The sequence below is a fragment of the Littorina saxatilis genome, linkage group LG9 (assembly GCF_037325665.1).
Source record: "Littorina saxatilis isolate snail1 linkage group LG9, US_GU_Lsax_2.0, whole genome shotgun sequence".
NCBI lineage: Eukaryota > Metazoa > Mollusca > Gastropoda > Littorinimorpha > Littorinidae > Littorina > Littorina saxatilis.
Window position 1 is genome coordinate 10313543 of NC_090253.1, and position 144179 is coordinate 10457721.

At 42.8% G+C, this 144179-nt stretch overlaps 3 protein-coding genes across 5 annotated transcripts; 2 read left to right on the top strand and 1 right to left on the bottom strand.

Annotated features, from left to right (window-relative positions):
- The first annotated feature begins 10582 nt into the window (after window positions 1–10582).
- On the top strand, window positions 10583–48026 carry LOC138975249 (NAD(+) hydrolase SARM1-like). The gene is made up of 11 exons (XM_070347904.1): window positions 10583–11837; window positions 12693–12848; window positions 14289–14528; window positions 14929–15165; window positions 37803–37979; window positions 39409–39533; window positions 40481–40716; window positions 41388–41544; window positions 42754–42943; window positions 45111–45232; window positions 46474–48026. Exons 1-11 carry the CDS (start codon window positions 10641–10643, stop codon window positions 46673–46675), a joined length of 3039 nt encoding a protein of 1012 aa, XP_070204005.1. The 5' UTR covers window positions 10583–10640; the 3' UTR covers window positions 46676–48026.
- A 9571-nt stretch (window positions 48027–57597) lies between these two features.
- On the bottom strand, window positions 57598–64237 carry LOC138975253 (uncharacterized). Of its 2 annotated transcripts, none has more exons than XR_011458577.1 (3): window positions 64220–64237; window positions 59403–59810; window positions 57598–58678 (listed from the first exon to the last, which is right to left on the bottom strand). XR_011458577.1 is itself a non-coding variant. In XM_070347909.1 (3 exons), exons 1-3 carry the CDS (start codon window positions 63430–63432, stop codon window positions 58518–58520), a joined length of 630 nt encoding a protein of 209 aa, XP_070204010.1. In that variant the 5' UTR covers window positions 63433–63785; the 3' UTR covers window positions 57598–58517. The 2 variants fall into 2 exon arrangements, 1 of the variants encoding a protein (XP_070204010.1); XM_070347909.1 differs by lacking the exon at window positions 64220–64237 and adding an exon at window positions 63372–63785.
- Window positions 64238–81137: 16900 nt separating this feature from the next.
- Window positions 81138–94724, top strand: LOC138975239 (zinc finger protein 708-like). 2 transcript variants are annotated; one of them, XM_070347895.1, is made up of 3 exons: window positions 81138–81558; window positions 85364–85617; window positions 88324–94724. In XM_070347895.1, exons 2-3 carry the CDS (start codon window positions 85497–85499, stop codon window positions 90405–90407), a joined length of 2205 nt encoding a protein of 734 aa, XP_070203996.1. In that variant the 5' UTR covers window positions 81138–81558; window positions 85364–85496; the 3' UTR covers window positions 90408–94724. The 2 variants fall into 2 exon arrangements, with proteins under 2 accessions (XP_070203996.1, XP_070203997.1); XM_070347896.1 differs by having other exon boundaries at window positions 88329–94724.
- Window positions 94725–144179: the final 49455 nt, after the last annotated feature.

Sequence of the window (144179 nt, forward strand, 5' to 3'; positions counted from 1 at the left end):
TGATTGACCCTAGTGGCTTTTTATAAATTCATTCCACGCAAAAATGTTCCACTCTACACAGAAAGCGTCAAGGCTGCTGTTTTTAACTTGTATGTGTTCAATTAGCATGATGGCCTTGTTCCATGTAACAGCCTGGCCTGGGAGGACTACTTGCCTTCAGGATACCGTTGTTCAACCAGGTGTCTCTCTAATGACCCTGGTGAGCCGTCGTGTTCACGGAGAGGACTACGTGCCTTTAGGATTCCGTTGTTCAACCAGGTGTCTCTCTAATGACCCTGGTGAGCCGTCGTTTTCACGGAGAGGACTACGTGCCTTTAGGATTCCGTTGTTCAACCAGGTGTCTCTCTAATGACCCTGGTGAGCCGTCGTGTTCACGGAGAGGACTACGTGCCTTTAGGATTCCGTTGTTCAACCAGGTGTCTCTCTAATCACCCTGGTGAGCCGTCGTGTTCACGGAGAGGACTACGTGCCTTGGTGAGCCGTCGTGTTCACGGAGAGGACTACGTGCCTTTAGGATTCCGTTGTTCAACCAGGTGTCTCTCTGATGACCCTGGTGAGCCGTCGTGTTCACGGAGAGGACTACGTGCCTTTAGGATTCCGTTGTTCAACCAGGTGTCTCTCTGATGACCCTGGTGAGCCGTCGTGTTCACGGAGAGGACTACGTGCCTTTAGGATTCCGTTGTTCAACCAGGTGTCTCTCTAGTGACTGTGACCCTGGTGAGCCGTCGTTTTCACGGAGAGGACTACGTGCCTTTAGGATTCCGTTGTTCAACCAGGTGTCTCTCTATAATGACCCTGGTGAGCCGTCGTTTTCACGGAGAGGACTACGTGCCTTTAGGATTCCGTTGTTCAACCAGGTGTCTCTCTAATGACCCTGGTGAGCCGTCGTTTTCACGGAGAGGATTACGTGCCTTTAGGATTCCGTTGTTCAACCAGGTGTCTCTCTAATGACCCTGGTGAGCCGTCGTGTTCACTGAGAGGACTACGTGCCTTTAGGATTCCGTTGTTCAACCAGGTGTCTCTCTATAATGACCCTGGTGAGCCGTCGTTTTCACGGAGAGGACTACGTGCCTTTAGGATTCTGTTGTTCAACCAGGTGTCTCTCTAATGACCCTGGTGAGCCGTCGTGTTCACGGAGAGGACTACGTGCCTTTAGGATTCCGTTGTTCAATCAGGTGTCTCTCTAATGACCCTGGTGAGACGTCGTGTTCACGGAGAGGACTACGTGCCTTTAGGATTCCGTTGTTCAACCAGGTGTCTCTCTAGTGACTGTGACCCTGGTGAGCCGTCGTTTTCACGGAGAGGACTACGTGCCTTTAGGATTCCGTTGTTCAACCAGGTGTCTCTCTATAATGACCCTGGTGAGCCGTCGTTTTCACGGAGAGGACTACGTGCCTTTGGGATTCCCTTGTTCAACCAGGTGTCTCTCTGATGACCCTGGTGAGCCGTCGTGTTCACGGAGAGGACTACGTGCCTTTAGGATTCCGTTGTTCAACCAGGTGTCTCTCTAATGACCCTGGTGAGCCGTCGTGTTCACTGAGAGGACTACGTGCCTTTAGGATTCCGTTGTTCAACCAGGTGTCTCTCTAATGACCCTGGTGAGCCGTCGTTTTCACGGAGAGGACTACGTGCCTTTAGGATTCCGTTGTTCAACCAGGTGTCTCTCTGATGACCCTGGTGAGCCGTCGTGTTCACGGAGAGGACTACGTGCCTTTAGGATTCCGTTGTTCAACCAGGTGTCTCTCTAATGACCCTGGTGAGCCGTCGTTTTCACGGTAGTTTCGCATCTAGCGACTATAGCTCCACGAAACATATGGGTATAAAGCCATATCAGTTTCTTGCAAAATGGGGTATGCCTTTCTACAGTGAAAACAGCAACACTGACAAACAGTAAAGAAATTGTTTTGCGAGCTTGCCATCAGCATTGATCAGAGCGAAACAACAACAACCTGCCAACCACCTCTTCTTATTATTCTTCTGCGTTCGTGGGCTGAAACTCCCACGTACACTCGTGTTTTTGCACGACTCGGTGGAATTGTACGTGTATATGACCGTTTTTACCCCGCCATTTAGGCAGCCATACGCCACTTTCGGAGGAAGCATGCTGGGTATTTTTGTGTTTCTATAACCCACCGAACTCTGACATGGATTACAGGATCTGTTCCGTGCGCACTTGGTCTTGTGCTTGCGTGTACACACAAAGGGAGCTAAGCCACTAGCAGGTCTGCACATAAGTTGACCTGGGAGATCGGAAAAATCGCCGGGATTCGAACCCTCGACCTTCCGATTAAGAGGCCGACGTCTTACCACCCAGCCACGTGACAGCGCCCGTCCCTGCCAACCACAAAAAAACAAAACAAAAAAACCCCACATAAAACCCCTTTTTTGCAGACAATAAACTTCTCTATCCCCCTTTTCATTTTGATACATTCTTGATTTGACTTTCTTTGGGTTTGTAGCTACTGCTTCATTCGGCCTATTTTCTTTATTTTTTATTTTTTTGTACTCTTTATGTTGTGTAGGTGGTTCCTTACTTTTATGACGGATCTTTGGTACACATGCACTATTATTTGTGCGACAATCACGTGACCCCTGTAAAAGAAATATTTGATCAGAGAAAAAGGTGTCAGATAGCCGAATTAATTGTCTGTAATTGTACTCTGAGATCAAAGACAATGACCAATGACAGGTGAGATCGAGACTCGGTGATGATGGATTTTCCATATGGTAACCATAGATTATCCAGAATAATCACCTCCTCGGCTAACAGAGACAAAGAGGCAGGTCATGGGGTAATCTTGAACTCAGTTTAGCGTGTTAAATTCATTGCTCAGAATCCGGTGACATTCTTTACTTATTTTTTTTTATACAAGTCCATGCAAGCAAGCCAGAGAACATTTGTCGTGAAATTAATTGACGGATTGAGCTCCAAACTTAAGCATAATTAATTAATTTGGTGGTTCAATCGACGAAAATGCACCGAAAATGGCGTACGTTTTCAACCACGGGACATCATTTACACGAACGAGTTGTCTCCCTTGTTCCATCATACGGATAATTCCTTCTTTCACCCATGTAAACGAAATGCATTCGTACAGTCCATCGGACTTCATTCCGTAACTTCAAAATCAAAGGGATCTAAAATGACTTGTTATGATTACAAGTGCAGGTTCTACAAATTTGGAGACTTAAATGCCTCTGAATTCTAGCTATGAATTTAACACGCTAAAGTTCAAGATTACCGGTCATGTATAATTTAATTTATTCTGATCAAAAACACCTGCGTCAGTGCGAACAGTTTGAACAGTTTGAACAGTTTTTATTCACAAAAAGCTCTTTTGAGCCACATAGTGAAAACAATTTACACTTAATGAACATGCAAAAGTACAAATGGAAAGATGGCATGAAGCAAAAACATGGTTATGATGTAAACGAAAAAGAGATTTTGGGAGGAAGAAACAAGTATAAACAGATCAAGAGCAATTTAAAAGATCAACATGCATTTTTGACATCGATCATACATATCAGTGTCAAAATGTTATAGAGAACGTCTTTGGAACTGTGATTAAAGGGAAACGACTCTTGTGCATTATAATTTGCCTTCCTCCTGGGAGTTATTTCCCTTGATTAAACCATTTTCTCTAAGAATGGCCTCTGCCAGATGTAGTCTGAAGGATTGACCCACATCTTAGGTCAATGTTCTTGCGTAAGGAGCTTTGGGCATAGGTGAGCAAGCATGTTTACACACAGGCTCGTGTTATAGTGCTTGTAGGGTCAACTCGCAATGATCGTCTGCGCAGAATCTTCTCGGCAAATGTAGCAAACCAGTGGCAGTGGAGACTGAATATATCACTATCACTTGTGATCAGTCAGCGATACCTAAGGTGAGTGATTCTTGTTCCTTTTTCTTCGCACATCAAAAGTAGATCTAATATCGCAATATTGTGTGGTATTTTAGCGACAGTGGTCGCTAAGCATATTTTGAAATATAGCGTGCAATGCTTGATTTTGTCCGTAACTACGGATGTATCGGGTATCGATGTTTATTTCTCTGCGCCTACAGTTCAATGCTTCAACTCTACGAGTCTTCGGCTTTCTGCCAAGCTGTGCATTTCTGGTGGGCGCCTTTCTGGTGCCTCCTTTCGGGGATTGAGCACAAGTGTCCGTCATATATCTGTCTGTCAGTGTATTTGTCTGTCAGTGTATTTGTCTGTCAGTGTATCTGTCTGTCAATTGTATCTCAGTGTATCAGATTGTTGGTGTATCTGTCTGTCACTTGTATGTGTCTGTCATTGTATCTGTATGTCAGTATATATGTCTGACATTGTTACTCTGTCATTGTCACTGTCAGTCTGAATGTATTGTATTTGTGCATGTATGTGGACAGATGAAGTATATAGGCAGACAGCCACAAATTAAGATTCTGAACCGTATGAAATACTGCCCCTTTGTTTTTTTGTTTTAAAAGTACAAAGCAGGTTTGAGGAGCTTAATGAGGTCACTGAAACTCTGGCTCTTCTGCAGTTAAGTCCCTCATCTGAACCAAATTTATGTGATCCTAATATATATTTTATTTGCACACAAGTTTGCATATATTGCAATGTTGAAATGAAGTTACCGGTCTGAAACATTTAGTCGTTTCTTCTGAGACAATCCTTGTTCTCTTATCATCTACAGATTTACCGCAGTCTTCACCACGCGAATTCCCAACAGAAGTCAGACTTTCGAACATACAATTAATCTACGTAGGCAAGCATGATACATTCCATTGGGGTGTGCACGTTAAAGATCCCACGATTGACAAAAGGGTCTTTCCTGGCAAAATTGTATAGGCGTAGATAAAAATGTCCACCAAAATACCCGTGTGACTTGAAATAATAGGCCGATACTCCAAACGACACAAATAGCCTAAATGGCTGACATCTGCTGGCCGATGTGAATGCGTGATGTATTGTGTAAAAAAATTCCATCTCACACGGCATAAATAAATCCCTGCGCCTTGAATATGTGCGCGATATAAATTGCATAAAAATAAAAATAAAAATAAACAATAAATCCCTGCGCTTAGAACTGTACCCACAGAATACGCGCGATATAAGCCTCATATTGATTGATAGGTCATGATGTCATATGATTCCTAGCATATTGACGTAATGTTAAACATCCGGTTATCTCGAGTTTTCTCCGCAATACATGTCCGTGGGTTTTTCAATGTTCGGTTATTTCCGTGGCTTCATGCGGAAAGGGAACTGTCGTCTGCAATCAACGACATGGACCATTCTGGTACTTTTTGCTGACAAAAACATGATTTTAACACAGAATTTAATGTCAGAATAGCTATATAAACACTATTGTGTTTTCATCGTAGCAATAGGGTCCGATATATAGACTCGAACAAGTATAATGCGACTCTTCTTCGACTCGTCTGCATTATACTTGTCTCATCTAAATATCGGGCCCTATTGCTACGCTGAAAACACACCCCCCCCCCCCCCCCCCCCCCCCCCCCCCCCCCCCCCCCCCCCCCCCGCGGGTTAGGGGGAAGAATTTACCCGATGCTCCCCAGCATGTCGTAAGAGGCGACTAACGGATTCTGTTTCTCCTTTTACCCTTGTTAAGTGTTTCTTGTATAGAATATAGTCAATTTTGTAAAGATTTTAGTCAAGCAGTATGTAAGAAATGTTAAGTCCTTTGTACTGGAAACTTGCATTCTCCCAGTAAGGTAATGTATTGTACTGTGTTGCAGGCCCCTGGAGCAAGTTTTTGATTAGTGCTTTTGTGAACAAGAAACAATTGACAAGTGGCTCTATCCCATCTCCCCCCTTTCCCCGTCGCGATATAACCTTCGTGGTTGAAAACGACGTTAAACACCAAATAAAGAAAGAAAGAACGCTGAAAACACAATAGCTGTTAATAATAATTGATCATGATACATGACATAAAATTACGATGTAGTTCGAAGCTGATAACATAAACAGGAAGCAAATAAGCAAACTATAGTTCATGAAAAGTACAACAGCTAGTTCAAAACTTGCTCGCTAGCTGCTGAGAGGTAAGGAAAAAAGTCCAGGGGCCTGTCAAAAATAACCATGCACTGCTGGCTGCAATCTGTCTGGGTTTAGCGAGCACGGCTGTATATGTGCATGTGTCAAGTACCAGAAAAGTGCACTTGTCCCACTCAACTCTGCATTAATGGTATGAGTTACAAAATGTGCTGTGTATGTTTCGAAACAGCGTCTGTTTGCATTAGCCAGCTGTTAGCAGAGCCGATTTAGGTCAGTAACAGAAAGGTATGACTGAGCATTCTTCCACGGACGATGTGGCATTTATGAAAGTTATCTGCCTGTCTATCTATCTATTTTATCTATCTGTCTATGTTTCTGTCCCTCTCTCCATCTGCTGAATGTCTGTTGATCTGCCTGTACAGATAGAATCTGTTTATATATATATATATATGCGTCTTTTGTATTTTTCTGTGCCGCATGCATCTCTGAGTGAGTGAGTCATAACTTTTTCAGTAAGTTATGTTGACACTTGTTCATTACATTTAGTCAAGTTTTGACTAAATGTTTTAACATAGAGGGGGGAATCGAGACGAGGGTCGTGGTGTATGTGTGTGTGTCTGTCTGTCTGTGTGTGTGTGTGTAGAGCGATTCAGACTAAACTACTGGACCGATCTTTATGAAATTTGACATGAGAGTTCCTGGGAATGATATCCCCGGACGTTTTTTTTCTTTTTATCGATAAATACTTTTGATGACGTCATATCCGGCTTTTTGTAAAAGTTGAGGCGGCACTGTCACACCCTCATTTTTCAATCAAATTGATTGAAATTTTGGCAAAGCAATCTTCGACAAAGGCCGGGGTTTGGTATTGCATTTCAGCTTGGTGACTTAAAAACTAATGAGTGAGTTTGGTCATTAAAAATCGGAAACTTGTAATTAAAACTATTTTTTTATTAAACGATCCAAAAACAATTTCATCTTATTCTTCGTCATTTTCTGATTCCAAAAACATATACATATGTTATATTTGGATTAAAAACAAGCTCTGAAAATTAAAAATATAAAAATTATGATCAAAATTAAATTTCCGAAATCGTTTTAAAAACTATTTCATCTTATTCCTTGTCGGTTCCTGATTCCAAAAACATATAGATATGATATGTTTGGATTAAAAACACGCTCAGAAAGTTAAAACAAAGAGAGGTACAGTAAAGCGTGCTATTTTTTTATTTTTTATTTACGAGGATTTATATCTCACCACACAAGGCGACTCAAGGCGCATGTTACCTATTAATGCCGTGTGAGATGGAATTTTTTACACAATATATCACGCATTCACATCGGCCAGTAGATCGACTGCCTTTAGGCGCTGCATCCACCTTTCACGGCCTATTATTCCAGGTCACACATGTATTTTTATGAAGCACAGCGCATTCGCTACCGCGCCAAACAGGCTCGTCACTTTCACTGCCTTTTGCACTAGCGGCGGACTACGTTCAGTTTCATTCTGTCAGTTCCACAGCTTGACTAAATGTAGTAATTTCGCCTTACGCGACTTGCTTTTGTTTTAACCTGAACTAATTTCATCAAAATGTCTGCAGTTGAATTTGAACTCTGGTGAGAAAAAATGTATGCTGACTATCAACATTGTCTTCCTCTTGACAATCTTTGAATTGATCTTAAACTACACGGCCCCCAAGACCAGGCGTTATTGATTTCCTTCAAACTCATTCTTCCTTAAATGGATTGCCTGCAGAATCAAGTTTGTCACTCAGTGCCTTTATTAGACATGAGGCTTGGATAGTCAGAGCAGCAGATACGAATTCAACTCCTGCAGACAGGAGATTGAACACTGGAATGTCGCTCTATAAGGTGAACAGGCAGTAATTCAAAGAATGCATGTACCTGCCATGAAAGCGCAAATAAGGACCAGCCAAAAGCGTCCATACATTGGAGGTGGCATGTCATGACAGGTATTAGATTTGATATTCAAGGTAAAGGTCAAAGGGACAACAGAAGGTGCCCTTCATTGCGAGGTACCATGACCTCTCAACCTCATCATGTCGCTGATATCACTGTACAGCAGGTACCACTGTATAGCAGGTACCACTGTATAACAGGTATCACTGTATAACAGGTATCACTGTATAACAGGTACCACTGTATAACAGGTACCACTGTATAACAGGTACCACTGTATAACAGGTACCACTGTATAACAGGTACCACTGTATAACAGGTACCACTGTATAACAGGTATCACTGTATAACAGGTACCACTGTATAACAGGTATCACTGTATAACAGGTACCACTGTATAACAGGTATCACTGTATAACAGGTACCACTGTATAACAGGTATCACTGTATAACAGGTAGCACTGTATAACAGGTACCACTGTATAACAGGTACCACTGTATAACAGGTTTCTCTGTATAACAGGTAGCACTGTATATTGCTATTTCATATGTAACGTGGATTTCCATTGGTCAATTGGGCAAAACTGAGCTCATTGTAAAAGTGATATCGACGACATTTCCGTCGATATCAGTTTTGATATCGACGACCTCTTTATTGCTTCCCCACTTCAAAAACAAAAACACCTAAATTTAAAAACAAACAAATATATATGAAAAGGTAATGATCCCAGAATTTAGTTGAGCAAGTGACTAAAGACTTTTTGAAAGAAAAGACATTTTGAAATACTGAAAAGTACAAGAAAAGAGTGAACAAAAAGAAATAATAATCAGAGGGAGGAATATGGAACAGCCAAAACTGAGACAAATACTTTTGTAATTTCTTTACAGTAAATACAAAATGTCCAGAGAATTAGCAATATATCTAACATTGACTGACTGTGTGATGATATCTTCTGCTATTGGTCTGTTTCGACAGTGATATCAAAATCTCGACCTCCGGTCTCGATTTTGATATCACTGTCTCAACAGACCATAGCAGAAGATATCATCACACAGTCCGTCAATATTGGGTAATAACAGGTAGCACTGTATAACAGGTATCTCTGTATAACAGGTATCACTGTATAACAGGCATCACTGTATAACAGGTATCTCTGTATAACAGGTATCACTGTATAACAGGTACCACTGTATAACAGGTATCACTGTATAACAGGTACCACTGTATAACAGGTACCACTGTATAACAGGTACCACTGTATAACAGGTATCACTGTATAACAGGTATCTCTGTATAACAGGTATCTCGATCTGTATAACAGGTACCACTGTATAACAGGTATCTCTGTATAACAGGTATCACTGTATAACAGGTATCACTGTATAACAGGTACCACTGTATAACAGGTATCACTGTATAACAGGTACCACTGTATAACAGGTATCTCTGTATAACAGGTACCACTGTGTGCGATTCCTTTCATGGCAACTGCAGGTTATGTCACAATCTGTCTGATTGAGCTTTATGATTATCTGCAGGTGTATTTGTAGCCATTCAAACAACCTCACCACAAGCAATGAATTCCTTGGACTGTACAGCCATGAGCCAAAGTTCTGCAAATATTGATTTCTTGTGCCCACTTTTGTGTGTGCCACACTTCCTCATATCACATCATATCATGTCTTTCTTTCTTTGGTCTTAGAGCCGACTTACAGACACTGTGTCTTTGCTGTGGACAAAGCCTGTTATCTGGTTAACACTGCAGTCTTTGGAGGATTAACTAATTGTCTGACATTTGCTTGTGATAGTCTTGTGTTACAGTGCGGATCACCAAGTGTCATGGACGTGGCTATAACAGGGTCTCTGACTCAAGTCTTGTGAAACTTTTGTAGGAAAACTTTTAGCTTTTATGAGGTTTTCTTCTGACTTATTTATTGAGGTGAAATTAGAGGCATTTGCATCATTTATTATGATTTCGGTCACTCTCCTAGAATAACAGTGGTACCCCGCTTTTAAGACCCCCGTTTCAATATCCTGTGCATGTACTATTTCCATTTTGGTGTCACGACTGGGGAAATGGCAAAGTAATGAATTATTATACAGCAATTAAATGAAGTTCAGTTCGTTCATTTTATTCATTATCTGAATAATTTTTTCATTTCTAGTTTCAGATGCAAGTCTTCAGACCATCTTAAGCAGAAATACTAGCCTGGAGTAGATATTTAATCTCCAAGTGCTTTCCAGGAAGTCTTCATTCCATCTCAAGGTCACGTGGCTGTTGTTGTGTCATTTCTTTCTAAACAGTCTGGTGCCTCGTTGCCATATCATTGGTATCTGGATGTTGGATCAGTTTGCTTGCTTGATGTGATTGGTTGTAAACCTTTCAGTGAAAAAGGAATCCTTCAGTGCAGTATAATTATGTTTCCATGACTTCAAGGTGTGACTCCAGGGTGATGTTTCAAGACAGTTTTAGCTTCAGAAAAGTACTTTATCCTGAGGTAGAGCATCAGAAGAGTTAGCAGTGAAAAACTAAGACAGAAAGATAGAACAAAAGGAACTTCTTCTTCTTCTTCTTCTTCGGCGTTCCAGGATTTTTGGCCTCAGGTCAGACTTCAAGTTTTGTAGCTTGAATAAAGCTAGTGGTCAGGATACAAAAGGAACAATTTTCAGCAACAACATCCAAAAAGAAAACTGAAGAAATCATAAAGAAGTGAATGTTAGTGAGTTACACAGTGGAAGAGAGGAGACAGAGAACAATGGAAAAGACTGATTACACCAACTCCTCCAACAAGAACGCTAAGCACAGCGGTGACGGTAAGGCGCCAGGCGAAGGAACAGACACCAGTTGTAAAGCGGAACAAGCCAAGAGCTGTGACAAGAACAGAGACAGACCCAGACTGCCCACCATGGCCAGTAAGCCTGATTACCTCGACTCCCCCGCTAACAACTCCAACCGAAGCGGAGAAGCCAGAGAAAGAAAGACAGAGCCCAGACCAAGTGAAGGTAGCTCTTCCAGCAATAATCCCAACAGTGGTGAAAAATCTTTCGACGCCAACAAAGTCATCGAAAGGTCGTCTTCAGATGCAACCTTAGTCACTGAGACTCTGGCGACTCCGGGGAAGCAGTTGTGCAATCGCTCGGGGTCGATGGACCGGCTGCAGGAAGCGCTGGACCGGGCCAGACTCTGCTCCTCCCCGGTGTCGGAGCGGACCACGTTCTACGCGGATCTCTCCAGGCCGGACATGGTGGAGGCGGGCTGCGGGCAGACCCCCGTCAAGAAGATCCGCATGAAGATGCGCAGCCCCGATCTGGAGACCATCCGGCAGAATGACCTTGACCTTGAGACCATCCGGCAGAACGACCATGAGGTGGAGGCGGTCAGACAGGAACACTTCATGTCCCACATCCAGCCTCTCGCCGACCTCGCCCAGCGAAACTGTGTTAGTGAAGGGGACCAGGACTACCCCATCGAGCTGGCCAAGACCGGAGCGCTGATGACGGAGTCTCGGCCCAGCCTGGTGGACTTCGAGGATGAGCTGTTCAGCCAGGACGAGGTGGACTCGAGCCACGAAGGGTCGTTCTACAGCAAGTACCCGCTGCGCTTCCCGCACGGCTACTCCCTGGGCAAGTACCGCCACAACCTCAAGCTGAGCTACCAGACCCTGTCGCAGCGCCTGGAGGGATTCATCGGCACCATCCGCGAGTCCACTGACAAGCAGCAGTGCCGCATCCTGACGGACATCCTGCTGCTCATCAAGGAGGCGTGGAACACCCCCGTGTACGGGCGCGACCTGGCGTACGGCCTGTGTGACATCATGCGCATGGAGGGGCTGGTGGACCTCCTCATCCACAACTGTGGGCAGCTTGACGACCACGACCTGCTCCTCCACTCCGCTAACCTGCTGGAACAGGTGAGTCCGGGGCCGTTGGGGAGGGGATACAGAGTGTGTGTGCATGAGTCTGTTTGTATCACAACTGCATGTGTGTGTGGCTCTGTGTGTGTCTGCATCCTTTTGTGTAAAGGATTCTGTGTGTGTGTGTGTGTGTGTGTGTGTGTGTTTCTTTCAGCAGAGTTGTTCTCAGGCTTCGGTCATTGACACATGTATTTGTTTGATCTGACGCATTGTTCTGATACCAGGGTGGTGGAATCTGATAGTTTTGGCATGTAGGAGGTGTTTCTGTACCCAGGGTGTTTCCACTTGGACATTTGTTTTATTCTCAAGTGTGCGTGGTGTCAGCAGGTGATGTCGACGCCTCCTTTTAGACCATTGTCTATTCTCAAGTGTGCGTGGTGTCAGATGGTGTCGACGCCTCCTTTTAGATCATTGTCTATTCTCAAGTGTGCGTGGTGTCAGATGGTGTCGACGCCTCCTTTTAGATCATTGTCTATTCTCGAGTGTGCGTGGTGTCAGCAGGTGATGTCGACGCCTCCTTTTAGACCATTGTCTATTCTCAAGTGTGCGTGGTGTCAGATGGTGTCGACGCCTCCTTTTAGATCATTGTCTATTCTCAAGTGTGCGTGGTGTCAGATGGTGTCGACGCCTCCTTTTAGATCATTTTCTATTCTCAAGTGTGCGTGGTGTCAGCAGGTGATGTCGACGCCTCCTTTTAGACCATTGTCTATTCTCAAGTGCGCGTGGTGTCAGATGGTGTCGACGCCTCCTTTTAGATCATTGTCTATTCTCAAGTGTGCGTGGTGTCAGATGGTGATGTCGACGCCTCCTTTTAGATCATTGTCTATTCTCAAGTGTGCGTGGTGTCAGCAGGTGATGTCGACACGGAACAGGGAGCGTGTCGCTCGGTACGGCCTTGAGGTGGTGGTGCAGATGGCCAAGCGCTATGCCGGGGACCACCAGATGGCGCTGGCAGTCACAGGAATCCTGGAGAACCTCTTCAAACTGTCTGAGGAAACTTGTACCAAGGTGGGTGACGGCCAGAATGTACAATGGAACCCCTCTTTAAGACCCCTGAACATTTGAGATAATCAGGTCTTAGAAGGGATGGAGTCTTAAAATGGGGGAATTTACAGATGTTATGAACAGGTAAAAGGGTCTTAAAGGGATGGAGTCTTAAAAGGGATGGAGTCTTAAAGGGGACGGAGTCTTAAAGGGAACGGGGTCTTAAAGGGGACGGGGTCTTAAAGGGGACGGGGTCTTAAAGGGGACGGAGTCTTAAAGGGGACGGAAGGGGACGGGGTCTTAAAGGGGACGGGGTCTTAAAGGGGACGGAGTCTTAAAGGGGACAGAGTCTTAAAGGGGACGGAGTCTTAAGACTTGGGGGTTGAGGGGGGTTCTTCTATATTGCTGTAATGTTGCTTGTGAACATAGCAAATTTGTCCCCCCTCCCATATTTCCACTCTGTATACTACCTTTGACTTTGGGGCAATGCACTGGTATCAGCTTTTGTGTCGATTTTTAAAATGTCAACTTTGAAATTGAGGGTTGCGTTTTTTACAATGAAGTGCCTTGTAAATGTAGTCCTGAAAATATGATATACCGTATTTGACGGATTACAAGACGCACCGTTTTATAAGCCGCACCCCCGACTTTTAACAAAAAAATTGGGACGAGCCACGTATAGGCCACGTCACTATAATAGCCGCCGTCGAAAAAAATATAATCAGATCGTGTAAATCAATCAAAACAACCAGGCAAACGAAAGTACGGTATTTGGCGAAATCGGCTCCGAGAATAAACAAGTGAAACAAAGAAGAAAAGTGAAAAAGTTTGAAGAAAAATATCACACACACACAATTTGTAACCAACACACACATGTAGTCCCGCCCGGAATAAGCTTTTTTGGGATGATTTACGACTTTTGCGCACATTTCGAGCAGACGAAAACACAACATGACGGCTCTCGCTCCTCCAACTATCGCGAGACACAAAAAAACGAAATCTCGCGCGCGAGATCCTGATACATCCGGTGTTTCTCTGTACGCTATCTTGTCACGACGACTTGTTGACAAACGAAGATTCGCGAAAGAAAGAGAAAAGCGCCGAGTCTTAAGTAGAGAGCTAATAAAGTACTGGTAATCGCTAATCGAGCGAAATGAAAATCCGCAGCGACTTCCATAATTAGGTGAATGCTATTCAAGTTTAGGTAACGTTTTAGCCGCATCTTTTTATAAGCCGCAATGCGATTTTTTTTTTTAAAAAGTCGCGGCTTGTAGTCCGTCAAATACGGTACACATAGTTTCCTGTTTCTGCCACTACACCACAAACACCTGCTTGATTCTTTCCACAGGTGATCAACGAAAATTTGATACACACACGGTTTTTCTCTTTCTGACACGACAGCACACAAACAACACTTTATTTTCCATTAAAATGAAACAATGACCTTCTTGTTCCTGTCCACAGGTGATCAACCTTGGGGGGCTTGACGTGATCCTACGCTGGTGTCGCTGCGGCACGGACTATCACATCCTGCGGCGCTGTGCCAAGGCGCTGGCCAACCTGTCGCTGTTCGGTGGGGCGGAGAACCAGGAGGTGATGGCCAAGCACAACGTCCCCGAGTGGTTGTTCCCCCTGGCCTTCAGCGACGACAACAGCGTGCGATACTACGCCTGTCTCGCCATCACCGCCCTTGTGGCCAACAAGGTAACAGTGGATCATGTTTGAAAATAACCCTGTCAGGTTTTTCTGCATTGTGACAGAGTGAATATACCTCTTGCTTTTTTCTCTTACATAATGTATGCATAATTGGTGCTGGTGAATAACTGCACAGCAGACTTGCTGTGTTATGTGCTTCATGCTGTCGTGTACTTGCAACTTTGTTGTTTGATTTGCCTCCTGGGAACTGGAAGCGTTTGTGGTGTATTCATGTGTATACACCAAGGGCACATTTTAAGTTGTCAATTCAGGTAAATCCAGGTAGTGCTTTGTATACAATTACAAATACTTAGTGGCAGCAAACAGGTTAAGTAGCCTCTAAACTTGTCTTTGCGTTGCCTTTGAAGGGCTCCTACAACTTGCAACCTTGTTGTTTGATTCCCGCCAGGAACTGGAAGCGTCGGTAGTGAAGTCAGGCACGCTGGAACTGGTGCTGCCGTTCATCAACTCCACGCGGCCGTCACTCTTCGCCCAGAGCGACATCACACACAAACAGGGGCGCGACAAGATCTGGCTCAAACACCTCATCCCCCTGCTCTTCAGTCGCCGCCCAGAACCACAAGCGCTTGCCGCGTTTCACTTTGCCATGGAGGCCATAATAAAGGCTGAACAGGGCAGACAGGACGTGAGTGTTGCAAACATTTATTTTCATAATTTTTTAACAGTTTTATTTTTCATAGTTCGTTAGTTGTTATTTTAGCGCTAGTTTTGTTTTTGTACTAGCAGTTCTGATACATGTCTCTGTTTATCTTCTAATGTCTGTTTTCTTGTCTGGTGTATATAATGTTGAAAAAGAAGTGGGTTTTGTTCTTTTGTTTTGTTTAATTGTTCATTTTTGTGTGGTTGCTAGACTGTGTTGTAGTAAATCGTAGCACCTCGGTTTTAGTGTGTGGTTTTTGTGTGTTTAAAAAGCAGGAGGTTGTCTTTTTTGTTCAAATTGTTAATTTATTTTTTAATGCTTAGACTTTGTGTACTAGCAATTGAAGTTTTTTTTTGATTGTATGGTTTATGCGTGTTGCAAAAGCGGGCGAGAAACATTTGTTTCAGAGGAATTTTTCTGTTAGTGTTACAGTGTTATGGTGTTACTTTTTGTTTGATCCTAGTTTTTGCTGTATTTGTGGTTCCAATATGTTTCTGTTTTAATCTCTAGTTTTCTGCTGATAAAAAAGGCCAGCTGTTTGTGTTTTTGCGCATATAGACATTATGACGAAGTTAGTCCAAGATAGGTGGAATCATCAAAATGGGTGGAATCTGTTTTGTTTGTGTACAAGACGAAATTCAATGACAACATTTTCCCATCTGAGTTTGCTATACCCCTCGTTTACATTAAACTTGCCCACTCCTGCCCCCTCATTGTGACTTCAGGTGAAAATGCTCTCATTCTGTGTATTACAAAAACATTCCCCCCCAAAAAAACGGACACATATGCTCCACAACAGCAGCAACAACATCAAAAGCAGCATTTATAAAAATTACAAAACAACAACAACAACAACAGCTGCAGCGGCAGCAGTTATAGCAAAAACTACAGCAACAGTTCAATATGCATCATATCACACAACTAAATGATAACAAACATATATTTTTATACCAAAGCTTAATTAAAAACACCCTCCTCAAGCCTTTTGAAACAGCTGCTAGTTAGATTATATTTTTCCGGAGATGAATATGGTTGCATAGTGTTTATAATGCTTTGTGTTGTCTTTGGACATTTGCATGTATGTGGGGTGTTTGGTTTTCTTGTTTGACAGCACTATGCTTCAGTTTGAGGACAAAATCAATCAATCAATCAATATGAGGCTTATATCGCGCGTATTCCGTGGGTACAGTTCTAAGCGCAGGGATTTATTTTTTTTAATTGTTTTATTTTTATTTTATGAAATTTATATCGCGCACATATTCAAGGCGCAGGGATTTATTTATGCCGTGTGAGATGGAATTTTTTTGTACACAATACATCACGCATTCACATCGGCCAGCAGATCGCAGCCATTTCGGCGCATATCCTACTTTTCACGGCCTATTATTCCAAGTCACACGGGTATTTTGGTGGACATTTTTTATCTGTGCCTATACAATTTTGCCAGGAAAGACCCTTTTGTCAATCGCGGGATCTTTAACGTGCACTGTAGTGTACACGAAGGCCAGGGACCTTGGTTTTTCGTCTCATCCGAAAGACTAGCACTTGAACCCACCACCTAGGTTAGGAAAGGGGGGAGAAAATTGCTAATGCCCTGACCCAGGGTCGAACTCGCAACCTCTCGCTTCCGAGCGCAAGTGCGTTACCACTCGGCCACCCAGTCCTCATGTTGTCTTCAGTGAACTTCGTGTGATATTTCCCTGTCTTAAATTCAGCTGCACTGACTTTCTAAGGTCTATGTGACAGCTGCACAATGACCAGAGTAACTGTGAGGTCAGGTCCATGCGTTTTGAAGCCACCAATGGTGCAGCTGTACCGTACTGGGTACAGCTGCACTGTACTTGTTACCCAGAGTTCACATAACTTGGTTGGCATTATGTTCATGTTGCTTGGAATTGCTGTTGTGTTTTTCAGAACATATGTCAAAATATTGATATGACATTGAGATTCTCAAGATTGTTACCGACAAATGGAAATGAATATTAATATCAAGGGATGTGTAAATTGTTATATATTCATCAGATACAAATAAATAGGTGATATACCAATACCAGTACTAAAGGTGTGTGCGTGCGTGAGAGACAGACAGACAGACAGACAGACAGACAGACAGACAGACAGACAGACAGACAGACAGACAGACAGACAGACAGACAGACGGACAGAGACAGAGATTCTGTGTATGTGTAAAAGAGAGAGAGAGAGAGAGAGAGAGGGGGGGTGAAAACATGAGTGTGTGTGTGAGAGAGAGAGAGAGAGAGAGAGAGAGAGTGAGAGAGAGAGAGAGAGATTAATTAATTGGGGGGGGGGGGTCTTTGTGTGTGTGCAAGTGTGAACAGGATGCATGTGTATGCCATACAGTGTGCAAGTTGTACATTTTCTTGTAGTGTCCTTTTCCTTTAGATGAGTCTGTTCAAGTAACAAGCCTAACAATCAGTAGTCATAGAGAAATATGCCTGTAGTCAAGACACTCTTCTGTGGAGAGTGCATGCATGGTAGAAACTCATTCTGAGGTAGTGCCTTACATGGTATTGTTGTCATATGATGTAACTAGATGACAGTGGCCTCCCGCGGGTTAGGGGGAGTCCCATATTGGTTGGGACGAGAAAGAATTTACCCGATGCTCCCCAGCATGCCGTAAGAGGCGACTAACGGATTCTGTTTCTCCTTTTACCTTTGTTAAGTGTTTCTTGTATAGAATATAGTCAATGTTTGTAAAGATTTTAGTCAAGCAGTATGTAAGAAAAGTTAAGTCCTTTGTACTGGAAACTTGCATTCTCCCAGTAAGGTAATATATTGTACTACGTTGCAAGCCCCAGGAGCAAATTTTTGATTAGTGCTTTTGTGAACAAGAAACAATTGACAAGTGGCTCTATCCCATCAGCCCCCTTCCCTCAGTCGCGATATAACCTTGAACGGTTGAAAACAACGTTAAACACCAAATAAAGAAAGAAAGAAAGATGACAGTGCACTCGTACCACTGGGGTGAATAGTTTGCTAGACAATTGTTTTGCAATCTTTACATTAGATTTGTAAATAAGACAACCACTAATGTGCATTAAAGACTCACAGCAGTAACAAGTAATGCATGCATGCTTTTGCAATGTAATACTGGTCCTCATGCACATTTTGTTGATATATATACATTTTAGTTGGAAGGCGTAAATTGTTTTGTTTTTCACCAGAGTACAATGGACCAGCATGCAGACATAAGATTTGTATGTGAATTCATGATTTTGTTTGTAAATTTAAAGCCTGAACTTTTGTGTTTTGTGTTTTTGTTTGTCAAAATGGCAACTAAAATGTGAATGTATAGCTAGACCACGGCTCAAAACAATACTAATTTGGTTTAAAAAAAAAAAAAATAGTAAAATAAAATTTAAAGAGCTGCAGACTGACATGCAATGTTATATTGGAGTGTTTAACCCCTTCACTGCCCAGCACGTACTAGGTACTGGTCATGTTTGGTTTGTCATACGCCCATACACGTACTAGGTACGTGGCATTTACATTAGCACTTTTCAGGACATTTGTGAAAACTAAATGGGAGGTAACCACTGTCCAACTTCTTGTAGGGGTTTAAACACAGTTCTTTCCCATTGACCGTTCAGATAAGTTAGTACCAAGTGGCAAAAACATTTTTAGAAGTTTTTTCCGATCTATAAGATTCAAAATGGCGGCCGAAAGTCGGACATCAACTCGTAGACCTGTTTTCAAATGATACAGTGTTCTGGAAGCTCTACAAGAAGTGATTTATGGATTACCACACAGAAGAATACCGTTATGGGCTGTAATGTGAGTACCTGATGTTTGACACCAGTTTTAGCTGTGTTTTCTGCGGTTTTACGTGCTGCAGTGTGTGAGTGAAAGTTTGGAAACTGTAATTTTTGATAAAAATGGTCATTATATCGATTTTTACTATAACAATCACAAACAAAGTCCAATGATCATGTTATCACATATTAGCCAAGGGTGTAAGCAAACCACATGCCAAAGATCTAAGAGATATCTCAATAAATGATTGAGCAGTGAACAGATTAGTGAACCTACCGAAGAAAGCGAAATTTGCCCTGGCGCACAGCAATACCAAAATGCTGTTATACTGTGGCAGTGAAGGGGTTAATAGACTAGTCAGTCTGACGGTTTGACGTGAAGGTCAGTCAGCCGGTGCTGATTGCAAGTGTTACTATACACTGCATGTGCACCGGTATAGTGAGAGAGAGAGACCGGTGCTTGATTGCCTTCCTGCTGTCACAGCGTAATATTATACACTTCCTGTTTCCTTACCCCCAGGCGTGCAAGCATGGCCTCTGTGTATTATTTCATGTTGAACTGACTTAGCACTAAGTTATCACTTGTGAGCATTGGATTATTTACCTCAACAAGCAGCAGTCCAGTGTCTTGAATTTGTTTGCGGCACTCTGATTTGTGTGTATCATGATTTATTCAGTTTGTTGACAGCTAGTCTTTTCAAAGATTTTCTGACTGATTCCACTTAAGGAGATTGTTTAGTGAATCTTCAAAGGATACTTTTCACGTGCTTCAGATAGCAGACCATGAGAGGATTACAATTTATATTGACAGTAATCATAGCTGTCAGTTGGCACAGAATGTGTAGGAAATGAGAACATCGGCGATTGTGTAATTGTAATCTTTCCTCCATGTTTGAGGAACACTTGCCGTAAACTCGAGCTTGGATCCTTAAAGAGGTCCATGTTATTTGTGAATCTGCCGGTCCTCCTAAGAGGGTATATATATATGCATAAGAATGGGTGGCATTAACTCCAAGCACACAAAAAGTGCACTGAAAAAGAGCGTAGAATGCAAAGTTGGAGGTAAACGCCAGTCGAAGGAGGTAGTGGTGCTGGGACCAAAGATTCATCTTGTTAATCCTTTTGTGAAGGGAAGCAAATCCTGCCCACACCAAGAACAATTAGAACTGGAAGGTGGAAGGGAGGAGTCCAGGGACAGAAACAGCAGGCTAATTCACAATCCACACGACAAACATTATATGGTGATAATAAATGTGAATCCAGATGTGTACATGGGGAGAAAGACATTTATATAAGCCTTAATTATTCCGAAGACAAGCATCATGATAAAGGATGTGAATCTGCTGCGTTTCTTAGCGAGGGAATGGATAGCCAGTATTCTAACACAAGTGATACGAGTTTAGATAATAATACTGTGGATGATAATGAAGGAAAAGGTGCAGACAGTTTTAATTACATGTATGTGACAGAAAAGGACAATGTTTGCGCAACAAAAAGTGCTGATTTTTTGCTTGGAAATAGAAAGGGTGATTTTCTTGACGGAACTTGTGAAAACATGTGTGGAAGAGTACGAGTCATTTCTGATTCAAATTTGTGGTGTGGAGTACAATTGCCTTGCAATGTTTTCAAGGAAGGAATGAATAGAGATTTCTGCCATGAAAGAGCGACGTTCATCAATGAGGAGGATGAGGTAATTTGTGCAGATCTGTTATGTTTTTTTAAATGAATACATGTATCAATGATTGTTAAAATTCAGGTGCATTTCTTCTTGGAGGCCCGTCCCGGCTTACAAAAACAAAACAAAACTGTTCTTTCCATGTGTCAATGTTACAATGAACAGTCCGTTTTTGGCTTAAAGGCATATGTACTCGATGACTATACACGCTAATTGCTTTAGCAACAGCTGGAGACATGCTAAATTAAGTTCCCTGCAAAATATTGTGGTCTAGGACCCCTTCAATGTTGAGATATGTTCATTTTGATCTGGATCGTCCTATTTATAGATTTGGCAACACATGTAACGTTGATGCAAGGGAGCTAACACCGCGGCTTTGTTGACATCCTCACTTTTTCAGAGGCTAGAACAAGCTGTAATGCATGTATTATGGTCCGCGCATGGTGACATATCGTTATTATATATGGTCTTATGGTGCGTTTGACATCGATTATGGGCAAACTACACTTTGTAAACACGGGAGCGCGTACATATGCCTTTAAGCGAAGGTGTTGTTTTGTTTTGCAGGACTTACATCTTGCTTTTACTACAACATGTTATAGCATTAACATTCTGCATGAACTGATTAAAACAGTGGTAATATAATTAAAGCACTTGAAATATGACAATAGATTTGCTGTAATTCTTTGGGTAAGCAAGTCATTGTTTAAAGACTATTTTTAAGTTTGCATACATCATTTTAAGTCTATGGAAAAAGTATTTTGTAAACTCAGAATTGAAATCATCTGACTTTTTTTTAAAGACAATTTGATTCTGCAGGGAGGCAGCTTAAAAAGTAAACCCTGACTGCCAGGTGCAAATGGAAGCACAATTGAGAAAATATAAAGCAAAAATGGTTCCTTCTGTTTTACAGTTGTCACTTAGAGTAAAGCTCTGTATATTTTGCATCTTTAGTTGAAAACGAGGTGTTTCATTTTTTACCAGTACTTATATACTAGTGTGGAAATCTTGGATTTTTGCATGTCGATCTTCATGACTTATAGTGAGCTGATCAGTGTGTATTAACTATCAGTACCTCAGATCAGGCAGTACCGGTGAATATCATGGGGCAATTAACTAATCGCTACAGTCGAAACTGTAATGAACACACAAGCGACCGACCATATGGTTCTTCAGATGAATTACGTTAACAACTACTAATTTTAGGCAGGAATCCTTGGTTGTTCTGGTCGGGGTCAGCTAGGTCACCAGGGTTGGTTCGAATGACTGTTTTTAATCTTTATTTTAATTAGTCTGATATTGTCCGACAGTACGTGAGACATTTTAACCAATTTTGCAGCACTTTCAAAAATGTTGGTTGATATAAACATAATAATACGCTACATACATTTTGTATAATTTGCCGCGGCTTGAAGTAACTATAATCACTAGAAATGTTAGAGTCATTTTAACGTCATGTCTTTTTCAGATTTTCACCATCTTTGAACAGGTTAGTTGTGGGTGTGGGCCAGTACAGCCTATGCTTGCAGTCACCTTTTGTTAGTCTTGAAAGGGGTCATGGTGTATCGTCCCTATGGATATTGTTATTTTTGTAATCAAAGGACAGCTATTGAGTGGTTTGTGCATTCCCTTGTGGCAAACGCTGCAGTTTGCTTGAGTAATCTTGCTTCAATAACGAAATTTGAGTTGTTGATTTGTAAGGCCTAAAAAAAAAATAGGTGTGGTTACGGTAACCCGACCTACCCTATTTTTAGGGGCCGATCCTATAACTTTTTATTACATTTTTGTCAAAAAAAAAAAAAACAAGTGCAAGAAACGCAATGAAAGCGAAAGCGCCCGAGTCGCACACGTATTTCCCTGTCAAGTAGGTTTAATTTGTACACATTAGAAAAAAAAGTAAAAAAAAAAAAAGTGATTGCCTACCTACCTACCCTATTTTTTTGGGCTATGTTACCGTAACCACACCTTTTTTTTTTTTGGCCTAACCTGTATCAATGGGAATTTAGTCATATGCTTCTTCGTTGTTCCTCTGGTTTGGATTAAAAGTGAAGGGAGTTGAGATGACAGATCATTATTCTTAACTGGTTGAACAGTATAATTAGTATGGGTGACAAGAGGGAATAATTATGATAGTAGTAACTTAATTTAAATTTATTTAAATGCAAATGATTGTAATCCAGCTTGGGTTGTATAAGCTAATAATGCATTTCTTGTTACACCCCCGGTATAGGGGTGTGTATAGGATTCGGTCGATGTGTTTGTTTGTTTGTGTGTTTGTGTTCGCATATAGATCTCAAGAATGAACGGACCGATCGTCACCAAACTTGGTGAACAGGTTCTATACATAAACCTGAGATGGTCCTTACAAAAATTGGGACCAGTCAAACACACGGTTAGGGAGTTATTGGTGGATTAAGATTCTGCAAGGACTTATAGAGGGACATATTAATGGTCAAAGGGAAATAACCTTCTCAGTTGGTGGCAGTGAGAATGGTAAGGATGGGGGTGTTTTTCCTACCTCGGAGGAATTTCTTGTTTATGTTGGTTCCTGCACTGTAATTCGTTCCGCATCATTGACACTTAGCATTGTACCTCCCTGCTTAAAGTCGCAATTGTTTGTGCATGAATAAGCTTCAATATGTTGTTCGTGCATCTGTGTGCATTAGGCAGACAATATAAAGTCGACTCAAGTTGTGTGCACATGTACAAGAAGGTCTCAGAGTTATACAAACAGAATGACGTTAAGCAAACATTATAATCGTTCGTTTTCAGGTTTTATGAACATGTACAAGAAAAAAAGAGACTGCTAATAATGATGACGTTTACAGCTAGGTTTTATGCATATAAATTGTTATTGAAGAGGCTGCTAATGTGAAATCAAGTATTTCAACAAACAGTTAAGGCAACTAATGTGAAAGCAATCAGTATTAAATATGCTGTCAGTAATTTACAGGTTTAATGCACACTGAGCAAGTTCAACAAAAAAGAGTCAACTAATCTCATATGACAAAGTAATTCACATTGTTAAAGAAAAAACATTGTTTGACTCACCAACGGTCATTTTGTATTTAGATTATTAATCATACGTTGAAAAAAAAGGTGGCTTAATGAAGTCAAAGTAAGTTACAAAAAAAAGAATTATTAGCTATCATGTTTTAGGTTTTTGTAGGTTTTACGCATTATGTTCTGTCAATTAATAGAATGCTTATATTTTGGTGTCAAGCAAATAATATCAGATACAGTACATTTGACTCTCTTACAAGTTTTATGCAATATATCAAACCAAAGAAGCTAGCAGCTAGTGTATGTTTGAAAAGCGAAAATAAGTTTGTCTCTTAACCGTAATGAATAACGGTATTATCAAGAGCAGTTAATTATACTGCGTGTAGAAAGACTGACATCCATACCAGGTGTGAAAGGGTGGACAATATTGATAACTTAAATACAACCCCTCCCAAGTGTCAGTTTGGCTCCCCCCAGTCTGCCCTCATCCAGTTCTAACTCCTTCCCTGTCCTTTATCTCGCTCAACAGAACAGGCTGTACATTAGTTGAAGCTTGCCCCGCATGCAGTCCAGCTGCAGTGCATGCAGGATATTGGACGGACCTGCTTAATTGCATTTCAATTGTATCTACCAATAGGACACACATTCAAACGCACATGCACATAATTAATTAAGTACCAACACAACACATCATCATCATGACAGCTATAGACAGCGTTAACAGCCATATCAACAACAACAACAACAACAACAACAACAACAACAACAACAACAACAACAACTGCCACGGGTGGCTGAGCTGAATGTGATTGTATAATATTTGTGTGTGACACTCTGTTTGTGTGTGTGTCACTGTGTGTGTGTGTGTGTGTGTGTGTGTGTTAGTTTCCATGTATTACTAAATATGATGAGCAAATGTGTGAGAATATATAAACATATAAATAATGTAGCACTAACAGAGGATTATATACCATTCGTTTTGTTTGTTTGCAAATCTGTGTACAATCATGTACTTTACTTGCAGTGTATTGTGTTTGGCTGAATACGCCCACTAATGTACTTATACTCTTTGTGTTGGTGAGGCCATGTTGGATACAGTGGAACCCCCTCTTCACAAATCTGAGAAAATCAGGTCTTAAACCGGAGGGATCGAGTCTTAAAATGGGGGTAAATTTACATAGGCTATAAACAGAAAATCTTAAAAAACAGGGTCTTAAAAGGGAGGGAGTCTTAAAATGGGGGTAACATTGCAGAGGTTATGAACAGAAAGTCTGAGAAAACAGGGTCTTAAAATGGATCGATCAGGGAGTCTTTAATTGTGGGGTCTTAAAGGGGGGTGGGGGGGGGTTCTACTGTAAAAAAAACTACATGACTTAATGTTCGTTGGCTTAGTTTTTTGTTTTTACTTGCACATCCCTCTTTAACTCATTGTCTCCCAGGCTCTATCCTACCAGGTACGGATATATCCACTCAGACTGTTGGCTTCAGTCGCTAAAGTAACGTCCATCTATTACGCCTGCATTCCAGCCTGTTGATACACAGTTACTACAATTCTGAGTGACCTTCAGCACAGCTGGTCTCAGCTAAAAAAAAACTTGGTCAACATAGGTGGGGTAGAAAGTGTTAACCTGAGGCACTGAGCTTTTTTCTTTTTGACAAGAAATGCTCAGGGTGAGAGTTTGGGAATTTAAGTCTAAAGTCATATTTGCTTGTCATATTTTTAATCAAAATGTCACTACTGCAGAATGGAAACACATCTAAGTTGGCATCAGACATCACGTCATAGTTACAGTGCTGATTGTTTATTTAAATGTGGTTATAATTGTCAATTAAATGCTGTTTAAATGTCAGGAGCGCAAAACCTCTCATAATTGTTCTCTTGGTATTTCATAGACTTTGCTTCCCAAATAGACATGTGAGTACAGTCTGTTTTGTTCTGTTTTTCACAGTCTCCAATTAAGGCAGACTTGTCACCTTTGAACAACGAGGAGGTAGAGTTCAGTTGAAAAGAACAATTGGTTTTGTTTTTTGTGTATTTTCCTTTTCACAATTAGTTTTTTTGTTGTTGACATAATTTTGTTTATTGTTCTTTTGTTATTACTTCTTAGTTTCTTAATTTGTTTCTTGTCTTCTGATACATGTACCTTCATTTCTTGTGGTCATGATTGATCCACACACTTAATTTGTGTATGTGTCCAAATGAAAAGATTGTGGTAATTAATTCCTGTGTGAAAACCCAAGACAGATCCATCAGGCAGTGTCAGCATGATTGCTGAATTTAGTCACCTACACAGGAGGGATGACTGGTACAGTGAAAAAAACCTTTCAAGAGCGGCCCCAATTTAAGACTTCCTCTCTTTTAAGACCGTACTTTTTCAGATGTTCTGTTCATAAGCTTTGTAAATGTGCCTCCTTTTTAAGATCCCCTCCTTTTTAAGACCCCCTCCATTTTAAGACCCCCTCCTTTTTAAGACCCCCTCCTTTTTAAGACCCCCTCTATTTTAAGACCCTCCATTTTAAGACCCCCTCCATTTTAAGACCCCCTCCATTTTAAGACCCCCCCATTTTAAGACCCTCCATTTTAAGACCCCCTCCTTTTTAAGATCCCCTCCTTTTTAAGACCTGATTTTCTCAGATTTGTAGAGGTCTTAAAAGGGGGGTTCCACTGTACCTTAATTAGCATTTGCCGGGGGAATGCATGTCGACTCCCTCTTCTTGCTTGTGACAGAACTCTCACATTACAGCCACCTTCCGTGTGTGGGGGTCAATTAATAGCGCCGTGTGTGGGGTCACTTTATAGCGCCGTGTGTGGTCACTTTATAGCGCCGTGTGTGGGGTCACTTTATTAGCGCCATGTGTGCGGTCACTTTATAGCGCCGTGTGTGGGGTCACTTATAGCGCCGTGTGTGTGGTCATTTTATAGCGCCGTGTGAGGGGTCACTTTATAGCGCCGTGTGTGGGGTCACTTTATAGCGCCGTGTGTGGTCACTTTATTAGCGCCGTGTGTGGGCCGGTCACTTTATAGCGGCGGCCTGCAGATCATCACAAATGTCACCTGGGCTGAGGTGCATGAACTGAAAGTGGGTGCCACCCAAACGGGAGAGAACAAACCGCGGGCTCTGATTCGTTGAAATCACAATAAATCTCAGTTTCAACCAATCCAACACCGCGGCTGACTCCCACCCGGTTTGTAACTTTCTCGTGCACCTCGGCCCAGGGGGTAGACCTAGCTCAATCGGTAGCGTGCTGGCTTTAAAATCAGTTAGTCGCTATTGGTGTGAGTTCTGACGGGCGCAGTGGCGTGGTGGTAAGACGTCGGCCTCCTAATCGGGAGGTCGTGAGTTCGAATCCCGGTCACTGCCGCCTGGTGGGTTAAGAGTGGAGATTTTTCCGATCTCCCACTGGTCAACTTATGTGCAGACCTGCTAGTGACTTAACCCCCTTCGTGTGTACACGCAAGCACAAGACCAAGTGCGCACGGAAAAGATCCTGTAACCCATGTCAGAGTTCGGTGGGTTATTAAGAAACACGAAAATACCCAGCATGCTTCCTCCGAAAGCGGCGTATGGCTGCCTGAATTTTGTTTGTTTGTTTGCTTAACGCCCAGCCGACCACGAAGGGCCATATCAGGGCGGTGCTGCTGTGACATATAACGTGCGCCACACACAAGACAGAAGTCGCAGCACAGCTGGCTTCATGTCTCACCCAGTCACATTATTCTGACACCGGACCAACCAGTCCTTGCACTAACCCCATAATGCCAGACGCCAGGCAGAGCAGCCACTAGATTGCCAATTTTAAAGTCTTAATTAGGTATGACCCGGCCGGGGTTTGCACCCACGACCTCCCGATCACGGGGCGGATGCCTAAATACCACTAGGCCAACCGTGCCGGTGATGGCGGGGTAAAAACGGTCATACATGTAAAATTCCACTGTGCAAAAACACAAGTGTACGTGGGAGTTTCAGCTCACGAACGCAGAAGAAGAAGAAGAAGAAGAAGGTGTGAATTCAAATCCCAGGTCTGGCGAGAGATTTATTTCTCAGAGTCAGACTCTCTTCATCCCTGTTTTGCACGCTTGCACACGATAAAGATCCCTGGAGTTCACAACGAAAGTCTCAGGGCTTGGAAAACATGAGGATTATACGCATGCATCATCTGTCATCTCTGACATCATCATGATCGTATCTCCATACTTTGACAAATTAAGACAAGCCCAATATGTGGTGTGTCAAAAAAACAGCCGCAATTATGGGCTTGTTCAAGTCAAAGTATCACACTATATCCTCAGCATATTACCGAAACTTATAATACTGGCCTGCAAGTATGAAAGAGGACGTTAGTCAGTCAAATGTCCCCCTGAGGCCAAGGGCTTAATGGCAGTAAATCCCACTGTAAAACCCCAGCCCATAAAGACCAAGAATAGAAACTTGAAATCACATGATGGGGACAGATATGAAGACAGTGAGATATGGAGTGTAGTGTCCTCCTCCGGGCAATTAAATTTATTAGCAATCCCAGTATGCTTTTTTGTGTGAAAGTGGTTTCAGAGCTTATTGTGCGGTATGTTACTTAATTCAGTGTTCTGATAGTACAGTGGCTATGATTTTCAATGTGCACTGTTTTAAAGGCTAGACTGTTTGCAGTATTAACACACAGCCGTTTGAGAGTGACAAGTACAGGGCTGAATACGTTTTGTTTAAAGTCAACAGTCTTATATGAAATGTGCCTTGAACAAATATTTGGCACTGTGCTGTGACAAACTGAACTTTGCACCTGACAGTTGTGCTTTGTTCTCAGAAATATATTTCATGTGTGGTCGAGTTGAAAAGTGTGTAACTTATTGCTGGTGAGCACTTTTTTTCTCACATTTGACCCCCGCGGCTTATTTAACGGAAGCGCCGTTTGTGTGGCTGATATAGTCATTTTAAAATGCATCCAAAATTTCAGGTGAGGGATTTATAATTGTTGTCTATTTTTGTAATAGCCAGTAGCAAGTTGTACATGATATCCCTTCCCTCTTTGAACTAGGGGAGCCACTGGATTGCTGTGAAAGCTTTGACGACTGTGTCCTGTAGATACTCTTTGAATAGTTCTTGGACTTGCATAATCAGCAGATGTTCATGTGTCCTGTAGATATAACTCTTTGAATAATTCTTGGACTTACATAATCAGCAGATGTTCGTGTGTCCTGTAGATTAATACTCTTTAGATAATTCTTGGACTTAGTTATAGTCAGCACTGATGTTGAAAAATATGGCAGCATAATTGTATGGGATTAATTAAGGTCCTGTTGTTTTTTGTCTCCATCCAGATGATATATCGAGATTGATACACATATTCTAATTAATCTTAAGGTTTGAGATTTATAGGGCAACATTTTCAGCTGTATGTGTGACTCATGTGATACTGATCGAGTTCACTAAATATATCACAACAGAAATATAAGGGAGGTCCAACAATCTGAAGGAACAAAATCAGGTCTTTTAAGAAGGATGTTATAGAATTTAAATTGAGATAAATTATAGAGGCCATTAAAACTGGGCAGACTTTCTTAAATCGGTCGGTCTAAATATTGAACATTGTGTTTTGTTGTGTAGTTGCATGAGTCTTGGATTGTTGCAAATCCTGTAAATTACACAAACAAGAGTAAGCTAAGAAAAGTCACTCCAGGCCTGTTGGAACTACTTTGGATGTATGACTTGCCGGTCAGTCAAATTAGTAACTGATAATTTGTTGTTAGGCAATTATTCCTGAGTATTTTTTTTTGCAGTTGCTTTCTGGTGTGTTTTTTGTCCATAATTATTATCAGGGCATAAACACACACACACACACACACACACGCACACACACACACACGCACACACACACACACACACACACACACACACACACACACACACACACATGTATACATACACACACACACACACGCACACATGCTCAATTACACACACACACACACACACACACATACTGTGACACACACACATGCACGCATACATATAAACACACACACATGCACAAACGCACACACAAACACACGGGCACACACACAAACACACGGGCACACACAAACACTCATAATATCTTCAGCACACGCCATAGCCAGATATGCATGTACAATTTGACCCATAGACACTGACCTGCCTCCCCTAAGTCCATACACACAAGCCAAACTGCACCCGTGACCCGCCACTGCCACTACATACACACTCTTATTCACACACATACAGGGCTGACCTTAAACACACGCCAAGTGCAGTGCCATGCGCAGCACAGTTCATGTGCATACTGCTCATCGATCGTCAGTGATTGAACCCTTTTCCTCCAGAGCGCCCAATATCGCCCGTTTAATCACCTGCATGCAGATATCTGAAACACCCGCTATACACAATGATACCTATGACTTATATCTGTTTCCAATCCTACTGGCTTCCTGCCATGGTTGAGCATTTATGATTAATATAAAACTTGCCTTATAGTCCATTTGCTACAACTGTTTCAAGTTTAGAATTGACGGAGCTTAGCTTTCCAATTGCCACTGGTGGTATTTAAGTTTAGACCGCTCCCCCTCCCCCCCCCCCCCCACCCCCACCCCCACCCCCATCTCCCTTGCTCTTTAAAAACCTTTATACTTATTCAGGTTTTCTGTTCATAATCTCTGTAATTTAACCTGTTATTTGATTATTGTAATAAATCTAAGACAGTCAACATTGTTTCTGTCACTCAGCACACACACTCAACTCAACTCAACTCAACTCAACTCAAATTTTATTGGCTTCAATTTTCATAGAAGAATTTGTCTTGCGCTTGGGAGAAAGTAAGAGTATAACATATAAAAACAGCATTCATATCACATTTCATGTATCACACACAGTAATCACTAGTATAAGCCTACAATTATCACATTTGTACCTGTATCGTACATGCAAGTAAATAGTACAGTAGTACCTGCCATATCCGGTCACTCATTAGTCATTGCAAAGGTGACCGCAAATATCAGGTGGCCGTTCATTACAGGCCCCCTCCTCCTCCAAAAAAACACCAAAAACACGATCAAGTTTTCATGAAGAAAGAAAGCGAGCATCCATGAGCCGCCGATTCATTGTCTCTGTTAGTTTTGCTTTCGTTTATACATTATATTTATTTGCGTGTTTAACTCGATCGTCCTGGCTAAGCTTTTGTTTCGTATGTTTCTATGTGTGTTGTTTGGATTATTATATATGTATTTGAGTGTCAGATAAACAAGTGTTTCAAACTCACATCAGCTGTGATCGATCCGGAAGTGACTGCCGTAAATGTACATGTATGAGCATGTCTGTATTTACAGTTTGCGCATGCGTAAGTATTCATGTCGTCTGCTCGTGCTGTGCCGTCTGTGCACACAACACACACACACACACCACAGACGCTCGCCCGCGAAAGTGACAAGTGGCCGTTAAGTGGCCGCTCCTGTCGAGTAAGAGGGGCACCTTAGGGCAAAAATCAGTGACCGTTGACCGCGTCAGACAGGTTAACGGCCATTAAGAGTCAATTATAGAAGGAAAACTCATTAGTCATGGGAAAGCTGGCCGCTCCGGGCAGGTTCACGCCCACGAAAGGGCCGGAAATGGAAGGGACTACTGTATCACATTTCCACGTATCACACACAATATATACATTACATAACATACAGCAAGCTTCCATCACACATAAATGTTTGACTTGCTGTCCCCTTTTTCAATTGTTAAGCATTAAATTTCTTGTCTTTGTACACATTTTGTTCTTGTCTTTGTACAAAAAAATTGTTCTTGGCTTTGTACACATTTTTCAAAAAGTTACACAGTTACTACAATTCTGAGTGACCTTCAGCACAGCTGGTCTCAGCTAAAAAAAAAACTTGGTCAACATAGGTGGGGTAGAAAGTGTTAACCTGAGGCACTGAGCTTTTTTCTTTTTGACAAGAAATGCTCAGGGTGAGAGTTTGGGAATTTAAGTCTAAAGTCATATTTGCTTGTCATATTTTTAATCAAAATGTCACTACTGCAGAATGGAAACACATCTAAGTTGGCATCAGACATCACGTCATAGTTACAGTGCTGATTGTTTATTTAAATGTGGTTATAATGTCAATTAAATGCTGTTTAAATGTCAGGAGCGCAAAACCTCTCATAATTGTTCTCTTGGTATTTCATAGACTAAATTGCTTCCCAAATAGACATGTGAGTACAGTCTCAGTTTGTTCTGTTTTTCACAGTCTCCAATTAAGGCAGACTTGTCACCTTTGAACAACGAGGAGGTAGAGTTCAGTTGAAAAGAGCAATTGCAGGTTTTGTTTTTTGTGTATTTTCCTTTTCACAATTATTTTTGTTGTTGTTGACATAATTTTGTTTATTGTTCTTTTGTTATTACTTCTTAGTTTCTTAATTTGTTTCTTGTCTTCTGATACATGTACCTTCATTTCTTGTGGTCATGATTGATCCACACACTTAATTTGTGTATGTGTCCAAATGAAAAGATTGTGGTAATTAATTCCTGTGTGAAAACCCAAGACAGATCCATCAGGCAGTGTCAGCATGATTGCTGAATTTAGTCTCCTACACAGGAGGGATGACTGGTACAGTGAAAAAACCCTTTTCAAGACCGGCCCCAATTTAAGACTTTCTCTCTTTTAAGACCGTACTTTTTCACATGTTCTGTTCATAAGCTGTGTAAATGTGCCTCCATTTTAAGACCCCCTCCATTTTAAGACCCCCTCCATTTTAAGACCCCCTCCTTTTTAAGACCCTCCATTTTAAGACCCCCTCCATTTTAAGATCCTCCATTTTAAGACCCCCTCCATTTTAAGACCCCCTCCATTTTAAGACCCCCTCCATTTTAAGACCCTCCATTTTAAGACCCCCTCCATGTTAAGACCCCCTCCTTTTTAAGACCTGATTTTCTCAGATTTGTAGAGGTCTTAAAAGGGGGGTTCCACTGTACCTTAATTAGCATTTGCCGGGGGAATGCATGTCGACTCCCTCTTCTTGCTTGTGACAGAACTCTCACATTACAGCCACCTTCTGTGTGTGGGGTCAATTTATAGCGCCGTGTGTGGGGTCACTTTATAGCGCCGTGTGTGGGGTCACTTTATTAGCGCCATGTGTGCGGTCACTTTATAGCGGCGTGTGTGCGGTCACTTTATAGCGCCGTGTGTGGGGTCACTTATAGCGCCGTGTGTGTGGTCATTTTATAGCGCCGTGTGTGGGGGTCAATTAATAGCGCCGTGTGTGGGGTCACTTTATAGCGCCGTGTGTGGTCACTTTATTAGCGCCGTGTGTGGGCCGGTCACTTTATAGCGGCGGCCTGCAGATCATCACAAATGTCACCTGGGCTGAGGTGCATGAACTGAAAGTGGGTGCCACCCAAACGGGAGAGAACAAACCGCGGGGTCTGATTCGTTGAAATCACAACAAATCTCAATTTCAACCAATCCAACACCGCGGCAGCTGACTCCCACCCGGTTTGTAACTTTCTCGTGCACCTCGGCCCAGGGGGTAGACCTAGCTCAATCGGTAGCGTGCTGGCTTTAAAATCAGTTAGTCGCTATTGGTGTGAGTTCTGACGGGCGCAGTGGCGTGGTGGTAAGACGTCGGCCTCCTAATCGGGAGGTCGTGAGTTCGAATCCCGGTCACTGCCGCCTGCAGGTGGCCGGGTTAAGAGTAGAGATTTTTCCGATCTCCCACTGGTCAACTTATGTGCAGACCTGCTAGTGACTTAACCCCCTTCGTGTGTACACGCAAGCACAAGACCAAGTGCGCACGGAAAAGATCCTGTAACCCATGTCAGAGTTCGGTGGGTTATTAAGAAACACGAAAATACCCAGCATGCTTCCTCCGAAAGCGGCGTATGGCTGCCTGAATTTTGTTTGTTTGTTTGCTTAACGCCCAGCCGACCACGAAGGGCCATATCAGGGCGGTGCTGCTGTGACATAACGTGCGCCACACACAAGACAGAAGTCGCAGCACAGGCTTCATGTCTCACCCAGTCACATTATTCTGACACTGGACCAACCAGTCCTAGCACTAACCCCATAATGCCAGACGCCAGGCAGAGCAGCCACTAGATTGCCAATTTTAAAGTCTTAATTAGGTATGACCCGGCCGGGGTTTGCACCCACGACCTCCCGATCACGGGGCGGACGCCTTACCACTAGGCCAACCGTGCCGGTGATGGCGGGGTAAAAACGGTCATACATGTAAAATTCCACTGTGCAAAAACACAGGTGTACGTGGGAGTTTCAGCTCACGAACGCAGAAGAAGAAGAAGGTGTGAATTCAAATCCCAGGTCTGGCGAGAGATTTATTTCTCAGAGTCAGACTCTCTTCATCCCTGTTTTGCACGCTTGCACACGATAAAGATCCCTGGAGTTCACAACGAAAGTCTCAGGGCTTGGAAAACATGAGGATTATACGCATGCATCATCTGTCGTCTCTGACATCATCATGATCGTATCTCCATACTTTGACAAATTAAGACAAGCCCAATACTGGTGTGTCAAAAAAACAGCCGCAATTATGGGCTTGTTCAAGTCAAAGTATCACACTATATCCTCAGCATATTACCGAAACTTATAATGCTGGCCAAGTATGAAAGAGGACGTTTAACTCTAATAGTCAGTCAAATGTCCCCCTGAGGCCAAGGGCTTTAATAATGGCAGTAAATCCCACTGTAAAACCCTAGCCCATAAAGACCTGAAGAATAGAAACTTGAAATCACACGATGGGGACAGATATGGAGACAGTGAGTCAGAGTGAGATATGGAGTGTAGTGTCCTCCTCCGGGCAATTAAGTTAAAATATTAGCCTCCCAGTATGCTTTTTTGTGTGAAAGTGGTTTCAGAGCTTATTGTGCGGTATGTTACTTAATTCAGTGTTCTGATAGTACAGTGGCTATGATTTTCAATGTGCACTGTTTTAAAGGCTAGACTGTTTGCAGTATTAAACACACAGCCGTTTGAGAGTGACAAGTACAGGGCTGAATATGTTTTGTTTAAAGTCAACAGTCTTATATGAAATGTGCCTTGAACAAATATTTGGCACGCTGTCTGACAAACTGACCTTTGCAGCTGACAGTTGTGCTTTGTTCTCAGAAACATATTTCATGTGTGGTCGAGTTGAAAAGTGTGTAACTTATTGCTGGTGAGGTTTGGGAAGTACAATTTACAAGAACCAGTACCGTACTTTTCGGACTTTAAGGTGCAACTTTTTTTCTCACATTTGACCCCTGCGGCTTATTTAACGGATGCGCCGTATGTGTGGCTGATATAGTCATTTTAAAATGCATCCAAAATTTCAGGTGAGGGATTTATAATTGTTGTCTATTTTTTTAATAGCCAGTAGCAAGTTGTACATGATATCCCTTCCCTCTTTGAACTAGGGGAGCCACTGGATTGCTGTGAAAGCTTTGACGTGTGTCCTGTAGATACTCTTTAAATAATTCTTGGACTTACATAATCAGCAGATGTTCGTGTGTCCTGTATAGATACTCTTTAAATAATTCTTGGACTTACATAATCAGCAGATGTTCGTGTGTCCTGTAGATTAATACTCTTTAGATAATTCTTGGACTTAGTTATAATCAGCAGATGTTGAAACATATGGTAGCATTCGTATGGGATCAATCAAAGTCCTGTTGGTTTTTGTCTCCATCCAGATGATATATCGAGATTGATACACATATTCTAATTAATCTTAAGGTTTGAGATTTATAGGGCAACATTTTCAGCTGTATGTGTGACTCATGTGATACTGATCGAGTTCACTAAATATATCACAGCAGAAATATAAGGGAGGTCCAACAATCTGAAGGAACAAAATCAGGTCTTTTAAGAAGGATGTTATAGAATTTAAATTGAGATAAATTATAGAGGCCATTAAAACTGGGCAGTCTTAAATTGGTCGGTCTAAATATTGAACATTGTGTTTTGTTGTGTTTGCATGAGTCTCGGATTGTTGCAAATCCTGTAAATTACACAAACAAGAGTAAGCTAAGAAAAGTCACTCCAGGCCTGTTGGAACTACTTTGGATGTATGACTTGCCGGTCAGTCAAATTAGTAACTGATAATTTGTTGTTAGGCAATTATTCCTGAGTATTTTTTTTTGCAGTTGCTTTCTGGTGTGTTTTTTGTCCATAATTATTATCAGGGCATAAACACACACACACACACACACACACACACGCACGCACACACGCACACACACACACACACACACACACACACACACACACACACACACACATGTATACATACACACACACACACACACATGCTCAATTACACACACACACACACATACTGTGACACACACACATGCACGCATACATATAAGCACACACACATGCACAAACGCACACACAAACACACGGGCACACACACAAACACACGGGCACACACAAACACTCATAATATCATCAGCACACGCCATAGCCAGATATGCATGTACAATTTGACCCATAGACACTGACCTGCCTCCCCTAAGTCCATACACAGACGCCAAACTGCACCCGTGACCTGCCACTGCCACCACATACACACTCTTATTCACACACATACAGGGCTGACCTTAAACACACGCCAAGTGCAGTGCCATGCGCAGCACAGTTCATGTGCATACTGCGCATCGTCAGTGATTGAACCCTTTTCCTCCAGAGCGCCAATATCGCCCGTTTATCACCTGCATGCAGATATCTGAAACACCCGCTATACACAATGATACCTAACACATATCTGTTTCCAATCCTAACACATATCTGTTTCCATGATTGAGCATTTATGATTAATATAAAACTTGCCGTATAGTCCATTTGCTACAACTGTTTCAAGTTTAGAATTGACGGAGCTGCTTTCCAATTGCCACTGGTGGTATTAGTTTAGACCGCTCCCCCTCCCCCCCCCCCCATCACCCCCACCCCCACCCCCCTCTCCCTTGCTCTTTTAAAACCTTCATACTTATTCAGGTTTTCTGTTCATAATCTCTGTAATTTAATTATTATAACACATCTAAGACAGTCAACATTGTTTCTGTCACTCAGCACACACACTCAACTCAACTCAACTCAACTCAACTCAAATTTTATTGGCTTCAATTTTCATAGAAGAATTTGTCTTGCGCTTGGGAGAAAGTAAGAGTATAACATATAAAAACAGCATTCATATCACATTTCATGTATCACACACAGTAATCACTAGTATAAGCCTACAATTATCACATTTGTACCTGTATCGTACATGCAAGTAAATAGTACAGTAGTACCTGCCATATCCGGTCACCCATTAGTCATTGCAAAGGTGACCGCAAATATCAGGTGGCCGTTCATTACAGGCCCCCTCCTCCTCCAAAAAAACACCCAAAACACGATCAAGTTTTCATGAAGAAAAGAAAGCGATCATCCACGAGCCGCCAATTCATTGTCTCTGTTAGTTTTGCTTTCGTTTATACATTATATTTATTTGCGTGTTTAACTCGATCGTCCTGGTTAAGCTTTTGTTTCGTATGTTTCTATGTGTGTTGTTTGGATTATTATATATGTATTTGAGTGTCAGATAAACAAGTGTTTCAAACTCACATCAGCTGTGATCGATCCGGAAGTGACTGCCGTAAATGTACATGTATGAGCATGTCTGTATTTACAGTTTGCGCATGCGTAAGTATTCATGTCGTCTGATCGTGTGTGCCGTCTGTGCACACAACACACACACACACACCACAGACGCTCGCCCGCGAAAGTGACAAGTGGCCGTTAAGTGGCCGCTCCTGTCGAGTAAGAGGGGCACCTTAGGGCAAAAATCAGTGACCGTTGACCGCGTCAGACAGGTTAACGGCCATTAAGAGTCAATTATAGAAGGAAAACTCATTAGTCATGGGAAAGCTGGCCGCTCCGGGCAGGTTCACGCCCACGAAAGGGCCGGAAATGGAAGGGACTACTGTATCACATTTCCACGTATCACACACAATATATACATTACATAACATACAGCAAGCTTCCATCACACATAAATGTTTGACTTGCTGTCCCCTTTTTCAATTGTTAAGCATTAAATTTCTTGTCTTTGTACACATTTTGTTCTTGTCTTTGTACAAAAAAATTGTTCTTGGCTTTGTACACATTTTTCAAAAAGTGTTTGTCAAAACAACCCATGTTGCAGGTGTTCCACGAGATCGACGCGGTGGAGCCCCTGAAGAAGATCGCCAGCAGTCCCAACACCGTGGCGTCCAAGCTGGCGGCCGAGGCGCTCAAGGTGATTGGGGAGAAGATCCCTCACAAGCTGTCGCAGCAGGTACCGCTCTGGACCGTGGAGGACGTGGCCTACTGGGTCTCACAGGTAAGGAGGGGTTTGAACCCATGTCAGACAGTCAGTTTGGTTTACCCTGGTATCAGAAAAAGGTCAGTCAGTTTGATGTACCCATGTCAGAAAAAAGGTAGGGAAGGGTTTGAACCCAAATATGTCAGACAGTCAGTTTGATGTACCCATGTCAGAAAAAAAGGTAGGGAAGGGTTTGAACCCATGTCCGACAGTCAGTTTGATGTACCCATGTCAGAAAAAGGTAGGGAGGGGTTTGAACACATGTCAGTCAGGTTGATGTACCCATGTCAGAAAAAGGTAGGGAGGGGTTTGAACCCATGTCCGACAGTCAGTTTGATGTACCCATGGCAGAAAAAAGGTAGGGAAGGGTTTGAACCCATGTCAGACAGTCAGTTTGATGTACCCATGTCAGAAAAAGGTAGGGAGGGGTTTGAACCCATGTCAGTCAGTTTGATGTAACCATGTCAGAAAAAGGTAGGGAGGGGTTTGAACCCATGTCAGACAGTCAGTTTGGTTTACCCATATCAGAAAAAGGTAGGGAGGGGTTTGAACCCATGTCAGACAGTCAGTTTGGTTTACCCATATCAGAAAAAGGTAGGGAGGGGTTTGAACCCATGTCAGTCAGTCAGTTTGGTTTACCCATATCAGAAAAAGGTAGGGAGGGGTTTGAACCCATGTCAGACAGTCAGTTTGGTTTACCCATATCAGAAAAAGGCAGGGAGGGGTTTGAACCCATGTCAGACAGTCAGTGTGATGTACCCAATTTGTCAGAAAAAGGTAGGGAGGGGTTTGAAGCCATGTCGGTCAGTTTGATGTACCAATGTCAGGAAAGGGTAGGGAGGGGTTTGAACCCAAATATGTCAGACAGTCAGTTTGATGTGCCCATGTCAGGAAAGGGTAGGGAGGGGTTTGAACCCAAATATGTCAGACAGTCAGTTTGATGTACCCATGTCAGAAAAAGGTAGGGAGGGGTTTGAACCCATGTCCGACAGTCAGTTTGATGTACCCATGTCAGAAAAAAGGTAGGGAGGGGTTTGAACCCATGTCAGACAGTCAGTTTGATGTACCCATGGCAGGAAAAGGTAGGGATCGAGGGGTTTGAATCTTAATCTCACAAACACTGACCAGGTTGTACTGCTGTACTGGTGAAACCAGGCTTTACAATCTCTAAAAAAAAAAAGGAGATTGGTTCTGCTATAACTGTCAGTGTCACTATATACTTGTTTTCCGTTTGTTTCTCAGATCTGAGAAAAGTGGGCAAAATGAAGGGATTTTTAAAATGGGGGTACGTTTACAGACCTGAAAAGCAGTTGAAATCTAAATACAGGGTTTTCAAAAGTGGGGTCCACTGTACTTGTCGATAAAGTTTCAAGGTGGAGTCGACCTCAGGATACATTCAGACGTTCCATTGTACTAATGTCTACACGTTAGCTTGTTTACCTTTCAGATCGGGTTCCCGGACTACGTTGATGCCTTCAAGTGTTCCCAGGTGGACGGAGACCTGCTTCTGATCGTGAACGACGAGGATCTGAAGGATGGTCTGGGGATGACGTCCAGTATCGTCAGGAAGAGGTTGGTACTGCTCTTTGCTTGACCATCTGTAGAACAGTGCTTGGGGGGTCCTGAAAGGGCCGGGTTCCTCTGTATTTGCAGAGAGAGTTTGAAGGCACTGTTTTAGGGTGCATGCATAGGGTTGCCTTTAGCGTAACAAGACACTGTATTTGTAGAGAGAGTTTGAAGGCACTGTTTTGGGATGCATGCATAGGGTTGCCTTTAGCGTAACAAGACACTGTATTTGTAGAGAGAGTTTGAAGGCACTGTTTTGGGGTGCTTGCATAGGGTTGCCTTTAGCGTAACAAGACACTGTATTTGCAGAGAGAGTTTGAAGGCACTGTTTTAGGGTGCATGCATAGGGTTGCCTTTAGCGTAACAAGACACTGTATTTGTAGAGAGAGTTTGAAGGCACTGTTTTAGGGTGCATGCATAGGGTTGCCTTTAGCGTAACAAGACACTGTATTTGTAGAGAGAGTTTGAAGGCACTGTTTTGGGATGCATGCATAGGGTTGCCTTTAGCGTAACAAGACACTGTATTTGTAGAGAGAGTTTGAAGGCACTGTTTTAGGGTGCATGCATAGGGTTGCCTTTAGCATAACAAGACACTCCAAATGGCTTTGTCTTTGATTGTTGTGGTGTTGGGCACCAGCCTTAAGGACCACATCCAGTGATAAGACGGATAGACACAGACAGATGGATAGAAACTGACAGACTGACTGACTGACAGATGGAATGAAGGGCAGACAACAATTTCTCAGACTTAAGTGTGTGTGCAAAAAAGAACCATTGAATGTAATTCATATGTATTTTCAAAAGGCCTCTGTTCTGTCTGTGTGTCTCTGTCTGTCTTTCCATCCGGCCGTCACGCTTTTGATCCCCAAATACATCAGTGGAGTTTGTCGGCTTATTCGCCTGACACTTGGCATGAGGAGCAAGCACTAGTATTTGATACTGACTGTTGACAGGTTTATGCGAGAGCTGAGGTCACTGAAGATCACGGCGGACTACTCGGCCAGCGACCCCACGGGGCTGGACAAGTGGCTGATGGGACTGTGTCCGGAGCTGTCGCAGTACACGTACTACATGCTGCGTCAGGGCGTCGACACCTACATCCTCAAGGCGCTGTGCGAGGGGGAGCTCAGGGAGGACTGTGGGATAGCCAACTCCATTCACCGCCGCAAGATCATGCAGAATGTTGGAGGTGGGTTGTTGAGGGCTTAGTGAAGGATCTTATATATATATGAAAGGTTGAAAGATATATCTTTGAATGCCACTTGTATATACACAAGTGGCATTCAAAGATATATCTTTCAACCTTTCATCTTCAGCCGTACTGATCTAGCCGGCTTAAATTTACATGGGACAACTTCGTTCTTCCGCTTGTCACAGTCACAGTTCATTGTTGAATCAAATTCACAGATTGATCGACAACTAGTCAGCTGTTGCTTTTCGGGTCCAGCGGACCATAACACCTGCCAAATCAGGACCCCACAAGTTAGTCTTTCCACATATTTAGATTAAAACAATTCTAATACACAAAATATCGACACACGTCACATTCAGCACACACACAAAATAATAATAAAACCAACCAAAACTGTGCATATGGATGAATGGAAGAAGAGAAGCAATCACTCAAATCAGTCACAAGAAGTGAATAAATCAACAGGTTAATAGGCTGGCAAAGGATTCATGAATACAAATAATTCTCATCATTATCCGAGAAAAAGGGGGAGATATTCTTGGGTGTAGGTCTAACAAGTGATATACAAGATGTGCTGTATAAATTAAAAGCAGGGTAAACCACCTCTCCTGGTGCTATATAATACATGCACTGCATTGAACCTACTCATCTGTTTCTCCCTTCGCCAGAGCTGAACCCCGACGGCCCACGCATGTCTGTGGTGCCCCCGATGCCGATGGGACTTACCTCCCTTGACTTCAACGCCAGCATCGGCAATTCATCGGCCCTCCGACCCATCGACGTTTTCATCTGCTATCGCCGCTCCTCCGGCTCCCAGCTGGCCAGGTAAGGATATAGAGAAATCCTAAAACACACTGCCAACGTTTCAAAATTCAGAAGAAAAAAAACCAAGGAAGGTATGTGGTTGGAACGTTAATTATTGACAAAACAAAACGTTATGTTCACAGATATTTCGACCCAGCTGTCTTTAAGTGCACAGAGAAACAAACACTAATTATACAGAAAAAAATGTATCTGACAAAATGTTCAGCGGCTTTCAGGGAAGACACAAGTGAGGTAAGAGAAAGAGAGAGTGCACTAGTACTTGACTGATGATTTGGTAAAGACAATCGTGTTCCAATTATCACATGACATCTGAGGTGTTATTCCTCTTGATGCCAAAATTCACACTAAAAACAGCTGAGCCAAGAGGTATAAACATGTGGGAAAAAAATGAACAGTAGTTGTCGATTAACGTTCAGTGCTTGAATTCAGAAGTTATGGAACTTCTCTGCTGTCTGTCTCAAAGAACAATGACGTACGTGTCTCAATCTGTGTAATATAGGATTTATAAAAAAAACCACTTAGCAATAAAATCTGTTCTACAGTGGAACCCCCTTTAAGATCCCCCCAATTTAGAAAAATGTAAGTTTTACGCCCTCACGGCAAAGCCATTAGGGGCAATGTTACACAGGAAAACCCAGCTTTGTATGAAAATAAAAAATAAAAATGCAGGGGGGGATGTAGACAGCTGGCTGCCGGCTGCTAGAGGAGACCTGAAATGGGCTAGGGACCGGGTTGGGTCATCTTGGGTCAGTGCTGAAATGGTTACTTTGTTGGCCGAACGGACATCCGGTCTTCATATTTTTGCATGCATGTATTCGTGTTTCCAAGGCCTGAGGCTTTCGCTGTGACCCTGGGATCTTTATCGTGCGCATGCATGCACACGAGGGTGTTCGGGCACCGAGGAGAGTCTGCACAAAGTTGACTCTGGGACACACATCCCGCGCCGAACTTGGGGGTTGAACCCCCCAATTTAAGACCTACCCCCTTTAAGACCCCCAATTTAAGATTTACCCCCTTTAAGACCCCCAATTTAAGACTTACCCCCTTTCAAGACCTTGTTTTTTCTCCAGACTTAATTTCTGTTCATCACGTCTGTAATTTGACCTCCAATTTAAGACTGCCCTTTGTAAGACCTGATTTTCTCAGATTTGTATTAGGTCTTAAAAGGGGAGTTCCACAGTACACACTGTATTGTTGATGTTGTTTCAGCCTGCTCAAGGTGCACCTCCAGCTGCGAGGTTTCTCCGTCTTCCTGGACATCGACAGACTGCGGGCCGGCAAGTTTGACGAGAACCTGCTTCTGTCCATTCAGATGTCACAACACTTCGTGCTCATCCTTACCCACGATGCACTGGACCGCTGCGAGGAGGACAGCGCGCAGGAGGACTGGGTGCATAAGGTGAAAGTCATGTTTTTATCGCTCAAGTTTCAAATTAATTGGGCAAAGTTTAATTCGCAAATTCTACTTTGCGAAATCTACTTAGCAAAGCTGGCTGCAGGAAGCTTTTGCACTGAGTATTTAATAAAAAGACTTTGTGAAGTTTTCACGAAGTTGACTTTGCACTCAATCATACGAGTAACCTTTAGGGGTGGTGTGTGGTGATTTTGGGAAATACCCCCAGCGGGTTAGGGGGAAGAATTTACCCGATGCTCCCCAGCATGTCGTAAGAGGCGACTAACGGATTCTGTTTCTCCTTTGACCCTTGTTAAGTGTTTCTTGTATAGAATATAGTCAATTTTTGTAAAGATTTTAGTCAAGCAGTATGTAAGAAATGTTAGGTCCTTTGTACTGGAAACTTGCATTCTCCCAGTAAGGTAATATATTGTACTACGTTGCAAGCCCCTGGAGCAAATTTTTGATTAGTGCTTTTGTGAACAAGAAACAATTAACAAGTGGCTCTATCCCATCTCCCCCCTTTCCCCGTCGCGATATAACCTTGAATGAAAGAAAGAAAGATTATGGGAAATTAAACAACATTCTGAGAAGATCAGGTCTTAAAGAGTAGGGAGTCTTGAAATGGGGGTACAGTTACACAGGTTATCAACAGACAGTCTTAGAAAACAGAGTCTTAAACTGGAGTGAGCCTTGAAATGGGGGTACAGTTACACAGGTTATCAACAGACAGTCTTAAAACAGAGTCTTAAACTGGAGTGAGTCTTGACATGGGGGTACAGTTACACAGGTTATCAACAGACAGTCTTAGAAAACAGAGTCTTAAACTGGAGTGAGCCTTGAAATGGGGGTACAGTTACACAGGTTATCAACAGACAGTCTTAGAAAACAGAGTCTTAAACTGGAGTGAGCCTTGAAATGGGGGTACAGTTACACAGGTTATCAACAGACAGTCTTAGAAAACAGAGTCTTAAACTGGAGTGAGTCTTGACATGGGGGTACAGTTACACAGGTTATCAACAGACAGTCTTAGAAAACAGAGTCTTAAACTGGAGTGAGTCTTGACATGGGGGTACAGTTACACAGGTTATCAACAGACAGTCTTAGAAAACAGAGTCTTAAACTGGAGTGAGTCTTGACATGGGGGTACAGTTACACAGGTTATCAACAGACAGTCTTAGAAAACAGAGTCTTAAACTGGAGTGAGTCTTAAACTGGAGTGAGTCTTGACATGGGGGTACAGTTACACAGGTTATCAACAGACAGTCTTAGAAAACAGAGTCTTAAACTGGAGTGAGTCTTAAACTGGAGTGAGTCTTGAATTAGGGGGTTCCACTGTAGATCCAAGTATAAAAGGGACGTAGTATAGACAAGAACAAGGGCTGTAAGTCAGACCTTTGTGTAGTCTGTATGTTGCAAGGGAGATAATGTACAAATGAACGGTGTCGGTATAAACAGGAAATGTGTATGTTGCAAGGGATATAATGTACAAATGTTGCATCTGTGTGAACAGGAGATGTGTATGTTGCAAGGGAGATAATGTAGAAATGCAAGGGAGATAATGTACAAATGCATGGTGTCTGTGTGAACAGGAAATGTGAATGTTGCAAGGGAGATAATGTAGAAATGTAAGGGAGATAATGTACAAATGCACGGTGTCTGTGTGAACAGGAAATGTGTATGTTGCAAGGGAGATAATGTACAAATGCATGGTGTCTGTGTGAACAGGAAATGTGAATGTTGCAAGGGAGATAATGTACAAATGTTGCATCTGTGAGAACAGGAGATGTGTATGTTGCAAGGGAGATAATGTAGAAATGCACGGTGTCGGTATGAACAGGAAATGTGTATGTTGCAAGGGAGATAATGTACAAATGTTGCATCTGTGTGAACAGGAGATGTGTATGTTGCAAGGGAGATAATGTAGAAATGCACGGTGTCGGTATGAACAGGAAATGTGTATGTTGCAAGGGAGATAATGTACAAATGTTCCATCTGTGTGAACAGGAGATGTGTATTTTGCAAGGGAGATAATGTAGAAATGCACGGTGTTGGAATGAACAGATGTGTATGTTGCAAGGGAGATAATCTACAAATATTGCATCTGTGTGAACAGGAAATGTGTATGTTGCAAGGGAGATAATGTACAAATGCACTGTGTCTGTGTGAACAGGAAATTGTGGCAGCGTTGGACTGCAGCTGTAACATTGTGCCTATCATCGACAACTTTGACTGGCCGGCCATTGAGAGGCTGCCGGAGGACATGCGCGGCGTAGTGCGCTTCAACTGCGTCAGGTCAGTAGTCGGCTTTGTGAGCTCAAGGACAAGTGGTGAACCGCTTTAAAAGGAGACTCTTTATCTTATCGTTAGACCAGAGAGGGTAAAACGTGTAGGAATTGGATGTACGGGCTTCAACTGCGTCAGGTCAGTAGGTGGCTTTGTGAGCTCAAGGACAAGTTGTCAATCCCTTTAAAAAGAGACTATTTTAGTCTTTATCTATAATCTTTTGACCAGAGATGGGGAAAAGTGTAGGAGTCGGATGTATACGCTTCAGCTGCATCAGGTCAGTAGGTGGCTTTGGATGCACAAGTACAAGTTGTCAATCACTTTCACATATTCTAAACAAGGAGACTCTTTACTTTAGACGCAGCAAAGAAGGGTAAAGTTGCAGGTGTTAGGTGTATGCTGTGAACTGTGATGGGCGTGTACACAGTCATACAGACATATTTATTTATTTATTTACGAGGATTTATATCGCGCACGTATCTCACCACACAAGGCGACTCAAGGCGCATGTTACCTATTAATGCCGTGTGAGATGGAATTTTTTACACAATATATCACGCATTCACATCGGCCAGTAGATCGACTGCCTTTAGGCGCTGCATCCACCTTTCACGGCCTATTATTCCAGGTCACACGGGTATTTTGGTGGACATTTTTATCTACGCCTATACAATTTTGCCAGGAAAGACCCTTTCGTCGATCGTGGGATCTTTAACGTGCACACCCCAATGTAGTGTACACGAAAGGACCTCGGTTTTTCGTCTCATCCGAAAGACTAGCACTTGAACCCACCACCTAGGTTAGGAAAGGGGGGAGAAAATAGCGGCCTGACCCAGGGTCGAACACGCAACCTCTCGATTCCGAGCGCAAGTGCGTTACCACTCGGCCACCCAGTCCCTACACTGATACAAGACAGATCAAACACATGTGCATCAGGTCTATTAAAGCTAATTGCAATAAATATTTCAAGCTGTGAAATACTATTTGCATGGAATAAAGAACAGTATCAGACCATTTGAATAGTTAAGTATAACTAACAAGTAAACAACCACCCAAAAACTAAAACCTTCTAAAAATGTGTTTGCAGACTGTCCCAAAAATGTAATGTGACATGATTACCAAGGTGACACAGGTAAAAATGACTCAGAAATCGTTGTTACCTTGCAGGTGGGAGAATGAATACAGTTATGTGACATAATTACCAAGGTGACATAAGTGAAAATCATTGAGAAATGTTTGTTTCCTTGCAGGTGGGTGCATGAGTACCAGGATGCGTGTGTGGACAAGCTGGAGACGTTTCTTCGTCGCGGCGGTCGTCGTATGTCACAGCAGAGTCCCAACCCGTCGTCAGCACACATGCTGGGGTCCGAGTCACACCTGGCTGACCTTTCCCTGCGCTCGCAGTCATCTTGCCACAGCTCGCAGTCCGTGCTCGACGTCTACTCAACATGACCCCAGTGTGTTCTGTGACCTCAACTTGTGTCTATAAGTCTCGTCCTCGTGGTGCTGACATTCTCTACCTGCAACTTGCAAGTGTCAGTGATCTTAAAAACCCACCTTGCATGGTTGCCGTGATAAGCCGTGTTCCTCCCATAGTGGTTCTGATTGCTATATACTCTGTCTGCCCTGTAGAAGACATGCGGGTAGTTCTGGTGGATTTGTGTGTGTAGCTATATATGCCAAGGATAGCTGCCATGCTAGGCAGTCAGAGTTGACCTTACCTAGCAGTACAGATCGAGTTTACCTGACCTGGCATACCACAGTACTGCATACTGTTACCCTGGAGTTTGTGTATAGATCTATACGCCATGGAAAGCTGCCATGCTAAGCGGTTCGAGTTGACCTCACCTAGCAGTACAGATCGAGTTAACCTGACCTGGCATACCACAGTACTGCATACTGTTACCCTGGAGTTTGTGTATAGATCTATACGCCATGGAAAGCTGCCATGCTAAGCGGTTGGAGTTGACCTCACCTAGCAGTACAGAGTTTACCTGATCTGGCATACCACAGTACTATACATACTGTTACCCTGGAGTTTGTGTATATATCTTTACACCATGTGTAGCTGCCATGCTATACAGAGTTTACTGCACGTGGCAGTACAGAACACCATTACTTTGACGCTGGAGATTTAGTAGATCTGCATGTCTTCTCAATAACTTTGCGTACCTGATGTAGCTCAGGTTGGGGCCTGCGTGCCTCCCCACCAGAGGCAGTGTCTGAGCAACTTGAATAATATTCCTTTGTTGCTGCTGAGGTTTCTGAACATGTGCTGCTGAATGTGATGCTACTGGTGGTGTAAAACTGAGCTCCTTGGTTAAAGCACTGCTGGGCTACTTCATAAACCCAACCGTTATTAATTTGGCAAAGTTGACTTCGTAATGTCTACTTCCTACTTAAAATCCTTCACCAACTGACACATAATGCGATGGACAGCTGTTTGTCTGTATATGCCAAGGACCTTGTAATTTAGTTAGCAGAGACACACATACTGCATGCCTTGATACAGGCGGTGCTATCAGCTCTGGCATTTTGAACCACATTGTGATTGACATGACTGTTTGCCTTGGCGCTAGCAGGAAGGAGCTTGTACGCCTTACCCTATATGGACACTAATTCATAGATGCTAGAGGTGGTGTACATCTGTGTACCTTCTGATGGGTAACACCTAGCATGCTAAGACCACATATCCTTGCCTGGAGTGTCCACAACTTCCACACCAGTAGCCCTGTCAGTCTCCCCACTTAATCATGGGTGCAACCTGGAAAATTCCAAAAACCTGCAAAAGTGGCGGGGTACAGGGGCAGCGCCCCGTTGGGGGGGGGGGGGGGGGGGGGGGGGGGGGGGTCTGGGTGTCGAAGCCCCCCAGAAGCTGAAGCTTTTTTGACTCACATGCGAAGCAAAAGTGAGTCTATGTACTCACCCGAGTCGTCCGTCCGTCCGTCCGTCCGTCCGTCCGGACGTCCGGACGTCCGTCCGGAAAACTTTAACGTTGGATATTTCTTGGACACTATTCAGTCTATCAGTACCAAATTTGGCAAGATGGTGTATGATGACAAGGCCCCAAAAAACATACATAGCATCTTGACCTTGCTTCAAGGTCAAGGTCGCAGGGGCCATACATGTTGTCTAAAAAACAGCTATTTTTCACATTTTTCCCATTTTCTCTGAAGTTTTTGAGATTGAATACCTCACCTACATATGATATATAGGGCAAAGTAAGCCCCATCTTTTAATACCAGTTTGGTTTACCTTGCTTCAAGGTCAAGGTCACAGGAGCTCTTCAAAGTTGGATTGTATACATATTTTGAAGTGACCTTGACCCTGAACTATGGAAGATAACTGTTTCAAACTTAAAAATTATGTGGGGCACATGTTATGCTTTCATCATGAGACACATTTGGTCACATATCACGGTCAAGGTCACTTTGACCCTTATGAAATGTGACCAAAATAAGGTAGTGAACCACTAAAAGTGACCATATCTCATGGTAGAAAGAGCCAATAAGCACCATTGTACTTCCTATGTCTTGAATTAACAGCTTTGTGTTGCATGACCTTGGATGACCTTGACCGTGGGTCAAGGTCACATGTATTTTGGTAGGAAAAATGTGTAAAGCAGTTCTTAGTGTATGATGTCATTGCTAGGTTTAGTTACCCTAAAGGTCGAGGTCAAGCATGTGAGTCGTATGGGCTTTGCCCTTCTTGTTAGTATTTAAAATGCCCAAAAAACCTCTCCTGAAACAAAAATATACAAAGTAAACCATACTATTCATCCTAAAATTTGTTTTATTATGCTCGTCAACTTTTCAAAACCCGGCACTGCCGGCAGCCGATGAAACCAAAAACCGGCTGCCGGCGTGTAGCCGGCAGAGTTGCACCCATGCTTAATTGATCCCAGCAGTATGTGCTAAACATGACACACTGACAGTGACTGTTGTTGAAACACCATCATACAATGGAACAGCCTCACCCACCACACTGTCGGACTGCATGTCTTCTCCCGATGCCTTTATGTCGGCTATCTTCAAGCAGTGGGTTCAAACCAAGACCAAAGCAACCCCACTCCTGTTTTTAACTTTTTACATCAGGCTGTACATATGTATTTTATGGGACTGAAAAAACTACGACCATGTATGACGAGGTCTTTTTGAATGCCAACACCACTCGTCACGCAGAGCGGAAATCGCCTCCTGTGATGTATTCCCCACGAATAACATCCAGGGGGCATCCAGATTCAGATTTAGACTGTGCTGAATGATTATTTAATTATGCTGAAACTGTGGCCTTGATGAATGTCTGAGAGACACTGCACCTTGCCAGAGACTGTGTGTACTTAACAGTCTCTGACCATACCTGGCAGTTGTCTGTTTGGTGATGGAGATATTGGTTTGTGTGACATCTGCAGTTAGACAGTGATGGTGGCCGCTGAATGATGGTGACGACTGACACCCAGGTTGATATACACCTGAGAGACACTCCCGCTACTTATTACATGTATTGTAAATGTTCATTGGGATTTGGTCATGTCAAAGCAAGTATTTTTTATAGCCGCCAATGTTCATTTGTTTGAGACCATAGATTTCACTTGAAAATACGATAGGACAGTGGTACCTGCCATGTGAGCTAAGTCCCCTCTGACAAGCGGACACCTCCCATGAAAGGCCACTTTTTGTTGTCCCACTGTCTATCTATCTTGACCAAAATCTACCTGGCATGACAGACCACATGCAATGCAGAAACACTTTTGCTGATTTCAAGGGTAGCTGCTGTGTGTGTACAGCCTGCAGAGTTATATAATCTAGTGACCCTTGCCCCTAAACGTTCACACTGTTGAAATCTTGCCCCCTATGCCTGTATCAACAGGTACCAGCTGCAGTTAATGTTCCTTCAAGGTCTATAAGGCCTGTATCAACAGGTACCAGCTGCAGTTATAATGTTCCTTCAAGGTCTATACGGCCTGTATCAACAGGTACCAGCTGCAGTTATGTTCCTTCAAGGTCTACAAGGCCTGTATCAACAGGTACCAGCTGCAGTTATGTTCCTTCAAGGTCTATAAGGCCTGTATCAACAGGTACCAGCTGCAGTTATGTTCCTTCAAGGTCTATAAGGCCTGTATCAACAGGTACCAACTGCAGTTATGTTCCTTCAAGGTCTATACGGCCTGTATCAACAGGTACCAGCTGCAGTTATGTTCCTTCAAGGTCTACAAGGCCTGTATCAACAGGTACCAGCTGCAGTTAATGTTCCTTCAAGGTCTACAAGGCCTGTATCAACAGGTACCAGCTGCAGTTAATGTTCCTTCAAGGTCTACAAGGCCTGTATCAACAGGTACCAGCTGCAGTTAATGTTCCTTCAAGGTCTACAAGGCCTGTATCAACAGGTACCAGCTGCAGTTAATGTTCCTTCAAGGTCTACAAGGCCTGTATTAACAGGTACCAGCTGCAGTTAATGTTCCTTCAAGGTCTACAAGGCCTGTATCAACAGGTACCAGCTGCAGTTAATGTTCCTTCAAGGTCTATAAGGCCTGTTAGGATCGCGTAAAGTTGAATCACTAGTCAGTCCTGACAGTACAACCCCCCCCCCCCTCCCTTCCCTATACTACAACAATAGCGACCAGTGTCTATCTTTTACATATAATTGTTGCCTTCATTTTTTAGTTGTTATGTATTGGCGCTTCACAATTACAGTCATTATGTGGACAGTGGCAGTGTTAGTGGATGAAACGTGGTACATCTCTGTTGCTAGTGAGTGACATTCATACTGGTAGGGAGCAACACGTTACATGTTGGAGCACGCGTTGTCTCCTAATTCATTCAGCAATGATAGGCAGCTGAGGGTGAGGTGGAAAACACTGAGAAGGAGCTGTGTGTGTGTGTGTGTGTGTGTGTATGTGTGTGTGTGTGTGTGTGTTCATGTGTGCGATCATGTGTGCGTTCATGTGTGCGTGCGTATGTGACGTTGTTACAGGTATGCTTCTATGTGAGTCAGGTTTGAAAGCAGGGCTGAAAATGAACCCAAGTTATTTATGCTTGGAATTATGTGAGCATCTCTGGGCCTGTTATTGCTGTGCAAAAATTAGTCTCAGATGATTCGTTACACAATGATGGTGTTTTTTTTAGCTGATTTGTTACTTTTGTAAATTCAGGCGTATTTTTGGAGAAACAGTAGCGAAATGAAATTTTCCATTTTGAAGGCAAAAAAACAAGCAACCCGAAGTGACAAGGACATTTTCTTAAAATATTTTTGCCTGATGATGGTTTTTCATGTATGCATGTTGTATTCCAGGCTTTGTCAAACATTATTTCCCATTTGCCATTAATTACCAAACTGTGCCAATGATGTTTGCATGTCATTCAAGAACATGTTAGTGTACCAGCAGAAGATCTGAATTTTGCACAGACATTGTTGTTGTTTTTTTTTATTGTTTTTTTTTAAATCTGTTGCTACAATGTATTTTGCAGTGGACTTGGCAATCATTTTGTTACTGGTTCTATATATTGAAAATATGCTTTTTGTTTGGGTACGACTATTTTACTGTTTAAGTGTAGAAACTGTCTAAAAAAAACACACCACCAGGTAGCTAACTATATCAGATTGTCACTGGAAGTAGATTATCATGTTTTTAAATTATTATTTGTTAAGACAGCGTCTTTATAATTCGTGCACAACAGTTGGAAACCATTGTTTTGCTGCTGCTGTTATTGTTGTGTTCTTGTTGGTTGATTTGTGTTTTCAATTTCAGAAGTCACATTTTCATGTGAGGACTGAAAACAGATAGTGTTAGTGTTTGAAGAAAGGCTGATGAATTTGTTGTACAGTGATTTTTTGTTGTTGCCGTGACAGTCATGCAATGCAGTCTGTATAATTGTAAGATAGTTTAAAGTTGCTGTGAATTTATCCTACAAATCGGCTTGTCCCAGTTTTTAACAGTATTCAGATATTTTAAGGAATATTTAAAATGGCGAAAAGGATCTGAATTTTGGTTCAACTAATTATCCTAAGTTTGATTTTGTGGGCAAACATTCTCTGATTCTGTTACTGGTTTCGTTTTGGTCATATATATATATATATATATACAAAATGCATTTTCTCATGTTCATGGTTTGTGTTTAATTTATTTGCACCCAGAGTACCCCCCCGCGGGTTAGGGGGAAGAATTTACCCGATGCTCCCCAGCATGTCGTAAGAGGCGACTAACGGATTCTGTTTCTCTTTTTAGCCTTGTTAAGTGTTTCTTGTATAGAATATAGTCAATTTTTGCAAAGATTTTAGTCAAGCAGTATGTAAGAAATGTTAAGTCCTTTGTACTGGAAACTTGCATTCTCCCAGTAAGGTAATACATTGTACTCGTTGCAAGCCCCTGGAGCAATTTTTTGATTAGTGCTTTTGTGAACAAGAAACAATTGACAAGTGGCTCTATCCCATCTCCCCCCTTTCCCCATCTCGATATAACCTTCGTGGTTGAAAACAACGTTAAAACACCAAATAAAGAAAGAAAGACCGGATGAATGGACGGTATTGAGTGATTACCCGGAAGTTAAAGGATTTGTATATGGGCTGGGATGTAGCTCAGTCGGTAGCGCGCTGGATTTGTATCCAGTTGGCCGCTGTCAGCGTGAATTCGTCCCCACGTTCGGTGAGAGATTTATTTCTCAGAGTCAACTTTATTCTCCTCGGTGTCCGAACACCCCCGTGTGTACACGCAAGCACAAGACCAAATGCGCACGAAAAAGATCCTGTAATCCATGTCAGAGTTCGGTGGGTTATAGAAACACGAAAATACCCAGCATGCTTCCTCCGAAAGCGGCGTATGGCTGCCTAAATGGCGGGGTAAAACCGGTCATACACGTAAAAGCCGTGGGAGTTTCAGCCCATCAACGAACAAACAAACAACAAAAAGGATTTGTATGGATTGCATTTTTGGGGTCACTCTGTAAATATAGCGTTGGTAAGTGTGTGTGTGTGTGTGTGTGTGTGTGTGTGTGTGTGTGTGTGTGTGTGTGGCACGTGTGTGTGTGTGTGTGTGTGAACCCATGAATAGTTATCTTCTTTCCTGAGCAAATATTTAATCGTTTTTTAATTTATTTTGTATTAGCTTCATGATCATGAACCTTGAAATACAAACACTAGTGTGTACTGGTCTGTGTATGTGTACTGGTCTGTGTATGTGTGCAGTTTGTCCAAGCATGCTGTCTGATTTCTCCTATTTTTGTGCAATCATAGATGTCTCTCTTTACATCTGAATTTCAACTGATTGACATTTTCCTCTTTTAACTTCGAACTATTCTATTCGATAAATGCTCAGATTTCTGTTTGGTTTCAAAATGGCTGTGATTTTGACTTACCCCCCGCGGGTTAGGGGGAAGAATTTACCCGATGCTCCCCAGCATGTCGTAAGAGGCGACTAACGGATTCTGTTTCTGCTTTTACCCTTGTTAAGTGTTTCTTGTATAGAATATAGTCAATTTTTGTAAAGATTTTAGTCAAGCAGTATGTAAGAAATGTAAGTCCTTTGTACTGGAAACTTGCATTCTCCCAGTAAGGTAATATATTCAGGCATGGGAATTGTCCGCCGAATGGCGGATTTCCGCCGAAATTTTTGTTTGTTCCGCCGGAAAAGCAAAAGTGTCCGCCAAAAAAATAAAGGGGGGAGGCACACAAAAAAAGCACCGGTTACTTTTGCCTTAGCGCAAAAGCCCGCGAAAACTGTCAGTACTTTGTTCACGCACTGCTACCGCCCGCCTCAGTTACTTGAACTTTGAGTTTGAGTGAAACAGCTCGCTGTTGATTCGCGGGCACGCTATAGGATTTGCGGGCACGCGACAGCATTGAACGCAGTGTACCAGTGAAAATGTCGATCGCGCGTGTTGTAAAACGTGGTCAAAGATTCGATGACACTGGATGCGCGAACAAATGGAAATGGGAGTGGGTGTCGGCTGATGTGGAAGTGAATACGGAGACAAACAGCGCGTCGGCACCCGTTTTAGAAAAATTGATGTCCGTGGTTCAGCATGGTACATTGTCTGCAACACCTACTAACTGTTACTGACCATCTCCGCAGGAAGAAGCACATTGAAACGTGCTCTTCTCTGAAGGACAATCAACGTTTGCCAGGTACCGTGGGTTTTTTCTGCTCAAGTAAGGCACAGTGCTCCTGAATTGTTTGATTTTCCTTCGATTTTATACGGCAGAAGAAGAACAGATTTTGGCTCAAGTCAAGTGAAGAACACCGCTCTAGATCTGAACTTTGCACATCTGTTTCAGTTTTTCTCCATTCGAATGTCACTGTGCTGATCGTATTCGTAATATTCGAACTATATTTACCAAATTTAAGCAAGGGTTGGAGCTGGGCTGGTACCCAAACCGCTAACCCACAAATCGAAGAAAAATCTATGCGTTGAGCCTTATTTTCTTCTTCTTTTTTTATACTTTTGTTTTAAACTCCTTGTAAGAGATCATGGGAAAGTAACTTAAGTAGGCAATTCTTATTGGTGAGCCTTTGTAACTTTTATGTTTGAAAGTAAACTAGATTGTGTTACAAGTTACATTTTCCCGTTTGTCTCAACAGATCAATTTTTTAACAAATTTCAACCATATAATACATGTATATATTTTTTTTTTTCAAAAAATCAAAAATTGGTACTAAAAACTCTGATTCTAAAAACAGAATTTAATGGCAAACTTGGAGCTCAGATGACACCAGATTGCACCATCTGGGTTTTTGGGAGAAAAATTTTTCCGGGGGGGCATGCCCTCGGACCCCCCTAGTAAGGCTAGGCGCTTCGCGCCGTCGACTTGACGCTTCACGTCTTCAGTTACAAATTTTCAGCCTTTTTTACAATTTTCAATTCCCATGCTAGTATATTGTACTACGTTGCAAGCCCCTGGAGCAAATTTTTAATTAGTGCTTTTGTGAACAAGAAACAATTGACAAGTGGCTCTATCCCATCTCCCCCCTTTCCCCGTCGCGATATAACCTTCGTGGTTGAAAACGACGTTAAACACCATGCCAAAGAAAGAAAGAAAGAAAGAAAACTCTCTGATTTCTCCCATTTTTGTGCAATCATAGATGTCTCTCTTTACATCTGAATTTCAACTGACTGTGACATTTTCCTCTTTTGACTTCGAACTATTCTATTCGATAAATGCTCAGATTTCTGTTTGGTTTCAAAATGGCTGTGATTGTGACTTTGACTTGAAAGATTATGGGCTTATAGTTTAAAGTACATGTACATGTGTTACTAACATGTAAATATAGAACTGTACACATTTATCATTTGCCCGAGTTATTGTTGCATATTAATCAAACCTTAAGACTAATTTTTTTGGGCCAATTCCAGGAACATAAAATGAATGACATTTTGTCATACAAAATTGATATACTGATAATTTGTTTGATTTTTGTGTTACCGTTGGAGTAAATAGATGTTACTGCTCACATGTCATGGCTAGTACAATTTCTCAACTGCCCTAGTGATTTAGCAAAGCTACGCACAGTATCTCATGAAAAAGTGATGTACTGTAAATGTTTGCATTTTGTAATTGTTTACTGCCACAGACACAGGGTTCCACATCACGTAGAAATAAGGGTATAATACCCTAGCTTTGACCCTCCAAATCACGTACGAGATGCTCTCTGAAGAGGTATGAATACGTAACTGTTTTCTTCCAAAGAGGTAAACAAGTTGCGTAAGGCGAAAATACAACATTTAGTCAAGTAGCTGTCGAACTCACAGAATGAAACTGAACGCAATGCCATTTTTCAGCAAGACCATATACTCGTAGCATCGTCAGTCCACCGCTCATGGCAAAGGCAGTGAAATTGACAAGAAGAGCGGGGTAGTAGTTGCGCTAAGAAGGATAGCACGCTTTTCTGTACCTCTCTTTGTTTTAACTTTCTGAGCGTGTTTTTAATCCAAACATATCATATCTATATGTTTTTGGAATCAGGAACCGACAAGGAATAAGATGTAAGTGTTTTTAAATTGATTTCGACAATTTAATTTTGATAATATTTTTTATATATTTAATTTTCAGAGCTTGTTTTTAATCCAAATATAACATATTTATATGTTTTTGGAATCAGAAAATAATGGAGAATAAGATGAACGTAAATTTGGATCGTTTTATAAATTGTTATTTTTTTTTACAATTTTCCGATTTTTAATGACCAAAGTCATTAATTAATTTTTAAGCCACCAAGCTGAAATGCAATACCGAAGTCCGGGCTTCGTCGAAGATTACTTGACCAAAATTTCAACCTATTTGGTTGAAAAATGAGGGCGTGACAGTGCCGCCTCAACTTTCACGAAAAGCCGGATATGACGTCATCAAAGACATTTATCAAAAAAATGAAAAAAACGTTCGGGGATTTCATACCCAGGAACTCTCATGTCAAATTTCATAAAGATCGGTCCAGTAGTTTAGTCTGAATCGCTCTACACACACACACACACGCACATACACCACGACCCTCGTCTCGATTCCCCCCTCTACGTTAAAACATTTAGTCAAAACTTGACTAAATGTAAAAAACGTACGAGTCAAACGCTGAAAGGGTATAGCCTTTGCTAGTTTACAAGCAACAGCACGCAGGCCGCCTGCTCTACTGAGACCACTAAAGTACACGCCGTGTTCGTGCCACTCCTCTGTCGACACTGACACGCCGTGAAGCAGAGGTTGCCTCCCTTGTCCTCAAACTGCGCGATATCCTTATACTGATCATCTCGATGGCACTGTTCGCTTTAGCCTATCCGGTGCTGTCGCCTGCTCAAAAAAATGCCTCGCAAAACGAAATAACAAAAACTACCAGACAGGCAATCATATGGGAAAAAAATGACATTTCATGGATACACCGATTGTCACTCATAACTGTGAAAAATCTGGAAGGGGTATAAAAACCATTTACCTTTTTCCTGAAAGGGTATGAATACCCTTGACTTTTGGGGTTGTGTGGAACCCTGAGACAGTTGTAGAATAACAAAAAGTTGATCTTATTTGCAACATGAACATGTGTATGAAGGCCAAGTGTAATGTGTTATGATTGTTGTCATGATTCCTGTGATGCGCATGTATTAGCATTGTTGCATGTATCAACGATTAAAGATAAGATAACCTGTTGATATCAGTATGTGTTTTGTGAAGTGTTAATTTCCCTTTCATTCTTCAGAGTGTTGTTATTGGCAGCGTGCGTGTGCGTGCACGCACACCATTATCACATGATTCACAGCTTCTACCTTTGTCTGTGTGACACCCACACACACACACACACTTGCTCGCACGCATGCACACATGAATACATTCACGGTCGCACACATACACACACACACACACGCGCGCGCGTGTGTAAAAAAATTAACAAATGAATGTTATATATGTATAAAAAATTTAAAAAGCTGGGAAAAAATACATCAAAACCCTGAGGGCAATGCTATAGATGGCAGGTATAGGTTTAAGCAAGAACTGTTAACAACTTGTAAAAGTAACCGCTACACGTACACAAAGAGTGCCCTTATTTTTCCCATAAAAGTAGAATATTATTGTACAAAATGTAGTCAAGCTTTTTAAACCCCTGCGTGGTAACATAATTTGTAACGCAGAGTATGACTTTGGAAGCGATCTGAGGTTCTTTTTCTCAGGTGTTTTCTTTTTCAATATATTAGAAAGAATCGAGTGCATTCTTTGTCTGCTTATTGATCTTCATGGCAAGTGTCACCGCCCTTGTCGAATAACTGAAACGCACTGTCTTTCCATCGAAACGTAGTCTGTCTAACTTCCATCGAAACCACTGTCTTTCCATCGAAACGTACTGTTTTTCCATCGAAACGTACTGTCTTTTCATCGAAACGTACTGTCTTTCCATCGTGGGCGATAATGATCTTCGCCACACATCTGTCTAGTCTTGCACATGGAATGAAAGCGTCCTTTCATTTGGACACATACCACAAATCAACAGGGAGGCATCATTCTATTCAAAGTGGACATTAGTTGACTGAATTTATTTAGCAGAGTAAGTTAGGTGTCACCTACACAATTAATTACACACACAAATACAATCAGTGCAGGAAAGAGTAGGACCGGCATTCTGGTAATGGTAGCGTTATATTACACGCCTAATCGGCCATTGCTGCCACAGACGGTTTTAAATCTGAATTTCAAAATAAGACCGTTGATGCTTAATATGTGTCCACCCAAGAGGAAGGATGCTCTTATGAAATGTAAAAACAAGTCTGGACAGAGTTGTGGACTTGAGCCGGGCGTGCCTGATTACACGATCAGGTTGGTTCTTTTAAGTATGTACATAAACAACAATTGCAACCAGCGCAGACAGATAAAGTCCAAACTTTGAACTTGTGATACCAAGTGTTTGGTGTGACGCATTAGTGCCACTCGAGGTGGTTGTGGCGACGGATTTTCCTGTATCAGTTGTGGGGGTTGGTTTAAGGTCATCTGCGAAAAATAAATCCTGGTGAGTATCACAAGCAATTGTTACATAAATGTAGATGGCCGTATGACTGACAGGTAAATATGAAACACAACCTTATAAAATAGTGTTTAAGGTTTAGTACTACTTTAAAAGAAAACGGTTAAAAAAGACAACAAAAAACAAGTGAATATTAAACAAAAACAAACAAAAACAGAACACAGTTTATGCTCCGGATTGCAACTGCGAAAAAAAATGAATTTCATTTTCAAACGTAAGCTTTTGATAGTGTATAAACGTTTTCTAAAAAAACTACTCAAAGTGATTTTCAATTTTCTTATCCCAATTCTAATAGTGAATAGTCGGTTTGTTCGGGCTCGTGTGTTTCCGTGATAGAAATATTCCATTCGTCCTTGACCTTATCTAAAAGCCGGAATTTCACAGAACATTTTGGTAGGTCACTTTTGCTGAAGCAGACGATATTTGTGGCCACAACTTTCGTTGGAAAATGAGCTCTAATCAACTTTTTCACTTGAAACAAAGGCCAACACATCAACTAATGACAACAATAAACTCTTTATTTGTATATTTCTGATAACATTTTACACTTGAAAAGACAAAAAAATGAAAGTAGACATGTTTATCAGCCCCCAAAAGCTATAAACCCAAAACACATAGACATAGTTTTGTGATTTTTGAACATTGCCTTGTGTGGGGTCTCCCCTTAAACAAAAACAACTATAGACTCACCAAACGACACAGGACCGCACTGCAAACGTTCCGCATAGGGCGGGTGAAGGTAACGGTTGCGGAGGACTTCATCTACGCATGCGGGAACACACCTCCATGTGCCGCCCTCCTGAAATTGTTTGCGTGCTTCCACAACGAATTCCAGGAAGTAGGCACCTTGGGCCTCCTCCTTACACCGACAGCCCTTGGAACTGTACTGCCCATCGCATGTTTGGGTCAAGTTCCTGACGGTGCATATTGACGACGGGCTTTCGCTGCTTCTCGGTGTGAACTGCAGGTCTACGAGGTCGGAGAACTGCTTGCAGGTCTGGTTGGTGTAGCCTGAAACCTGGATGGTGCATTTGAGGACCTCGCTCTTTCCGTCTTTCCACTCTGAAGGACACGTGAGCTGATCCGGAGGTGTGTCCACTGCACACGAACAGAACATTTTATTCCACAAGGAAGGAAGGAGGACAGAAAGAAGAAAGAAAAAAAAACACCTTGAGCAAACATTTCGCGCAGTTTGACAAAGGTTTCTGTGAAGAAATCAATTTAACAAAAATTCGACTGAACTGTTGTCCGTTAACCTTTGTGAAATTGAGCACACACACACACACACACACACACACACACACACACACACACACACACACACACACACACACACACACACACACATCTACTGTATACCGTACACACACACACACACACACACACACACAACCACACACACACACACTGACACACACACACACAACAACACACACACCGAGGCACACACACACACACACACACACACACACACACACACACACACACACACACACACACACACTCTCACACACACACACTCAGTCACACACACACACACATACAACCACACACACACACACACACACACACACACACACACACACTCACACACTCACACACACTCACACACACACACACACACACACACACACACACACACACACACTCACACACACTCACACACACACACACACACACACACACACACACACACACACACACACACACACACACACACACACACACACACACACACACACACACACACACACACACAGAGGGATAACAAGAAAATGTACTCTGCACATGCAGAAAGCAGTCAAACTGTGAAGATGGTTTCACGTGCGAATGAAGGTCGCTTTAAAGCCTTTGAAAACAAGAAATTCCTTCGAGGTAGGAAAAACACCCCCGTTGGTCAAAGGGAAATAACCATTCTCACTGCACCCATTCTCACTGCCACGAACTGAGAAGGTTATTTCCCTTTGACCATGAATATGTTTCTCTATAAGTCCTTGTAGAATCTTAATCCACCAATAACTCCCTAACCGTGTGTTTGACTGGTCCCAATTTTTGTAAGGACCGTCTCAGGAATGTATAGAACCTGTTCACCAAGTTTGGTGACGATCGGTCCGTTCATTCTTGAGATCTATATGCGAACACAAACACACAAACACACAAACAAACAAACAAACACATCGACCGAAACCTATACACATCCCTATACCGGGGGTGTAAAAAATCACACACACAAAATTCGTATGTTACGCCTCAACAGACTGTAGCTCGGAAGTAAATTAATCTCTTGTACTCTCTATAAATTATGAGCAAAAGTTTGGAGAAAAAACTAGAGTGCTTACACAGTCTTACACTTTGACTCGGAACTGAGTCAGTGTACAAAGTGCCTTTTCTCTTAAATGAAATATCAGACCTGCAATGTTATTCGATCAATGAAATCTCAGTTTGAAACAATGCAAGCATGTCCTTCAGTTGCACATTCTGCATACTTTCTTTCCTCTTTTTGTCACTTGGAAGTTGAAAATCCATTTAAAATTTATTTTTTATTTTTTTATTAATGACAAAAATTCATTTACTGACTATGCTAGTTCAGCGTTACGCTGTGTGTCCTAATTCTTATTTATAATATAACCACAAGTACCAGTGCTAATATAAACTGAAATATTATTTATCTAAATTTGCAGTGTTCCAGTTGTTTTGTCGTTTGGGAATATTTAGTCGAAAAAAGTAATTAGTGCTTCAGCAGGCGTGTCTTGGAAAATGTGTTTATTATTACTATTTTTTTAAAGATAAAATTTGCACACCTCGTTTGGTGGGTTTATCCTTCGCCTAAACTATAAATCTTAACGGAAAACCCCCTATTCAGATTTGAGCTGTGTCTATTCTTATGAACCTTATTTCGGGATTCGAGACACAAAGCAGCTTTTGTTGTGTGGAGAATATGTTGTGCAACAGCAGTTGATCGTTGCCGGATCACATTTCCAATGACTCAGCCAAGTTGTACATTTTCATGTGCACTCATTTTTTTATTTGTACATATCGTCACGAGTACATAGCGCAAATCGGCCATAACATTTTACTCTTTTGTTTGTCTGTAAAGTCCCCGTCCTTTCAATGTTCAACCGAATTTTAAAAACAATCTAATTAACACCAAAACAGCTCTTCTAAGATTTAAGATTTAATATTCTCTGTCAAAGCTGCTACATTCCCACGGAAATTTAACCTACTGGCTGAACTTTGAACATATCCACACATTTTGTCAATCTGTCGGCCTGAAACGAAAAGATCAACACCGAAATCCTGCATTCTGATAATCATCGCTCCACGGCTATTGCCAGTTGTCTCTCTGACCGGACGCTAAAGTCCTACGCGAATCTATCAAAACAAGAATACAGAGTTATCTCCCATATGTTGTTCGCGACCCGAGTGTTCGCGAGACGAAAACGATTGCAGATTGGCCGACTTCGACAGTGATCTCCGTTCTGTTCTTCACAGTTATGATAAAGACATCGTTCTAAGGTCAAAACAAGTCGAAATTATTTTTGGGACTGCTGCCGGAAGGAGACCGTAATATATGGTTGCATCACTGAACTGGTTACAGAAACCAAACGGTTGATTATCACGTGACACTTTTGCCATATTTAGAGTTGTTTGCACAGTAAATACAGCCGCAAAAAATAGCTCGCTTGAAACTGTCTTACATATCAATTCCTTTGTAATTTAAAAATTACACAACACCATGAAAAATCATTATCGACGATCGCGAATCTGCTAACATCCATAACACATTATAACGAAAAGATCTAAATATGTAAAAAGAAAATCGATTTCCTCGCCAGACAAGGAAAACCAAGGCATCGTGTCAGGGATAGAATGATCTGAACTCATTTTGACCTGAGTTCACGGGATGCGAAATCCTGCTGTTGCGCGTGCAGTTCGAGTCCAACGCTTTCCTGACTAGCCCAAACGTGCAAACGAAGACGGGTCGGGCTGGTCGCAACGGAACATGCGAATATAAGATATCTAAAAATAATTCCTTTCTAGATGTACATATGTATTAACCACACTTAGTATAAGCTTAGCTTGTTTTGTGGTCACAAATGTTTATATCGTACTATACATGTCACCCTGTCTTTTCGGAATAAAATCTTGTTTAAACCAATATAAAACCTAATTTGCATAATCCGATTGTCAATAATTGTAAGCACTCTTATCAGAGTAGACATAACAAATCTATATATTTTTGAATTTAGGAATGGGTAAGGAGTACAATGAAATCATGCTTTAATCTGTAAAGCAAATGCGATTTTTAGAAAAAAAAGTTTACAAACCAAATTATATTATTTTTAAGCTTTGGAGCTGAAACGCAATAACACATAATGTTTGATACAAGTTTCAATCAGTTTATTTAAAAAAATGAAGAAACCACAGTGGGGTCCTAACTATTGCAAGAAGCCGTGTATGACGTCATCAAAGACATTTATCACACACACACACACACCACTACCCCGTGGTATGTCCATCACACACACACACACACGTACACCACCACTACCAACACCACCACCACCACCACAACCACCACCATCGCCCTCGTCTCAATTCCCCGTCTATGTAGAAACGTTTAAACAACACTTGACTAAATGTAAAAATGCAACTCACTGAACACAAAACTAAAGAAGACAGGAAGGAATAAAACTAGGCCTGCCGCCGTCGCCATCATGCAAGAAGACCGCAAACACACGTGACACTGTTTTCTGTCCCTTCACACCGTGCGCAGTAAAACTGAACTCTTCCAGAGGAAATCGTTCAGTGAATCAATACGCCACAAACTGTCTATAGTCCAAGTACCGATTTCAAAAAGGTCAACAGAATTTCAATCTTTTTTGTTCTTGCGTTTAGTCTCTGAGAGTGATTTTTCAAATCGACCAACACGGAAATACAGCCAAAGTTGTAAAAACAAGTGTCACAAGTATGCACAGGACATGGTGGCTACGCTTAGAAGTAGCATATTAGCTACAGTCTGGTGTTTTATGTGAACAGCAAAACTACACACGCACGCACGCCTATGATATAAATGGCACACTCGCCCTCCGCTCGCCCGTCCGCCCCCAAGCACTCACACACTCCCTCTCTATCTCCCTCCCACCCCCCCCCCCCCCTCTCTCTCTCTCTCTCTCTCTCTCTCTCTCTCTCTCTCTCTCAAGCATTTAGGATGTTCTTTGGAACCTTTCCAAGAGCCACACACAAAGGAGTAGACATAGATTACTCTCTCGGGACACATTTTTGATGTTATCTTTTTTTCTACTGATGTCTAGTCAGTACATTACGAAACATCTTGTAAACCTGCATGAAACCTCTAAACTGAATCTATCGTTTTTGAAAAATGGGCTGTCATAGAAAACGGGGCGCGTTAAAAATAAACACAGCACATTAATTTAAAGGTCCACTCCGCCTCACATGAGGTTTACAGAACGGTGACATCTTTTCTCTAAAACACCATTACTTACCTGATGGAACACACTCGCTGTAATGATATCCATGGTACCTGTGAAACACCAGGAATCCAGTACCTCTGAGCTATAGCGGATACTGTTATATTGTGCTTACTGAGAGTATCTTCCCTTTCCTTATGGCTGTACTTCCTGCAAGATGGATACCTCAATACAATGTTGAACTTGAACAACTTCTCCCGAGTCTGCAGTGAGCGTGAGTGAATGACACACATACAACAACATGAACAGTAAACAATAACATCACATGGTGGCAGCGCGGGTAGTGAATATGTGCACCCAAACCCCTGACATCGTCAGAGCGTAGTTTTAGGCAGCAGCATGAACCACGTGTCAAACTTCTAGCACATTCCACGTATCACGCAAGCTTTATCATGGCAGAACGCGGTCCCATACCAGGCGGTCTACCCAACCCATCGATGGATTGGTCAAATCCAGACAGGGCTACAGCGTTAGCAGAATTCAAGCAGATGTGTGAGTACAGATTCACTGCAGAGCAAACGAAAGTGGAGAGACAGTACAGTCACATTTTTCTGTGGTCAGGAACTGAAGGCATGCGACTTTCAAACACTTGGGGGCTATCAGCTGAACAAATCAAGGATCCAAAGAACATTTGGGACAAATTTGCTGAAAGTGAACCTCAAGACAACTTCAGAAATCATCGCCTTGAACTTCAACAGTTTCGCCAGAATACTACTGAAACTGTAGATGATTTTGTCACACGGTGCAAAACCAAAGTGCTCAAGTGCAAGTTTTCTTCTGATGCAGCAGAAAGACTGATCGAGCAGATTATCGCTGGCATCAAGTACCCGGAAGTGCAGAGAAAACTCCTGCGGAAAGATGACACACTGACGCTGAAACAGGCACATGATCTATGTCGCTCACATGAAGCAAGTGTCGCCCAGATGGAGAAAATGAGCAGCCTGAGCAAACCATTCACAGTTGATGCAGTCAACTCAAGAATCATGAACACCAAAGCATGTGGTAACTGTGGCATTAAGCACGCACCAAGAAAATGCCCAGCGTTCAACACGAAATGTGGTGCATGTGGCAAGATGAACCACTGGAAGAAGTATTGTCGCAATAGCAAGACGAACAGCCACGGCAGCCAAAACTCGCCTCAACGAGGAAGACGAAACCAACAAGGAGGCTTCTGGCAGAGAAGACGCTCCGGCACACCTCATCGCCATCGCCGTTACGACTTCGTCAACGCCGAAGACGAAAACGACACAGACTACGATGAGGATAACATCACCTTTGAACCAATCAACTTCTCTACAGTCGGCAGCAGCGACGAGCGCACAGAAGTTTACGCCAATCTGTCTATCAAGCTCAGCAAGACCACACATGCAAAACTCAAGGTGAAAGTTGACACAGGGGCGCAAGGCAACATCATGCCACTGAGAATATTTCGACGCATATATCCACAACAGCTGGATGAAGATGGTTACCCGAAACCAGGATCTACACAACAAAGAAGAACCAGACTGATTGCTTACAACGGCAGCGTCATCAATCAGTTCGGATCTATTACTCTACCTTGCAAGTACGGAGAATCAAAGTGGCACACTGAAGAGTTCTACATCACAGATGCTGATGGACCAGACATCCTAGGCCTACCAGGAAGTACAAGACTTCAACTAGTCACACTTCACTGTCCGATTCAGACGACACCAGTGAAAGCTGACCCAACTCCAATACAGGATGCGAAAGAACTCAAGCGTCTCTACCCTGACAGATTTGAAGGCATTGGAGAGTTCCACGGAGATCTTCACATCACGCTGAAAGAAAATGCACAACCAGTCATTCAACCTCCACGCAAGTACCCCATCCAACTACTACCAGAAATCAAAGCGGAGCTCAAAAAGATGCAGAAGAGTGGAGTGATCGTACCTGTTGAGGAACCTACCGACTGGGTGAGCTCACTGGCCTTTAGCAGAAAGTCCAGTGGTGGTATAAGAATATGCCTCGATCCCAAAGACCTCAACAAAAGCATCAAAAGAACGCATCACAAGACACCAACACTTGAAGAGATCACAAATCGATTCAGCGGAGCCAAACTTTTCAGCAAGTTGGATGCCCGACATGGCTTGAGCGTAAGCCAGGACATATTCCAAAACCACATGGACCAGATCCTCAGCCAGTGTCCGGGAACCCTTGGCATCACAGATGACGTCGTTGTCTATGGCAAAGACGAGGACAAGCACGATCGCAACCTCCGTCAACTGATGGAAGTGGCAAAAAAGATGGGTCTAGTCTTCAACGAGGACAAGTGCTACATCTACGACGCTGACGGTGTACACCCGGATCCTGAGAAGACAACAGAGATCAAGAACCTACCATCACCAAAGAACCTCACCGAGGTACAGCAGTTCCTCGGCATGGTGCAATGCATGTCTTCCTTCATCCCAAGGCTGGCAGATCACACGGCAGCTTTGAGAGCACTCACAAAGAAAGACGTGCAGTGGGACTGGAACAGCTCTCACCAGAAAGCCTTTCAGAAGGTCAAGGACATGATCTGTGAAGACACAGCGCTGACGTATTTTGACATCACCAAACCAGCCGTCATCCAAGTCGATGCATCACAGCAAGGATTAGGAGCAACCCTGATCCAGGACGACAAGCCGATTGCATTCGCCAGCAAAGCGCTCACAGAGACTGAGAAACGGTATGCGAACATCGAGCGTGAGCTACTCGCAGTCGTGTTCGGATGTGAACGTTTCAACACCTAAGTGTTCGGGAAGCACTTCACTGTGCAGTCAGACCACAAACCCTTGGAGCAAATTCAGAAGAAGAGCCTTGCGAGCACACCTCCCAGACTCCAAAGAATGATGCTTCGCCTGCAGATGTACGACATGAACATTGTCTACCGCCCAGGCAAAGAAGTGGTCCTAGCAGACATGCTATCCAGACTCCATCCTACCACAGGACCTGAGATCGACATTGAGACGTCAGTCTTCGCCGTTTAGTTTTCAGCAGATAGACTACAGCAGCTGAAAGATGAGACGTGCAGAGATCCGCACATGACGGCACTCAAAAACAACATCATCAAAGGATGGCCAGAGAAACCAAAAGACCTACCCAAGAATCTCAGACAGTACTGGTCGCTCAATGAAGAACTCACTGTTGAGGATGACATCGTTCTCAAAGGAGACAGAGTCATGATTCCAGAGTCCATGAAGCAGTACATTCTACAGACAATTCATTCTGGTCACCAGGGAATAGAAAAATGTCGTATGAGAGCCAAAACGTGCATATACTGGCATGGTCTAAGTCACGACATTGAAACCTTCGTGAAAACCTGCAAAACATGCCTGAAACATCAGAAAAGTCAACCCCATGAAGAACTGTTGCAACATGAGATTCCAGAACGATCTTGGCACACAGTCGGCACTGACATCATGACGTTGAATGGTAGCGACTACATTGTCGCACAGCAACAGCAGGCCAAACAACAAGCACAGGCATCATCTCCGCCCTCAGTCAACTCTTCGGGGAGCAGGGAGTTCCAGAAAAACTTGTCAGTGACAACGGGAAACCATACATCAGCACTGAATTTCAAAGATTCAGAAAAGAATGGGGATTCGAGCATACTACAAGCTCACCAAGATACCCAAGATCAAACGGACTAGCAGAGAGAACCGTGCAGACAGTCAAGAACATTATGACCAAAGCAAAAGAGTCTCACTCTGACATCAACATAGCACTTCTTGCTTTCAGGTCTACTCCCATCGACCACAAACTCCCATCTCCAGAAAGCAGCTAGAATGTGTATGTCTTATGTATGACCGAGTGGAGGGATGGTATTACCCAAGGTGAAAGCCTGGTCAGATCTCAGATGGTGAGCCCAACAGTTTTAACGGGAAAGTTTAGTAGGCTTACTGTGCCTTTAAGGCGATTACAATTTGAAGGGGGATTCAAGACATCGGCTCATGTGACAAGATTGCGAAAGTTGTTTACAAGTAGCGCCTCTGACCTTCACACTCTGCTTTGTGCTAAATGTAAAAACCTTCCTCGCTGTCATTAAATTTATTCCTCATAAAAAAACACCCTTAGAATGATGTGTCGACGTATGTCGTACGTGTGTACTTCAGTTACGTGTTTGGGTTCCTGCAATGCATCACGTCTCTGAGAAAAAAACCCACAACCCAACAACAACAACAACAACAACAACAACAACAACAACTTTTATCACTAATTCCGAAATCATTTGTGATTGTTTCGCGCTAAAAAATAAGGTCTGCCAGGCAGGTGTTGAGTTTTGGATAGAATTAAAAAAAGGAATCAACATATAACATCCATTTGAGAACAGGTCAGACATATTTTATATCTAAGCAACTTAGGATCATGATTTCATTTTATTTTATTGATAGTTCATAATGCAAAATGAGCATCAAATACGAAAAGTACTTTGGTCACATTGTTTCGCACTGTGTCCAATGTTTATTAAATGACGATTGTTACGGCAATACACATGATTTCTTAACCCAGAAGCAAAAACACAAAATGTGAATTATCTTTTAAAAATGATTTAAAGTACGAGTCAGCCACTTTCCATACAGCCCAAAAGACAGTGCATGCAACAAGATCTTATTTCATTGTTCTGGTCCCGTGTTTGGCACAGTTTCAAATAATATGAGAGTTTTAAAATGTGCAGACTTTTTGTTTGTCTTGCTTCAGAGCAAGTATGTGTCTGACATGCAGCAATCTATGTATGACATTGTGGTTTGTCACATTTTGTTTTTGTTTTTGAGACTAACAAGTTGAATGATGTGAGATCCTCATCCTCATCAATAACACAGCCTACACCTTCTTGTCAACATTTTTGGGTCTTGGGGTATCTTATTTGCAGCATCAAATCTCCCGACGTTCCGGGGGACCTAACTTGTTAAAGGAGAAAACAGATTTGCAAGAAGTTTTTAAGTAAGAAGTGTGAAACGACATGATTGTTTTAGTGCCTTTTCCCTGTACTGTGATAGACCTAAATGTAAATGGTTTTAAACACGGAGAAAATAAATACAATTGAATAGGTCCCGATTAGCGTAATAGGTTGAAGGGACATGCAATAAAATAAAATAAACAAACCAATCTGGGGTTCGTTTCACTCCATGTCTGATCTGGGGAACATTTCTTCCAATGTCTCGTGTATTGCATGCATTGTATATCAATAAATTGCCTCGTTGAAACCTTGCTTACAAGACAGCTCATTTTCACTTCCTGAATGTGAAGGCTACAGCCTGCATGTTCAACACTGACAAAGTACCATTGCACTGTAGAGTGGTTGGGGTGTGTGTGTTGATTGTTGAAGGTGGTGTGGGGTAAGATTGGAATGGTGGGTTGGAATTCTAATCATCGAGGAAAAGCCAGTCTTAATCAGTGCTGTCATTTCAAGATTTGAGCTTGGATCAAACCTCAACAAAATGGAGACACTTCAGCTGTCCATGATTGTTGTCATCAGTTTCTTTCGTTTCTCTGGTGAGTCGGAACATTTGTGACCCTGAGCGGTTTTAGATCATTGTTAACATTATTAATATTTTTTTCTAATTCTATTTTATATATATATTATATTATGAAGTCTTATATCGCGCGCGTATCTCCAGACTCGGACTTAAGGCGCAGGGATCTATTTATGCCGTGTGAGATGGAAATTTTTACACAATACATTACGCATTCACATCGACCAGCAGATCGCAGCCATTTCGGCGCATATCCTACTTTTCACGGCCTATTATTCCAAGTCACACGGGTATTTTGGTGGACATTTTTTTTTTTTATCTATGCCTATACAGTTTTGCCAGGAAAGACCCTTTTGTCATTCGTGGGATCTTTAACGTGCACACCCCAATGTAGTGTACACGAAGGGACCTCGGTTTTTCGTCTCATCCGAAAGACTATATAGATATACGTAGATTTAAATCGCGTTTTATTGTCGTGTACGGTTACTGACCTTGTCTTGACTGTTGTCTTCAAGTGTTAATTTTACACAGGCTTACGGATACATCGTTGGTTGTTTTTTTTTACCTCTTTATATTTGGTCAAGCTTTTATTTTATTTTCCACTTCTTTATTTACCGTTTTACAGTTTTGACTAAATGTGTTCACATAGACCAGGAATCAAGACGGGGTTGGTGGTTTTGGAGGTGTGGTGATGTGTGTAGGTGTGTGTGTGTGTGTGTGCGTGTGTGTTTGTTTGTGTGTGTGTGTGTTTGTGTGTGTTTGTTTGTGTGTGTATGTGTGTGTGTGTGTGTGTGTGTATGTGTGTGTGTGTGTGCGTGTGTATGTGTGTGTGTGTGTGTGTGTGTGTGTGTGTGTGTGCGTGCGTGTGTGTGTGTGTGCGTGTGTGTAGAACGATTTCCAGTAGACTACTGGTGAGGTCTTCACGAACCTTTACATGTTGTTTGTGCCAGTTGATGCGGCACTGACGACCTCAATTTTCAATCAAATGAACTGAAATGTTGGTCAATTGTTTAGACCAGGTTCGGATAACTGGAATGCATTTCAGCTTGGAAGCTGAACATTATATTAAGGCAGTACCAAGAAGAGATAACAATCTGCTATATTACGCTGTCTTAATAACAAAGTAAGAAGCTATCCATACATTTTGGACAAGTTTGAAAATGTGCAGCGAAATATTTCACGTCAAGTATATTTTCCAAGTCTGAAGGGCTGCAGTATTTCATAGTTTCAGTCATACAAGTTCGTCTGCCACAATCTCAAACATTGTTTTTTATCGGTTCATAATATTTAGTTAGCAGAAGAGCGTTAGTACCAGAAGTTGAACTACGCGTCTGATATTTTATCGATATGATACGAATATAAGTTGTTGAATCTGAAGTAGAGCAACGCGTCCCAGTTGTTCATTCATCGTTTCTACAATGAAGTAACCACCCGTTGTTCCCACTGAGCAGAAGGGGCACATGCCGCAAGCTGCGGTGTTATGAGGAGGTTCAGTTACCAGACCTAGTCGTCTTTTTGTTCTGCTAGGGACCGGAAGAATGTTCAGTTTAAGTCATTTGTTGTGATCTCTAAACATGCAATTATGATCCCTTTTATCTGTTCTATTCCAGAGAAAAAGTGGTTCTGGCACGATGCCCCATACTGGTGAGCGAAGACTCAAATAGCGAAACACACGGCCCCGCGCGCCGTATGAAGGCGTGGTAACAAAGCAAGGGAGGGTATTTCTTTTCCAAAATGGGTACGACTTCTTTTACGTACTAGATACGAAAGGAATAACATATAGACCAGCACTAAAAGGGAGGTGGATGGAATAAATGAAGAAGGACAAGAAGAAGAGTACGAACAATGAAAGAAGAAAAAGAAGATAAAGAGCAAACATCTTTCTTTGATGACGTATTGTAAATTGTAATTACATAATATTTATCTTGGTCATTATAATAAACATCACCGTATGATACTGAATATTATACAATAACAAAACTAGATGGAATGTTATTGGCACGTATAAAAGGCACAGTCAGCTTCCCGCAAACCATCAGTTTCTGGTCACAGACACTGTCAGATTTTTACACACAGTACAAACACCCTTTCGTTTAAACACTCACCACTTGTATTTGTGATGTTAACGTTTTGTTTTGTCATATATTAAAGGCACAGTCAGCTTCCCGTAAACCATCACAGACACTGTCAGGCTTTTACACACAGTACAGACACCCTTTCATTTAAACACTCACCGCTTGAGAATATCCTAGGTGCCCTCCGTAAAGAGCGAGCAATTTTCAAAGAATTTATTTTTGCGTGGCCAGCCGGATTGTCTGATACCACAATCGGACGCCTCGTTTTGGCGCTGGACCCAACTTTTAAAATCTCAATAATAAATTGACAGCTTTTTACACAAACATTCTTAAATCATACAAGAATTTTTCTTTCATCAAGACAAGATCAGTACAATTCGAAGTTTTGAAAGTTTAAACAAGTCGCGTAAGGCGAAAATACAATATTTAGTCAAGTAGCTGTCGAACTCACAGAATGAAACTGAACGCAATGCCATTTTTCAGCAAGACCGTATACTCGTAGCATCGTCAGTCCACCGCTCATGGCAAAGGCAGTGAAATTGACAAGAAGAGCGGGGTAGTAGTTGCGCTAAGAAGGATAGCACGCTTTTCTGTACCTCTCTTTGTTTTAACTTTCTGAGCGTGTTTTTAATCCAAACATATCATATCTATATGTTTTTGGAATCAGGAACCGACAAGGAATAAGATGAAAGTGTTTTTAAATTGATTTGGACAATTTAATTTTGATAATAATTTTTATATATTTAATTTTCAGAGCTTGTTTTTAATCCGAATATAACATATTTATATGTTTTTGGAATCAGCAAATGATGGAGAATAAGATAAACGTAAATTTGGATCGTTTTATAATTTTATTTTTTTTTTACAATTTTCAGATTTTTAATGACCAAAGTCATTAATTAATGTTTAAGCCACCAAGCTGAAATGCAATACCGAAGTCCGGGCTTTGTCGAAGATTACTTGACCAAAATTTCAACCAATTTGGTTGAAAAATGAGGGCGTGACAGTGCCGCCTCAACTTTCACGAAAAGCCGGATATGACGTCATCAAAGACATTTATCAAAAAAATGAAAAAAATGTTCGGGGATTTCATACCCACGAACTCTCATGTCAAATTTCATAAAGATCGGTCCAGTAGTTTAGTCTGAATCGCTCTACACACACACACAGACACACACACACGCACACACGCACACACGCACACACGCACATACACCACGACCCTCGTTTCGATTCCCCCTCGATGTTAAAATATTTAGTCAAAACTTGACTAAATATAAAAAAGGGAGCCTGGAAGCGTGTCACGCAAAACGTGTTTCCTGTAGCAGACGAATCTTCTGCATAGTGCTTGCTTGTTTGAATCCAACCGCTGACGATAAGTTCGTGTGACTCGCAGCCGTTTATTGTGTTTTAGATTCAGAAGTATACAATATTAACGTGCTATTGCAATCGCACTGAAATCCCAAACTGACGACTAAATTGTAAAAAAAAGGAAAAGTGGATCACACGGGTCCACGATGGCTCAGGGGTTAGATAAACCACGCATAAATAAATTCTTTGAATATTGCTCGCTCTGTACGGAGGCACCTAGGATATTCTCAAGCGGTGAGTGTTTAAATGAAAGGGTGTCTATACTGTGTGTAAAAGCCTGACAGTGTCTGTGATGGTTTACGGGAAGCTGACTGTGCCTTTAATATATGACAAAACAAAACGTTAACATCACAAATACATGTATCCTTTGAATATGAAAAGAAATAATGGTTTCCAACAAAACAAAAGTAACCCGTTCAATCCATTGTATGACTCCCTCCCTCCCCCCTGTTTTCCTTATGTTTCTTTTGAAGTCTGAAAAGGGGCGGGGGGGGGGGGGGGGCACTGTATTGATATATATGCATATTGTTTTTACTTTGCTTCAATGCAATGAATGCATGCTCGTTCCAAGCAGTCTTTCCCTTCATTTCCCCAGTGCGTCTGTACAATGACATGGTACATTCTCTTGCCTTGTGTCTTATATTTACGTCCGTACACTCCAACGCCCCACCAACCATATATAGATCTAGACGGACAGACAGACACAACACAATCCGTCAGCTGACGTCTTACGAACATCGAAGGGTTAAAAGAAAATATTTGTATTCATGGACAAATGTGGTAAAACTGCCAGGAACATTTACATCGTGTCATTTGATCTCCCGTGACTGTACAATTAATGATAAGGTCGAGACTATAATCTATTTTTAAAGCTGGAATGGTTTCTGGTATCTGTGCTAAATGTATATTGGTTTAGAAGTACGTGCATTTGATTTGCTATTTCTATAATATTATTATTAAAGGCAGAGTAAGCCTCCCGTAAACCATCACAGATACGGTCAGGCTTTTACACACAGTACAAACACCCTTTCATTTAAACACTCACCAATTGAGAACATCCTAGGTGCCCTCCGTAAAGAGCGAACAATTTTCAAAGAATTTATTTTTGCGTGGTTTATCTTACCCCTGAGCCATCGTGAACCCGTGTGATCCAGTTTTCCCTTTTCACAATGCAGTCGTCATAGTTAGTCATTTGAATGCGACTCGACGTGAGCTTATCTACAATAGCACGTTTTTTTTATGCACGAAACAACGGCTGTGGTTCACAAGAACTCTAGCGATGGCTTTTGACTGTTGAGAGGAACGGCGATTTGCACTGATAAACCGGCCGTCGTCTGCTACGACCCTTGCGTGACCCTGCTTCCGGGCTTTTCTTTTTTTAAACTTTCACAACTTCGAATTGTTCTGATCTTGTCTTGATGAAAAACGAATTCTTTTATGATTAAAGAATGTTTGTGTAACAAGCTGTCAATTTATTATTTAGATTTTAAAAGTTAGGTCTAGCGCAAAAACGAGGCGCCGTTGTTGTTAACGGAACAAGTCTACGAAAATAAATTCTTGGAAAATGTCTCACGCTCGACAGAAAGCAGCCAGGATGTTCCCGTTCGGTGAGCGTTCAAATGGAAGTATGCTTGTACTGTATTTAGACGCTCGGGGAGCTCTGTGATGGTTTACGGGAGGCTTACTGTGCCTTTAAGATCTTTCTAAATGTGATTTGATGTTTGTGTTTTTGCTTGTTTGTTTGTTTGAAATTGGTTTGACCGGCAAGTAAATCTGCAAAAGTGAAAGAGAGTAGCTGTGGTTTATAATTGATCTCTGTCTTACTGTCATTCTGAGTTATAACTTACCTTAAACTTTTGTTAACCTTTCAAAAAACAAAAAGCAAAAAACAGAACGTGACAAAAAACCGCCCGGACTTGCAGACACCGTCATCCAGGGGACACAGCTGCCAAGAGGTCCGACCAAATGAAAGTCTTTGTAGAAAAAATAAACCCCACAACAATTGACTTCTAACAAAACCCACAAAAATACCACCCCCACCACCACCATGAGAACAATTACTGACCTACCTGCCCTAATTGTGTTGGCCTTGTCACATGTAATGATTAGCGTGTTGGCCTTGTCACATGTAATGATTAGTGTGTTGGCCTTGTCACATGTGTGAGCTTGGGAACGACAGTTACGGTACACATGCACTGCATCCGTGTGAACTCGTGGTACCTCTATACTACCGGGGATCCATTAAGGTTTCCGAGACTGAGTTTCATTTCTATTGAATTGGTCTCGCGGAATAGCCGATTCTAAAATTTGCATAGGTAAAACGATTGTTTTTTTGGTACAAGCCTCTGGAGTAAATTTTGTGATTAATGTTTTTGTGAACAAGAAACAATTGACAGGTGGCTTTGTTCCATCTCCCTTTTTCCCTCCGCCGCGATGTAAAGTTGAATAGTTGAAGGTGACGTTAGGCACTAACTAAAGAAAGTGGGGCTGCCTGACACCCCTCGAGTTGAATGGGTTAATCTTGTGACACCGGTGCACAGGATGTGAACGCTAAAACTGTGCTTTTGCTTGGAATCTTTGAGGGAAAAAGACGTGTATTTGGTGCGGCGTGTTTTCAATGCAGTTGTGTGACATGTTTGTCACGGCCGGAAATCTTTCCGGAATGTGAGGATTCTTTTGCTGGTAGGTTAAAACAATTTTCTTTCTGTAAATGGGTAGGCGGTGAAAAGAATAGTATGCTGCTTGGGGGGAGGATTTATTTGAATGTTTAAGTAGATTGTTTTGTGAGTTGGAATGGTGGGGAAGGTTTTTGTGTGTGAATGCTTTAGAAGACCGTTGTTTGAGAGAACGGTATATGTATTGTAGGCATGTTATTTGGTATGAATGATGTGTTTTGTTGTTCAACGAGTTCGTTTGTGGTAGTTGAAATTGTTGATTTGTTTACGTATGCTTACGGCGTGCATTCTGTGCTTTGCAGGATGGCTGAGTGTGCGACGGGGTTTCAGTAGACGGGGTTTAGTTAGGTCTGGGTTTAGTTAGGTCTTTCTTTCTAGAGGGGTTCTTTTTAGTTAGGTCTGTTCTGGTTTAGTTAGGTCTTTTTCTTTTTTTTAGTGGGTCGTAGATTTGTTTTTATAGACTAGGTTTTGTTAGTGAAGAGTAGTTAGATTTAGTGGAGAGATTTTGGTCAGATTTTGTTAGAGTTTTTGTAGATTTGGTTTTTTTTAAAGAATTGTTTTTTAGGTTGTTTTTTTAGATTTCGTTTGTTTTAAATTAGAGTCTCATTGTGGTTTTTTTTGGATTAAAGTTGAGAGTGAGGATTTAGAGTAGAGTGTAGTTTGGGGAAAGGATTTGGTGTGTTTTAAAGGGTATTTTTAGGGGAAGAATGTAGTTTTAGAATGAAGAGAGAGAATATTGTTTTTTTGAAGTTGTTTAGTCCTATACAGTGAAAGTTGTATTTGAAGATAAACCCCCGTTATCCCACATTTTCCCCATTTCATCGTATGGAATAAAAGAACCTGGGTAATATAACTTGTGTCGTCTGCTTTAGTGTTTGAGTTCAGTACGAAAGAGGAAAGTAGATTGGCGCACGGTTACACATGTAATGATTAGTGTGTTGGCCTTGGCACATGTAATGGTTAGTGTGTTGGCCTTGTCACATGTAATGATTAGTGTGTTGGCCTTGTCACATGTAATGATTAGTGTGTTGGCCTTGTCACATATAATGATTAGTGTGTTGGCCTTGTCACATGTAATGGTTAGTGTGTTGGCCTTGTCACATGTAATGATTAGTGTGTTGGCCTTGTCCCATGTAATGATTAGTGTGTTGGCCTTGTCACATGTAATGATTAGTGTGTTGGCCTTGTCACATGTAATGATTAGTGTGTTGGCCTTGTCACACGTAATGATTAGTGTGTTGGCCTTGTCACATGTAATGATTAGTGTGTTGACCTTGTCACATGTAATGATTAGTGTGTTGGCCTTGTCACATGTAATGATTAGTGTGTTGGCCTTGTCACATGTAATGATTAGTGTGTTGGCCTTGTCACATATAATGATTAGCGTGTTGGCCTTGTCACATGTAATGATTAGTGTGTTGGCCTTGTCACATGTAATGATTAGTGTGTTGGCCTTGTCACATGTAATGATTAGTGTGTTGGCCTTGTCACATGTAATGATTAGTGTGTTGGCCTTGTCACATGTAATGATTAGTGTGTTGGCCTTGTCACACGTAATGATTAGTGTGTTGGCCTTGTCACATGTAATGATTAGTGTGTTGGCCTTGTCACACGTAATGATTAGTGTGTTGGCCTTGTCACATGTAATGATTAGTGTGTTGACCTTGTCACATGTAATGATTAGTGTGTTGGCCTTGTCACATGTAATGATTAGTGTGTTGGCCTTGTCACATGTAATGATTAGTGTGTTGGCCTTGTCACATGTAATGATTAGTGTGTTGGCCTTGTCACATGTAATGATTAGTGTGTTGGCCTAATCGGAGCAGTATATGATTTGATGGTGCGGACCAGACGTCTCTGTGACCAACGCCAGCTACTCGCCATCGGCATCGCGGCCTGGCCATGGGCAACACTGGTCCCTACGGCGCTAGACAGTGTGACGTAACAGCGGGTTTGAACTAACGTCACACCAGCTACTTCGTTGTTGTTGTCTGTTGTCATAGTGCACGCTCATTCTCCGTCGTGTGTGTTGTCTCATCTACCTCCTTTTCTCATTGTTTTCACACTTTTTTCCTGTCACACTGTCACACTTTATGTTTCCCCTTCGGATATTCTTTGACTTGTTTCAAGTTTAGTTCGTACAGCTGCTTCGATGCTCCTTTTTGAACTGTTCGAGAGTAACAAAGCCTGGCCTTTAACGTGTTGGTGAAATTCTATCACCCGAAAACATTGTCACGTCTTCATGCAGAACAACGGACTTTGACTCGAAACCCGAGAACATAAAAGCTTATAGATACCAATAGGAAAGAGAGAATATTTTATGCCCTACAGGCTAAACATTTCGCCTCGGACAAGATATGGGTTATATGATTCGAGTGTTACGCCCTCACGGCTTTTGACGCGATACACAAGTGTATGCGGGTTTAGATCAGCCGAATAACCGAGGTTTTTACGTGCCATTTTGGTGACACGGGGGTGGGATATGGCTTCCGTCTCTGGGTCTGCACATAAAGTTGACCCGTAGCCGTCCCGGCCCAAATTCGGACCTGCGACCTTTCGATCACAAATCCAGTGCTCTGCTAACAACCCGTAGACGGTAGCTGCATGGGGAATTGCCTCCGCACTAACTTACACTGCTGAAGAGCAACACGCAGGGTGAGTTTCTGCACAAAATCGTCTCTGTTTTCTCCAAAATGACATATCATCACAATACTGGCGTTTGTACTTCGACCTAAGGTGTTATAGCATCCCATCATCGATTTTATTCATTTCTTCGATGCAATTGTTAACGTTGAGCTTCGATTATTTATGCTTTTCTTGCAAAGTTTGCGTAAATTCTGACTTCCCACAGTTATTACGGAAAATCAAGGTTATCAATCAAACTGCAGTCTATTGGAATATCATTATTGTTTATTAGTTGACATGTGGTCCAAGTTGTGTCATCCAAAGTCACGCGGTTGGAGCGTAATTCTTGCATCTGTACCACGACTGATCGATTTTGCGGCTGCCCACCTACGCAAAGGGTGGCTGCATGCCAATGCACTATTTGCGCAAATGATACTGTGAACAGCGCATCCAGTAATAACTAATATAATAATACAATAATAAAATAGTTAATATTATGCTTGTATTTGTATGTTTTGGTAATTGGGAGACGAATATTTTTTGCTTCTTATGATTATAGAATTAGTTTTACAGTGCGGGAAATATATGGCAATTTATGCGACTAAAGTCAGCTGGAAAAACTAATCCATAATACCCACCTTTCCCAAAAATTTCCGAAGATGCGAATATGGACGGATTTCCGCGGATTTCTTTATTTATGTATTACTTGGGATAAAAAATAGGTTACAGTCATAAACGCTGTCTTGTCTTATGTTTACACAGGCAGGATGCTATAACACCTTAGGTCGAAGTACAAACGCCAGTAATGTGATGATATGTCATTTTGGAGAAAACAGAGACGATTTTGTCGTGCAGAAACTCACCCGTCATCGGTGAAAGTTAGTGCGGAGGCAATTCCCCAATGCAGCCGCCGTCTACGGCGTGATTAACGGAGCTACCGAGCCCGCATAGACACCTATATTCACCACTCAGCTATAGCTCGTTTAGACCACAGTTCAGTTTTGGTGGTTTTTTTTCGCGGTTGCGCACTTTGATCAACACTTCTTTTTGGCTCACGTAAGTGTAGCCTATGCGATCGTAACTTTGTCTGTCTGTGCGTGCGTTTGTGCGTGCGTGTGTGCGTGTGTGCGTGTGTGTGTATGTCTGTGGTAGAAACTTTAACATTTCCGAGTCTATGTGTGAGTGGTTATCCAAGACTATGGATAAAGCTCGCATAAGATTACGTCACGGTCAAAAGTGTTTGACGTCAATTAATGCATCATGACTGCATGCCTCCCTGTAGTCTTTCTCTCTCGCGTGGTGTGTGTGGTCTCGGTCATTGTTATTTTGAGCGGGCCGAGACTATTTGGCAGTCGTGTCCCTGTAAGTAGGCTACATGCAGACACAGACAGATCTAGATCTAGTGTCTCTCTTTCTTGCACAGTCGTCACCTAAGCTTACTGTGTGTGTGGGTGTGTATGTGTGACGGAGTGATTGAGTTTGTGTTACCAGGGGCGGACCTAGGGGGGGGTTCCTGGGTGCCCGGAACCCCCCCCCCCCCCCCCCCCATCGGTTTTTTTTTTTGTTTTTTTAGTAAAAAAATAAAGCGCTTGTACTTTCCTTCCTTCCAAATGCAACATGCTTGAAACTGACGAGAAACTCAAAGGCTAACCCCCCTCCGAATATGTCAGGCCACCTTTTTTCGTTGAAACATTTTGCTGTAGATCTAACACTGAGCTGGGAAATGCATACGCTACTTGTGGTAGTTTAGTGTTTAAAGATAAACAGTTAACAGGAAACGCTTTGGATGACGTCCCTTGATTTTCTTCGGCACATGTGTGATTTTTATGTGCAAATAGCAACAAGTATTCTTTGTTCAACATGCCGAAAAGGAAGACGCTGAAATGATTAGTTATACTGAAATAGTAGTTCATATAAAATAGCACATTGCCTTCTCAAAGTCAAAGGTGCACATATTTGTACACGCATATTTACTGAATAGATACCTTGTTATCTTCCAGGAGAGGCCTCCGATTGACCTAAAAAAATAAAATTCCTTCAGCATCTGGGGGGCAAAGCCCCCCAGACCCCCCACCAGGGCTTTGCCCCTGGACCCCACCGGGGCCTGAGCGGCCCCTGGACCCCTGCTCCAATTTGGAACCCCCCCCTTATCCACAACTAGGTCCGCCCCTGGTTACTGTTTGTCTATTTCTTACGTGAGCCTTGAAGGCTTCGCCTCTTGTTTCCTATACTGTATAGTTTTGCTTTTTCATCTGTAACTGAGGATAACAAGATCATACAAACAATACAAAGGATTAAAACTCACAGTGAAGGGCAAGTAGAAGATATTGTACTTAAATCGCATCTTCATGAATTTGTGTGATCCAAACGCAGTCGTTTGTGGGGAAGACATATATTGCTGTGTGGCCGCGCTGAGAAATTCTATCGGCACACGTTTGTCAGTCGATGTATTTTTGTTGTTTTTAACCTAAGATCTCAAACGTTTAAAATGACGCCAAGTTGGTTCGTTTTGGTCGAGTGTGATGTGTCTTTAATCAGTTTCAGTCCTTCCCGCCGAAGTTATCAACAGTTTTTCAGTTTTAAAGTCGGTCGGTACAGAATTTGGTCTGTTAAATACAATGCAACTGCATTTTCAAGACTAAGCATTGCTCATTTTAACACACAAGGCTCATTATATGCCAAAATTAAAAAAAAAACAAGAAAGGTAGGTTGTTGGAACGTTTGTTATTGACAAAACAATACATTCACAGATATTTCGACCCAACGGTCTTTTAGTGAACAGACAAACAGACTAATGAACACAAAATTTATCTTCATAAAATGATGAAGATGGCATGATGTATACGCACATATTTTTCATTATTTGCCAACATGACTTGTATTATTTTACATCGCATTCTAAGAAAGAGCAGAATTCTCACTATGCGCGCAGTACATTTCTAGAATAGCGTAGCGCAAAGTTGGAATGCCCACAATGGTGGCCATTGTTGGAATTCCAACAAAGCGCAGGTCATTTTCGGAACAGCGCCGATGACGAGATGAGTCGCAACAAGTATACTGATGGAGAGTGCCGTCCCTTGAATCATTCTTTCAACATGAATGGCGGACTGCGTTCGGACCCTGCTCTATTATAGGTAAGTCAGGGTTGAAAGACGCTGAGTAGATAATGATTTCCTTCAGGCGTCTTTAAACTCATAGGACCTTTAACATGCTCATTCCAGTCGGTTTTCTACGGGCGTAATTTCGGAGCAAACTGCCATGGCGTACTTGTAGTTGTACAACTTGTAGCCAGGCAATGATGGAGAGCGTTCGAAACCCTAGAAATTTTTCTTCTTCTTTTTCCGTAGAAGACTGGGTTCTTGCGAACGTCTCAGAGTCCTGCGGTTTAGTCACTGTTACCGAGAGTGGCTAGCTCCGGCAAACAGGGTTGAGGGAGATTAAAAAGGTGGGGAGGTTGAAACTATGTACAGTGGAGCGAGAGTGCGTTACAAATTAGAATACACAAAAGAAAGGCAAGCGATTCACAGAGCGCGGCGCGCTGTACAGCGCGGCGATTCCCAGAGCGTGGCTATTGCTCTCACCAGCGCAGATTGTTGAGGCGCATGTATGATAATCAGCAACATTTTGAACAACAATGAATTGCACCTACCTCTATCATATTATCTCAAGCGAATGTATACATCAGTTAACAGTTCCAGCGCTTACATGGAACAAAGAAGGAAACCGAAAGAGGAGGACAAACACTCGAAAAAACGATCTGCGCATGCGTTCAAATCAACCAGAAAAACAAGAAAAATCGCGTATTTGTGTGCCCGATGTAATCCTAAGAACCTTTCCACTCTTTCTTTGGATACTCAAAAGCAACTTCAGGGCTGCAAGACTACAAAATTGCACTTTCTGCAGACTGAATATATATATATACGCGTTCTAATCAACCGGAAAAAACACACACACAAAAACGATCTGCGCATGCGCGAATTCCAAAATGGCTGCTGAAGTGTTAACTGGTGTGACACTGATTAACAGTTCCGCGGCACTACTCGGATACTTGTTTAAAAACGTCATCCAAATTTAAAAACTCAGCTCCTTTCCATATAGTAGAAGCCTTGCTATGACATAATTATATATATGTAGTGATATGACTGCCAAGTATTCAAGGCCTGAACTTAGGCACGTTCAGTTTTACATCGGCGCAGCGATATATAATATGGTGAACTCAGTTGAAACAGTGAGAGAGAGAGAATGGAGCTCTATTTTTCATTTTATTGACAGTTTGTGTACGTGAGTGTGTAGATGTGTTGAACAATTCCGGCAAAAGTACCAGACAGATTTTTATGAAACTAACTTTTCTGATTTTATTTGGATACTTTTTTTCGGTGAGCAAACTATCGGGTTTTTTGCTGCACATGATGGGTGCAATGGCCTTGTGAATAAGACGCCCACCTCCCAAGCGGAAGGTCGTGGGTTGGAATACAGGCTGCGTCTGGTGGCGTAAGGGTGGAGATTTTTCTGATATACAGGGTGGGCCACAAAAAGAGGGACAAAATCAAACTCTCATATTTTCTAAGAAAATAATTGTTTCTTTCTGACCAGAATGTCCTTTGTTGTTGTTAACCACACTACCAGTGTTTCTGAACTTATCAACCAAGCGTGTGCACATGATGGTATGACGATGTGGTATTTTCTTTCCAGGGTGTTCGCGTCGAAACTGTCTTTGAACCAGAGTAGGCGACTACAGTTCCACAATCTTGGTCCTCTCTTCGACGGAAAAGTGATCGTACTCGTAGGGGTCCATTCTTCTGTCAGATAAAACTTAAAGGTCTTCTGGATATATCACCTGAAAATCAGAAAGAAACAATTATTTTCTTAGAAAATATGAGAGTTTGATTTTGTCCCTCTTTTTGTGGCCCACGTCATCCAGCAGCGCGGGGCCTGGATTGAACATGTCATCAATTACTGACAAGAGCAACCAAATGTTCTTCGATTTCGAAATGCTTTGGTATAATAAAAATTTGAGATGTCCATATCTGGTGAAAAAAATCTTGCGAAAATTCTTGTATTTGTAGAAACTATTACAGTTTCTTTTTGTCCCTCTTTTTGTGGTACACCCTGTATATCCCAGGTCAACTTATGCACAGATCAACCTGCTATAGTGCAATACCTTTTTTTTTTTATTCCCCTTGGTGTGTACACGCAAGCAGAAGCACAAGACCAATGCGCACGGAAAAGATCATGTTATCCATGTTTGAAAATACTGAGAGTGCATCCTCTGAAAGCGGGCAATGGCTTCCGAAATGGTGGAGGGGAAAACGGTCATACATATCAGCCCTGAAAGTGGCGAGTATTTTACTCGCCATTGCGAATACAAACATGTAACTGGCAAGTAGAAATGTTCATCTACTTGTCAAATGCGTGTAAAGTTGCTGAAAAAAATAGTTGGTTTGGCTGGTAAAGTAGACAATGCTCTCTGGTGAGTACATTTTCAGGTTGCAGCTACCCGCAATGGTGTCGCAAGGCCCAAGTCCCCATCGCCTGTGACAACCTTTATAAACCCCTTACACTCTCTATATAGTGACAATTGGAGAATATTTGTATGTGTATTTCAAAACATACCCCCTTTTATACACCAGAAAGAGCACGGGAACCCACTGTCTGCAACGCTATTGTGTACCAGTAAAGGCTTGTGCCAGATCACATCGTTGGGTGCCGATTTAATTATCAATGTGTCCTTTACCTCCGTGTGTGTGATTCGTGCATCATCTCTCTTCAACGTTTCAACTGCAGCAACATTTGTTGCAGTAACAGCATTCAACTGTCGGTCTAGGTGGGTGTCATCTTTGAAGACGTGTCCACCCCATTTAAATTCAGTGCACCAGTTGTAAGTACTCGTTTTGGTAGGACCGTTCTTCCCCCCCAAATGTACACAATATGCAGTAGGTGTGAGAAACATAACAATCCTTTCAGAGATGTTAATTATACATCATTGTTGTAAACTCCCTTTTTTTTCAGCTCCATGACAAGCAAATAAACAAAGACGGGTAGTGTTCTTTAAGAGCCGTTTTCTTTGCAGAGGAAACCTTGAGATACATGAAAACTTGTGTCATCGCGAATGAAAGATTGCCGTATGCATACGTCATTGTAAATATCAAGAGACATTGCCAGGAGCTTGGAATCTAAGGACTTCCAGAACACCCTACGTACTTTGGCTACAGTCGGACCTACGGCCATGTGGCGATATTTGTCAACCGGAGAGCCGGCTAAACATTTTTAAAAAAGACTGAAGAAGAAAATAAGGCGAAATAATTCCTAGGAAACGCCAGATTGCTCTTTTAAAGACCACAGACGCTTGAATACCAATAGTAGAGAGAAAAGAGAGTGGTTGGAGTTTGATGGGGAGGCGATGTCACTATTGTCAGATGGTGTGTTCCTTTTTGCAAAAATATCCGAAATAAAAAAATGACAAAAAGAACTTATTTTTTGGGAACAACGTTGTTCAAACTTAAAAACATCAAGTCCCACAAGACTTCTTCTCGATACTGACTGTCTTCCTCACTGTAATGACTACACAGGACCTGATCAAAGGAGCGAGACAGCTCTATTCTCCACAGTTCCCTGAATAAGTTTGTCACCAGAAAATCTACTCGCTACAGGAACAATTACCTATAAAAGCCTTCCGAACAAGAATAATTATTTAATCTGAGGCATTCTAGTCAAAAACAGCTATTTTCTTTAGATTAACTAGTTAGTGTGTTTAATTAAATCTAACAATCATGCATACTATCGCTGTGTTGCTTTTTTTCATGATTTGTTTCGGGCTAGTAACATTTCTGGCGAGTTAGAATTTTTAGATTTGGTCATCCCTGTAAGCTTGAGGTCAACAGATTGACTATGTTTTTAAAATCGCTTGACGCGCCTTGCCTTCTTTCTTTTTTTTTGCAGTTGTACCTTGGACAATGAACACTCAGGGACCATCAACACCTTGTACTGTGAACACTCAGTGATTGTCAATGCCTTGACCAGTGAACAGTCCTGACTGCATGTCAACACCTTAAACAGCGAACAGTCAGGGACCATGTCTTCTAACTACAGCATGGAGGAAGGAGACTCAGCCATTGTTTCAGACGTGAAAATAGAGATTGATGTTGCTGAAGAGACACAACATTGTTGGCACATTCCTGATCCAAATGCACACGGTAAGGCCAATGAAAGATCTTAGGTTATTTCTCGCAAGGTAAAATCGCAAAAACAAGGAAAAAGAATGAAAGTTCTTGGAACATGCTTTGAAAGGACAAGACAATGATTATTAGTACGGTTTTGCAGGATAAGAGTCTGTAAAATCACAAAGATTCCTTCACATACCTTTAGTGTTGCTAGCCAAACAAAACTGTATGCGGCTTGCCAGTGCGCATCTCCTACGAAAATGTAATTAACATTTTCTGTGAACAGGTTCTTGGGTTCACGGCTGTGTGAGGTATGCCAACATATGGACCCACATACCATCTTTTACAATCTTCTTCCGTAATCAAGGATGGTCAAATCCATCTCCCGGTCGTGTATGACCGTGATATAGTGGAAGCCTACTGTATATTGAAAAGTGATGTTGAAAAAAAGGACACAAGCAAACAGCATGAGAAAGAGAAAACATCAACTATTTACAGAACATTGACAAGTGATTGGGGCCCCATTCGGAATATTTGAGACGAAAGTGGTATGTTTCGATGGGAAGATGTTGGTGCTATTTATTTTGTTCAAAATTCTTAAGAAAAATAAAATCAGAATAAAGGCAATTCGGTTTGGAACAATATTGCTAAATTTGGAACAGGTCACTAAGTCGCGCAAAATAAAGATTGCTCATTGCAACTTGTGTCAGTGACAAACAGTGCTTAGAAGCCAGACAAGATGTCAGCTGAGCTCTGTCCAGTTGCCGATCGTACGTACCATCGCTATTTAGTGTGTATAAATATAGGCCCTACGTCTGAAAATTATCCATACCATATAATTTATATCACTCTTTCAAGGTTTGCTTGTCTGTTATTTTTTGGGCTTGAGAATTTTTAGCCAGCTTGTGACTTTCTTGGAGTTATTCGCCCGGCTGGCTAAATTTGTGAGATTTGGCCAGTGAAACTTGGTATTTTTTCGAACGGATATCTGCCTCGGGCATGACTGAAAGCCCTTGGGGCTCAATGTACCTGAACATCAGTAACTGTCAGGCTTTTACACACAGTACAAACACCCTTTCGTTTAAACAATCACCGCTTGAGAACATCCAAGGTGCCCCACGTAAAGAGCGAGCAATTTTGAAAGAATTAATTTTGATCAGACAATTGGATGGTCAAACTTGCCTACCCTTACGATTTGGGCGTAATTTACTACGATTTTTATTCCAAACTACGCCACTACGCTTTCCGTGATAGAAATACGATTTTTAAGAAACAGAAAATACGATTTTTCGCATTTCGTCCCGATATAAATCTGATCCATATTTTTGCTCTCGCCGAGCTTAGCGAGCGCACATGCGTGATGCGCATTTCCGGTCTGTTCACATTATATGCAAGCAAGGTAGACGACGTCTTTTGCAGTGCAATGAAGCGTTGGTGAAAAATCTTCATGAGACGGACGAAGAGTCTCAGTCAGAGTCTGACAAGGAAACTGTTTTACAGTGGTGGTCCGATATCAGCGAAAATGGAGGAAGCCGCTCAACAGAAGTACAAAACTAGCTACTCAAAATCTTGGCCATGCCTAAGACCTTCTTCTTCTTCTTCCGTTCAAAACTGGGTTTTTGCGAACGTCTCAGAGTCCTGCGGTTTAATCACTGTTACCGAGAGTGGCTAGCTCTGGCAAACACCTCTATCGAAAGGACCAAGCCACGTTTTTTTTTTTGTTTTTTTTTTGTTGCCACAGTGATTTTCATGTTCACACGGAGGAAAGAATGACTGTGCGAAGCATCTTGGGACAAACAACCACATCATCCTAGATCGTTCCAATCAGTGTGCATAGTTTCCCATAGCTGTGTTCTAGGGTCGTTTTTGACATTTTATTTTTGTGAATCAACTGAATTAATGAATATGAACAGAAAGTGGGCAGAAGAATGTTTGTGTCCTGCAAGACTTTATGAACAACTATTTCTCTGTTGGGAGAAAAATGAGGATGTCTACAGGCAAGGCAGTGTCATATTCTTTATTTGGGTTCTCCTTTTACTCACACCCACCGATGGCCGTTACTTTTGTCAACGAAAAACTACTTTTTCTACCACCAGATTACTCATTTTGGCTGGGCTCATTACTCCTTGTAATTTTTGGAGGTACGCAGGTCTGAAGCGGTGAGTGTTTATGCAAGGGTGTTTGTACTGTGTGTACTAAAAGCCAGACAGTGTCTGTGATGGTTTATGGGAGGCTAATTACTGTGCTTTTAACTGTTGTAAAAATCAACAGAACAATTGTGTACAGACTGCATTGTGAATGCTGGACTCAGAAAGAGGCATTTTCCTCAGGAACAGAGTGGTAAGCAAAACTTAAAATAGCAACTGACTGTCAATTAATGGAGATATTACATATTGATGTCGTCGTGGGATTTTGGCGTAACTCGATTCTTGGCGATTTTGATGTTTTTGTGCTTCAGACTTAGTAAATCATTCTTTGTGAGAAATAATCTCTGAAATATGATGGCCAATACAACATTCTCTTTTCTTTCTATTCAAACCAGGAACAAATAGTTTAATCTTTTATGATAAAATTAATCATTGTTGGCCTTCTTCTGGAAAGCTGTCTAAAATGAGTTATGCCAAAATTCTGTGACGACGTTGTCTGATATCAAGAGAATTAATTTACCTGGTACATCACAGTACTCTAATAGACAAGATTTACCTGATCATCTGACATTGGTCTTGCTTTCCTTTCCAGTACAGGAAGGAGAGGTTGTCACCAGAGATGTAAAAGCTACTGAGCCTACAGTGCAGACATTGGAAGGACAAGCTGCAGTCAGCACTCACAGTGATACCTGGCTGAAACAAGAGATACAGACACCAGAAACACCGGCTGCAGTCAGCACTCACAGTGATACCTGGCTGAAACAAGAGATACAGACACCAGAAACACAGACTGCAGTCAGCACTCACAGTGATACCTGGCTGAAACAAGAGATACATACACCAGAAACACAGACTGCAGTCAGCACTCACAGTGATACCTGTCTGAAACAAGAGATACAGACACCAGAAACACAGACTGCTGTCAGCACTCACACTCACAGTGATGCCTGGCTGAAACAAGAGATACAGACATTAGAAACACAGACTGCAATGGACACTCACTGTGATACCTGGCTGGAACAAGAGATACAGACAGCAGAAACACAGGCTGCAGTCAGCACTCACTGTGATACCTGGCTGAAACAAGAGATACACACACCAGTAACACAGGCTGCAGTCAGCACTCACAGTGACACCTGGCTGAAACAAGAGATACACACACCAGAAACACAGACTGCAGTCAGCACTCACAGTGATACCTGGCTGAAACAAGAGATACAGACACCAGAAACACAGACTGCAGTCAGCACTCATTGTGATACCTGGCTGAAACAAGAGATACAGACACCAGAAACACAGACTGCAGTCAGCACTCATTGTGATACCTGGCTGAATCAAGAGATACAGACACCAGAAACACAGACTACAGTCAGCACTCACAGTGATACCTGGCTGAAACAAGAGATAGACCCACTACAAACACAACCTGCTGTCTGCACTCGCTGTGATACCTGGCTGGAACAAGAGATGGAGACACCAGAATCACAGAACACATCCAACACAGGTTCTGTTACTTTGAAGTATCACTCCTTGGCACATATAGAAGAGAGAAAACACACCTGTAAAAAGGTTGATGCCAGCTCTATGTTGACTAGTTCTTTGAGCCAACACATGTTGACACAAACTCGAGAGAAAGATCATGCATGTAACAAGTGTGATACTAGGTTTCAACTGTCTGGTTCTTTGAAAGGACAAATGTTGACACACACTGGAAAGAAAAAATATGCCTGTGCAGAGTGTGATGCTAGGTTCACACAGTCTGGTTCTTTGAAGAAGCACATGTTAATACATACAGGATACAAAAAACATGCATGTATAGAGTGTGATGCTAGGTTTACAAACTCTAGTCATTTGAATCGACACAAGTTGTTACATACAGGAGTTAAAAAATATTCATGTACAGAGTGTGATGCTAGGTTTAAACAGTCTAGTCATTTGAAGAAACACATGTTAATACATACAGGAGAGAAAAAACATGCCTGTGCAGAGTGTGATGCTAGGTTTAGACTGTCTGGTCATTTGAAGAAACACATGTTGTTACATACAGGAGTTAAAAGATATTCATGTACAGAGTGTGATGCTAGGTGTAAACACTATAGTCAATTGAAGAAACACATGTTAATACATACAGGAGAGAAAAAACATGCCTGTGCAGAGTGTGATGCTAGGTTTACACTGTCTAGTAATTTGAATAAACACAAGTTGTTACATACAGGAGTTAAACAATATTCATGTATAGAGTGTGATGCTAGGTTCACACAGTCTGGTAATATGAAGCAACATGTCAAGTTGGTACATTCAACAAGTGAGATAGAACATGCATGTACAGAGTGTGATGCTAGGTTTAAACTGCCTAGTTATTTGAAGAGGCACATGAAGAGCCACTCAAGAAGAGAGAACGAACATGCCTGTGCAGAGTGTGATGCTAGGTTTAAACGGTCTAGTTATTTGAAGCGACACATGTTAATACATTCAACAAGTGAGAAAGAACATGCCTGTGCAGAGTGTGATGCTAGGTTTAAATTGCCTAGTTATTTGAAGCGACACATGTTGATACATTCAACAAGAGAGAAAAAACATGCCTGTGCAGAGTGTGATGCTAGGTTTAAACGGTCTAGTTATTTGAAGCGACACATGTTAATACATTCGCAGTGGCTACACTTACGCCGTCCGTAACTTTTCCCTTCTTTGCTTTGCTTACGCCACAAAGCATTTCCCCGCCAGGGCCGTGCTCTACTTCCGGTTTTATCCGGTTTGGGCGGCCATTTTAAAGCATGGGTCGAGTGAGGACAGACGTGTTCAACAGTTCATTAGTAGTGGTTGTGCGAGTAGGAAGTACGTTCGAGTCCGGCTTCGACAGGTTGCAAAAAGTTATCTCGGACTTTGAAACGAACGCGTTCCAGCTCTACGTTCGGTCGTCGCGAACCCTGCAGACGCTCTCCCACCTCCCTCTCTCTCTTTCTCTCTTCCTTTATGGTGATCCATCCATCTCTCTCTCTCTCTCTGAGTGGCCTACCCTTCAAAATGGTCACGGGTTACAGTAGGCCTGCAGGCTACGACAGTAAAATGGCGTCATGCCGTAACTGCCGCATGTCCCTGTAGTGATACGTGGGATCACGCCGCGCCGTAATCAAAGTATGGCCGACTGATTCTACGACGTGGAAAAGGTGTAACCGAAGCCTGCAGTGAGCGGGTTACGACAGTAAAATGACGTCATGCCGTAACTATAGAATTTCTGAGTCGACTTACGACTTGAAAAAGGCGTAACAGTAGCCTCTGCCTAATACATTCAACAGGTGAGAAAGAACATGCATGTACAGAGTGTGATGCTAGGTTTAAACTGCCTAGTTATTTGAAGCGACACATGTTGATACATTCAACAAGAGAGAAAAGAGAGAGAAAACATGCCTGTGCAGAGTGTGATGCTAGGTTTACACAGTCTGGTAATTTGAAGCGACACATGTTGATACATTCAACAAGAGAGAAAAAACATGCATATAGAGTGTGATGATTGTGGTGCTATGTTCACAGAGTTTCGTTATTTGAAGCGACACATGTTGGTACATACAGAAGAGAAAAAACATACCTGTGCAGAGTGTGATGCTAGGTTTAGACTGTCTGGTCATTTGAAGAAACACATGTTAATTCATACAGGAGATAATAAACATGCATGAACAGAGTGTGATGCTAGGTTTACAACGTCTGTTTCTTTGAAGAGACACATGTTGACACATACAGGAGAGAATAAACATGCATGTACAGAGTGTGATGCTAGGTTTAAAGTCTGTTTCTTTGAAGAGACACATGTTGACACATACTTGAGAGAAATAACATGCATGTCCAGAGTGTGATGCTAGTTTCTTTGAAGAGACACATGTTGACACATACAGGAGAGAATAAACATGCATGTACAGAGTTTGATGCTAGGTTTACATACTATTGTCATTTGGAGCGACATATGTTGTTGCATACTTCCTGCGGGTTAGGGGGAAGAATTTACCCGATGCTCCCCAGCATGTCGTAAAAGGCGACTAACGGATTCTGTTTCTCTTTTTACCCTTGTTAAGTGTTTGTTGTATAGAATATAGTCAATATTTGTAAAGATTTTAGTCAAGCAGTATGTAAGAAATGTTAAGTCCTTTGTACTGGAAACTTGCATTCTCCCAGTAAGGTAATATATTGTACTACATTGCAAGCCCCTGGAGCAAATTTTTGATTAGTGCTTTTGTGAACAACAAACAATTAACAAGTGGCTCTATCCCATCTCCCCCCCTTTCCCCGTCGCGATATAACCTTCGTGGTTGATAACGACGTTAAACACCAAATGAATAAAGAAAGATTTAAAACAACACATGTTGATACAATACAGGACAGAAAAAAACATGCATGTACAAAGGTGTGTCTGGTTCTTTGACGCAACACATGTAATTGTCCCATACAGGAGAGAAAAACATGCCTGTGCAGAGTGTGATGCTTCGTTTACACTGGTCCTTTGGAGAGGCACATGTCACATTGAAGAGAGAACAAACATGCTTGTACAGAGTGTGATGTTAGGTTTACGCAGTAGTCATTTGAAGTGGCACATGTTGACACATTCAAGAGAGAAATAGCAAGCATGTAAATAGCGAGAAGAGAGGTTTACAGAGTTCGGTCAATTTAAGCAACACATGTTGACAGAGAGAGAGAGAACAAGCTTGTTCAGAGTTAGGTGCTAGCTTCACACAGTTTAGTCATTTGAATCCACACATGTTGACACATACACAAGAGAGAAGATAAATGCATGTGCGGAGTGTGTGTCTATAGCTTCACACAGTTAGGTAATTTGAACAGGCATGAAAATTCTCCGTATTTTCCGTATTTTTGAAAAAAATAAACCGTTTTTTTTTTTTTCTTCGTATTTTTCCTTTTTTTTTTTTTTTTTTTTTTTTTTTTTCCTAGTCATAGTTATAGTAAAATAGTTTTGGGGCCATGTTTGAATCCAATTGTAAGGCTCAGATAGCCCCAGATTGCACCAAATTGCACCCTTGAAAATTTTTTTTACGGGGGGGCATGCCCCCGAACCCCCCTAGAAGTCTGCAAAACTTGGAGCTACGCGTCTTCAAATTTTTTTTTCAGTATTTTTTTTTTTTCAGTTTTCATGCCTGTTGAAGCGACACAGTTACTATCTTTATGATTTGAAATAGGAAATCAAACCAAGATTTGTTAATACAAATTTTATTTATATATTTCTTATTTTTAGCATATTGTCCATTTGATTAGAGTGATACAGTTCCCCGTGAGGAGAAAGAAACAACAGCATTGGGATATATACAAACGTTGTACATAGTTACGAAATAAGCGTCATTTTTCACTCTGTACACCGAGGAGTCCCTTGTTGACATCATTGAAGAAATCAAGTTATTACATTCGATGTGTCTATCCCATCACCCCTCCCGCAGTGGGGCACTGCGGTTATGAAATTAAAGGCCCCTCCTGTTTTTGGAACCGCAGGAGCTTTCTAGTTTGCTGTTAGGTATATTTTTGGTTCCTCTTTCCTGTCATGCTCTCTTTTTCTTCATGAATTCTTTTCCTTTTTCTGCCTTCTTGCTCATTCACCTGTATTTTTTCCAAAAATCTCTTCTCTTGCCGCTTGTCTCGCGATTCATGTATAGTTTAATCTGTTAGTGTTCTGATGTAAGTCCAGCAGTAGATAGGTTAAGCCTATTTTAACATACTGGAAACTGGTAATCTTCCAGTAGGTATTAATTTAGTTTTACTAAAGCCTGCTGGGACACAAGTAATGGGTTAGTGCATTTGTAAACAGGAATCGCTTGACAAGTGGCCCCCTTCATCCCCCCCTTCCTCGTCCTGATATGGCTCTGCGTAGTCGGCTGGACGTTAAGCAACAAATAAACAAACAAACAAACAAAAGAATGCAAAGAACCATGTGCATGGTCATCTTGAATAACGGAGAAGATTATTCATTGAACGAAACTGAAGTGACAAGATGAAATAGGTATTGCATTGTGTAGATAGAGTTGTAAGAGATGTATTTTAAGAATTAGATGATTAGAAATATAGTTTTTGTATTTGTTATAGTATTTTAGTTGATAGTATTTGTTTTTCCCGCCTTTATGAGTTATGCATCCTGCCACATGGCTTGAGGAGTTGCTGTGTGTTCACTGTTGATTTGCCTGGAAATGAATATGTGTTTTAAGTGTTTGATTATTATATGGTTGACAGAAATGGAACAAAGTCTTTCTTTTTGATGGAAAAGGAATTACCATGCAAGTTATGTAAATGGTAAGCATGTGCATTATTTTGTATGCAGCAGGCTTTCTAGTCATAAGTGACTTGGAATGTTTCTCGGTCATTTTGAGAAGAATTTAAGGCATTGAGTGTCTTAGTTTTTCTATGATTGAGTGATGAAGCTTTTAGCTTGTCACTTTTGGACGTAGTAAAGTTTTGATTTGGTTTTGATTTTACTTGACCTAGAATTCATCAAAGCAGAACTTCTTGTCCATGCGAAAAGGAATTTGGAATCACAGGCACCAGAGGTGGTGATTGAATTCATATTCTTATGCTGTTGTATATTCATGTATCATGATTTACATGATATATTTTATAAGGCGTTCCAGTTTTCCTGTCATAACCATATTTGTATTGTTTTGTATTATGTTTTGTCATTTTTATGTTGGCATAGTTGTTTGTTTGTTTGTTGTGTTGACAAAAAAGGTGTTCTGAATGAAATTGAAATTAGTATTCTTTGATTATTTTTGTTGTTGAAGTATACTTATGTTGTTATTGTTTTGTTTTAGGAGTAACATTCTTTTTTCTGATCTTTACTGATCAAAAAGACTATTTGGATTTGTCATTGAGTTTTGTTAATCTGTTTTGAACTCTAGTTGTGTAGCTTTTGATTTTGAATTGAAGATAAATATTTTGCATTTTGTAAGTAAACCAAAGATCTCTTTTCATTTAGTGATTTTAGAAAATAAAATTTGGAACACCAAACATACTTTTGTGTTGCATTGTGTGGATCGTGCGAAAAGTTCAACATAAAAGGTTACCTCACCCATCCCTTCGGAATAATTTGCTGACACATTTAACTACAAGTCTTAGCAAGTTTACATAATTGTAGGGGAGATGTTAGAGATGGTAACAGCGCCGATGACGAGATGTTGCGACCCATCTCGTCATCGGCGCTTTTCTGGAAATGACCTGCGCTTTGTTGGAATTCCAACAATGGCCGCCATTGTAGGAATTCCAACTTTGAGCTACGCGATTCAAGAAATGTACCGCGCGCATAGTGAGAATTCTGCTCTTTCTTAGAATGCGCTGTAAAATGATACAAGTCATGATATGGCCTAGGCCAAAAAAAAATAGGTGTGGTTACGGTAACATAGCCAAAAAAAATAGGGTAGGAAGGTAGGCAATCAGTTTTCTTTTTTTTTCAACTTTTTTTTTCTAATGTGTACAAATTAAACCTACTTGACAGAAAAATAAGTGTGCGACTCGGGCGCTTTCGTTTTCATTGCGTTTTCTGCACTCGTTTTCTTTTTTTTTGTTGACAAATGTAATAAAAAGTTATAGGGTCTGCCCCTAAAAATAGGGTAGGTCGGGTTACCGTAACCACACCTATTTTTTTTTTAGGCCCTATGATGATCCTTGTGTTTTAAAGTGATCAATGCTTAGTCTTGAAAAAGCAGATGCATTGTATAACGCACCAAACCAACCGAATTACAAAAAACACTTTTGATAACTAAGGCGGGCTGTAACAAAGTTCAACGACCCATCCCACTCGACCAAAACGCACCAATTTTACGTAATTTTTAACGTTTCAGATCTTACATTTTACAACAACAAAAACACAACAAGAGTGTTACGATATTACTTTTCACTGGTAACTATCGATTGTAATAATTTTTTACTCAGTCTTAACTGATTATATATTAAACTCACACAGTCTCTCTGGTCTGCAGAGACAGCATTACGTCCCTTTACTGAGTAGGCTCTTGTCACTGCATGTGATGTGCAAGTCTGTGCGCTATATTGATGTGATTGATTGTTGCAAAATGTTGATTCAAATGAAAGATGATTTCAGCCTGTTGTAACAAATTAACACTCTACTCTGAGAAAAAAAATCATTGTGCTCAAAATAGATCGAGACAGCAGCAACTAGCTAGCTTTTCAGAATTTCAGAATATTTTCGCCACGTCGTCAATTGCTGACTTTTAGTGACGAGCAATTGCGCTGAGTGTCACTGAGAGAATTGTTACACAGTGTACCCCCCCCCCCCCCTCCCCACAATTCAAGACTTCCCCTATATAGGTAAGACCGTTCTTTTTCATATACCTTATTCATGACCTATGAAAAGGGTATAATTTTGTGTGCTAGTGGAAGGGTTGCCATTTCTAGAACGAGGCAGCTCGTTTCCGGAAATGCGGCGCTTTGTTGGAAATCAAATGAGGTTTCGGGAATTCCCGATTATTCCAACTCTGCCCCGGATTCTTACTTTGCGCCCAACATACTGATGGAGAGTGCAGTCCCTTGAATCATTCTTTCAACATGAATGGCGGACTGCGTTCGGACCCTACTCTATGTATAGGTAAGTCAGGGTTGAAAGACGCTGAGTAGATATAGATTTCCTTCAGATTGAAATTTAATGCGGATAAATGTCAGGTGCTACAGTTGGGACAGAAAAACGTGAAACATGTGTATAGTATGAAAACGGCTGGAGGTGATGGGAGAGTGGATCTGGGTAGTTCAAGGGTGGAAAGAGATCTAGGTGTGCATATAGATAATGAACTCAAATTCTCCAAGCATGTAGAGACCCAAGCAAATAAAGCAAATAAGATTCTAGGACTTGTGAGAAGGTCGTATGAGTACCTTGACCAAGAATCAATGAGAATGTTGTTCATAGCTCTGGTGAGGCCTCATTTGGAATTCGCAAACTGTGCCTGGAGTCCACGCTTGGAAAAGGACAAAACTGAAAAAGCTTATTGAGGGTGTGCTACGTAGAGCAACAAAGTGTGTACCGGGTTTGAAGGACCTAGAGTATGAGGAGCGTCTCAAAATCATGAAGATACCTAGTATGTGTTACAGAAGAGTAAGAGGTGATATGATAGAAGTGTATAAGTTCATGCACGGTGTGTATAACTGCAAGAATCCTCTCGAACTTAATCAGCAATCCGGTACCAGAGGACACCGCTACAAATTAAAGAAAAACACATGTAAAACAAGCTTGAGACAGCACTTCTTCACAAACAGAGTTGTAGACACTTGGAATGCCCTGGACAAGTCAACAGTGGAGGCGCCGTCATTAAACAGTTTCAAAAACAGAATTGACAATGTGTTCAAGGACTACATGTATTGTGCTAAAGTTAGCCACCCAGTGTTTGCCACGAAAGCCACACAAGCCACTCTCAGCCAAATATATACGACACCGGAAGAAAGTTTAGACAATAGTCAATAAGGCACGATCAAAAGATCGTTACACTAGGCCATCTCAAAGTTAGGAAAATTAATAGTACTGATCAAAAGATCAGATATAGGCCTCGCGGCCTTAGACATCTGCAATTTATCTTATCTTATCTTATCTTATCTTTCAGGCGTCTTTAAACTCATAGGACCTTTAACATGCTCATTTCAGTCGGTTTTCTCCGGGCGTAATTTCGGAGCAAACTGCCATGGCGTACTTGTTGTACTGTTGTAACCAGGCATGCAGTCATTGGAGAGCGTTCTAAAACCTAGAAATAGAATATAACGAAAGAAATGCGCACTGACGATGCGTATATATATATACCACATGCCATTCTAAGCCCGCTTAACATCGGAGTAGAGCATTCGAAATTAGTAAAGCAGGAGTGCCAAGCAGAGTTTGTGTACATGTGTGTGTGTAGATGTGTTGAAAACTAGTACTACCAGACAGATTTTTATGAAACTAACTTTTCTGATTTTATTCGGATACTTTTTTTCGGTGAGCAAAATATCGGGCTTTTAGCCGCACATGATGGGTGCAATGGCCAAGTGGATAAGACGCCCGCCTCCCAAACGGAAGGTCGTGGGTTGGAATACAGGCTGCGTCTGGTCGCGTAAGGGTGGGGATCTTCTTCTTCTTCTTCTTTCTTGATGTGGACTGGGTTCATTCGAACGTCTGTAGTCCAGCGGCGGAGTACTGAGTAATTGGTTACTGGTGGTGGGTGACCCAATAACTCCGAGAAGATGGTTAAAAGTATAAAACTATTTACACGAAGAGCTGCAGGGTTACTGTGTCAGCGAGGCAAGTCCGTGGGTACGACCCAGACCAGCTTGGAAGGACTCCAGTGAAGGAGCAACTGTGGTCTTAGGGTCGAGCTTGTTCCACTGACGCAGTGTTCGGGGGAAAAAGGAGTTGAAGAGAACAGGATGGGATGCCCTCTCCTGGAACAGTCTCTGGGCTCCTCTGGTGCGGCTGTCGCCAGAGGTGTAGAACTCGGCCTTGTTGATGTCGACTATGCCGTTGTTGATCTTGTAGAGCATAGTGAGGCGGTTGGCGAGTCTTCTGTCGGCGAGTGGTTCCCATTGGAGGGTCTTCAGCATGCTGGTCACACAGCCTGGGGTCCGATCGCTGTAGTTGTTGTGGACGTAACGGGCTGCTCTGCGTTGGACTTTTTCAAGCTCCGTGACGTCTTTCTGAGAGATCGGGTCCCAGACTGGCGAGGCGTAGTCAAGGACCGGTCTGACCATGGCCTTGTACGTAGCAGCTCTGACGGTGGTGGTGCACTCCCGGAAGTTCCGCCGCAAGAAGCCCACAGTTCTGTTGCCCTTGTTGACAGTCGCTTGCACGTGGCTGCTCCAGGACAGGTCATCGGAGATTAAGACCCCTAGGTACTTGCTGGATGGTGTTGTTTCCAGAGTCTGTCCATGGAGGCTGTAGGAAGTTGGCAGGATGGGCTTCTTTTTGTTCGGGGCAATGCGGATGACGGTGCACTTGCTGGGGTTGAACTCCATCTGCCATGTTGATTCCCACTGTTCGAGGCTGGATAGGTCCTGTTGGAGCTGCAGACTGTCCGCTGGAGAGGATATTCGTTTGAAGAGTAGGGAGTCGTCTGCAAAGAGTTTGACGCTGCTGAACTGAACGGATTCAGGGAGGTCGTTGATGAAGGCTAAAAACAGGAGAGGACCCAGGACGGTCCCCTGCGGAACTCCGGACTGCACTCCGACTGGAGACGATAGGACGCCCTCCAAGGCCACCTGCTGTTGACGCTGACTGAGGAAGGCAGAGATCCACTTGAGGGTGTCGTTTCTCACTCCGTAGTAAGCCAGTTTCGTGAGCAGGCGGGCGTGGGGCACCTTGTCGAAGGCTTTGGAGAAGTCCAACAGGATGGCGTCGACCTGGGCTCCCTCTGCTAGCTGCCGGGCAATTTCATGGACTGTGACGATGAGCTGGGTTTCGCATGAGCGTTTACGCCGAAAGCCATGTTTCTGATATATCCCAGGTCAACTTATGTGCAGATCAGCCTGCTTATAGTGCCTTAATTTTTTTTTTATTCCACTTGGTGTGTACACGCAAGCAGAAGCACAAGACCAATGCGCACGGAAAAGATCATGTTATCCATGTTTGAAAATACTAAGAGTGCATCCCCTGAAAGTGGGGAATGGCTGCGGAAATGGTGGGGTGAAAAATTGGTTATACATAACAGCCCTGAAAGTGGCGAGTATTTTACTCGCCATTGCGAATACGTAGAGGTTACATGCCGAGTCTCAGTGATTATCAAAAATAATGGTCGAAGTTAGCGGATCATGAAAAATGCGAGCTTCATTTCACTTACCAAAAGTCTTCTTTTCCACATCCTTATTTCTCTGCACCCCGCATGTCGTAAGAGGCGACTAACGGATTCTGTTTCTCCTTTTACCCTTGTTAAGTGGTTCTTGTATAGAATATAGTCAATGTTTGTAAAGATTTTAGTCAAGCAGTATGTAAGAAATGTTTAGTCCTTTGTACTGGAAACTTGCATTCTCCCAGTAAGGTCATATATTGTACTACGTTGCAAGCCCCTGGAGCAATTTTTTGATTAGTGCTTTTGTGAACAAGAAACACTTAACAAGTGGCTCTATCCCATCTCCCCCCTTTCCCCTATCCCATCTCCCCCCTTTCCCTCGTCGCGATATAACCTTCGTGGTTGAAAACGACGTTAAACACCAAATAAAGAAAGTAAATCCGTCTTCAGCAGTGGTTTCTTCTCCGACTTTTCCTTGTCGTAGGAGACTTGCCGTCCATGGCTACAGAACGTCCCCCGTCCTTGGTTTTTTGTCTGAGTGATCCTTCTCATACCCCATTAGCCTCGGGGAGAGGTGGCTGAATTAGTCTGACCTCTACCCTTTGACCTGTCCAGCTTGGGTGGCCCTACCAGGAGTTTACACTCCTGCTGGCATAGCTCTCCGGGTCATTGAGGCACTGAAACCACCACACCGCGCTAAGGAATCAAAATGAATCATTGTTGACCTTCTGGAAAGGTCTCTAAAAGTAAAACGAGTTAGGCCAAAATTCTGTGACGACGTTGTCTGATATCAAACAGACAGAATGTTTACCAGATAACTTAATTTACCTGGTACAACACACTAGTGCTCTAATAGACAATATTTACCTGATCATCTGACATTGGTCTTGCTTTCCTTTCCAGTGCAGGAAGGACAGGTTGTCACCAGAGATGTAAAACCTACTGAGCCTACAGTGCAGACATTGGAAGGACAAGCTGCAGTCAGCACTCACAGTGATACCTGGCTGAAACAAGAGATACCGACACCAGAACCACAGACTGCAGTCAACATTCACAGTGATACCTGGCTGAATCAAGAGATACAGACACCAGAAACACAGACTGCAGTCAGCACTCACCGTGATACCTGGCTGAAACAAGAGATAAAGACACCAGAATCACAGACTGCTGTCAGCACTCACCGTGATACCTGGCTGAAACAAGAGATACAGACACCAGAATCACAGACTGCAGTCAGCACTCACAGTAATACCTGGCTGAAACAAGAGATACAGACATCAGAAACACAGACTGCAGTCAGCACTCGCAGTGATACCTGGCTGAAACAAGAGATACAGACACCAGAAACGCAGACTGCAGTCAGCACTCACAGTGATACCTGGCTGAATCAAGAGATACAGAAAACAGAAACACAGACTGCAGTCAGCACTCACAGTGATACCTTGCTGAAACAAGAAATACAGACACCAGAAACACAGGCTGCAGTCAGCACTCACGGTGATACCTGGCTGAATCAAGAGATACAGACACCAGAAACACAGGCTGCAGTCAGCACTCACAGTGATACCTGGCTGAAACAAGAGATACAGACACCAGAAACACAGGCTGCAGTCAGCACTCACAGTGATACCTGGCTGAAACAAGAGATACCGACACCAGAAACACAGGCTGCAGTCAGCACTCACAGTGATACCTGGCTGAATCAAGAGATACAGACACCAGAAACACAGACTGCAGTCAGCACTCATTGTGATACCTGGCTGAATCAAGAGATACCGACACCAGAACCACAGACTGCAGTCAACATTCACAGTGATACCTGGCTGAATCAAAAGATACAGACACCAGAAACACAGACTGCAGTCAGCACTCACAGTGATACCTGGCTGAATCAAGCGATACAGACACCAGAAACACAGACTGCAGTCAGCATTCACAGTGATACATGGCTGAATCAAGCGATGCAGACACCAGAAACACAGACTGCAGTCAGCACTCACAGCGATACCTGGCTGAATCAAGAGATAGAGACATCAGAAACACAGACTGCTGTCAGCACTCACAGGGATGCCTGGCTGAAACAAGAGATACAGACATTAGAAACACAGACTGCAATGGACGCTCACAGTGTTACCTGGCTGGAACAAGAGACACACACACCAGAAACACAGGCTGCAGTCAGCACTCACTGCGATACCTGGTTGAAACAAGAGATACAGAAACCGGAAACACAGACTGCAGTCAGCACTCACAGTGATACCTGGCTTAAACAAGAAATACAGACATCAGAAACACAGACTGCAGTCAGCACTCACAGTGATACCTGGCTGAAACAAGAGATGGAGACACCAGAATCACAGACTGCAGTCAGCACTCACAGTGATACCTGGCTGAAACAAGAGATACAGACATCAGAAACACAGACTGCAGTCAGCACTCACCGTGATACCTGGCTGAAACAAGAGATACAGACATCAGAAACACAGACTGCAGTCAGCACTCACTGTCATACATGGCTGAAGCCAGAGATACAGACAACAGAAACACAGGCTGCAGTCAGCACTCACTGTGATGCCTGGCTAAAACAAAAGACACAGACACCAGAGGTACAGACTGCAGTCAGCACTCACTGTGATACATGGCTGAAACAAGAGATACAGACACCAGAAACACAGACTGCAGTCAGCACTCACTGTGATACCTGGCTGAAACAAGAGTTACAGACATCAGAAACACAGACTGCAATGGACACTCACTGTGATACCTGGCTGGAACAAGAGACACACGCACCAGAAACACAGGCTGCAGGCAGCACTCACTGCGATACCTGGTTGAAACAAGAGATACAGACACCAGAAACACAGACTGCAGTCAGCACTCACAGTGATACCTGGCTGAAACAAGAGATACAGAAACCGGAAACACAGACTGCAGTCAGCACTCACAGTGATACCTGGCTGAATCAAGTGATACAGACACCAAAAACACAGACTGCAGTCAGCACTCACTGTGAGTGTGATACCTGGCTAAAACAAAAGAAACACACACCAGTAACACATGCTGCAGTCAGCACTCACAGTGATACCTTGCTGAAACAAGGGATACAGACACCAGAAACACAGACTGCAGTCAGCACTCACTGTGAATGTGATACCTGGCTGAAACAAGAGAAACACACACCAGTAACACAAGCTGCAGTCAGCACTCACAGTGATACCTGGCTGAAACAAGAGTTACAGACATCAGAAACACAGACTGCTGTCAGCACTCACAGTGATACCTGGCTGAAACAAGAGATACAGACACCAGAACCACAGACTGCAGTCAACACTCACAGCGATACCTGGCTGAAACAAGAGATAGAGACACCAGAAACACAGACTGCAGTCAGCACTCACAGTGATACCTGGCTGGAACAAGAGACACAGACACCAGAATCACATACAGGAGAGAAAAAACATTCATGTACAGAGTGTGATGCTCGGTTCGCACAGTCTGGTCATTTGAAGCGACACGTCATGTTTATACATTCAACTAAAGAGAAAAAACATGCATGTACACGCATAGAATGTGGTGCAAGGTTCACATATTTTTATTATTTAAAACCACACATGTTGTCACATACAGGAGAGAAAAATCATGTATGTACAGAGTGTGATGCTAGGTTTACACAGTCTGGTTATTTGAAGAAACACATGTTGACACATACAGGAGAGAAAAAACATGCCTGTGCAGAGTGTGATGCTAGGTTTAAACGGTCTAGTAATTTGAAGCAACACATGTTGATACATTCAACAAGAGAGAAAAAACATGTATGTACAGAGTGTGACGTTAGGTTTACACAGTCTGGTTCTTTGAAAAAACACATGTTGACACATACAGGAGAGAAGAAACATGCCTGTGCAGAGTGTGATGCTAGGTTTAAACGGTCTAATAATTTGAAGCAACACATGTTGCTACATTCAGCAAGAGAGAAAAAACATGCCTGTGCAGAGTGTGATGCTAGGTTTAAACGGTCTAGTAATTTGAAGCAACACATGTTGATACATTCAACAAGAGAGAAAAAACATGTATGTACAGAGTGTGACGTTAGGTTTACACAGTCTGGTTCTTTGAAAAAACACATGTTGACACATACAGGAGAGAAAAAACATGCCTGTGCAGAGTGTGATGCTAGGTTTAAACGGTCTAGTAATTTGAAGCAACACATGTTGATACATTCAACAAGAGAGAAAAAACATGTATGTACAGAGTGTGATGCTAGGTTTACACTGTCTGGTTCTTTGAAGAGACACATGTTGAAACATTCAACAAGAGAGAAAAGAGAGAGAAAACATGCCTGTGCAGAGTGTGATGCTAAGTTTACACAGTCTTTTTCTTTGAAGAGACACATGTTGACACATACAGGAGAGAAGAAACATGCCTGTGCAGAGTGTGATGCTAGGTTTACACAGTCTGGTTATTTGAAGAAACACATGTTGATACATTCAACAAGAGAGAAAAAACATGCCTGTTCAGAGTGTGATGCTAGGTTTACACAGTCTGGTTATTTGAAGAAACACATGTTGACACATACAGGAGAGAAAAAACATGCCTGTGCAGAGTGTGATGCTAGGTTTAAACGGTCTAGTAATTTGAAGCAACACATGTTGATTCATTCAACAAGAGAGAAAAAACATGTATGTACTCTATAGAAATCTCCTTAATAAATTTACACTGTCTGGTAATTTGAAGAAACACATGTTGATACATACAAGAGAGAAAAAACATGCCTGTACAGAGTGTGATGCTAGGTTTACACAGTCTGGTTCTTTGAAGAAACACATGTGGACACATACAGGAGAGAAACATCATGCCTGTGCAGAGTGTGATGCTATGTTTAAACGGTCTTGTCATTTAAAACGACACATGTTGATACATTCAAGAGAGAAAAAAACATGCCTGTACAGAGTGTGATGCTAGGTTTACACAGTGTAGTCATTTAAAAAACACATGTTGATACATACAGGAGAGGAAAAAACATGCATGTACATAGTGTTATGCTTGGATTTAACTGTCTGGTTCTTTGACGCGCTGTCGCGATATGACCTTCGCGGTTAAAAAACGACGTTATACATTACTTAACACAACACAAATTCTTTGACGCGACACGTTTTCACCGCCCTGATATGGCCCTTTGTGGTTGGCTGGCCGTTGAGCAAACAAACAAACAAAACACATGTTGTCACATAATTTTATATACAAGAGAGAATAACATGCCTGTGCAGAGTGTGATGCTTCGTTTACACAGTAGTCCATTGGAGAGGCACATGTCACATTCAAGAGAGAACTAACATGCATGTACAGAGTGTGATGTTGGGTTTTGCACAGTAGTCATTTAAAGTGGCACATGTTGACACATTCAAGAGAGAAATAACATGCATGGAAAGAGTGGGACGAGAGGTTTACAGAGTTCGGTCAATTTATGCAACACATGTTGACAGAGAGAGAGAGAGAGAGAGAGAGAGAGAGAGAGAACAAGCTTGGAGAGAGAGAGAGAGAGAGAGAGAGAGAGAGAGAGAACAAGCTTGGAGAGAGAGAGAGAGAGAGAACAAGCTTGTTCAGAGTTAGGTGCTAGCTTCACACAGTTTAGTCATTTGAATCCACACATGTTGACACATACACGAGAGAGAAGATAAATGCATGTGCGGAGTGTATGGCTAGCTTCACACAGTTGGTTAATTTGAAGCAACACAGTTACTATCTCTATTGCGACTTCTGTCTTGTGTGTGGCGCACGTTAAATGTCAAAGCAGCACCGCCCTGATATGGCCCTTCGTGGTCGGCTGGGCGTTAAGCAAACAAGCAAACTATCTTTATGATTTGAAATAAGAAATCAAACCAAGATTTGTTAATACAAATTTTTATTGAGTCACTTGAGAAAATGTGACTCTATGTAATCGGTCAGTGTTAGTCTGTCCGGCCGGCCGGCCATCCGGCCGGCCGTCCGTAGACACCACCTTAACGTTGGACTTTTCTCGGAAACTATCAAAGCGATCGGGCTCATATTTTGTTTAGTCGTGACCTCCAATGACCTCTACACTTTAACGATGGTTTCGTTGACCTTTGACCTTTTTCAAGGTCACAGGTCAGCGTCAAAGGAAAAATGAGACATTTTATATCTTTGACAAAGTTCATCGGATGTGATTGAAACTTTGTAGGATTATTCTTTACATCAAAGTATTTACATCTGTAGCCTTTTACGAACGTTATCAGAAAAACAAGGGAGATAACTAGCCTTTTCTGTTCGGCAACACACAACTTAACGTTGGGCTTTTCTCGGAAACTATAAAAGTGACCGGGCTCAAATTTTATGTGAACGTGACTCATTGTGTTGTGAATAGCAATTTCTTCCTGTCCATCTGATGCCTCATATAATATTCAGAACTGCGAAAGTGACTCGATCGAGCGTTTGCTCTTCTTGTTCATATATTTCTTACTTTCAGCATATTGTTCATTTGATCCGAGAGACACACGTTCCCCTTGAGGAGAACGAAACAACAACATTGGCATATATATATACACACGGGGTCCTGATTTGGCCTATTATTATCCGCTGGACCCGAATGGCAAATAAATAAATAAATATATACATATGTTGTACATAGTTACAAAATAAGCGTCATTTTTGTCTATACACCGACCGTCGCGATTATAACCTTCGTGGTTGAAAACGACGTTAAACACCAAATAAATTAAAATTAAGTAGATGTCAGTGCAACGCCAAGGCACTGCATACCCCAGCGAAAGACAAACCTCTCTCTCTCTCTCTCTCTCAAACACACACACACGAACACTCACACACACACACACACACATACACACCCAAGTTACACACGTACACACATACACACTCACTCACACGCACTCACTCACTCTCTCACACACACTTCACTGTACACCATACCACTATACGCACATAGACCGGCACGGTTGGCCTAGTGGTAAGGCGTCCGCCCCGTGATCGGGAGGTCGTGGGTTCGAACCCCGGCCGGGTCATACCTAAGACTTTAAAATTGGCAATCTAGTGGCTGCTCCGCCTGGCGTCTGGCATTATGGGGTTAGTGCTAGGACTGGTTGGTCCGGTGTCAGAATAACGTGACTGGGTGAGACATGAAGCCTGTGCTGCGACTTCTGTCTTGTGTGTAGCGCACGTTATATGTCAAAGCAGCACCGCCCTGATATGGCCCTTCGTGGTCGGCTGGGCGTTGAGCAAACAAACAAACAAATACGCACATAGACAGTCGGACACACACACCTTTACAAACAAACACATATACACACTCATACACACACAAACATACACACAAACTCATGCACACACACATTCACACACACACATTCTCTCTCTCTCTCAAACACACACACACACACACACACACACCAAGTCACACACACACACACACACTCACTCACTCACTCTCTAACAAAAAACTTCATACACACACCCATACGCACATATGGACAGACGGACATGCACACCTTTACAAACACACATACACGCACACACATACACTTATGCCCACACACACACTTACACACGAGTACAGACGCACACACACACACAAATACACACACACACACACACACACACACACACACACACAGTGACACTAACACATGTGCACAAAATTAACACAAACACACACACTGCGCGAGAGAGAAAGACTACAGGGAGGCATGACGTCATGATGCATTAATTGACGTCAAAGACTTTCGACCGTGACGTATTCTTCTTACGCGAGCTTTATCCATAGACTTGGAAACTACGGAATTTCTACCCGTCCAAAGCGGCCTGGGGTGGCGTTTGCTGAAAAAATGGGGGCGCCTATTTTACCCACCGTATTTTTGTTAGTATGGTCCCCATTTTTGGTGAACTTCCATCTCCAACTGTAGCACGTAGCCGGGCACAACGAATCCTTCTTTATCATGTATTATTCGGTGTGCACATTTCTCAAATCGATTACAGTATAGCGTTCACGGGATACCTCCAGCTTCGCTGGGACTATACACACACCGGTGACACTGTGACGGTTCCCCTACGCTTTGTGTTCGGTGCCCTGACCCTTTGTGTTCGGTTCCCACTCGGTTCCCACACGCCAAAATTCGCGGACAAAACATCCATTTATGGTAGTATTACGCAATGTTGCTCTCTGAGAATGGTCTTGTTAGATCTGTGAGTGTTTACACTACATGCCTAGGTGCTGTTGGATTGAAGGTTTTTGATATTTTAGCCGTTATTAGGTAGAATGCCTTCCACTTTACTGCAAAACTGCATAATTCGTAGCATCGGCAAGAAATATCCTACCAAAAAATGCCTGCTTGGAACTGTCCGTGGTCCAGCAAAAAGTTCAACATGTCTGTAGCAGACAGCCCAAGTTTCAAGATTGTAGGGCCATCCAAACAGCCGTAATAATTAAGTAGATGTGCAACGCCAAGGCACTGCATACCCCAGCGAAAGACAAACCTCTCTCTCTCTCTCAGGCTCTCTCTCTCTCTCTCTCTCTCTCTCTCTCTCTCTCTCTCTCTCTCTCTCTCTCTCTCTCTCTCTCTCTCTCTCAAACACACACACACACACGAACACACACACACACACACCCAAGTTACACACGTACACACATACACACTCACTCACACGCACTCACTCACTCTCTCACACACACTTCACTGTACACACAAAACACACCCCCAAACTCACATATAGACAGACGGACATACACATCTTTACAAACAAACACACATACACACACACATACACTTACGCACACGCACAAACACAAACCAACCCACCCACTCTCTCTCTCTCTCTCTCTCTTTCTCTTTCTCTCTCTCTTTATCTCTTATACAAACAGACACACACCCACACAAACACACACACACACACACACACACACACACACACACACACACATGTACATACGCACGCATGTACGCACGCACACACCCACAGACACACACACACACACACACACACACATTGACTCACACAAATCTCATACACACAATACACACACACATACGCACATACACGGTTGGCCTAGTGGTAAGGCGTCCGCCCCGTGATCGGGAGGTCGTGGGTTAGAACCCAGGCCGGGTTTGTTTGTTTGACTTTAAAATTGGCAATCTAGTGGGTGCTACGCCTGGCGGCTGGTATTATGGGGTTAGTGCATGCTAGGACTGGTTGGTCCGGTGTCAGAATAATGTGACTGGGTGAGACATGAAGCCTGTGCTGCGACTTCTGCCTTTTGTGTGGCGCACGTTATATCTCAAAGCAGCACCGCCCTGATAATTATGGAAACAAACAAACAAATACGCACATAGACAGACGGACACACACACCTTTACAAACAAACACATATACACACTCATACACACACAAACATACACACAAACTCATGCACACACACATTCACACACACTCCGGTTGGTCCGGTGTCAGAATAATGTGACTGGGTGAGACATGAAGCCTGTGCTGCGACTTCTGTCTTGTGTGTGGCGCACGTTATATGTCAAAGCAGCACCGCCCTGATATGGCCCTTCGTGGTCGGCTGGGCGTTAAGCAAACAAACAAACAAACACCCACCCACCCACCCACACACACACTGTACATACGCACGCACACACACACACACACACACACACACACACACACACACACACACACACACATTGACTGACACAAATATCACTACACACATAACACACACTTATATGCACATAGACCGGCACGGTTGGCCTAGTGGTAAGGCGTCCGCCCCGTGATCGGGAGGTCGTGGGTTCGAACCCCGGCCGGGTCATACCTAAGACTTTAAAATTGGCAATCTAGTGGCTGCTCCGCCTGGCGTCTGGCATTATGGGGTTAGTGCTAGGACTGGTTGGTCCGGTGTCAGAATAATGTGACTGGGTGAGACATGAAGCCTGTGCTGCGACTTCTGTCTTGTGTGTGGCGCACGTTATATGTCAAAGCAGCACCGCCCTGATACGGCCCTTCGTGGTCGGCTGGGCGTTGAGCAAACAAACAAACAAATACGCACATAGACAGTCGGACACACACACCTTTACAAACAAACACATATACACACTCATACACACACAAACATACACACAAACTCATGCGCGCACACACACACACAAATACACACACACACACACACACACACACACACACACACACACACAGTAACACTAACACATGTGCACAAAATGAACACAAACACACACACTGCCAGTGCGCGAGAGAGAAAGACTACAGGGAGGCATGACGTCATGATGCATTAATTGACGTCAAAGACTTTCGACCGTGACGTATTCTTCTTACGCGAGCTTTATCCATAGACTTGGAAACTACGGAATTTCTACCCGTCCAAAGCGGCCTGGGGTGGCGTTTGCTGAAAAAATGGGGGCGCCTATTTTACCCACCGTATTTTTGTTAGTATGGTCCCCATTTTTGGTGAACTTCCATCTCCAACTGTAGCACGTAGCCGGGCACAACGAATCCTTCTTTATCATGTATTATTCGGTGTGCACATTTCTCAAATCGATTACAGTATAGCGTTCACGGGATACCTCCAGCTTCGCTGGGATAAAAACTTTTAACAAAAGTAGTCAGTGAAATTGGCTGTGTTCGGTCCCCCCACACTTTTGTGACGTAGGCGTGACGGTTCCCATAATTCATTGTGTCGGTCCCCACTTTCTGTGTCGGACCCCACTTTCGACCTAATTTCTCTGTGACGGACCCCACAACCAGCCTATTTTGTGTCGGTCCCCACACCTTCTTGGATTTATGACTTGCCGGTTACTTGTATCATTGTATTCATTGAATCTAATTGTCTCGGAGTTATTTTTCAGCAAAAACCGGCAAGGCAGCACCTTTTGTGATACCAAGTAAGTCAGATGACATCAGTGTGTGTGTGTGTGTGTGTGTGTGTGTGTGTGTGTGTGAGAGAGAGAGAGAGAGAGAGAGAGAGAGAGAGAGAGAGAGAGAGAGAGAGAGAGAGAGATTGACACCTTTCCAGATCACTCCGGTTATGCGACACTACCGCGAGCGTCACTACCGCGTGTCACACTACCGCGAGTACGACACTACCGCGTGTAACACTACCGCGTGTAACACTACCGCGTGTAACACTACCGCGAGTATGACACTACCGCGAGTATAACACTGCCGCGTGTCACACTACCGCGCGTACCACAACCGCGAGTACCATAACCGTAGAGAGAACGCATGCAAACTTACTTCTTGTGAGTTTGTGTTCTAACTTTGATTGGAAGCAACCCATTCTATATGTATTCTGATAGTGTGTTCTGATCGTTTTGAGTTCTTGGTTAGCATGACAAACATTGAATTAGTGTTCAGAGAACAGACCAGGCCTTTTTGTTTTATATTTCAAGGAAACATTTCAACCTTTGCCTTCAGCCATGGAAGTCATAAAATGACACGCGGTAATGTTATACTCGCGGTAGTGTGACACGCGGTAGTGTTATACTCGCGGTAGTGTCGTACTCGCGGTAGTGTCGTACTCGCGGTAAGTTCTGTTTCCGTACCCGCGACAGGGGCAGCGACAAAAGAAAACGCGCGCAAACGCGTGACGTGTTTCCGTACTTTCGTTTTAAACATGCGGTAAAATCTGTAAACTCCCGTGCTGCCGCGCGACAACGCGAAAAAATCGCTCCAGGACCCTTTCAAAAAAATCGCGTCGCTTGCCGCTTGTCGCGCCGCTAACGCGTTGCGCGTGTGGAAACACTCCTGGTCATTTTCTATGTGCTTGATTTTCGTCGCGCCGCTGGAAAAACGCTGTCGCGGGTACGGAAACACAACTCTCTCTCTCTCTCTCTGTCTCTCTCTCTGTCTCTCTCTCTCTCTCTCTCTCTCTCTCTCTCTCACACACACACACACACACACACACACACACATACTGATGTCATCTGACTTACTTGGTATCACAAAAGGTGCTGCCTTGCCGGTTTTTGCTGAAAAATAACTCCGAGACAATTAGATTCAATGAATACAATGAAACAAGTAACCGGCAAGTCATAAATCCAAGAAGGTGTGGGGACCGACACAAAATAGGCTGGTTGTGGGGTCCGTCACAGAGAAATTAGGTCGAAAGTGGGGTCCGACACAGAAAGTGGGGACCGACACAATGAATTATGGGAACCGTCACGCCTACGTCACAAAAGTGTGGGGGGACCGAACACAGCCAATTTCACTGAATACTTTTGTTGTTTTTATTATTACGGCTGTTTGGATGGCCCTACAATCTTGAAACTTGGGCTGTCTGCTACAGACATGTTGAACTTTTTGCTGGACCACGGACAGTTCCAAGCAGGCATTTTTTGGTAGGATATTTCTTGCCGATGCTACGAATTATGCAGTTTTGCAGTAAAGTGGAAGGCATTCTACATAATAACGGCTAAAATATCAAAAACCTTCAATCCAACAGCACCTAGGCATGTAGTGTAAACACTCACAGATCTAACAAGACCATTCTCAGAGAGCAACATTGCGTAATACTACCATAAATGGATGTTTTGTCCGCGAATTTTGGCGTGTGGGAACCGAGTGGGAACCGAACACAAAGGGTCAGGGCACCGAACACAAAGCGTAGGGGAACCGTCACAGTGTCACCGGTGTGATACACCGAGGAGTCCCTTGTTGACATCATTGAAGAAATCAAGTTATACATTTGATGTGTATGTGTGCGTGTGTGTTCATGCGTGCATGTGTACGCTTGTATAAATGTGTCAGTGTGTGTGTGCGGTACTTGCCCGCATGTCACATGGTTATGATGCTTCGGCAAAGATACGTCTATAACTACAAGTTGTCTCTGTAGCTTTGGGTGGCTTGCTGACAATCCGAACCCTCACAAGACCGGCACGGGTGGCCTAGTGGTAAGGCGTCCGCCCCGTGATCGGGAGGTCGTGGGTTCGAACCTCGGCCGGGTCATACCTAAGACTTTAAATTGGCAATATAGTGGCTGCTCCGCCTGGCGTCTGGCATTATGGGGTTAGTGCTAGGACTGGTTGGTCCGGTGTCAGAATAAATTACTTGAATGTGACTGGGTGAGACATGAAGCCTGTGCTGCGACTTCTGTCTTGTGTGTGGCGCACGTTAAAGGCGAAGTTCGGGAGGAATGATTTTTGACTCACATGCGAAGCAAAAGTGAGTCTATGTACTCACCCGAGTCGTCCGTCCGTCCGGAAAACGTTAACGTTGGATATTTCTTGGACACTATTCAGTCTATCAGTACCAAATTTGGCAAGATGGTGTATGATGACAAGGCCCCCAAAAACATACATAGCATCTTGACCTTGCTTCAAGGTCAAGGTCGCAGGGGCCATAAATGTTGCCTAAAAAACAGCTATTTTTCACATTTTCTCTGAAGTTTTTGAGATTGAATACCTCACCTATATATGATATATAGGGCAAAGTAAGCCCCATCTTTTGATACCAGTTTGGTTTACCTTGCTTCAAGGTCAAGGTCACAGGAGCTCTTCAAAGTTGGATTGTATACATATTTTGAAGTGACCTTGACCCTGAACTATGGAAGATAACTGTTTCAAACTTAAAAATTATGTGGGGCACATGTTATGCTTTCATCATGCGACACATTTGGTCACATATGATCAAGGTCAAGGTCACTTTGACCCTTATGAAATGTGACCAAAATAAGGTAGTGAACCACTAAAAGTGACCATATCTCATGGTAGAAAGAGCCAATAAGCACCATTGTACTTCCTATGTCTTGAATTAACAGCTTTGTGTTGCATGACCTTGGATGACCTTGACCTTGGGTCAAGGTCACATGTATTTTGGTAGGAAAAATGTGTAAAGCATGTGAGTCGTATGGGCTTTGCCCTTCTTGTTCTGCGAGTACGAAGATTTGATTAATGACCTCTAGACGCGCAACTGACGCTCACACCCTCTATCCAACAAGTGTCTGGAACTGTTTAGATAAGCAGTAGTATGGTGGTATCTCTGATTACTGGACCGAGAAAAAAGGGGATGTAACTGTTTCGTTCACTTTCGTGTCAGTCTTCGTGTGAAATTGGAGACGGCCTGCAAATTAGCCTGTGGGCATAGGGAAGCTGGGTGTTGATAACTAATGATAACAGACTTGGAGGAAGAGTGGCTGTAGCACATAGCAGACATTCTTTCAAAACTGCGGCTTTAAACGTCAAAGCAGCACCGCCCTGATATGGCCCTTCGTCACTGAGTGGTCGGCTGGGCGTCACTATGCAAACAAACAAACAAATTGTCACCAATCCTGGTCATCTGCACCTTGCCCGACTCCCTTGCATGTGAAGTGACCTATTCTATATTTATAATACTCCGCAATACGAATCCTTTTCACTAGAACCAATCACTTTAAACAATCTTGTTTAACTCATTACATACTATCATCACACCCTGTTAGCTATGGTACTGGAGTTCTGGTCCTTGATCCTTTTCTAAACTTCCGGTGCGGCACGACGCGGTAAGTTTTCTGCTTTTTTCTCAAAGTATACTCTGTTTTACACCCTGTTTTACACAAGGTGCTCTTTAGTGGCGCGGAGTGAGTCAAATTTAGCTTCACAGTGACTAACACCTGAAGTACATCAGCTGAAACAAGGAACAACGAATTCATAACAGAGAAATACTCATGCGATTGTGTATTGTAGGGGAAGGGGTATTCAGTTTGAATGCCACCCTTTGAACTGTTGGCTTCATGATGAAATGCGAAAACACCCCAAAACACGTTAGTAGACTTGAGGAAACACTTGTAGTACCCCTAGAAGCAATTCAACGCTTGAGAGATTTTAGAACACATATATCAACTGTAAACTGGCCAAAACAGTGTTGCAATTGTTCTTTCAAAAAGTGAACAAAGACGTTATCTTTTGTGCCTTGCTTGGCGAAAAAGACAAGGACCTTACCCATGAATACATAGGACAATGAATGGAGTGACTACTGACGTCTGAGCACGGAGCATGGACCTTCTGTTGATAAGAAAGGTGGGAAGAGCAGCTGACTTAATGCGTGAATGTGTTAGACTGTAAAATATGTATAGAAAACGGACGATAATGCTCCCGAAAGGTAAACATCAAGGACATTACCACATCAAATCTAAGAAGACCTGGGACGTTACCTCCCGATCGAAGATGTCATTGCAAGTTTGTGCCACAACGACAGCCTCAGACACCATACACTGACTTGGTGAGGTATTACCTGACATATGTCTACAACTGCATCGAAGGCTTACAGGGTGTAAAACAGAGTATACATTGAGAAAAAAGCAGAAAACTTATCGCGTCGTGCCGCACCGAAAGTTTAGAAAAGGATCAAGGACCAGAACTCCAGTACCATAGCTAACAGGGTGTGATCATATGACACATGCCATTATCAGAATTATCCAATCCAGGGCCGGACCAAATGAGTTGTAAGGGGGGGGGGGGGGGGTTCCTCCTTTTTGGGGGGGGCAAATCAGCGAAGTGGCGAAGCCACAAGCTTTGCAGGCGCGCGAACTAGGGGGGTCCGGGGGCATGCTCCCCCGGAACATTTTTGAAAAACGGTTAAAATCTGTGCAATCTGGTGCATTCTGGGCCTTGTTTTGAGGGTTAAGAGCAGCATTGTTTTGGTGCTAAAACTAGTAAAAAAAACAAAAACACTCAAAGCAAGGTACATGCTTTTTCCAGGGGTGGGGTTCCGGAACCCCTGGAACCCCCCCCCCCCCCCCCCTGGGTCCGGCCCTGCAATCTATGAAAGACTGATGATGCACACCATGTTTCCTGCTTTGCAATGCAGAATTGAAGTCGTCTATCTGTGTATCGAACGGGGCCGCTGGTTCGAATCCGGGCCGGGACGGACACGGGTCAACTTTATGTGCAGACCCAGAGACGGTATCCATCTCCCACCCCCGTGTCACCACAATGGCACGTTAAAGATCTTGGTCATTCTACCATAAGTGCAGATGGCTGATACCACCTAAACACGCAAACATCAAAAAGCCGTGAGGGCGAAAAACTCGAATCGTATAAACCAATTCATGTCCAATATAGGCAATTAAGACCTGACGGACAATAAGCCCCTTAAAATTTACTCTTTTTTTACGAACGGGGCCGTTTGCTGCTGCTGCAAAAAAGAGGCTGAACGCCATACGTTATGTGTGACCTAAAAGCTACTCTGGTTATACATTATTGCTTGCCTTCAAACTGGTAACTGCATGAATAGAAGGCTGATTTTTTGTCTTCCACTATTTATAATAGAATCACCTTTTCCTTGCGCGCACGAGAGAGAGAGAGAGAGAGAGAGAGAGAGAGAGAGAGAGAGAGAGAGATGATGATGTAACTTTATTTTTCAAGGATAGAGGTTTAAGACTATACGCCTTTTCTTACAACCTCCCGCAGTGGGGCACTGCGGTTATGAAATTAAAGTCCCCTCCTGTTTTTGGAACCGCAGGAGCTTTCTAGTTTGCTGTTAGGTAGATTTTTGGTTCCTCTTTCCTGTCATGCTCTCTTTTTCTTCATGAATTCTTTTCTTTTTTCTGCCTTCTTGCTCATTCACCTGTATTTTTTCCAAAAATCTCTTCTCTTGCCGCTTGTCTCGCGATTCATGTATAGTTTAATCTGTTAGTGTTCTGATGTAAGTCCAGCAGTAGATAGGTTAAGCCTATTTTAACATACTGGAAACTGGTAATCTTCCAGTAGGTATTAATTTAGTTTTACTAAAGCCTGCTGGGACACAAGTAATGGGTTAGTGCATTTGTAAACAGGAATCGCTTGACAAGTGGCCCCCTTCATCCCCCCTTCCTCGTCCTGATATGGCTCTGCGTAGTCGGCTGGACGTTACGCAACAAATAAACAAACAAACAAACAACACAACGACAAACTGATAAGCACACACACACACGAAACATACAGAGAGAGAGAGAGAGAGAGAGAGAGAGAGAGAGAGAGAGAGAGAGAGAGAGAGAGAGAGAGAGAGAGAGAGAGAGATAAATAAAGTTGAAAAATAAAGTTACATCATTATCTCTCTCTCTCTCTCTCTCTCTCTCTCTCTCTCTCTCTCTCTCTCTCTCTCTCTCTCTCTCTCTCTCTCTCTCTCTCTCTCTCTCTCTGTATGTTTTGTGTGTGTGTGTGCTTATTTTGTCAGTGTGTTGTTTGTTTGCTTGTTTGTTCCTGTGATTGTTTATTTTTCCGCGTGTTCTACTTGTTTATCATTGTTTAGAATGTTGTATTAGATGTAATAGGACAGGTTGTAAGAAAAGGCGTATCCTCTATCCTTGAAAAATAAACCGGCACGGTTGGCCTAGTGGTAAGGCGTCCGCCCCGTGATCGGGAGGTCGTGGGTTCGAACCCCGGCCGGGAAGCATCCGAACACATCGGAACTTCCGTTTACGTTCGTAGCTACTCGGAAATAGCCTTCGGGATTGAAAGCCCGTAACTGACGTGTGAAAAACATTTTCGCGGCCGGGTCATACCTAAGACTTTAAAATTGGCAATCTAGTGGCTGCTCCGCCTGGCGTCTGGCATTATGGTGTTAGTGCCAGGACTGGTTGGTCCGGTGTCAGAATAATGTGACTGGGTGAGACATGAAGCCTGTGCTGCGACTTCTGTCAGTATTGTGTACTGTGGCGCACGTTTTATGTTTTATATGGCCCTTCGTGGTCGGCTGGGCGTTAAAGGCACAGTAAGCCTCCCGTAAACCATCACAGAGCTCCCCGAGCGTCTAAATACAGTACTGGCAAGCATACTTCCATTTGAACGCTCACCGAACGGGAACATCCTGGCTGCTTTCTGTCGAGCGTGAGACATTTTCCAAGAACTGATTTATTTTCGTGGACTTGGCCCTGAAGAACAATGGCGCCTCGTTTTTGCGCTGGACCTAACTTTTAAAATCTAAATAATAAATTGACAGCTTGTTACACAAACATTCTTTAATCATAAAAGAATTCGTTTTTCATCAAGACAAGATCAGAACAATTTGAAGTTGTGAAAGTTTAAAAAAAGAAAAGCCCGGAAGCAGGGTCACGCAAGGGTAGTAGCAGACGACGGCCCGGTTTATCAGTGCAAATCGCCGTTCCTCTCAACAGTCAAAAGACATCGCTAGAGTTCTTGTGAACCACAGCCGTTGTTTCGTGCATAAAAAACGTGCTATTGTAGATAAGCTCACGTCGAGTCGCATTCAAATGACTCACTATGACGACTGACTGCATTGTGAAAAGGGGGAAAACTGGATCACACGGGTTCACGATGGCTCAGGGGTAAGATAAACCACGCAAAAATAAATTCTTTGAAAATTGTTCGCTCTTTACGGAGGGCACCTAGGATGTTCTCAATTGGTGAGTGTTTAAATGAAAGGGTGTTTGTACTGTGTGTAAAAGCCTGACCGTATCTGTGATGGTTTACGGGAGGCTTACTCTGCATTTAAGCAAACAAACAAACAAAAACAAAAAAACTCCAACTTCGCTGGTAATATACCTGCGGGCGCCTGTACCTGCCCGCGCATGTGTATTGCAAACAATGAGAACAAGAAGTACAAGAACTCTCAGCGGAAGAAAATGTTCCATTTTTGAGTCACTTGAGAAAAAGTGACTCTATGTAATCGGTCAGTGTTAGTCTGTCCGGCCGGCCGTCCGGCCGGCCGGCCGTCCGTAGACACCACCTTAACGTTGGACTTTTCTCGGAAACTATCAAAGCGATCCGGCTCATATTTTGTTTAGTCGTGACCTCCAATGACCTCTACACTTTAACGATGGTTTCGTTGACCTTTGACCTTTTTCAAGGTCACAGGTCAGCGTCAAAGGAAAAATTAGACATTTTATATCTTTGACAAAGTTCATCGGATGTGATTGAAACTTTGTAGGATTATTCTTTACATCAAAGTATTTACATCTGTAGCCTTTTACGAACGTTATCAGAAAAACAAGGGAGATAACTAGCCTTTTCTGTTCGGCAACACACAACTTAACGTTGGGCTTTTCTCGGAAACTATAAAAGTGACCGGGCTCAAATTTTATGTGAACGTGACTCCCAGTGACCTCTACACTTTGACGTCTGCTTTGGTGACCTTTGACCTTTTTCAAGGTCACAGGTATGTCTTGAAGGAAAAAAATTGAAATATCATATCTCTGAAACTATTCATCGGATTTGATTCAAACTTTATAGGATTATTCTTTACATCAAATTATTTACATCTGTATTGTGTTGTGAATAGCAATTTCTTCCTGTCCATCTGATGCCTCATATAATATTCAGAACTGCGAAAGTGACTCGATCGAGCGTTTGCTCTTCTTGTTATGTACTATTTTAATGGACAATAAAGTGCTATTATTGTTATTGTTATAAACAAGTAGAACACACCGAAAAACTAAGCAATCAAAGGAACAAACACAATGACAAATAAGCACACACACACACACACACACTGGGACACACACACATACACACACACAAAAACAGAGAGAAAGAGAGAGAGAGAGAGATCAAGTCGGTGCCGAACGGGATCAGTGACGCGCGACGTCAAACGAATCCACGGGAGACAACCTGAGTGAGTCGTGTGTTAAGTGTGCGTGGTGTTCTCTCCCCTGCTCTTACACTGCTTGTGGTAAGCTCATATGTGGCAAATAACAGAATAGATTAATAAATGAGCAAGTTCATAAAAAAATACAAAGGAGTAACACTGAAAGGCAATCTGCTTGTTAACGTTCTCAATGTTGTTATTGTTTGAAACGTGTGTATGAGAATTTGAATAAACACGCTTAAACCAAAGGCAAGTGGAACAAGGAACTTGGTCGATAAATATCGACAGGGGGCCGACAAATGGTTTAAATGGGAAATGTGTGTATATGGGTGTGGGTTTGAAACAAACAAACAAACCAACCCATGTGAACCCCGGGCCGCAGGCCTTCGATGTAGTGATTGAAAAAAAAGGATGTTCTCAAATGGTTCAATTCTCATTTGGTCTGATTCTCAAATGGTACCGGTATACTCCCCCCCCCCCCCCCCCTGGCCGCAGGCCCAGGAGTAAAATTTTATAGACACTGACCTTCTTCCCAGGGGACATTGACCCAGTTTTAGCTATGAGAGGTGGTTCCCCCAGAGGCGGTCTCTTTGATGTCTTGAGAGGAAACTTGTCCAGGGTAGTACATGCACCAGAACTGGTGGACACCAAGGACAAACATGAAATCGAAGCAGTTTGCTTTCAGAGGGAACGGTCGTCAGCAACTCAAATTTCTCTGTTTTCTTTTTTTAAGAAAATCTGACTTTCTTTGTGGCCCCCTGACTCCGCCCCCCTCCCTCTGTAAGGACCCCCCTCCATAAGGACCGATTTTTGTCAACATTTTAAAGGTCGCTAGAGAGGGGTTCCACTGTATGACCTAACCGCTACTGGCAGACGGCCTCAATCTTCACGCGCAAAGACGAGATTAATAGGTGCTCGGTTTTGGTATTTTGAATTACATTACATTAAACCTTTGTTGGGTTTCATGGTCATGGCAACAGCCATAATAATATTACATGATGTATAATATCATATTTCAGCATATGTGAATTACATGTCATCATACTAAACTGTCATACATTTGTATTCCTACATTATTCTGATTGATCACAACCAAACCTACTATCATTGGACACATCCAAATGCAAGCGCCTGTTCTTGACAATTTCCCTCTGATCTAAATATAAAATCAGTGCAATTTCCTGGGTCGGGCTTTGCCACAGACACTCACAGTTTGGCCTGTAGGTAAAATGTACAATGTATTTTCTGATTTGTGCACAAAAGCTTTTTTTCTTTTTTCTTTTTTTTTAACATAACAATGTTTAATGTCACTGTATGTTTAAAAGACCATGGTCATATTTGTAAAAACAATGTTAAATTAGAAAATAAATAACATTTTGGTTCATGATTTTTCCTACACCTGTGCTGAAAATAAGAAATAAAAATGTCGGTATATAAGTCGCTCAAATACAAGTAGGTATGAATGGCTCGGTTTGAGTTTGTTGCAGTTGACCCTGCACAATGCGACCTATCATGTTTTTGCGATTTTGCCGTCACCCCTCCCATAGGGTGACGTATTTCACAACTTCCTGTGTTACACAAACTCTGTGATGACTCACCAATTTTGACTTCACCCCTCCCATAAGGTGACGGATTTCACAACTTTCTACAGATGAACAATGTTGCCTCCACCCCTCCCATAGGGTGACGGATGTCACAACTTCCTGTGTACACAAACTGATGACGTATTTCACAACAAAATGGCGCTGCCCATGGTCAACCTCGAAACTATCCGTATAGAATGGGGGCGTCCTCGCCCCCATAATATATTGTACTTAATCGCATCTTCATGAATTTGTGTGATCCAAACGCGGTCCGTTTGTGGGGAAGACACATTGCTGTGTGACTGAGAAGTCCCGAGGCTACTAGTCGGCACACGTTTGTTCCCGGATGTATTTTTGTTGTTTTAAACCTAAGATCTCAAACGTTTAAAAGACGCTAAGTTGGTTCGTTTTGGTTGAGTGTGATGTGTCTTTAATAAGTTTCAGTCCTTCCCGAAGTTATCACAGTTTTTCAGTTTAAAGTCGGTCGGTCAGTCAGTTTGGTCTGCTAAATACAATGCATCTGCATTTTCAAGACTAAACATTGCTCATTTTAACACACAAGGCTCATTATATGCCAGCATGACTTGTATCATTTTACATCGCATTCTAAGAAAGAGCAGAATTCTCACTATGCGCGCAGCACATTTCTGGAGTAGCGTAGCACCGTGGCAAAGTTGGAATGCCTACAATGGTGGCGATTGTTGGACTAATTCCAAGAAAGCGCAGGTTATTTTCGGAACAGCGCCGATGACGATGTTAGGCGCGTTTGATCGATCTGCGCGATCGCGCTGCGCGTTTGGTGGATCGATCAAACGCGCACACATCGATCGATACAAAGAATACAAGAATCGTTATTTAAAACGCGCAGCTCTTATACTTGCGCACTTGGACGATCTGTCACAAACTAGTCAGTCCCTACCACACACACATCGCACGCCGGAATTGAATAGTTTCAAATACAGGAATGTTCCGAAATATACCCCAACAACGCTTTTGATTACAATTCAGCTCCTTTTTATATTTAGTCAAGTTTTGACTAAATATTTTAACATCGAGGGGGAATCGAAACGAGGGTCGTGGTGTATGTGCGTGTGTGTGTGTGTGTGTGTGTGTGTGTGTGTGTGTGTGTAGAGCGATTCAGACTAAACTACTGGACCGATCTTTATGAAATTTGACATGAGAGTTCCTGGGTATGAAATCCCCGAACGTTTTTTTCATTTTTTTGATAAATGTCTTTGATGACGTCATATCCGGCTTTTCGTGAAAGTTGAGGCGGCACTGTCACGCCCTCATTTTTCAACCAAATTGGTTGAAATTTTGGTCAAGTAATCTTCGACGAAGCCCGGGGTTCGGTATTGCATTTCAGCTTGGTGGCTTAAAAAATAATTAATGACTTTGGTCATTAAAAATCTGAAAATTGTAAAAAAAAATAAAAATTTATAAAACGATCCAAATTTACGTTTATCGTATTCTCCATCATTTGCTGATTCCAAAAACATATAAATATGTTATATTCGGATTAAAAACAAGCTCTGAAAATTAAATATATAAAAATTATTATCAAAATTAAATTGTCCAAATCAATTTAAAAACACTTTCATCTTATTCCTTGTCGGTTCCTGATTCCAAAAACATATAGATATGATATGTTTGGATTAAAAACACGCTCAGAAAGTTAAAACAAAGAGAGGTACAGAAAAGCGTGCTATCCTTCTTAGCGCAACTACTACCCCGCTCTTCTTGTCAATTTCACTGACTGACGACTCGGATGCTACGAGTATACGGTCTTGCTGAACAATGGCATTGCGTTCAGTTTCATTCTGTGAGTTCGACAGCTACTTGACTAAATATTGTATTTTCGCCTTACGCGACTTGTTCTTTCTTTTTATATTTAGTCAAGTTTTGACTAAATATTTTAACATCGAGGGGGAATCGAAACGAGGGTCGTGGTGTATGTGCGTGCGTGTGTGCGTGCGTGCGTGTGTGTGTGTGTGTGTGTGTGTGTGTGTGTGTAGAGCGATTCAGACTAAACTATTGGACAGATCTTTATGAAATTTGACATGAGAGTTCCTGGGTATGAAATCCCCGAACGTTTTTTTCATTTTGTTGATAAATGTCTTTGATGACGTCATATCCGGCTTTTCGTGAAAGTTGAGGCGGCACTGTCACGCCCTCATTTTTCAACCAAATTGGTTCAAATTTTGGTCAAGTAATCTTCGACGAAGCCCGGGGTTCGGTATTGCATTTCAGCTTGGTGGCTTAAAAAATAATTAATGACTTTGGTCATTAAAAATCGGAAAATTGTAAAAAAAAATAAAAATTTATAAAACGATCCAAATTTACGTTTATCTTATTTTCCATCATTTGCTGATTCCAAAAACATATAAATATGTTATATTCGGATTAAAAACAAGCTCTGAAAATTAAATATATAAAAATTATTATCAAAATTAAATTGTCCAAATCAATTTAAAAACACTTTCATCTTAGTCTTTGTCGGTTCCTGATTCCAAAAACATATAGATATGATATGTTTGGATTGAAAACACGCTCAGAAAGTTAAAACAAAGAGAGGTACAGAAAAGCGTGCTATCCTTCTTAGCGCAACTACTACCCCGCTTTTCTTGTCAATTTCACTGCCTTTGCCATGAGCGGTGGCCTGACGATGCTACGAGTAAAATGGCATTGCGTTCAGTTTCATTCTGTGAGTTCGACAGCTACTTGACTAAATATTGTATTTTCGCCTTACGCGACTTGTTGATTACTGCTGAGCTCTATTCACATAGGCTCAAGTTAGTCTATTGCATGATTGCTACTCCACTCTCGCCTGTACTTTTTGAGAAAACTCAGGTCTTTTAACATCAGACAAGAAATCCTTCAGATGTTTTACACTTCAACGTGCAATAGTGTGTTGTACTTTGGCTCCGTGTGTTGGGGTGGCAACATCAACAAGCAAGACAGGGATAGATTAGATAAATTCATCAGGAAAGCAAGTGGGGTGGTAGGGAGGAAGCAGGACAATTTCACATCAACACATGAACGACGACTGACTGACAAGGTACAGAAGATTTTGGCTGACGACTCGCACCCACTCAGACCGGAATTTGACAGTAGACGGACAGACAGGAGCAACAGATTCAGACAACCAACCGCAAGATCCACACGCTACAGAAATTCGTTCATTCCATCTGCAATTCACATCTTCAATTCTCAGGTGGGGCGGTAGATGCTGGTGTTGTCGCTCTGATGCACGGGGTCAGTGTTCTGTATTGTTTCAGTATTGTTGATTTTGTTTTGCATTCTACTCTCTTAATCTTAGACAACATGTGATAACCGGCAAGGTGCTGACTTTCTTTTGTGCATTGTTGATGGTGAATGCATGTTAATTTATTTTTAATATACTTTCTTATGTGATAACCAATGCGCTATATTTTCTCAGGACAAAGAACAAATGTTTATTTTGAATGTGTTATGTATGTTATTATTACGGACACAAACGCTCAGCAATGTAATTTCTCTTTTAGAGATTAATAAAGTTATTGTATTGTATTGTATTGTTGTATTGTATTGCTTCATTCTCTCTTCATTCGCGGTTTAACTGATACATCAGTGATGGAGAGGTTTAGGCACACACTCAGTGCAAGTGGAGGCAGATACATCAGCCATGTGTCCCAAATCAAGCTTGATGTCAAGCGAAAAGTTCAATACGGCGGTTGTGAACCACCTAAGAGAACCCCGTACTAAGGTGGAACCCCATTTTTCGACATTGGGTGAAGAAGAGGAAATTTTCCTTGATGAACATTCCGGCCCGGATTGGGATTAAACGATGTGTTAGTTGTTCCCAATCCAAAACATCAAAGCCAGGTACGTAGAACTACATTATGTTTGGGCAAAGATTTTTGTTCTCGATTGACTTGTTTTAATTTCTAGCGATCTTTCAAATTTTGAAGATTATTTGTTGTCAGGCCTCTCAATCTTTCAAACAGTCTCTCTCTCTCTCTCTCTCTCTCTCTCTCTCTCTCTCTCTCTCTCTCTCTCTCTCTCTCTCTCTCTCTCTCTCTCTCTCCTTATCATAAATGAGGTTCAGTGATATGTCATCAGGGTTTTAACTTAGGGCCTATTTGTTGAATTTTATGCGTGACTATAATTTATAACTGTGCAGATACTATTGCTGTTATTTTAACCACTATTGTAAGGGGCTGTGGCCTTAGACAATTAAATATTTGTTCTTGTTCTTGTTGTTGTTGTTCTCTCTCTCTCTCTCTCTCTCTCTCTCTCTCTCTCTCTCTCTCTCTCTCTCTCTCTCTCTCTCTTAGTCTCTCAGTCTCTCTCTGTCTCTCTCTTAGTCTCTCAGTCTCTCTCTTCTCTCAGTCTCTCTATCGCTCTCTCTTCTCTCTCTCTGTCTCTCTCTCTCTCTTGTCAGTTAGACACTTATAGATAGGCCTACTTCCGGTCATAACTTCCGGTCATTGCCAGCAGACGTGTGTGCGTAGTATGATGATTGAGGGCCCCAAAGGGGGGGCCCGGGGTATCATCACGATCACGGGAAGGGAAATTTTAGCTTTCACGATCACAGTTACCTTGATTTTTGTTTTCACGATCACAAACACCTTGACGAATAGAGGATCATAGAGTAATACAGCTGTGAAAAATGTACGTTGAAAATAAAATGCTTTGAAATAATGCCCATCACGATCACGAAAACAAATGACGATCACGATCACGAGACTTGATTTTTTTGTCATCACGGATCACGGGCAAAGTCCCATCACGATCACAGAAATTGAAATTTCGGCAATCACGGTCACAGAAAGGTCAAAAAACGCCAATCACGATCACGATTTTAAACCCTTTGGGGCCCTCATGATTTTGTAAGACGGATCGTCCAAATGCGCAAGTTTTAACGATTCTTGTATTCTTTGTATCGATCAAACGCGCACACATCGATCGATGTGTGCGCGTTTGATCGATCCACCAAACACGCAGCGCGATCGCGCGATTGCGCAGATCGATCAAACGCGCCTCAGTAACAACGAGATGAGTCGCAACAAGTATACTTGTTGGGCGCAAAGTAAGAATCCGGGGCAGAGTTGGAATAATCGGGATTTTCCGAAACCTCATTTGATTTCTAGAAATGGCAACCCTTCGACTGGCCATAGATGTGTATTTTATTGTCTATACATATACTGTTCAAAAAAAGAAACGCATAGTTGCTACTTGCCAAATTTGTTTTATTTTTCGAAAAAATTAACAGAAAATCCAATATTTAGATTATTTGTTTGAAATTTGGTATGGACACAGTTGAATGCACACACAGTTCATTTGCATCTTCAAATCAATCAGTCAATCAATACGATTGGGTGCCGAGGCTGTCAAGTCAGTAGGGGGTGTGACTGCCTTGAGCAGCAACAACTGCCCGGCACCTTCTGGGCATGGACTGGATCAGATGCCGGATATCTTGCTGTGGGATGGTGTCCCACTCCTCCTGAAGTGCCTGCAATAGATCGCAGTGATTTGCCGGCGCTTCTTCTCGCCTGCGCACACGTCTGTCCAATTCATCCCAGAGGTGTTCTATCGGGTTCATGTCTGGCGACATGGATGGCCAGGGAAGCACCTGGACATGGTGGTCGGTGAGGAACTGGGTGGTGAGTCGTGATGTGTGCGGGCGAGCGTTGTCCTGCTGAAATATGGCATCCTGGTCAGCCAGAAGAGGAAGGGCGTGTGGGCGCAGAATTTCCTCCACGTATCGCTGGGCAGTTATGCGCCCTTGGACGTGCACCAGGGTGCTCCTTCCAGCGGTATTGATCGCCCCCCACACCATGACGCCTCCACCACCATGAACGGGTGCCTCATCCACACAGTTGGGCGCGTAACGTTCGTTTACTCTCCGGTAGACCCTCCTCCGACCATCATGTCACTGGAGCAGGAAGTAGGACTCGTCGCTGAACCACACGTGTCTCCAGTGATTCCGGACGGTCCAGCGAAGGTGCTGGTTGCCCCACTGCACTCGGTTCTGGCGATGGCGGCGGGTGAGGACAGCTCCTCTGTGAGGTCTGCGAGCTCTCAAACCAGCTTCATGCAGGCGGTTCCGCACGGTCTGGTCCGATAATCGGTGTGGCCCGGGGAGAGCCTGGACAGAAGATGAGGCCGACAGGAAACGATTCCGGAGGTGGCGGAGCCGTATGAAGCGGTCGTGAGCAGCAGTTGTCGCCCTTGGTCTTCCCGCTCGTGGCAAGTCAGCAACGGAGCCAGTGGCTTGAAACCTGACCCACAGTCTACTGATGGTGCTCTGGGACATGTGGAAGTGCCTGGCGATTGCACTTTGACTTTGGCCTGCTTGTAAACGACCCAATGCAATTTGGCGGTCTTCTCTGCTCAATCGGGCCATCTTTCGTCGCTGAATTGTCGTCTGATTTCTTTGTGGCGAACAATCCGCTTTTATGGGTTTTGGAAGACATGGTGAGAGCTCAATATTCCCCGAGTTTCACGAGATTACACTGAAGCATGACGAGTGGTCATGCCAAATGAGCAATTTTGACATTGTAGCCACTGATAACGCATGCGTCACGTGCAGAGCTCACTTGTGGCAATGGACGAAAGGTCGACGACCAGATAAACATATTCTGCAGTTTGGTGGATATCCTTGTAGCCATATAACTAAATTAACCAAATATTACAAGCTATGCGTTTCTTTTTTTGAACAGTATATCTCTGGACTGGCACAAAAAGAGCCTAGGTTACCATGCAGTAACAAGAGCCTACTCAGTAAAGGGACGTAATGCTGTCTCTGCAGCCCAGACGAGACTGTGTGAGTTTAATATATAATCAGTTTAGAATGAGTGGGGGGTGTTGCAGGTAGCTCTGTTTCCTCCTTGGGGATGAAGCTACCAGGGGAAGGGATTGTGTTGGAGGTGCGGGTAGAGGGGTAGCCCTCCCGGTGCTCCCCCTTGGACCTCCCTAGTCTAGGACCCTGGGTCTTCGCGAGGTGGCCATTGTGGCGTAATCCCTCCGGACTAGCATAACGTTTCCCTATCCCAAGACCGACCGTGCGTGGTCTATGACCACATCCTCTACGAGGTGACCCTATCAACTAGGCAGCGCAAGCCCCTAGGCGAAACACGGCGGATCTAGAGGAGAGAACCTCGATAAAAAATTTGAGCTGCCATGAAGACGGAGCATGTTGGCTGAGGACAGCGGGCAGACCTTCTGTGCCGACACCCATCTGCAGGAGAAAACCAGGCATGCACGCATCAAACCCAACATGGCCTGGCCAGAATGAGTGGAAAATTATTACAATCGATAGTAATGTTACCAGTGAAAAGTTATATCGGAACACTCAGTCTCTTGTTGTGTTTTTGTTGTTGTAAAATGTAAGATCTGAAACGTTAAAAATCACGTAAAATTGGTGCGTTTTGGTTGTGGGATGGGTCGTTGAACTGTGTTGTTACAGCCCGCCGAAGTTATCAAAAGTGTTTTTGCTTTTTGTAATTCGGTTGGTTTTGTGCGTTATACAAAGCATCTGCTTTTTCAAGACTAAGCATTGATCACTTTAAAACACAAGGATCATCATGGGCCATCATTTTACATCGCATTCTAAGAAAGAGCAGAATTCTCACTATGCGCGCGGTACATTTCTAGAATCGCGTAGCGCAAAGTTGGAATTCCTACAATGGCGGCCAGGGCATTTCCAGAAAAGCGCCGATGACGAGATGGGTCGCAACATACTGATGGAGAGTGCAGTCCCTTGAATCATTCTTTCAACATGAATGGCGGACTGCGTTCGGACCTTGCTCTATGTATCTAGGTAAGTCAGGGTTGAAAGACGCTGAGTAGATAATGATTTCCTTCAGGCGTCTTTAAACTCATAGGACCTTTAACATGCTCATTTTAGTCGGTTTTCTCCGGGCGTAATTTCGGAGCAAACTGCCATGGCGTACTTGTAGTTGTAATGTTGTAGCCAGGAATGGAGAGCGTTCGAAAACCTAGAAATAGAATACACGAAAGAAATGCGCACTGACGATGCCTCATGCGTATATACCACATGCCATTCTAAGCCCGCTTAAACATCAGAGTAGAGCATTCGACATTAGCAAAGCAGGAGTGCAAAGCCGAGTTTGTGTACATGTGTGTGTGTGTAGATGTGTTGAACAATTCCGGGAAAACTACCAGACAGATTTCAGAATATTTTCGCCACGTCGTCAATTGATGATTTTTGAGTCACTTGAGAAAATGTGACTCTATGTAATCGGTCAGTGTTAGTCTGTCCGGCCGGCCGTCCGTAGACACCACCTTAACGTTGGACTTTTCTCGGAAACTATCAAAGCGATCGGGCTCATATTTTGTTTAGTCGTGACCTCCAATGACCTCTACACTTTAACGATGGTTTCGTTGACCTTTGACCTTTTTCAAGGTCACAGGTCAGCGTCAAAGGAAAAATTAGACATTTTATATCTTTGACAAAGTTCATCGGATGTGATTGAAACTTTGTAGGATTATTCTTTACATCAAAGTATTTACATCTGTAGCCTTTTACGAACGTTATCAGAAAAACAAGGGAGATAACTAGCCTTTTCTGTTCGGCAACACACAACTTAACGTTGGGCTTTTCTCGGAAACTATAAAAGTGACCGGGCTCAAATTTTATGTGAACGTGACTCATTGTGTTGTGAATAGCAATTTCTTCCTGTCCATCTGATGCCTCATATAATATTCAGAACTGCGAAAGTGACTCGATCGAGCGTTTGCTCTTCTTGTTATGATTTTTATGAAACTAACTTTTCTGATTTTATTCGGATACTTTTTTTTGGTAAGCAACAGATCGGGCTTTTTGCCGCACATGATGGGTGCAATGGTCTAGAGGATAAGACGCCCACCTCCCAAGCGGAAGGTTGTGGGTTGGAATACAGGCTGCGTCTGGTGGCGTAAAGGGTGGGGATTTTTCTGATATATCCCAGGTCAACTTATGCGCAGATCAACCTGCTAGTGCCTTAATTTTTTTTATTCCGCTTGGTGTGTACACGCAAGCAGAAGCACAAGACCAATGCGCACGGAAAAGATCATGTTATCCATGTTTGAAAATACAAAGACTGAAAGAGTGCATCCCCTGAAAGCGGGGAATGGCTGCGGAAATGGTGGGGGGAAAAATTGATCATACATAACAGCCATTGCGAACACAAACATGTAACTGGCGAGTAGAAATGTTCATCTACTTGTCAAATGCGTGTAAAGTTGCTGAAACAAATGGTTGGTTTGGCTTGTAAAGTAGACAATGCTCTCTGGTGAGTACATTTTTAGGTTGCAGCTACCCGCAATGTTGTCGCGAGGCTCACGCCAAGGTTGCAGCTACCCGCAATGTTGTCGCGAGGCTCGCACCAAGGTTGCAGCCACCCGCAATGTTGTCGTGAGGCTCATGCTAAGATTACACTTGCAGCTACCCGTAATGTGTTTAGATCACAGCGACATGGCAGCTACTTTTCTTTTCTGTTATGGTATAATTCTCGGTCCCGCTGACCCTGTTCCCTCTACTTTGGCTACAGTCGGATCTACGGCCATGTGGTGATATTTGTCAACCGGAGAGCCAGCTAACAATTTTTTTAAAAGACTGACGAAGAAAATAAGGCGAAATAATTCCAAGGAAACACGAGATAGCTCTTTTATAGACCACAGGTGCGTGAATACAGATAGTGGAGAGATAAGAGAGTGGTTTGAATACCAATAGTGGAGAGATAGGAGAGTGGTTTGAATACCGATAGTGGAGAGATAAGAGAGTGGTTTGAATACCAATAGTGGAGAGATAAGAGAGTGGTTTGAATACCGATAGTGGAGAGATAAGAGAGTGGTTTGAATACCGATAGTGGAGAGATAGGAGAGTGGTTTGAAAACCAATAGTAGAGAGATAAGAGAGTGGTTTGAATACCAATAGTGGAGAGATAAGAGAGTGGTTTGAATACCAATAGTGGAGAGATAAGAGAGTGGTTTGAATACCAATAGTGGAGAGATAAGAGAGTGGTTTGAGTTTGATAGGGAGGAGATGGTGTGTTCCTTTTTGCGAAAATATCCGAAATCGGAAATCGTCAAAAAGAACTTATATTTTTGGAACAACGTTGTTCAAACTTAAAATCATCTAGTCCCACAAGACGTCGTCCTCTCAACACTGACTGTCTTCCTCACTGTAATGACTACACAGGACCTGATCAAAGGAGCGAGACAGCTCTATTCTCCACAGTTCCCTGATTAAGTTTGTCACCACAGTTCCCTGATTAAGCTTGTCACCACAGTTTCCTGATTAAGTTTGTCACCACAGTTTCCTGATTATGTTTGTTGACGTTGGTGGTATTTATTTTGTTCAAAAATCTGAAGTAAACAGGAACAGAAAAAAGGCAATTTGGTTTGGAACAATCTTGCTAAATTTGGAACTGGTCAAGTCGCGCAAAATAAAGGTTGTTCATTGCAACTTGTGTCAGTGAAAAACGGTGCATAAAAGCCTGAGACAAGACGCCAGCTGAGCTCTGTCCAGTTGCCGATCGTACGTACCATCGCTATTTAGTGTGTATGAATATATATACGTCTGAAAATCATTCATACTATCACTCTTTCGTGGTTTGTTTGTTTGTTATTTATCGGGCTTGCGAATTTGTAGCCAGCTTGTGACTTTCTTTGAGATATTCGCCCGGCTGGCGAGTTAAATTTGTGAGATTTGGCCATCCTTGGTAATCACTCACAATGTCTTGACGTAAAGTACACACAATGTCTTGACGTAAAGTACACACAATGTCTTGACGTAAAGTACACACAATGTCTTGACGTAAAGGACACACAATGTCTTGACGTAAAGTAGACACAATGTCTTGATGTAAAGTACCCAAAACAGAAAGAATTCTCCCTCTCGCCGAGACTAATAAACTTCCATGCAGGCTTTTGACGTCATTAATTCATGTGTGGGACCTGATGTGACTGGTCGATGGCGTCTCTCTCCTTCCTGGAGGCAGTCCAAAATTGATTCTTACAAAACATTGCAGTTTTTGACTCTTTGCAAAATCAGTGAAACTTCGTATTTTTTCAAACGGGTATCTGCCTCAGGCATGACTGAAAGCCCTAGGGGCTCAATGCACCTGAACATCAGTAACTGTCAGTCTTTTACACACAGTACAAACACCCTTTCGTTTAAACACTCACCGCTTGAGAACATCCTAGGTGCCCTACGTAAAGAGCGAGCAATTTTGACAGAATTAATTTTGCGGATTGTCTAATCAGACAATTGGACGGTGCGTTTTGGCACTAGACCTAACAGTTTTAAAATCTAAATAATAAATTGACAGCTTGGTACACAAACATTCTTAAATCATAAAAGAATTCTTTTTTTATCAAGACAAGATCAGTAGACAGTACAATTCGAAGTTTTGAAAGTTTAAAAAAAGAAAAGCCCGGAAGCAGGGTCACGAAAGGTCGTGGTTCTCGTAGCAGACAACGGTTATGCCTATCGCCAGTTCCTCTAAACAGTCAAAAGCCATCGCTAGAGTACGTGTGAATCGCAGCCGTTTGTTGCATTTAGATTCAGAGGTACATGTACATATAATTGTGCTATTGCAGATAAGCTTACAGCGAGTCGCATTGAAATCACAAACTGACAACTACATTGTGGAAAAAAGGAAACTGGATCACACAGGTTCGCGATGGCTCAGGGGTAAGATAAACCACGCAAAAATAAATTCTTTGAAAATTGCTCGCTCTTTACGGAGGGCACAGGATGTTCTCAAGCGGTGAGTGTTTAATGAAAGGGTGTTTGTACTGTGTGTGCCTGACAGTGTCTGTGATGGTTTACTGGAGGATTTCTGTGCCTTTAACTGTCGTAAAAATCAACAGAACAATTGTGTACAGACTGCATTGTGAATGCTGGACTCAGAAAGAGGCATTTTCCTTAGGAACAGAGTGGTAAGCAAAACTTAAAATAGCAACTGACTGCCAATTAATAGAGATATTACAAACAAGAGGCGAAGCCATCAAGGCTCACGTAAGAAATCGACAAACAGTAACACAAACTCAATCACTCCGTCACACACACACACACACACACACACACACACACACACACACACACACACACCCACACACACACACACCCACACACACACACACACACACACACACACACACACACACACACACACACACACACACACACACACACACACACACACACACACACACACAGAAAGAGCATTGGTGAAACTGTGCAAGAAAGCGAGACACTAGATCTAGATCTGTCTGTCTGCATGTAGCCTACTTACAAGGACACGACTGCCAACTAGTCTCGGCGCGCTCAAAATAATAATGACCGAGACTTTCAGTACTTCCTTCGTGTGACGTCTAACCCTCTTACGTCATAATGTGACGTCAATGTAATGTGACGTCTTCAAATGTTAGAGTTTCTACCACAGACATACACACGCACAGACGCACGCACGCACGCACGCACAGACAGACAAAGTTACGATCGCATAGGCTACACTTACGTGAGCCAAAAATTATATCGATGTCGTTGCCCCCCGCGGGTTAGGGGGAGTCCCATATTGGTTATGGGATGAGAAAGAATTTACCCGATGCTCCTCAGCATGTCGTAAGAGGCGACTAACGGATTCTGTTTCTTCTTTTACCCTTGTTAAGGGTTTCTTGTATAGAATATAGTCAATGTTTGTAAAGATTTTAGTCAAGCAGTATGTAAGAAATGTTAAGTCCTTTGTACTGGAAACTTGTATACCGGCACGGTTGGTCTAGTGGTAAGGCGTCCGCCCCGTGATCGGGAGGTCGTGGGTTCGAACCTCGGCCGGGTCATACCTAAGACTTTAAAATTGGCAATCTAGTGGCTGCTCCGCCTGGCGTCTGGCATTATGGGGTTAGTGCTAGGACTGGTTGGTCCGGTGTCAGAATAATGTGACTGGGTGAGACATGAAGCCTGTGCTGCGACTTCTGTCTTGTGTGTGGCGCACGTTATATGTCAAAGCAGCACCGCCCTGATATGGCCCTTCGTGGTCGGCTGGGCGTTGAACAAACAAACAAACTGGAAACTAGTGCATTCTCCCAGTAAGGTCATATATATTGTACTACGTTGCAAGCCCCTGGAGCAATTTTTTGATTAGTGCTTTTGTGAACAAGAAACAATTAACAAGTGGCTCTATCCCATCTCCCCCCTTTCCCCTATCCCATCTCCCCCCTTTCCCCGTCGCGATATAACTTTGAATGGTTGAAAACGACGTTAAACACCAAAATAATAAAGAAAAAATATATCGATGTCGTTGTGAAATTTTGGCGTAACTCGATTCTTGGCGATTTTGATGTTTTTCTGCTTCAGGCTTTATGAGAAATAATCTCTGAAATATGATGGCCAATACAACATTCTCTTTTCTTTCTATTCAAACCAGGAACGAATAGTTTAATCTTTTATAACAAAATTAATCATTGTTGTCCATCATGGGAGTGAAATGCATTGCACTGTCGTTATGCGCACTTTGGCCCAGCGCATCTGTCTTCAGCAGTGGTTTTTTCTCCGACTTTTCCTTGTCGTAGGAGACTTGCCGTCCATGGCTGCAGTACGTCCCCCGTCCTTGGTTTTTGAGTCACTTGAGAAAATGTGACTATGTAATCGGTCAGTGTTAGTCTGTCCGGCCGGCCGGCCGGCCATCCGTAGACACCACCTTAACGTTGGACTTTTCTCGGAAACTATCAAAGCGATCGGGCTCATATTTTGTTTAGTCGTGACCTCCAATGACCTCTACACTTTAACGATGGTTTCGTTGACCTTTGACCTTTTTCAAGGTCACAGGTCAGCGTCAAAGGAAAAATGAGACATTTTATATCTTTGACAAAGTTCATCGGATGTGATTGAAACTTTGTAGGATTATTCTTTACATCAAAGTATTTACATCTGTAGCCTTTTACGAACGTTATCAGAAAAACAAGGGAGATAACTAGCCTTTTCTGTTCGGCAACACACAACTTAACGTTGGGCTTTTCTCGGAAACTATAAAAGTGACCGGGCTCAAATTTTATGTGAACGTGACTCATTGTGTTGTGAATAGCAATTTCTTCCTGTCCATCTGATGCCTCATATAATATTCAGAACTGCGAAAGTGACTCGATCGAGCGTTTGCTCTTCTTGTTTGTCTGAGTGATCCTTCTCATACCCCATTAGCCTCGGGGAGAGGTGGCTGAATAAGTCTGACCTCTACCCTTTGACCTGTCCAGCTTGGGTGGCCCTACCAGGAGTTTACACTCCCGCTGGCAAAGCTCTCCGGGTCATCGAGGCACTGAAACCACCACACCGCGCTAAGGAATCAAAATGAATTTTTGTTGACCTTCTGGAAAGGTGTCTAAAAGTAAAACGAGTTAGGCCAAAATTCTGTGACGACGTTGTCTGATATCAAACATGAATGTTTACCAGATAACTTAATTTACCTGGTACATCACAGTACTCTAATAGACAATATTAACCTGATCATCTGACATTGGTCTTGCTTTCCTTTCCAGTGCAGGAAGGAGAGGTTGTCACCAGAGATGTAAAAACTACTGAGCCTACAGTGCAGACATTGGAAGGACAAGCTGCAGTCAGATCTCACAGTGATACTTGGCTGAAACAAGAGATACCGACACCAGAAACACAGACTGCAGTCAACATTCACAGTGATACCTGGCTGAATTAAGAGATACAGACACCAGAAACACAGATTGCTGTCAGCACTCACCGTGATACCTGGCTGAAATAAGAGATACAGACACCAGAATCACAGACTGCAGTCAGCACTCACAGTGATTCCTTGCTGAAACAAAAGATGGAGACACCAGAATCATTTCATTTTCATTTTCATTTCCATTTTCATTACTTTATTGTCCCATCGCTGGGAAATTCGGATCGCTTCCTCCCAGTGGAAAGCTAGCAGCAACGGAGTCGCGCTACCCAGGTGTCTGCGTGTTTAGGTGTATTCAGCCACCTGCACTTATGGCAGAATGACCAAGGTCTTTTACGTGCCATTGTGATGACACGGGGGTGGGACATGGCTTCCGTCTCTGGGTCTGCACATAAAGTTGACCCGTCCCGGCCCGAATTCGAACCTGCGACCTTCCGATCACAAGTCCAGTGCTCTACCAACTGAGCTACCGGGCCCCCACAGACTGCAGTCAGCACTCACAGTGATACCTGGCTGAAACAAGAGATACAGACACCAGAAACACAGGCTGCAGTCAGCACTCACTGTGATACATGGCTAAAACAAGAGATACAGACACCAGAGTCACAGACTGCAGTCTGCACTCACTGTGATACCTGGCTGAAACAAGACATACAGACATCAGAAACACAGACTGCAGTCAGCACTCACCGTGATACCTGACTGAATCAAGAGATAGAGACATTAGAAACACAGACTGCTGTCAGCACTCACAGTGATGCCTGGCTGAAACAAGAGATACAGACATTAGAAACACAGACTGCAATGGACACTCACTGTGATACCTGGCTGGAACAAGAGATATACACCAGGAACACAGACTGCAGTCAGCACTCACAGTGATACCTGGCGGAAACAAGAGATACAGACACCTGAAACACAGACTGCAGTCAGCACTCATAGTGATATCTGGCCGAAACAAGAGATACAGACACCAGAAACACAGACTGCAGTCAGCACTCACAGTGATACCTGGCTGAAAGAAGAGATACAGACACCGGAAACACAGACTGCAGTCAGCACTCATAGTGATACCTGGCTGAATCAAGAGATACAGACACCAGAAGCACAGGCTGCAGTCAGCACTCACAGTGATACCTGGCTGAAACAAGAGATACAGACATTAGAAACACAGACTGCAATGGACACTCACTGTGATACCTGGCTGGAACAAGAGATACAGACACCAGGAACACAAACTGCAGTCAGCACTCACAGTGATACCTGGCTGAAACAAGAGATACAGACACCAGAAACACAGACTGCAATCAGCACTCATAGTGATACCTGGCCGAAACAAGAGATACAGACACCAGAAACACAGACTGCAATCAGCACTCATAGTGATATCTGGCTGAAACAAGAGATACAGACACCAGAAACACAGACTGCAGTCAGCACTTATAGTGATATCTGGCTGAAACAAGAGATACAGACACCAGAAACACAGACTGCAGTCAGCACTCACGGTGATACCTGGCTGAAACAAGAGATACAGACACCAGAAACACAGACTACAGTCAGAACTCACTGTGAATGTGATACCTGGCTGAAACAAGAGATACAGACACCAGAAACACAGACTGCAGTCAGCACTTATTGTGATATCTGGCTGAAACAAGAGATACAGACACCAGAAACACAAACTGCAGTCAGCACTCACAGTGATACCTGGCTGAAACAAGAGATACAGACACCAGAACCACAGACTGCAGTCAGCACTCACAGTGATACCTGGCTGAAACAAGAGATGGAGACATCAGAAACACAGACTGCAGTCAGCACTCACAGTGATACATGGCTGAAACAAGAGATACAGACATCAGAAACACAGACTGCTGTCAGCACTCACAGTGATACCTGGCTGAAACAAGAGATACAGACACCAGAACCACAGACTGCAGTCAGCACTCGCAGTGACACCTGGCTGAAACAAGAGATGGAGACATCAGAAACACATACTGCAGTCAGCACTCACAGTGATACATGGCTGAAACAAGAGGTACAGACACCAGAATTACAGACTGCAGTCAGCACTCACAGTGATACCTGGCGAGAACAAGAGACACAGACACCAGAAACACAGACTGCAGTCAGCACTCACAGTGATACATGGCTGAAACAAGAGGTACAGACACCAGAATTACAGACTGCAGTCAGCACTCACAGTGATACCTGGCTGGAACAAGAGACACAGACACCAGAATCACATACAGGAGAGAAAAATCATGTATGTACAGAGTGTGATGCTCGGTTCGCACGGTCTTGTAATTTGAAGCGACATGTCATGTTGATACATTCACCAGGAGAGAAAAAACATGCATGTACAGAGTGTGATGCTAGGTTTACACTGTCTGGTTCTTTGAAGAGACACATGTTGATACATGCAGGAGAGAAAAAACATGCCTGTGCAGAGTGTGATGCCAGGTTTACACAGTCTAGTAATTTAAAACAACATATGTTGATACATACAAGACAGAAAAAACATGCATGTACAGAGTGTGATGCTAGGTTTACACTGTCTGGTTCTTTGAAGAGACACATGTTGATACATTCAACAAGAGAGAAAAAACATGCCTGTACAGAGTGTGATGCTAGGTTTAATCGGTCTAGTCATTTGAAGCAACACATGTTGATACATTCAACAAGAGAGAAAAAACATGCCTGTACAGAGTGTGATGCTAGGTTTAATCGGTCTAGTCATTTGAAGCAACACATGTTGATACATTCAACAAGAGAGAAAAAACATGCCTGTACAGAGTGTGATGCTAGGTTTACACAGTCTGGTAGTTTGAAGAGACACATGTTGATACATTCAACAAGAGAGAAAAAACATGCCTGTACAGAGTGTGATGCTAGGTTTCAACGGTCTGGTCATTTGAAGAGACACATGTTGATACATTCAACAAGAGAGAAAAATCATGCCTGTGCAGAGTGTGATACTAGGTTTACACAGTCTTGTCATTTAAAACAACACATGTTGTTACATACAGGAGAGAGGAAACATGCATGCACAGAGTGTGATGCTAGGTTTACATACTGTAGTCATTTGGAGCGACACATGTTAATACATACAGGAGAGAAAAAACATGCCTGTGCAGAGTGTGATGCTAGGTTTACACAGTCTAGTAATTTAAAACAACACATGTTGATACATACAAGAGAGAAAAAACATGCATGTATATAGTGTTATGCTAGGATTTAACTGTCTGGTTCTTTGACACGCCATCGCGATATGACCTTTGCGGTTAAAAACTACGTTAAACACCACTTAACACATAACACAAATTCTTTGACGCGACACATGTTGTCACCGCCCTGATATGGCCCTTCGTGGTCGGCTGGGCGTTAAGCAAACAAACAAAACACATGTCACATAATTTTATATACAAGAGAGAAAAACATGCTTGTGCAGAGTGTGATGCTTCGTTTACACTGTTCCCATCTCCCCCCTTTCCCCGTCGCGATATAACCTTGAACGGTTGAAAACGACGTTAAACACCAAATAAAGAAAGTTTACAAAGTAGTCCATTGGAGAGGCACATGTTGTCACCTTCAAGAGAGAACTAACATGCATGTACAGAGTGTGATGTTGGGTTTACACAGTAGTCATTTGAAGTGGCACGTCTTGTCACATTCAAGAGAGAACTAACATGCATGTACAGAGTGTGATGTTGGGTTTACACAGAAGTCATTTGAAGTGGCACATGTTGACACATTCAAGAGAGAAATAACATGCATGGAAAGAATGGGACGAGAAGTTTACAGAGTTTGGTCAATTTAAGCAACACATGTTGACAGAGAGAGAGAGAGAGAGAGAGAGAGAGAGAGAACTCGAACTCGAACTCGAACTCGAAAACTTTATTACCGAGGGATGATAGCATTAGGTCCATATGGTCCTTTCTTATAGCTAGTCCCTACTATAATACACACATGAAACAAAGAACAAATAGAGAGAGAGAGAGAGAGAGAGAACAAGCTTGTTCAGAGTTAGGTGCTAGCTTCACACAGTTTAGATTTTTGAGATGGTTCAGAATTCAGACCTGTATCTTTCTCATGACCGGCACGGTTGGCCTAGTGGTAAGGCGTCCGCCCCGTGATCGGGAGGTCGTGGGTTCGAACCCCGGCCGGGTCATACATAAGACTTTAAAATTGGCAATCTAGTGGCTGCTCCGCCTGACGTCTGGCATTATGGGGTTAGTGCTAGGACTGGTTGGTCCGGTGTCAGAATAATGTGACTGGGTGAGACACGAAGCCTGTGCTGCGACTTCTGTCTTGTGTGTGGCGCACGTTATATGTCAAAGCAGCACCGCCCTGATATGGCCCTTCGTGGTCGGCTGGGCGTTAAGCAAACAAACAAACAAACAAATCTTTCTCATGATTTCCTTGCATCGGAGACGGATCTTCAGAATTTGGTGAAGACTGACATGTCATACTCAAGTCAGGTATTTTCCATCAACGTGACGGAAGAAGACACGAAAAACTTTTACTTTACTGAACTGCCGATGCCCAGGATCCTACATGAGTATGTCGGGAATTCATGGTTTGAGTTTTGTACTGGGTGTGCCTGTCCAGTCTGTGTACCCACAGTATGGAGGTTTCAATGTAAGAAAGGAACTCCATAGAGTTGTGCAGCCTCGCATCTGTCGACAAAGTGAGATCAACACTTCCCAGGAACCCCCCGCGGGTTAGGGGGAGTCCCATATTGGTTGGGACGAGAAAGAATTTACCCGATGCTACCCAGCATGTCGTAAGAGGTGACTAACGGTTCTGTTTCTCCTTTTACCCTTAAGTGTTTCTTGTATAGAATATAGTCAATGTTTGTAAAGATTTTAGTCAAGCAGTATGTAAGAAATGTTAAGTCCTTTGTACTGGAAACTTGCATTCTCCCAGTAAGGTCATATATTGTACTACGTTGCAAGCCCCTGGAGCAATTTTTTGATTACTGCTTTTGTGAACAAGAAACAATTAACAAGTGGCTCTATCCCATCTCCCCCCTTTCCCCTATCCCATCTCCCCCCTTTCCCCGTCGCGATATAACCTTGAATGGTTGAAAACGACGTTAAACACCAAATAAAGAAAGAAAGAAAGTCCTTCTCCTATGCTGCCCCTAATCAATGGAACTCCCTCCCCCACATCATTCAGCGGCCACATGGAGTCAACCCCCGCCTTTAAAACCGCTTTAAAAACCCATCTGTTCAAACTCTATCTGGATTCATAGTCACCTCTCTAGGGCGGGGATGTAGCTCAGTCGGTAGTGCGCTGGATTTGTATCCAGTTGGCCGCTGTCAGCGTGAGTTCGTCCCCACGTTCCCGCAGTGGGGCACTGCGGTTATGAAATTAAAGGCCCCTCCTGTTTTTGGAACCGCAGGAGCTTTCTAGTTTGCTGTTAGGTAGATTTTTGGTTCCTCTTTCCTGTCATGCTCTCTTTTTCTTCATGAATTCTTTTCTTTGTTCTGCCTTCTTGCTCATTCACCTGTATTTTTTCCAAAAATCTCTTCTCTTGCCGCTTGTCTCGCGATTCATGTATAGTTTAATCTGTTAGTGTTCTGATGTAAGTCCAGCAGTAGATAGGTTAAGCCTATTTTAACATACTGGAAACTGGTAATCTTCCAGTAGGTATTAATTTAGTTTTACTAAAGCCTGCTGGGACACAAGTAATGGGTTAGTGCATTTGTAAACAGGAATCGCTTGACAAGTGGCCCCCTTCATCCCCCCCCCCCCCCTTCCTCGTCCTGATATGGCTCTGCGTAGTCGGCTGGACGTTAAGCAACAAATAAACAAACAAAAAAATCGTCCCCACGTTTGGCGAGAGATTTATTTCTCAGAGTCAAGTTTGTGTGCAGACTCTCCTCGGTGTCCGAACACCCTCGTGTGTACACCCAAGCACAAGACCAAGTGCGCACAAAAAAGATCCTGTAATCCATGTCAGAGTTCGGTGGGTTATAGAAACACGAAAATACCCAGCATGCTTCCTCCGAAAGCGGCGTATGGCTACCTAAATGGCGGGGTATAACCGGTCATACACGTAAAAGCCGTGGGAGTTTCAGCCCATGAACGAACAAACAATAGTCACCTCTCTACCTGTACTGTTATAGCTAAAGAGATGGCCGTACATGATGAATGTTGTACGTGTCACAGTGGCACTGTGTGTGTGTGTGTGTGTGTGTGTGTATGTGTGTGTGTATGTGTGTGTGTGTACGATTAAAAAGAGTTTACTTCATTGTTATGAAACGTAAACGTTTATAAAACTCGTAATAAATCGATCTTTTGTTGAAAAAAAAGAGTTGTACACAAATGTGTGTGTGTGTGTGCGCGCGCGCGCGTGTGTGTGCGTGTATGTGTGTGTGTGTGCGTGCGTGCGTGTGTGTGTGTGTGTTCGTGTGTGTGTGTGTGTGTGTGTGTGTATGCGTGGGTGTATGTGTGTGTGTATGCGTGTGTGTGTGTGTGTTTATTCGCAGCACAGGCTTCATGTCTCACCCAGTCACATTATTCTGACACCGGACCAACCAGTCCTAGCACTAACCCCATAATGCCAGACGCCAGGCGGAGCAGCCACTAGATTGCCCGGGGTTCGAACCCACGACCTCCCGATCACGGGGCGGACGCCTTACCACTAGGCCAACCGTGCCGGTGTGTATTTATGTTCATGGCGTTGTCCATGAGTGGCTAATGTGTTGTACGTTTATTGTCACGTTATTTTGCCAGAATGTATAAATGTGTATGTACATGTTTTGTTAAATAGTGTGTTTTATGCATAGTTAATATGTACAGCGCGGAGATCATAGGCTACTGTGGTTTGCAGTAAATAAGCTGTCATTATTATCATTGTTATTATTATTATTATTATTATTATTATTATTATATTTATAATACTCCGCAATACGAATCCTTTTCATTAGAACCAATCACTTTAAAAAAAATCTTGTTTGTGAAATGAAAGTTTTACGCCCTCACGGCAAAGCCATTAGGGGCATGTTACACGGGAAAACCCGGCTTTGTATGAAAATAAAAAATAAAAATGCGGGGGACAGCTGGCTGCCGGCTGCTAGAGGAGACCTGAAATGGGCTTGGGACCTGGTTGGGTCGTCTTGGGTCAGTGCTGAAATGGTTACTTTTTTGGCTGTTGGCCGAACGGACACCCGGGCTTCATATTTTTGCATGCATGTATTCGTGTTTCCAAGGCCTGAGGCTTTCGCTGTGACCCTGGGATCTTTATCGTGCGCATGCGTGCACACGGGGGTGTTCGGACACCGAGGAGAGTCTGCACAAAGTTGACTCTGGGACACACATCCCGCGCCGAACTTGGGGGTTGAACCCACGCGGATAGTAACAACCGGTTTTAAAGCCAGCGCCTCTACCGACTGGGCAAACTCCCCCCCCCCCCCAATTTGTTGGGGTCAAGAAGTTCCATGGAGGGCGGGGGGTATGGAGTAACACATAGTGTTTTGCTCAGAACATTCCCACCCATGCAGAGCCGCGCTATGGGTACGCATTACCGTGAAGCTGGCAGTCAGTGCTACCAAATGTCGTCTGTGTCTACCACTCGGTGGTGACTTAATGTGGGTCTATGTAAGCAGATGCCAGCGCAAGCAATCTGATGCAGAGTCAGGAGGCGGTTTGGTACAAGAGAACCTTAGAGGCCACAGCCTCGGCCGTCTAAGGGATCTGTGTGTCTGGAGGCACATTTGGTTTCTGAGGTTCAAGCGGAGCTGTTGCCTCTGCTCCCAAGTTCCCGTGTCTGGAGGCGTTTTTGGTATGGTAGCAAACCTGTAGGTTGGGGCCTCTACCTTTCAGGATGCCAGGACTACAAAATGTGTGTCTTGGGACACATTTAGCTTAAGATTCCAGAAGTGGATCTGTGTTTTGCTGGGTCTGCTGCAAGCACACTAGAACCAGCTCGCAACAGTTGAGGTGAACAAATTGGTGACCAAGACCATCATCGGTTTCTCTCCGAGTGATGGGTGTGGGCGGAGAAAGTCTCCCAGACTGAGAGCATTCTCCCTTCTGTAGCGGATGAGACTAGACATCTCTTCCTTGAGAGTGTCACAACCTTCAAACACGTGTGTGAGGTGTCCAGTCTTGCCACACTGACAGACTACCTTGTCCCAGTAGATGCGGCTGCTGACCGTGCGCAAGCGACGCAACAGGCTCATGGGTCTCGGGGGGAGTGGGAGGTGGTGCCCTTTCCTATTGTAGGGGAGGTGTATCCATCCTCTCTCTTCACATGTTTGTGACAGTGTCTGCTCTCTTTCCTCTCTTTTTAGCTTGGCTAGCAGCAGTTTGGCTTCCTGGCAGGAGAGCCGAATGTCTGTCACTGGCATGGTTGACATAGCCGCTGCTTTTGCTGCTCTGTCCGCCATTTCATTTCCCCGGATTCCTGTGTGGGATGGCAGCCACATGAGGGAAAAGTCTGTTCCTTTTGTCATAATTTGGTGGGCTAAGAAATGAATTTCAGTTTGCATCTCTCCTCTGTTCTTGGTGCCATGTGCAAGTGCTTGCAACGAGGATTTTGAGTCCGTAAGGATGACCACCCCCAGGGGTGGGGTTGGCAGATCGTTTATCAGTGTGCAGGCCATGTAGATAGCAAATAACTCTGCAGAGAAGATGCTGATCCCCTTGTTTAGCTTGCATTTTCGTGTTATATCAAGTCCAGGAATCGACAAGGCACACCCAGCCTCCCCTGACTGCAAGATCGAACCATCTGTGAAGACCTGTAGGTGGCTTTTAAATCGTTGATCGATCTTTTCTTTTGCAACTGTGGCTAGCAGCAATGGGTCTTCTGCCTTTTTGAGGCCGTCTCCATAGTCTATGATCAGATTTGGGGCTTCAAGCAGCCATGGAGGGTAAGGAAGAGTACCACCT

Excerpts from the sequence above, each read along its gene's own strand:
- LOC138975249 (XM_070347904.1), top strand. The coding sequence starts at position 10,641 with ATGTTAGTGAGTTACACAGTGGAAGAGAGGAGACAGAGAACAATGGAA. Across the intron at positions 11,838-12,692 it reads CCGCTAACCTGCTGGAACAG|GTGATGTCGACACGGAACAG; the intron begins GTGAGTCCGGGG and ends TGGTGTCAGCAG. Across the intron at positions 45,233-46,473 it reads GTGCGCTTCAACTGCGTCAG|GTGGGTGCATGAGTACCAGG; the intron begins GTCAGTAGTCGG and ends GTTTCCTTGCAG.
- LOC138975239 (XM_070347895.1), top strand. The coding sequence starts at position 85,497 with ATGTCTTCTAACTACAGCATGGAGGAAGGAGACTCAGCCATTGTTTCA. Across the intron at positions 85,618-88,323 it reads TCCTGATCCAAATGCACACG|TACAGGAAGGAGAGGTTGTC; the intron begins GTAAGGCCAATG and ends TTTCCTTTCCAG.
- LOC138975253 (XM_070347909.1), bottom strand. The coding sequence starts at position 63,432 with ATGATGGCGACGGCGGCAGGCCTAGTTTTATTCCTTCCTGTCTTCTTT. Across the intron at positions 59,811-63,371 it reads CTTCTTTAGTTTTGTGTTCA|TGGACACACCTCCGGATCAG; the intron begins GTGAGTTGCATT and ends GTTCGTGTGCAG. Across the intron at positions 58,679-59,402 it reads GTGCGGTCCTGTGTCGTTTG|ATGACCTTAAACCAACCCCC; the intron begins GTGAGTCTATAG and ends TATTTTTCGCAG.